Source organism: Pongo abelii, chromosome 23 (assembly GCF_028885655.2).
Source record: "Pongo abelii isolate AG06213 chromosome 23, NHGRI_mPonAbe1-v2.0_pri, whole genome shotgun sequence".
Taxonomy (NCBI): domain Eukaryota; kingdom Metazoa; phylum Chordata; class Mammalia; order Primates; family Hominidae; genus Pongo; species Pongo abelii.
This window is the reverse complement of record NC_085929.1, coordinates 56,437,606-56,578,275: the sequence shown is the minus strand read 5'-3', so window position 1 is coordinate 56,578,275 and position 140,670 is coordinate 56,437,606. Positions and strand designations below refer to the sequence as shown.

At 52.2% G+C, this 140,670-nt stretch overlaps 1 protein-coding gene, 1 long non-coding RNA gene and 1 pseudogene across 13 annotated transcripts; all 3 read left to right on the top strand.

Moving 5' to 3' along the window:
- The first annotated feature begins 24,693 nt into the window (after nucleotides 1–24,693).
- Nucleotides 24,694–78,323, top strand: BRD1 (bromodomain containing 1). Of its 12 annotated transcripts, none has more exons than XM_063723125.1 (14): nucleotides 24,933–25,065; nucleotides 28,211–29,591; nucleotides 42,815–42,937; nucleotides 48,009–48,165; nucleotides 52,701–52,832; nucleotides 53,134–53,262; nucleotides 53,703–54,015; nucleotides 57,509–57,769; nucleotides 64,463–64,567; nucleotides 73,824–73,959; nucleotides 74,481–74,602; nucleotides 75,467–75,576; nucleotides 75,866–76,020; nucleotides 77,190–78,323. In XM_063723125.1, the coding sequence occupies exons 2-14, from the start codon at nucleotides 28,225–28,227 to the stop codon at nucleotides 77,371–77,373; spliced, it is 3,294 nt and encodes a 1,097-aa protein (XP_063579195.1). In that variant the 5' UTR covers nucleotides 24,933–25,065; nucleotides 28,211–28,224; the 3' UTR covers nucleotides 77,374–78,323. The 12 variants fall into 12 exon arrangements, with proteins under 12 accessions (XP_063579197.1, XP_063579194.1, XP_054399803.1 ...); XM_054543825.2 differs by having other exon boundaries at nucleotides 74,475–74,602; XM_063723123.1 differs by having other exon boundaries at nucleotides 64,070–64,567.
- A 1,475-nt stretch (nucleotides 78,324–79,798) lies between these two features.
- Nucleotides 79,799–106,074, top strand: LOC129052762 (uncharacterized). Its single transcript, XR_008517922.2, has 4 exons — nucleotides 79,799–83,177; nucleotides 94,498–94,689; nucleotides 95,150–95,243; nucleotides 104,844–106,074. It is a non-coding gene; the product is annotated as an uncharacterized LOC129052762 (long non-coding RNA).
- Nucleotides 92,331–94,184, top strand: LOC134761222 (large ribosomal subunit protein uL18-like; annotated as a pseudogene).
- Nucleotides 106,075–140,670: the final 34,596 nt, after the last annotated feature.

Below are 140,670 nucleotides of genomic sequence, written 5' to 3'. Positions count from 1 at the left end.
GCCTCCCGGGTTCAAGCGATTCTCCTGCGTCAGCCTCCCGAGTAGCGGGACTACAGGCGCTCGCCACCACACCCAACTAATTTATGTATTTTTAGTAGAGATGGGGTTTCACCATGTTGACCAGGATGGTCTCGATCTCCTGATCTCGTGATCCGCCCGCCTCGGCCTCCCAAAGTGCCGAGATTACAGGCGTGAGCCACTGTGCCCAGCCTGGGGATCCCTGTTTCATTCAGAGTGGAGGCCAGTGTTCTCAGGCCTGCTCTGCCCCTGCCATCCCCTCATCAGATCTGCAGCAGCCCCCAGCCTCCTTGATGCTTGCTTTGGGGTCTTTGCACTGACTCTTGTCTGCCTGGAATGCTCTTCCCCTCTGCCAGTGTCAAGCTCCCAGACGGCTGCCCATATGTCAGCCTAGTGGGAGGCTCTCCAGGGCCATGCTCTAGGAAGTAACACTGCGCTCTCCTCATCCCCTCTCCGGGCTGTGACACATCTGACACACTGTATATGCCTGTGTCATGACTGCCCCCCAACAGCCTCCTGCTAGAATCAGTGGGAGGGGGACTTCTTTGTTGTATGTGCTGAGGGAGCATGCCCAGTGCCGAGAGCAAGGCCCCCTACGCTTTGTGGAGTAGGTTAATGGGGCCCCACAATTGCCTGGCACTCAGGTGCAGAAATAGAAGATTCCTGGGGCCAAAGAGCAACAGCTCTTCCCAAAGGGGCCCGCCGGTGAGTGAGTGAGTGCAGGTTGACAGGTCCCTCCTAGTGCCTTCCAAATTGTGCAGGGCAGCCAGGTGCTGCCTATTCTCTGGCCCCTCACAGGAAGATACTGTTTTGTATGTCGGGTGGCCCTTGGACTAAGTGCCCAAATGGGACACCCTGGAGCACGGAAGGGCACGCTAGACATCATGGGGCCAGGACCCAGCATCAACTGGGACTGTTCGGGCAAGCCAGTACCCTGTGCCTCCACCAGCTGCAGTCCATTCATTTAATCTTTGATGGACACTTTCTGTGTGCCCAAGATACAGTATCTTAATCTTATTTTTCCTTTTTCTTTTTTTTTTTTTTTAGTCTGTAAGTGCTTGATACATGCACAGATGGTATTTATTTGCTGTTTGTCTTAAGTTGCGTTCTTATGCATCATAGAGAGTGAGATAAGGAGAAGAAAAAATATTTTCTACAGGACTATCCAAACATAAGTGGCTTTTCATGGGACAGTTTCCCATCACGGAAAAGACATAAGTCGATTCTTAGTCATCCAGAGTGTCAGTATCTTATTTTTTCATTCATCTGAACCAAAGTGTGACATCCCAGGGCCAGGTGTTTTATCTGAGTTCCATGCACAGACTCTGAGCCCCACCTGTACAGGGCAGTGCGAGTCAGGGATGCTCAGCACTGAGGCAGAAGAGCAGCTGGTGCCCTGGTCCTCTGTCCACTGAGGCTGCAGGTGGACCCACAGCATCTTCCGAAGGCAGGGAGCCCTCCGTGCTTGGAGCACTGTGGCCCTGGAGGGTTCGCCCTCATGTGATGTGACTTTGGTTGAGTTTCTTAGCTGTGAATTAAGATTATGAGCCCAGCTTGGGGGTAGGGCATGGAGGTGATGGTGTCACATGTGGAAGCAGCTGGGTGACCCCGAGCCCGGTGACCACTGGTCATTGGGGAGGCACAGACCTCGCTGTGGCAGGGTCCTGAGGGCCAGGGCCTCAAAGGAGGGTGGCTGTGTCCCTGGGCCCCACAGGAGTGAGGGTGTACACCTACCAGTCCCCTGCCTACAGTGGTGGTGGGGTGGAGCCCCATGGTCCCTTCCATCTGGAATCTCAGACCTGGCCCCTCTCTGTCATCCTGTGCCTCCGGTCTGCCTTTCAGGGCAGCAAGAATGCTGTGTGCCCCACTGGGGAGGGAGGTAGGGAGGACCCTAGAGCGTCCAGGTGGGGGCTGCTGCAGAGGGGATGGTTTCTCTGGGGTGCAGAGGAGGGTTGGGCCCTGGGCACCTACTGGTCACTCTTCACCATGACAGGGACCTCACCAAGTTGTCCCTCATCCACCTCACCCGACCAACCCACGCAGAGGGTCCTGAGGGCTTCACCCGCAGCCCCAAAGGGGCAGAGCTAGGATCACACAGGTCTGGGAAGCCCACGCTGTGGCCCCAGGAGAAGGTTCTGGATGTGGCTCCTGTAAGTGAAGGGTGGACTCTCGCCGCTGCCGGAATAAAGGGAAACCACAGGCAGAAGGGAGGCGCGTCCAGGATCCGCGGCCACCGGCCTCTCAGTCCTCTGGGGCCGGGGCCGGAGGAGATGGAAAGCGGGGACACCACAGGCTCGTCTGAAGCCGCGCGTTCATTCGGCCACACCGACCCCAAACCCCTGCATACGGTCAGGACCCTTGGCTCTCCTGCGCCCACCCCAGCCCTGCCGGCCGCCGGGGCATTTGAGGGATGGTTGCGGGGGGTCGGAGGGTGGAAGGGGTTTTGGGCAGCCTCGGTGGGGAGGGGAAGAGGCTTCCCGTGCACCATGGACTCCCGCATTCGGGAGGGGAGGCGCTCGGGGTTGGGGAGGGAGGAAAAGGCGGCTGCGTTCGGGGAGGGGGCAGCGAGACCCCCGCCTGGGCTACGGGTTGCAGGATGGAGCGGACGGGAGGAAGGAGCCCTGACGCCGCGGACCCACGCCTGCCGGCCGTCCCATCCATCCATCCCTCCCTCCCTCCCTCCCTCCCTCCCTCCCTCTCCGTAGAGGCAGCGCGGGGACCCGGCCGGGGTGGGGCTAGGGCGGTGCGCCCCGGAGCCTCCCACCTGGACCCCACCTCAGAGGCGCCGCGACCGCGCTCCTGCTGCCTCCAGGAAGGTGCCCGGATCGCGCCGGCGACCCGAGGACTCTGCGCCCCGCCGCCTCCCACCCTGTCCCGCCCCGCGCCTGTCCGCGACCCCGCGGGGCCGGTCCCCGTCTCCACCTGCAGTCCGGGGCGCAGCGCCCTTAAGGGAAGCGGGGCTCTGGGATCCCCGAGCCCGGGCGCGGGACACCCCACGGCCCGCACGAACCTTGGTGGCCCGGGCCCCTGCTCCCCCGGAACAGCGCCCAGGTCTCGGAAAAACCCCCCGAAGCCGTGGGCCCAGACGCTCCCGGGGGACCTCGGTGGGACCGGCAGGGCGGGCGCCGTGGGCGGGGGGACGCGCACTGTCCCCGGGCGAACCAGAAACACCCCCCACCGGGCAACTCCCCCAGGAATCGCCCACCCACCCCCATTGTTCTCCACCAGGTTTCACCTTACCACCCTCCCCCCAGGCATCTCCCCCGCTGCATCGCCCCCACGCGGGCATCGCTCCCACCCGGGCATCTCGGCTCTGTCCTGCCCTGCGGTGGCCGCAGCCCGCGGGGAGGAAGCGCGGCGAGGCGCCCACACCGGGAAAGTGTCTCCGTGACTCTGCGGGGTTACACTCCGGGTGCGTCGCTGCGGGCTCGTTGGCTCGTGGGCTGCAGCCCCCCGCTCCTGTCGGGTGGACGAGCCCCGGGCCCGCGTGGAGCTGCTCGATCAAGGCCGGCCCGGGAGGGGCGCGGCTCAGGGCGGACAGGGGCGGGGTCCTAGGTCAACGCCCAGCCCCAGGCCCAGCCCCGCCGCCGGATCCACCGTGCCTCTGTTTTCCCATTCCTGAGAAATCGGAACGCCGGCGGCACCCCCTTCTCCGGGCCGGAGCCTGCGCCCTCCGGATTGCGCGCCTCTGTCCAGGCGGCGGCCGGGGGTGGGAGCACTTAGCCGGCCAACTTCCCTAAAGGGAACGGTCGGGAGGGCGCCCAGAAGGGAAAGACCAGGAAGCGCTGGGCGCTGAGCTGGAGTCTGGCCCCTTCCCGGGGGACCGGGGAGGGGGCTGAAGGTGGGGAGAAGACCGCCGGGGCTGCTAGGGGGGCACTGAGGGAGCGTCCAGGGGGAGAACTCTGGGTGGGCGACGCCGCAGGGGAGCTGCCTGGCAGGGGCGACGGCCTCGGGGAAGTGGAGCTTTTGGCCGAGAGCTGCATCTGTGGGCGCGGAGGGAAAGGGCCACAAGGGCAGTGCGCGCCAGGAGGAAAACTGAGGCCGGGGGGAAGGGACTGCGCGGCGGGGACAGGTGCGTCGGGTGCTGGACAGTGAGCAGGAGCCCGCCGGTGCTCAGGTCAGGAAGGTGCTGGAGCCGGGGGAGCTGGAACGCAAGGGGGCTAAGCGAACGCGCTGGGAGGGGTGGGGGCGGCAGTGGCTCCAGGCTGCGGTGGCCTTGGTTCTGTCTGAGGGTCCATGGGTGGAAAGGGATTTGGAGCTTGTGATCATAGCTGGGACTGCCAGATTTGGTGGATAAAAATACAAAATTGCATGGGACCGGACTGGCGCGGTGGCTCACGCCTGTAATCCCAGCAGTTTGGGAGGCCGAGGTGGGCGGATCACCTGAGGTTGGGAGTTCCAGACCAGCCTAACCAACAAGGTGAAACCCCGTCTCTACGAAAAATACAAAATTAGCGGGGCATGGTGGCGTGCTCCTGTAATCCCAGCTACTAGGGAGGCTGAGGCAGGAGAATCGCTGGAACCCGGGAGGCGAAGGTTGCAGTGAGTCAAGATTGGGCCATCCAGGCTGGGCGGCAAAAGCGAATCTCTGTCTAAAAAACAAAAAAAGTGCACAGCACATATGTATACTAAAAAATTATTATCTGGAATTAAAATGTATCTGACTGTACCGTATTTTATCTGACAACCCTAATCATAACAGGAATGTTGTTCTCTGTATATAGTCCAGTCAACAACAAAAGTATTTAAAAAGGTGAAAAAACTATTTATGACACATCCCTAAAAGAATAACTTTAAGAACAATTAGGTGTATATTGCCCAGGGTTTTTGTTTTTTGTTTGTTATCTTGAGTCAGGGTCTGGCTCTGTTGTCCACGCTGGAATGTGGTGGTGTGATCATAGCTCAGTGCAGCCTCAACTTCCCAGGCTCAAGCAGTCCTCCCACCTCAGCCTCCTGAGTAGCTGGGAGTATAGGCACCTGGCTAATTTTTGTATTTTTAGTAGAGACGGGGTTTCACCACGTTGCCCAGGCTGGTCTTGAACTCCTGGGCTCAAACAACCTGCCTGCCTTGGGCTCTCAAAGTGCTGAGATTACAGGCATGAGTCACTGCACCTGGCATTGCCTAGTTTTTTGTTTGTTTGTTTGTTTTTTGAGACGGAGTCTTGTTCTGTCGCCCAGGCTGGAGTGCAGTGGTGCAATCTCGACTCAATGCAACCTCCGCCTACCGGGTTCAAGCGGTTCTCCAGCCTCAGCCTCCCGAGTAGCTGGGACTACAGGCGCATGCCTCCATGCCTGGCTAATTTTTTGTATTTTCAGTAGAGATGGGGTTTCACCGTGTTAGCCAGGATGGTCTCGATCTCCTGACGTCGTGATCCACCCACCTCAGCCTCCCAAAGTGCTGGGATTACAGGCGTGAGCCACAGCGCCCAGCTGGTATTGCCTAGGTTTTATATATGATCATAGATTTAAAAAAGAAGGCCAACATGGTGGTTCACACCTGTACTTCCAACACTGGGAGACCAAGATGGGAAGATCACTTGAACCCGGGAGTTTGAGGCTGCAGTGTTGATGTCAGCTGTAGTGAGCCGAGATCGCACAACTGCACTCCAGCCTGGGCAAAAGAAAATAGTACATATATATAAATATATATACATATATAATTTTTTTTTTTTTTTTAGAGACAGAGTCTTGCTCTGTCACCCAGGCTGGAGTGCAGTGGCTTGATGTTGGCTCACTACAGCCTGAATCTCCTAGGCTCAAGGGGTTCTCCCACCTCAGCCTCTGGAGTAGCTGGGATTACAGGCGCAAGCCACTGTTCCTGGCCTAAATGTGTGCCATCTTTATTTCAAACACTTGTTAAAATGCTGTTGTTATTCTTCAGGACAAGAGCAAAAATCACCCCCTGCAGAAACTTAGGAACTACGTACAGAACTTTACAGAGCAGAGGCAGCGCCATAGCTGAGGCCTGACTGCTGACCAGGGAGTGGAGCTCTGAGTGCACTCAAGGAACGCAAGGAAGCCAGGCAGGGAGGAACGGGCCAACTGAAGCGGAGTCCAACTTCAGCTGCGGAGTCCAACTTCAGCTGCCATGTTTTTTGGTGGCACATCTCGTAGTCACAGGTTGTAGGCTCCGTTTCTGGAAGGTTCAGGTACAGCGCAAGATTCCACTTGTCTACTTGGCTATCTCTGTGCCTGAGGTGCCATGAGGCCAACGGACATCACTCAAATTCATGTCCAGCCAAACTCCCACAGCAAAGAATCCCGAACCGAGGATGAAGTTCCTCTAGAAAGCATTCCTATCTGTGGCAAAGCTGCAGACACCCCGAAACCAATCTCCCACCTCGTCTGGAATTTCGGGAGCTTTGTTTGCTGAGCCAGTGCACTCATGGTGACCCTGCAGGAAGCCACGTGGCACCTCTGGGCTTTGCACCGTGTGTGTTCTCTTCTCTAAACTGCTGTTTTTGCTTAGCAAAGAGCCTCGCCTGCCACTGATGATGGCAGTGTGGGGTCATTTTGAATGGCTGCCTGACACTGCATGGCACATTCACACCTACAGTCCTGTGGGATCGTGACATAATAAGAAATAGATATTTCATCTCTGCCCCTGGTTCCTGACACAGAGCTCCTAAAACCATTGAAATTTCCTGGATAATAGGAGCTTCTTCTGTTCTAATGGGGTGACTCTTGGTGGGCTTCTGGATGGGGGCTGGTCACTAGCAAGACCACACCACAGTGAGAAACCTGGAGCTTCAGCCCCACCCCCACCTCTAAGCAGGGGAGACGGGCTAGCTAGAGGCGCCATTCCTAATGCATCATATGCCTACATGATGACGTTTCCATAAAAGTCCCTCAACAGTGGGGGTTTGGAGAGCTCTCAGGTTGGTGAACACATCTCTTTGTGGGGGGAGTGGAGCACCCCAGCTCCCCAGGGCTGGCAGCTCCTGTGCTGAGAACCCTTCTGGACTTCGCCTTACGAACCCTTCATCTGACTCCTCATCCCTATCCTTTATTGTATCTTTTATAATAAACATGTTTCTCGCCGGGCGCAGTGGCTCACGCCTGTAATCCCAGCACTTTGGGAGGCCGAGGTGGGCGGATAACCTGAGGTTGGGAGTTTGAGACCAGCATGACCAGCATGGAGAAACGCTGTCTCTACTAAAAATAAAAAATTAGCCAGGCGTGGTGGTGCATGCCTGCAATCCCAGCTACTAGCGAGGCTGAGGCAGGAGAATCGCTTGAACCCAGGAGGCGGAGGTTGTGATGAGCTGAGATTGTGCCATTGCACTCCAGCCTGGGCGACAAGAGCGAAACTGCGCCTCAATAAACAAACAAACAAACAAACATGTTTCTCTGAGTTCCATAAGCCATTCTATTCATAGCAAAGTATCCTACCCAAAGAAGGGGTTGTAGGAACCCGTGAGTCACACTTGCTTGATCAGAAGTACCAGCGACCCAGACCTTCCACTGGCACCTGAAGTGGGGGCAGGCTTTGGGACGGAGCCCCTAACCTGTGGGATCTGCCTCAAACTGGAGGTGGAGAGTGTCAGAGTGAATTGTTGGACTTACAGTTGGTGTCCAGGGGCTAGGAGAAGTGGCTGATGTGGGAACCCTCTGCCCCGATTTGGGGCAGAGGCAGAGTGTTCTATGTGACAGAGGAGAGGAAAACAGTTTTTTTTCCTTTCAGCAAGGATCTGAAGTGCGTCCCTTTCCCTATCAAAAACAATTCCCAGAGGAGCATGATCATTCTTGTTCCTTTGCAGATCCTCTGGGTATTTTCTTAGAAAACGTTCCTGGCAGGAAACTTGAAATATTTATTTATTTTAAGTTTTAAAATCTTTATTTTTTTTGAGACAGGGTTTTGCCCTGTCCCCCAGGTTGGAGTGCAGTGGCACCATCCTAGCTCAATGCAGCTTTGAACTCCTGGGCTCAAGTGATCCTCTCTCCTTGGCCTCCTAAATGGCTGGGATTACAAGTGTGAGCTGCAGTGCTTGGCTGCAGTGCAAAATTGTATTGAAATAATTGTAGATTCACATGCAGTTGTAAGAAATAATAGCATAGAGAGATCTCTTGTATGGTTTGCTCAGTGTTTCCCAAGGGTACCATTTTACAAAACTAGAGTGGAATGTCACAGCCACGGTATGGATGTCAGTACGACCCACGGATCTTATTCAGAGTACCTCAGTTCTACGACTACTCATTTTTATGTGTATATTAAATTCTGCATGATTTTATCAGCAGGCGAGGCTTGTGCACCCACAGTCATGATGCTGAAGGGCTCCAGTACCACAGGATTGCTCATGTCGTCCATTTATAGTCACACCCGCCTCCCTCCTGTCCCCAGCCTGACACGAATCTCTGGCAAACACAAATCTGTTCTTTTCTAAAACTGTGTCATTTAAAAATCACATAGTAGGCTGAGTGCGGTGGCTCACAACTGTAATCCCAGCACTTTGGGAGGCCGAGGCGGGTGGATCACCTGTGGTCAGGAGTTCGCGACCAGCCTGGCCAACATGGTGAAACTCCATCTCTACTAAAAATACAAAAAATTAGCCGGGCGTGGTGGTAGGTGCCTGTAATCCCAGCTACTTGGGAGGCTGAAGCAGGAGAATTGCTTGAACCCGGGAGGTGGAGGTTGCAATGAGCCGACATTACGCCATTGCACTCCAGCCAGGGCAACAAGAGCAAAACTCTGTCTCTAAATAAATAAATAAATAAATAAATAAAATCACATAGTAAGTAACATTTTTGGATCGGCTGTTTTTGCTCAGCATAATTCCTTGGTGATGCTTCATCCCAGTTGCATGTACCAACGACCTGCTCCTTTTCCATGCTGAGTAGAGCTGTGTGGAATGGGAGTACTGTGGTGTGTTTAGCCATTCACCTGCTGAAGGACGTCTGGGCTGATTCCAGTTTTGGGCTGTTACAAATACAGCTGCTATGAACATTCGTGTACAAGTTTTGGTGTGAACAAAAGTCTTTATTTTTTGGGCACGGTGGTTCACGTCTGTAATCTCAGCACTTTGGGAGGCCGAGGTGGGCAGATCATGAAGTCAGGAGTTTGAGACCAGCCTGGCCGACACGCTGAAACCTCATCTCTACTAAAAATACAAAAAAATTAGCCAGGCATGGTGGTGGGCACCTGTAATCCCAGCTACTCCGGAGGCTGAGCCAGGAGAATCGCCTAAACCCGGGAGGCAGAGGTTGCAGTGAGGTGAGCTCGCACCACTGCACTCCAGCCTGGGCAACAAGAGCGAAACTCCGTCTCAAAAAAAAAAAAAAAAAGTCTTTTTTTCTCGGGGATGAATGCCCAGGAGCACAACTGCTGGGTCCCATGGTAGTCGGATGGTTAGTTTTTGAAGAAACTGCCAAGCTGTTTTCCAGAATGGCTGTACCATGTTACATTCCCACCAGCAATGCATGAATGGCCCAGCTTCTCCAGGTCTTTGCCAGCGTTTGGTGGTGTTACTGCTTTTCATATGAGTCATTTTAATAGGTGTGATGTCTTGTTGCACTTTTAGTTTGCACCTCCATAATGGCTAAGGATGATGAATATCATCGTGTGTGTTTATTCTGTATATTCCCTCCATGGAAATGTCTCTTCATATCTTTTGCTGACTTTTCTATTTGATTGCTTATTTATTTTTATTTTTTACTGTTGAGTTTTGAGAGCTTTTCTATATTCTACACGCCAGTCCTTTGTCAGACAGGGGGTGTGCAAATGATTTTTCTCAGGCTGTAGCTTGTCTTTTCATCCTCTGAACAGGGTCTTTCACAGAGCAAAAGTTTTTAGTTTTAATGAGGTTCCATTTATCGATATTTTATTTTATGGCTCACGCTTTTGGTATCAAACCTAAGAACTTTTTGCCTAGCCCAAGATCCCAAAGATTTTCTCCTGTGTTTTTCCTAAAAGTTTTATAGTTTCACATTTTAGATCTATGGTCAATTTTGGGTGATTTTTTTTCCTTTTTTTTTTTTTTTTTTTGAGACAGAGTCGTGTTCTATCGCCCGGGCTGGAGTGCAGTGGCGTGATCTCGGCTCACTGCAACCTCCGCCTCCTGGGATCAAGCGATTCTCCTGCCTCAGCCTCCTGAATAGCTGAGATTACAGGCACCTGCCGCCATGCCCGGCTTATTTTTGTATTTTTAGTAGAGATGGGGTTTCACCATGTTGGCCAGGCTGGTCTTGAACTCCTGACCTCAAGTGATCCACCCACCTCAGCATCCCAAAGTGCTGGGATTACAGGCGTGAGCCACCACACTTGGGAAACTGGCACTTTTTCTATTTGAGCTTTCCAATCTGTGAAGATGGTTTATCTCTCCACTTATTTGGATCTTTGATTACTTTCATCAGCATTTCATAGTTTTTAGCATGTTCTATACATCTTTTGTTAAATTTACACCTAGCTGGCTGGGTGCGGTGGCTCATGCCTATAATCCTAGCACTCTGGGAGGCTGAGGTGGGTGGATCATTTGAGGTCAGGAGTTCAAGATCAGCCTGGCCAACATGGTGAAACCCCATCTCTACTAAAAATACAAAAATGAGCCAGGTGAGATGGTGGGCACCTGTAATTCCAGCTACTTGGGAGGCTGAGGCAGGAGAATCGCTTGAACCTGGGAGGTGGAGGTTGAGGTGAGCCGAGATTGTGCCACTGCACTCCAGTCTGGGTGACAGAGTGAGACCCTGTCCCAAAAAGAAAAAAAAAATTTACACCTAGCATTTTATTTTGAGCCATTGTAAATTGTGTTGCATTTGTAATCTCAGTGTCTCTGTGTTCATTGCTAGTAAGTAGAAATACAATTAATTTTTTTAAAAAGTTTTTCTTGGCTGGGCGTGATGGCTCGTATCTGTAATCCCAGCACTCTGGGAAACCAAGATGGGCGGATCACTTGAGATCAGGAGTTCGAGACCAGCCTGACCAACATGGTGAAACCCTGTCTCTACTAAAAATACAAAAATTAGCCAGGTGTGGTGGCGGGCATCTGTAATCCCAGCTACTTGGGAGGCTGAGGCAGGAGAATTGCTTGAACCTAGGACGCGAGGTTGCAGTGAGCTGAGATCAAGCCATTGCACTCCAGCCTGGGCGACAGAGCGAGACTCCATCTCAAAAATAAATAAATAAATAAAATAATAATGGTAAAAATAAAAATAAATTAAAAAATCATGGAATTGTCTATTTTCTATATATACTTAGTGCCACATCAGACAGTGTTATAATTTTGCTTCAACCATCCAACATGATTTTAAAAACTTATGAGAAGGCCAACCTAGTGTCTTTACCCATGCTTACTCATTCTAACACCTTGTTTCCTCCCTGAACATTCGTTTGTTGTCATTTCTTTTTTTTTTTGGAGACAGAGTCTCGCTCTGTTGCCCAGGCTGGAGTACAATGGTGCAATCTCAGATCACTGCAGCCTCCCTCCACCTCCCAGGTTCAAACAATTCTCCCTGCCTCAGCCTCCCAAGTACCTGGGATTACAAGCACACGCACGCCACCATGCCCGGCTAATTTTTTGTATTTTAGTAGAGACAAGGTTTCACCATGTTGCCCAAGGCTGGTCTTGAACTCCTGACCTCAGGTGATCCACCCACCTCAGCCTCCCAAAGTGTTGGGATTACAGGTGTGAGCCATCACGCCCCGCCTGTTGTCTTTTCTGTTCAGAGAACTTCCCTTAGCTGTTCTTCTTCTTTCTTGAGACAGAGTCTCACTCTATCACCCAGGCTGAAGTGCAATGGCGCAATCTCCGCTCACTGCAACCTCTGCCTCCCGGGTTGAAGAGATTCTCCTGCCTCAGCCTCCCGAGTAGCTGGGATTACAGGCGCCCACCACCACACCTGGCTAATTTTTGTATTTTTAGTGAAGATGGGGTTTCACCATGTTGGCCAGGCTGGTCTCAAACTCCTGGTCTCATGTGATCCACCCGCCTCGGCCTCCCAAAGTGCTGGTATGAAGGCATGAGCCACAGCGCCCAGCCCCCCTTTAGCTGTTCTTTAAGGGTAGTTCTGCTAGTGACAAATTCTTTTCATGTGCCTTGGTCTGTGAATATTTTTATTTCTCTTCGTTCCCGAGGGACATTTTCACTCCACGTAGAATCCGTGGCTGAAAGTTCTTTCGGCATGTGAGAAACACCAGGCCGTTTCTTTCTGGCCTCCGCGGTTTCCAATACGAAGCTATGTTCTTCCCCATAGGCAATGTGTTGTTTCTCTGTCAACTTTCAAGGGTTTTTTTCTTTGTCATTAGTTCCCAGAAGTTTAATCACGATGTGTGCAGCATAGATTTCTTTGGATTTCTCTTATTTGGGTTTTCTGAGTTTCTTGAATTTAGAGGTTTATGTCTTTGGCCAAATTTGGGAAGATTTTGTTGTTCATTCTTCACATATTTTTTTCAGCTCCATGCTCTTTCTCCTCTCTGTCTTAGACATCAATGACACAAAATTTAGATTTTTATTTATTTATTTATTTTCGAGACAGAGTCTTGCTCTGTCACCTAGACTGGAGTGCAGTGGCGCAATCTTGGCTCACTGCAACCTCTGCCTCCCGGGTTCAAGCGACTCTCCTGCCTCAGCCTCCCAAGTAGTAGGGATTACAGGCGCCTGCCACCACGCCCGGCTAATTTTTGCATTTTTAGTAGAGATGGGGTTTTGCCATGTTGATCGGGCTGGTCTCGAACTCCTGACCTCAAGTGATCTGTCCACCTTGGCCTCCCAAAGTGCTGGGATTACAGGCAAGAGCCACTGTGCCCAGCTAATTTTTGTATTTTTAGTAGAGACAGGGTTTCACCATGTTGGTCAGGCTGGTCTGGAACTCCTGACCTCAGGTGATCTGCCCTCCTCAGCTTCCCAAAGTGCTGGGATTACAGGCGTGAGCCACCACACCTGGCCTAGATTTTAAAAAATAGTCCCACAGGTCCCTGAGGCTATGTTTCATCAGTTTTTTTCAGTCTATTTTCCATCTTTTTTTCAGATTGGGTTACTTCTATTGTTCTGTCTTCCAGTTCATGCATTCTTTCCTCCGTCATATTCATGCTGCTATTGAGCCCATTCAGTAAGTTTTTTAATTTGGCTTATTGTACTTTTCAACTCTACAATTTCCATCTGGTTCGTTTTTCTTTTTTCTTTTCTTTTCTTTCTTTCTTTATTTCTGAGACAGAGTCTCTCACTGTCACCCAGGCTGGGGTACAGCGGTGCGATCATAACTCACTGCAGCCTCAGCCTCCCAGGCTCAAGCGATCCTCTTGCCTCAGCCGCCTGCCCCCATTCCCCACACCCCGATTTCATTAAAAAAAAAAAGCAAAAACTTTTTTCTCTATTTTTTCAGTTGTTCAAGATAGTTTGTAATTGCTCGTTGAAGCATTTTTGTGACGGGTGCTTTACAATCATTTTCGGATAATCCGATATCTGATTTATCTCAGTGTTGGCATCGTTATTTGTCTTTTCTTAGTCAAATTATGAGTCTCCCGGCTCTTGGTGTGATGCATGATTGTGGAATTGTAATCTGGACAGTTTGCATAGTAGCAGACTCTGAATCCTACTTAAACCTGCTATTTTAGCAGGCAGTCACCCTGTTGAGGTGCAGCACATCCTGGCCTACTTTTGTGGGTTGTGGTTCGTACGATAATTTAGTTTATCTACTAGATCTGCTATTTAGGCGTCTACGTAATTAGGCTTGTGCTGCGGGTGGCGGGAGGGGGGGGCGTGGTTAGAGGCGCCTCTCCAGGCTTCTCCGAGCTGTTAGGTGGGGAGTGGGCTGACCTGGTGCCAGCAAGTTCCAGCTCCGCCTCTGCTGATTCCCCTATGGGAGGGCTGTGGGGCGTCCCCCAGCTACTGGGGAGGCGTGGGGAGAGGCCGGGGAGGAGAGGAGGCCCTAGGCCTGGACCCCCTTCCACCACTTGGGGTCAGGAGATACTGGACCTGGACTGCCTTCCACTGCCGGGCGGGGATGGGAGGCTCCAGGGGGCCGCGCTTTTTCCAGTCCGCGGTCCCCACCGGCCAGTTCCCCTCTTCCCACCGCTTCGAGGCCTGCAACTGTCTGCTGTACTGGCTCCCAGTGCTGAAAAGTGTGTGTAGCTGGAGGAGCACGGAAAGATGAGTCCGTTCCATCTCCTCTTGAACTAGAAGTCTCTGGTTTTACTTTTAATTTTTATTTATGTACTTTTTTTTTGAGATGGCGTCTGGCTCTGTCGCCCAGGCTGGAGTACAGTGGCGCAATCTCGGCTCATTGCAAGCTCCACCTCCCGGGTTCACGCCATTCTCCTGCCTCAGCCTCCTGAGTAGCTGGGACTACAGGCGCCCGCCACCACGCCCGGCTAATTTTTTCTTTTTTTTTTTTTTTAGTAGAGACGGGGTTTCAGCGTGTTAGCCAGGATGGTCTCGATCTCCTGACCTCGTGATCTGCCTGCCTCGGCCTCCCAAAGTGCTGGGATTACAGGCGTGAGCCACCGAGCCCGGCCTATTTATGTAATTATTTATTCTATGGATTTTAAAATAGCTTCATTGATAAGGAATTCACAGACATACCATGCGGTTTACTGTATATTTAAAATGGACAGTCCAGGTGCAGTGGCCCGTGCCTATAATCTCAGCACTTTGGGAGGCTGAGGAGAGCGAAGTGCTTGAGTCCAGGAGTTTGAGACCAGCCTGGGCAACAAAGCGAGACCCTGTCTCTACAAAAAAATTAAAAAAAAAAAAAAAAGTTTAGCCGGGTGTGGTGGTGTGCATCTTTAGTCCCAGCTACTCAGGAGGCTGATATGGGAGGATTCCTTGAGCCCAGGAGTTCAAGGTTGCAGTGAGCTGTGATTACAGCAGCTGTGATTTACTCCAGCCTGGGTACCAGAGCAAGTCCCTGTCTCAAAAACAAGTTCAATGAAATGTTTTTAGTATATTCACAGGGCTGTGCAGCCCTAACCATAGTCAATTTTAGAACATTTTCATCATCCCCAAAAGAAACCTCATACCCATTAGCATTCACTCCCTGTTTCCCCTCCCTGAGACCCCGGCAACCTATTTGCTTATTCTGGGCATTTCATGTAAACGGAATCATTACAATATGTGATCTTTTGTGGCTGCATCATGTTTTCAAGGGTTCTTCATGATGCAGCACATGTCAATACTTGGTTTTTATTGCCAAATTATATACCATTTATGTGTATGCCAGATTTATCCATTCATGACCTGTTTTCACTTTTCAGCTATTATGAGAAATACCACCGCGATGAGTCTTCACATACAAGTGTCTATGTGGACACATATTTTCATTTCTTGGGGATATGCCTCAGAGTGGACTTGCTGGGACCTATGGCCGCTCTGTGTTCAGCATTTTGAGGAATTGCCCGACCGTTTTCTAAAGCAGGTGCACCATCTGACAGTCCCACCAGCAGCACGAGAGAGTTCTGGTGTCTCCATATCCTTGTCAACACTCACTACCTGACTTTTTGGGTCTAGCTCTCCAGGTGGGTGTGCAGTAGGATGTCATTGTGGTTTTGATTGGCAGTTCCCTGAGAACTAATGATGATCATCTTTCAATGTGCTTATTGGTTATTTGTAGTTGTCTATTCAAGTCCTTTGTCCATTTTAAAATCAGGTTCTAGCTGAGCGCAGTGGCTCACACCTGTAATACTAGCACTTTGGGAGGCCAAGGCAGGCGGATCATCTGAGGTCAGAGGTTCAAGACCAGCCTGGCCAACATGGCGAAACCCTGTCTCTACTAAAAATACAGAAATTAGCCGGGCGTGATGGTGTGCGCCTGTAATCCCAGCTACTTGGGAGGCTGAGGCAGGAGAACCACTTGAAGCCAGGAGGCAGAGGTTGTAGTGAGCCAACATCGCGCCATGGCACTCCAGCCTGGGCGACAGAGTGAGACTCCGTCTCAAAAAAAAAAAAAAAAAAAATCAGGTTCTGTGTTTTTTGTTGTGGAGTTGAGGACTGTGGCTTTTATTCCGAGGGAGATGGGAATCCAGTGGAAGGTGTTAAACACAGGAGATGCTGTCACTTGGGCTGCTGTAGAGAGGAAGAGGCAGAGGGGTACAAGGGTGAAGCAGAGAGGTGGGTCAGGCTACTGGGATAATCCAGGTGAGAGGTGTTGAGGGAACAGAGGAGGCGGTGACACAGGGCTGGCTCTGGACTTATTTTGAAAGGGGAGCCGACAGGCTTTGCCAGCGGGTCAGACATGAGCAGTGAAGGACTGCCTCTCACCTAGGAAGCCTGGAGTTGCCTTAGCTGAGAAAGTGGATTCATGTCCTATGGCTGCTATGACAAAGCACCACAGCCTGGGGGGCTGAGAATGGCAGCAACTCACTCTCCCACCGTTCTGGAGGTCAGAAGCCTGAAGTCCAGGCATCAGCAGGACTGTGTTCCCTCTGAAACCCATAAAGAGGGGTCTTTCCTGCCTCTTTCAGCTTCTGGTGGCCATCAATACTTTGCATTCTTTGGCTTGTGGCCACATCACTCCACTCTGTCTCCATTGTCACATAGCTGTCTTTGCTCTGTGTGTCTGCGTCCCAATTTCTCTTCTTATAAGAATACCATGTGCTTGCTTCAGTAGCACATATACTAAAATTGAAATGATACAGAGAAGGTTAGCAGATTGTAATTTAGAAAGGGATACCAGTCATTAGATTAGGGCCCAACTCAATGACCTCATCCTAACTTAATTATTATTATTATTATTTATTCTTTTTTTCTTATGTCCTTTTTTTTTTTTTTTTTTTTTTTGAGATGGAGTCTTGCTCTGTCGCCCAGGCTGGAGTGCAGTGGCGCGATCTCAGCTCACTGCAAGCTCCGCCTCCTGGGTTCACACCATTCTCCTGCCTCAGCCTCCCAAGTAGCTGGGACTACAGGTGCCCACCACCACGTCTGGCTATATTTTTGTATTTTTAGTACAGACAGGTTTTCACCGTGTTAGCCAGGATGGTCTCCATCTGCTGACCTCGTGATCTGCCTGCCTCGGTCTCCCAAAGTGCTGGGATTACAGGCGTGAGCCACCACACCCAGCCTATTATTTATTCTTATTTATTTATTTTTTGAGATGGAGTCTTACTCTGTCGCCCAGGCTGGAGTGCAGTGGCTCAATCTCTGCTCACTGCAACCTCCGCCTCCCAGGTTCAAGCGATCCTCTTGCCTCAGCCTTGTGAGCAGCTGGGACTACAGGCATGCGCTACCATGCCCGGCTAATTTTTGTATTTTTAGTAGAGACGGGGTTTCACCACCTTGGTCAGGCTGGTCTTGAACTCCTGACCTCAGGTGATCCACCCGCCTCAGCCTCCCAAAGTGCTGGGATTACATGCGTGAGCCACTGCGCCTGGCCTCATCCTAACTTTATATCTGCAAAGACCCTATTTCCAAATTAGCTCATATTCCCAGGTACTGTGCTTAGGACTTCACCATACCTTTTGCGGGGGGACACAATTCAACCCATAACCGAGGAGGGAGACAGCAGAGAAGTTTGGGGATGAAGGCCAAAAGCTGAGTGCCAGACACGTTGAGTTCGAGATGCCTACAGGACATCCTGGAGGAGAGGCTGAGAAGGCAGCTAGATGTTGGAGCTGTCAAAGCGTACTTTTTAAAAAGTTAAAAACAGGGCCAGGCGCGGTGGCTCACGTGTGTAATGCCAGCACTTCGGCAGGCCGAGGTGGGCAGATCACGAGGTCAGGAGGTGGAGACCATTCTGGCTAACATGGTGAAACCCTGTCTCTACTAAAAATACAAAAAAAAAAAAAAAAAAAAAAAAAATTAGCTGGGCATGGTGGTGGGCGCCTGTAGTCCCAGCTACTTGGGAGGCTGAGGCAGGAGAACGGCGTGAACCTGGGAGGTGGAGTTTGCTGTGAGCTGAGATCGCGCCACTGCACTCCAGCCTGGGTGACAAAGCCAGACTCCGTCTCAAAAAAAAAAAAAAAAAAAAGTTAAAAACATGACTCATACAACTCTAAAGTGAAGACGTGTCAAAGATTTATTTTAATCATTAATGAGGAAACCAGCACGATGGTGAGGCTGATTCAAAAGATTGGAGAGAGGGAAGTATTTGTAGTGACTTAAAAAAAGTTTGAGTAATTCTGCTTATTTAGATTTTTTTAAAAAACTAGTTAATGTTCTACAGGGCCATAAACCTCAACTCTTTTCTTTTTTTCTGAGATGGAGTCTTATTCTGTCGCCCAGGCTGGAGTGCACTGGTGCGATCTCAGCTCACTGCAACCTCCGCCTCCCAGGTTCAAGCAATTCTCCTGCCTTAGCCTCCTGAGTAGCTGGGATTACAGGCACCCGCTACCATGCCCGGCTAATTTTTGTATTTTTAGTAGAGACAAGGGTTCACCATGTTGGCCAGGCTGGTCTCGAACTCCTGACCTCAGGTGATCCACCCACCTTGGCCTCCCAAAGTGCTGGGATTACAGGCGTGAGCCACTGCGCCCAGTCAAACTGCAACCTTTTTTACTGTAATCTTTTCCACTGGACAGAAATAATTTCTATCTCTCACTACTGGGCAAAATTTATTTGCATTGCTGTCAGACAGGAATAATTTTACTTAGCCATCTGTCTTCAACAAATTAAAATCTACCCTTGCTGAGTTGTAAAATATCATAATCAATAGTATGTAGCAAGTTAAACAGGTGCTAGCTCCAGAGGATCCGAAAATCTGCCTGGCAGGCTTGCTCAGGAACACAGCCTGCCACTGAATGGACACACTCATTTTGGGGTGTCTAATCCTCAATTTGGGACAGTTTTATTAGCTCCCTCTTGGGATGATAAATAATCTCCGAAGGTTATTCTTGACCACAGAAAGCTAGTCTTGCATTCTGACCTAATTCATCTACACAGGCGCTGCAAGAGGTGGTAATTACCACGCACGAGTATCCTTGTTAGGTGACACATCTAAACCAGATGGCGTTATGCAATGACCAAGCCAGAAAATCAACTTCTGTCTGGAGGTGTCATCATAAGGAACGTAGGACTGAGCCTACATTACACCTGAGATTTTTCGTTTTTTAATTTCTCTTATTTGCTCTTCTCTTCCTAGGCCAGGAAGCTGAACCAAATCGACCTCCCTCAGGTGTGCCTGCAGGACCTGTGCATGTGCAAGTTTCTATCTTCCAGAAGGTTCCAGTGTCTGCCACGGCTCTTGGCCTGCCAGGAAGTGTCCTTCTTACTACTTGTGATGCTGAGGCCTTGTGTGCCAGAGTACAGGTGCCTGGCCAGTATGGGTCTGAGGGTTGTGTGGGCATTGGTTCAGCACACAAGCCACAACCCTTGTTCCTTAATGGTGGGCGTGTTGTGGAAGCACAGGAAAGTTATTCTCAAATATGACACCCATGTAAGGCCTGGGCTCCACTATTAATTTGTCTGATTATATCCTGGTGACAAGGAGGACAAATTTCTATTGCAACAATGCAAATTACTACATTTTTATTAAAAGTAAATGTCAGTAAAACTATTTTCCCTGAATTCTGAAGTGAGAAAAACACCATTTAAAGAACGTTTTATTTGTTTGTGAAAGGATAGTCTCCTAAATTAAAGTTGATCGTTGCAGACACCGGGTAAAAATAAAAATTAAATAAATTAAAGGTGAGATAGATCAAAGAAAAAGGGTTTTGTCTTATTCCTGCCAGAAACAGAATATCAGAAACAACATGAGCATCCTCCTCCTTGCCTTTTATTGGGCTGTGCTTTCAGCCTGCAGACATAACCATTCTGGAGAGCAGGGATGCCCCCAGAACTGTTTTTGGCTGGTGCAAAATGGGGGGCAGTGGTTGTGTCTGGGCCAAGTTTCTGTCCTGTATAGCCTAGAGATTGTTATGTAGCGGGGGACTGAGCTACTAAGTGAAGGCATAGATAGTTATGTAGAAACAGAGAAGGGTAAAATCAACTCCATGCTAGATTGTAACTGGAGGTACAGGTATCAGTATGAACTCAAGGTTTGCTAAGAGGTATCAGAAAAGATATGGGTGTGTGTGTGTGTGTGTGTGTGTGTGTGTGTGTGTGTGTGTGTGTGTACATATTTACGTATTTCCTAGCTCTGTCTGCTGAGTGTAAATGGAATCATATTCTGTAATCTTTTGAGATTTCTTTCTTCCATTTAAAATTATGTGTTTGAGATTTGGCCACGTTGGTGATGGAATTCATTCATTTCTGTTGCTGTGTGCTATTCCATTGCGTGGATACACCTCACTTTGTCCATTTTACTGTCCTTTGATATTTAAGATTTCCCCCAGTATTTGCTATTAAAACAGTGTTAAAATAAAAAAAAAAAAACACCAAAAACAGTGTCGCTCTGAACATTCATGCACATGCCTCCTGATGAAGAAGTTTCTTTTTTTTTTTTTTTTTTTTTTTTGAGATGGAGTCTTGCTCTGTTGCCCAGGCTGGAGTGCAGTGGCGCAATCTCCGCTCACTGCAAACTCTGCCTCCTGGGTTCACGCCATTCTCCTGCCTCAGCCTCCTGGCTAATTTTTTGTATTTTTAGTAGAGATGGAGTTTCGCCATGTTAGCCAGGATGGTCTCGATCTCCTGACCTCATGATCTGCCCGCCTCAGCCTCCCAAACTGCTGGGATTACAGACGTGAGCCACAGCGCCCGGCCCTGATGAACAGGTTTCTTAGGCACACACCCAGGCATGGAATGCACCTAGGAATACAAATTGACTTAACCCTACAGCCAGGAATGGGTATGCACACTGGGGGAGCTTCCATCTTCTCAAAGTGGCCACAACAACTTCTCCCATACAGCATGCCTCTCTTAAAATGTGATGATGACACATGTCCCAAGAGGTGGGGTCTGTATTCTCCCTAACTCTTGAATCTGGACAGGCTTGTCACTATGGCAGAAGTGATGCGTGTGACTTCAGAAGCTAGGATGTGAAAAGTGATACAGGTCCCACCTGCTTCTCTTGAGACCCTTGCTACTGGAGCATGGCTACTGTTCCATGAGGATGTTCCCAAGGCCCTCAGCCCAGAGCCTGGATCAAGGTCCCAGCCACGTGAGTGCACCATCTTGGAAGTGGCTCCTCCAGCCCCTAGTGGAGATGCCCCAGATAAGGATGCAGGAAGTAGTCTAGTTGTGCCTGCTGAATCCTGCCCAAATAGCAGATGTGTGAACAAAAGGAATGACTGTTGTTTTCAGCTACAAAGTTTTGGGGGTGGTTTGTTTTGCAGCAAGAGGTAACTGATAAACATGTCCACTTTCACTGGGTAATGCCATACGGCCAAGATATTTACCAAATAATTGTCCCACTTGACATTCTGGCCAGCAGGGTATTGCTCTGCCATCTTGCCATCGCTGAGTATTGCCACATATGAACGCTGGTGCCTATTTGGTGTGGTTTTAGTTTGCATTTCCAAATTTACTAGTAAGATGATTGGCCTTTCCATGTTCTCTGCAAGAAGCCTGATTATGACACGGGTTTGTCGATTTGGGTTTTGTGCATCATTTTATTGGCTTGTTTGTCTCTTTCTAATGGATCTGAAGGGGTTCTCTATATATTCTAAATACTAATCATTTGCAAGGTGTACATATCTTTTAGTTTTTCATTCTTGTCTCTTTATGGTGCTCTTTGAGGAACAAACATATGATAATTTCCATCCTTTTATTTACGAAATGGAGTCTTGCTCTGTCACCCAGGCTGGAGTGCAGTGGAGCAATCTTGCCTCACTGCAACCTCAGCCTCCTGGGTTCAAGTGATTCTGCCTCAGCCTCCCGAGTAGCTGGGATTACAGGCACGTGCCTCCATGCCTGGCTAATTTTTCTATTTTTAGTAGAGATGGGGTTTCACTATGTTGGTCAGGTGTTGAACTCCTGACCTCAGGTGATGCACCTGCCTCAGTCTCCCAAAGTGTTGGGATTACAGGCATGAGCCACTGTGCCTAGCCCCATCGTTTTATTTTTCAGGTGAATTTCTTGTAAGAGTATTTCACCATATTTATATTCCATTCAGAGAGGTTGTCTTTTAATAGATGCATTTAATCCAATCACATTCCTCTGATTACTCAAATGTTTGAACTTAGTTCTGCCAACTCATATTATGTTCTGTATTTATCATGGTTTTATCTTTTACTCATTCCTGTTTTTTTTGTTGTTGTTGTTGCTGTCATTTTTCATTTTGCTTTTTCCTCAGCTGTTCTGAAAGTGGTAAATTCTTTTTCCACCATTCTTGTGGAAACTTTCTGATAGTTAAAATTTTTTTTTGTTTTTTTGAGATGGAGTTTTGCTCTTGTTGTCCAGGCTGGAGTGCAATGGCGCCATCTCAGCTCACTGCAACCGCCACCTCCAGGTTTCAACCAATTCTCCTGCCTCAGCCTCCCAAGTAGTGAGATTACAGGCATGCGCCGCCACACCCGGCTAATTTTTTTTTTTGTATTTTTAGTAGAGATGGGGTGTCTCCATGTTGATCAGGCTGGTCTTGAACTCCCGACCTCAGGTGATCTGCCCACCTTGGCCTCCCAAAGTGCCGGGATTACAGGTGTGAGCCACTGCGCCCAGCTAAAGTTTTTAACCTTTTTTTCTATCGATTCTAAAATCCTCGAACCAAACAATACAAGAGCTTTCGTGCACTTTCACTTCCTTCTGCGCCCCGCCTTGCCATGTGTCACGTTGAGTTCATCTGGGATTTCTCTCAGGTTGATTTTCTTTTAACAGACCAGACTGATCTATTTGCTGGCATCCACGTCTTACTCTTGGGTCCACTTTTCACTTTGTTAAGGTATTTCTTCTAGTACTTTTACAGACTGCATGTGTGGGAAACGTGGATGTTCACTGGCCGTGAAGACACCTTTATTTTGCTGTCTCACTGGAACGCTAGTTTCGCTGTGTATGAGTTACGGTTCAGTTCTCTTAGTATTTTGGCAACCCCTCCTCTGTAGGATCAGTCTGAACTCTAAAGAAGATCCTCTCTGAAGGCCTTCCTGAGTATCCCTGTAACACGCCTACGTTCGAGGCTTTGTTCTTCACTCCTCTGAGCATCACCTCCATTGTCTGAGAGGCCACTGTCCCCATCTCCTGTTCTGTGAAGGGTTTCGTGTCTTTTCATCTTCTCTTTCATGAGACTGTGTCTTACTTTTGCTCTGTGTTGTGGAGAACCTCCAGCTTGGTTTCCATCTGGCTTCCCTGAGGTGGAGGAGAGAAGGGTTCGGGCTCAGCTTGCTTGTTTGGCCATAGGTAAACAGACATCTGTAGAATGGAGGTGACACGAAGCTCCTGAGTCTGGTGCAGAAGAGGTCAGGGCCCCAGTGGCCTGCACCCCCTCAGCTCAAGGGTGTATCTGCAGGGAGTCTCAGATCAGGACTGACCACCCGGGCCTTGGCTGAGGTCCTACCTGCCCTTGAGTCTTCACATCACAACCCACACACTGGGTGCCATGGGCACGAGGACTGGCCAGGAAAAGGCCTGTGGGGCTTTGCCTCTATCAGGGACACTTGGGTGGACAAGGCCACCCCACTCCCAATAAGGTGTTTGGTGCAGTGCCCCGAGCAGTGGGGCCGCTCTGCTGCCCCCGTGGGGAAGGTCTGTCCCAGGGTGGACAGCTGCTCTTCCTGAGGGGCCTGCCTGGATGCCACAGGCTGGGCTACTGGAACCCAGGGATTCCACAGCACCATCGTCCTGATCGCAAATTCTCAAGGAGAGCAAGGAGCTCCTGCCTCACCTTAAAACATTTGGGATTTAATCTTGGAGTGAAAATTGTTATGACCCCACTGAATTTTAGAGTTCACACAAAAGGCCAAAGTGAAGGCAGAGACTCAAGCCTCTCAACTCCCACCCGCAGGGGCCTTTTCTTGCAACCTTAAAGGGCGTCTGCTTCACGCCGGCCTCGGCAGGGCCCTCACACTGGCAGGGCTACTTGCACACCGGGCCTGACACTCACTACGGGAGGCTCCCCAGCCCGGCTGCACCACCCACCTCTACCTAGTCGCGTGCCCCGGCCAGTGCCCCTTCCACTCCCACCCAGTGCCCCCGCAGGGCCCCCTCTGTCCTCTTAGGGACCTCCACTCCCGGACCAATCGCCTCCTGCCTCAGGGCCCCCCCCACTCATGGGCCAATCGCCCCCTGCCTCAGGGCCCCCCATTCCTGGGCCAATGGCCTTCTGCCTCAGGGACTCCCACTCCCAGCTGGTCCCCCCCTGCCTCAGGGACCCCCACTCCTGGCCGTTCCGTCAGGGCCCCCGACTCGCGGCTGCTCCCCCGCTCCTGCCTCTGGGCCCCCCACTCCCGGCCGGTGGTAGCCCCTGTCTCAGGGCCGCCCACTCCCGGGCCGTCTCCCCTGCCTCAGCGACCCCACTCCTGGGCCAATGCCCTTCTGCCTCAGGGACCCCCACTCCCAGCCGGTACCCGCCTGCCTCAGGGACACCCCACTCCCAGCCGGTACCCCCCTGCCTCAAGGCCCCCGACTCCCGGCTGCTCCCCACCTGCCTCGGGGCCCCCCACTCCTAGGCCTACGTCCCCCTGCCTCAGGGCCCCTCATTCTCCAACCTCCTGACCCCCTCAGGGACCTTCCGGACCGGTCCCCCCTAACTCAAGGGCCCCCACTCTTCATCCTCCCGACCCCGCACTCCCAGCCCCGTCCCCGCCGCCTCAGGGCCCCCTTTGGCCCCGGCTCCTCGCGGCGCCCCCTCCCCCGCGCGCGGCCGAGGCGGCGGAGTCCGCGCGTCATGGCGGCGGCGGGCGGGGCGCGTCTCGCACGCAGCGCGCCGGGCGGAGCGCTCGCCGCATTGTTTGCTTCGCTGGGGAGCGAGCGAGCGACCCGGCCCTGGCGTCCGAGCCAGCCCCGCGTCCCGCGCCCGCCGCCCGCCGCCCGCCGCCCGCGCCCGCGCCCGCCGGCCGGGCCCCCCGAGCCGGGCCTCCAGCCGGGCCCCGAGCCCGAGCCCGCGCCGCGCGAGCCGCTGCCCGAGAGTCCGCGGCCGCCGCTGCCGGGCCCGGAGCCGCCGCGGCCGAGAAGAGCCCGCGCCCAGGAGCGGCGGCGGGGCCCGGCCTGCGCGGCCGTTGGCGGAGGAGCCGCGGGCGCCATTAGCGCCGCCTCGGCCGCGCCGGCCCCCGCGCCCGCCCGCTTGCCGGGCTCCCGCGGCCGCGGCGCCCCGAAGGTGAGTGGGCGGGGGCCTGGCCGGGGAGGCCTCCCCGCCGCCTCGCGGGCCGGCCGGTCGCCGCCGCCGCCTCGGCCCGGCCTCTCGGGGTTGTGGTGCCGACGCCATGTTTGGCGGCGGCGGCGGCGGCGGCGGCTCCGCATTGTCTGTGGGCCGGGAGCCCGGGATGCCGGGGAGGCCGGGCGGGGAGACCGGGGAGGTCGGGCCGGGCGGCCGGGGAGACGGGCGGGAAGACGGGGAGGCCGGGCGGGGAGACCGGGTAGGTCAGGCCGGGGAGTCGAGGGAGGCCGAGTCGGCCTGTGGGTCTCGGCGGCCTGGGCCGCGGCGCCTGCCCGGAGTCCGCGCTCGAGTCGGGTCGGGCCGGGCCTCGGGCAGCCGCCGAGCCGGCCGGGCCGCCCCTTATGTAACAGACAGGCCCGCCGAGCTCTGCCAAGACGGGAACTCCCTGAGAGCAGGGACGCGCCCCGAGATCGCCCAGGAGCCGCGCGGCCTGCGGCGGCCGGGCTTGGGAACCGGCACCGCGGCCTCCCCGGGCGTTTGCAGGGAGACGCCTCGCGACGAACGCGAGGCTTCCCCGGGCCTTTTAAACGAGTGACACGATTGAGGCGCAGTTCACGGGAAACGCGGCTCTTGTGAGCGGACGCGGGAGTTCTGAGAATCCGTAGCAGCGGGAGCCGCTGCCCCGCGGGGTGCGGCCCCGTCTCCCCAGAAAGCGCGGCCGCCCGTGTCTGTTTCTGAGGGTCTGTCGCCAGGTGGTTGTGTAGTTAGTGGAATCGGCGGATGTTTTTGTTTGGCTGGCCCAGCGCCGTCCCGAGTGCTGTGTGTTTCACACAACTTCGCACAGCTCAGCGGCCGCGGCTCCCGTGGCCTTTACGGAGAGGCCCGGCGCGTGGCCGGCTTCTCCCTGGGCGGGCGGTGGGAAGATGGAAGCGGCCGTGGTGTGGGCAGCCTTCCCCGCTTTTGGCCCGCAGGGCTCTTCAGTATGTACTTAAGGGCATTATTCCTTGAGAAGCTACGTGTGTGCCCCCGCGGATCCCTCCCAGTGGAAATGCTTGTCCCAGCACGGAAGGGCCAGGGACAGAACCGGCCCAGGGGGGAAGCAGTGAAGCAGAGGAGGTCGTGGGTCGCCCTGCCCTGCTGAGGGCCTGCTTTCCCCGGGTCCCAGTTACATGTTGAGGGTATAGAGCTGCTGTGGCCGTGAAGCCTTCGGTTCAGTTCTCCCCTTGTGGAAAGTGTTGCGATGAAGAGCTTCACGGCTCCCTGGGAGAGTGGGTTTCCAGGGGCTGCTTATCGTTAGGGCGACTCAGGACTTTACTGTCGAGGGGAAAATTACAGGTTCTTTTCTGATCTGGTGAGTAACCAACTGTTGCTTCTGCCCCACCTCAGTAGTGACGCGTGTCGCCGTCCCGGGTGCACTAGGGTCGCTCTCTGCAGGCTGTGGTGTCACCTCTGCAGGGCTCACAGGGCCGGCTGGGGGGTGGCTGTGCTGACAGCTCCGCAGGAATCCAGGGTTGAGTGGGTACCTGGAGGCCCTGGAGATGCAGGGGGGCTGAGGTTTGGCCGACCACATTTTCTCTCCTATTCCTTTCTGTAGGTGATTGCAATCTAGTTTCAACATACAATGAGGATTTCTGTCTGATACAGAGAGAGATACCCAGTGTCTGGAGGGTCTGTCTTAAGAAGTGCTCTTAAAGTCTGCTGGGATTTCCTTTCGGGACTCACGTAAGGAAGGCTGCTCCCTGAGGGCTTTTTCTCAGGCCCAATAGATCAGGGCAAGGCTGCTGTGGGTGCCCCTGATCCCCCTGGGCCCCGAGGCCAGGCGTCCCTGACCTGGCAGGGCGAGATGCAGAGTGGGCCTTGGGCTTCAGCTGAGAGTATTTGTTTCGCGAGTCAGTCACTGAAAAATCATTTTGCTTCCTGTCAGTGAAGTGTGGCGCTTTGGAGGGAGGCACTGCCCAGCGGGTGGTGGTCTTCACAGGAGGTGTCCACACACCAGGCACCCTGGGGACAGCTGGGAATAGACGTAGTCCGTGGTGTTTGGACAGCAGAGGCCTCTGCCACAAGGAGCTGGAGGTATGGGTGGCAGCTCACTGGTTTTGCCCACCTCTGGAAAAGCTGATTCTCTGTGGCCAAGTCTTCAGGCACCTGAGCCAGCGCTGGCGACCCTCCTGGTGAGGGTCTCTGCAAGCAGCGAGGGGTTCCTGGGGGTCACCCCTCGCTGTGGAGCCTGAGTGGAGCGTCTGCCTTCACGTGTGCTGGGGAGAACAGAGATTCCCTTTGGCGTAATGCACGTATCTGAATTCACTCAGAAAGGAGGAGGACATGGCCAGCACCATGGTCTCAGTGGGGATTGAGGAGTGCCCCTGAGGGGAAGGGGCAGGTTGGCTCAGCCTGTGGTGGTTTCCATGGTGGTCACTGCTAAGGCTCTGCAGAAGCGGGGTTGGGGCCTCTCAGGGGCGAAGACTGTCCCCTCAGACCAGTACAGGGCTCCCCTGTTGGTCCCCTGTGCTGTGGTGTGCGTGTGGAGGGCCTGTCTATAGAGGATGGACGGGCTGTGATCTGTCTCCTACACCTGGCCCCAGCAGGAATGCTGCAAGGACCGTGGTGACTCTGGGCTCATGGGAGTGCTCTCCTGGGAGTAGTGGGGAGGGGAAGAGTGGTTTAGGGGGAGCATCCGATAGGACCAGGTAGCCACTGAGCATGCCTGTCTCGTGGGCATAGCCTCTGTGCCTGGTGGGGTCCATCCCTGTATGTGGACTTCCTGGGGGACTGCCTGCATGCCGGGAAAGTCCTGCAGCTGTGGGCTCTGGGCCGGACCCCTCCTCCTTGGGGAGCGTTGCTGTGGTCTCCGCAGCCTGTTGGTGTGGTCTGAGAGGGGACTGGTGCGTGGTGGTAGGGACGCAGGTGCTCAGGAGGGCTCCTCAGGCTGCCTCTCTGCCTGTTACCGCTGCTCTCTCCCTGGTCCTGGGGAGTCGCTCAGGCCTGGATGCGTGGTTTTTGACACCTTGGAAAGAGGTTAGCTGTGAGTTTTGCTTTGATTGGGCTTTGAGCTGCTGAACTAGATCTGCCCAAGCGTACTTTTGCGGCTTTCTCGAGTCTTTGGTCACCCTGCGTAGAATTAACTTTACTTTTGCCTTTATTTTAGGTAATCATTACCAAATGAGGAGGAAAGGACGATGTCATCGAGGCTCTGCAGCGAGGCATCCTTCTTCCCCATGCAGTGTTAAACACTCCCCCACGCGAGAAACGCTGACCTACGCTCAAGCTCAAAGGATGGTAGAGATAGAAATTGAAGGGCGCTTGCACAGGATCAGTATTTTTGATCCCCTGGAGATCATATTGGAAGATGACCTCACTGCTCAAGAGATGAGTGAGTGCAACAGCAATAAGGAAAACAGCGAGCGGCCCCCTGTCTGCTTAAGAACTAAGCGTCACAAAAACAACAGAGTCAAAAAGAAAAATGAGGCCCTCCCCAGCGCCCACGGCACGCCGGCCTCGGCCAGTGCCCTCCCGGAGCCCAAGGTGCGCATCGTGGAGTACAGCCCTCCGTCCGCCCCCAGGAGGCCTCCGGTGTACTACAAGTTCATCGAGAAGTCGGCTGAGGAACTGGACAACGAGGTGGAGTATGACATGGACGAGGAGGACTATGCCTGGCTGGAGATCGTCAATGAGAAGCGCAAGGGCGACTGCGTCCCCGCCGTGTCGCAGAGCATGTTTGAGTTCCTGATGGACCGCTTCGAGAAGGAGTCGCACTGCGAGAACCAGAAGCAGGGCGAGCAGCAGTCTCTGATCGATGAGGACGCCGTGTGCTGCATCTGCATGGACGGGGAGTGCCAGAACAGCAACGTGATCCTCTTCTGTGACATGTGCAACCTGGCCGTGCACCAGGAGTGCTACGGGGTGCCCTACATCCCCGAGGGCCAGTGGCTCTGCCGCCACTGCCTGCAGTCCCGGGCCCGGCCCGCCGACTGTGTGCTGTGCCCCAACAAGGGTGGTGCCTTCAAAAAGACAGATGACGACCGCTGGGGTCACGTGGTGTGTGCCCTGTGGATCCCAGAGGTCGGCTTTGCCAACACGGTGTTCATCGAGCCCATTGATGGGGTGAGGAACATCCCTCCAGCCCGGTGGAAACTGACATGCTACCTCTGTAAGCAGAAGGGCGTGGGTGCCTGCATCCAGTGCCACAAAGCAAACTGCTACACAGCATTCCATGTGACGTGTGCCCAGAAGGCTGGCCTGTACATGAAAATGGAGCCCGTGAAGGAACTGACTGGCAGTGGCACCACCTTCTCCGTCAGAAAGACCGCTTACTGTGATGTCCACACGCCTCCAGGCTGCACCCGGAGGCCTCTGAATATTTACGGGGATGTCGAAATGAAAAATGGCGTCTGTCGAAAAGAGAGCTCGGTTAAAACGGTCAGGTCCACATCCAAGGTCAGGAAGAAGGCAAAAAAGGCTAAGAAAGCTCTGGCGGAGCCCTGCGCGGTCCTGCCGACCGTGTGCGCTCCTTATATTCCCCCGCAGAGGTAAGCGTGTCCAAGGATTGAGTCCACAAGGAGCTTGCAGTGCGGGACCCTAGGAGGACGTGGGCACAGCCTGCAGGGCCCGTGCTGCGTGGTCGTGGCGTTTCCTGTTGGCGCAGCTTCCTGATATTCCCCTGAAGTGTAGTTCTGCTTGTTTACCACATCTTTTTGGGGAATAGATGTTGTAAAAGATTTTAATCTGTAGGCTTGGAATGATCTATAGTTTTCTAGTTGTTTTTTCTGGAGGTGGAGTTTTGCTTTGTCGCCCAGGCTGGAGTGTAGTGGCGCAATCTCGGCTCACTGCAACCCCCGCCTCCTGGGTTCAAGCAATTCTGCCTCAGCCTCATGAGTAGCTGGGACTGCAGGTGTGCGCCACCATGCCCAACAAATTTTTGTATTTTTTAAATAGAGATGGGGTTTCACCATGTTGGCTAGGCTGGTCTCAAACGCCTGACCTCAAGTGATCTGCCCGCTTTGGCTTCCCAAAGTGCTGGAATTACAGCACTTGCTCAGCCTTTTTTTTTTAAATAGGGTTTTGCTCTGTTGCCCAGGCTGGAGGGTAGTGGCATGATCTCAGCTCACTGCAGCCTCTGCCGCCAGGTTCCAGCAATTCCTGTGTCTCAGCCTCCGGAGTAGCTGGGACTACAGGCGTGTGCTGCCATGCCCAGCTAATTTTGTATTTTTAGTAGAGGCGGGGTTTCACCATGTTGCGCAGGGTGGTCTGGAACTCCTGAGCTCAGGCAGTCTGCCCACCTCTGCATCCCAAAGTGCTAGGACTATAGGCGTTAGCCACCATGCCCAGCCGTGAGTGAAGATTTTTAGGAATTTCAGTGACTAAACTTTAAGAAGGATGAAGCCCACGCAGGAGCTCTGTATGACTTTCAACCCGAGGGGCTCTGGCCTGGGCTTCGCAGTGACCGCCGGCATCGGGACATCCACTGCTGTGGCCTTGGCCCCGTTTCCCGTGCTGTGCCCCCCACTTGCTGCAGATGCCCTGAGGAAAGGGTGGCCAAACAAGGGGAGGAGCTGTGAGCACAGATGGGGCCTGCCGGTCAACAGAGCGGGTAGAGCCAGCCTGGTGCTGAGCTTGCAGCTTGGCTGGGGGAGATGCCCGGAGCCCCAGTACCACACAGACCCTCCAGGACTGCCGGGGGTCAGTGAGCAGGGCCCTCTGAGGTGTCAGACCTGCCCCATGTGTGAGGGGAGGGCAGCACAGGTGGGACGCATGCAGGCTGAGCTGCATTGGGCGGTGAGGCTGGGAGGTTGCAGTGAGCTAAGATTGTGCTACTGCACCCCAGCCTGGGTGACAGAGTGAAACTGTGTCTCAAAAAAAAAAAAAGAAGTTTTAAGTGATTTTTGTTAATATTACTCTACTTTGCCAAAGTGAAGTCCAGTTTCTTTTCACAGAGCTGTAAATACTCAGAGAATTAGTCAATGCAGACGGAATGAACAAAAAATGCCCATAATCCTTCCCATCCAGAGAAAACCCCGTCAAAACCAAGGTGTTTGTCTTTGTAAATTAATCTGACTTTGAAAAGATGGTTTTACTTGGATTTCTACCTATGAGTCAAAAAGTCTAGGGTTTGTATTAAGAGCTTCTGTATAAGAGGTCTAAAAATTTCAGCTTTACTGAAATTGAAGCAAAATAAACAAAATGTGATCTAACAGAATGAAGAGCCAAAAGTCTGAAGTGCTCCCTTCCCTGGCCAGTACCAGATGATGACCTGCTCTGGGAGAGGCCGGGCCTGGCCGGGCCGCATGCTCTCTGTTCTTTGGCTCCTGATGTTGGGTAGGCAGGACTGTTTGAAGGAGGCAGCGTTTGCATGCAGAGACGCAGGGGCCTGAAGTGGCCAGGGCTGATTGAGAAGAAAACTTGACCTAAATATTTGAAAGCACGTATTGGAGCTAAACTGCGTACTATGTGGTTCTGTTCTTTTCCTAACTTGGGAATAAACTATTATTTCAGCTTCGAGTAGAGAGAGAGAAACAAACCTGGATGAGTGTTCCTGGCCGCGGTCTCTGCAGTCTGGGTTTCCCAGTCTCCAGGAGATGCTGGTGCTTCAGGCCACCTTGCCACCAGTGGAGGAGCTCCCAGTGCGCCTGGCCTGTTGGCACCATGGTGCTGGACCCACCTCTGGGGTGGTTGTGAGGGGCAGGCTCTCAATACAGTACTGACTGCTGCCTGAAACCGGGTTTACAGCCTTGCTGTGGTCTGAGAGGCAGCTAATCTGGCAGCCCTGTTCTTAGGCCCTGGGCACTACCCCTGGGTGCATGTAGGAGGCCTCAGCTGTGCATTTGAATTGTGTGTAGATGAGGGTGAAGCTTCTTACTTATTTTTTATTTTATGTTTAGAGACAGGGTCTTGTTCTGTTGCCCATGTTGGAGTGCAGTGGTGTGATCATGGCTCACCGTAGCCTCAAACTCTTGGACTCATGCGATCTTCCCGCCTCAGCCTCCTCCCAGCCTCAGCGGGGAATTTAGGCATGAGCCACTGTGCCTGGCCTGTGGTGAAGCTTCTTGATGTGCAGCCGTGGGTGGGGATGCTGAGTCTAGTTGGTTAGGGTGTGCACTAACCAATGGCTCTGGTGTAGGACCCATCTAGAGCATCTGAGGATGTTATGCTTCAGGCCAGCCAGTCACACTGAAAGAGGGATGTGACCCCATCTGAGCAGCATTTTAGAGAAAGAAGGTCTTCCTTATTCCTTGTGGACAGAACAGAATCTGCCTTCAGGGACTGACTGCTTTTATAATTCTAGTGGTTTAAAAAATTAAAATTTCAAGTAAAAAAGATAGTTCTTTTTTTTTTTTCCTTTTTTTTTGAGATGGAGTCTTGCTTTGTTTCCCAGGCTGGAGTGCAGTGCCGTGATCTTGGCTCACTGCAACCTCCGCCTCCTGGATTCAAGTGATTCTCCTGCCTCAGCCTCCCGAGTAGCTAGGATTACAGGCACGTACCACCACACCCAGTTGATTTTTGTATTTTTAGTAGAGACGGGGTTTCACCATATTGGCCAGGCTGGTCTCAAACTGCTGACCTCAGGTAATCCACCCGCCTTGAACTCCCAAAGTGCTGGGTTTACAGGCGTGAGCCACTGCGCCGGGCTAAAAAATATAGTTTTAAGGTTATAGTCTGTTCTTTTGTAAGTTTAATATACTATGATTAAATAATAACAGCAGTAAATAAGCACTTTGAAAAACAGGCAGGGCCAGGTGCGTGGCTCACACCTGTAATGCCAACACTTTGGGAGGCCGAGATGGGCAGATCACGAGGTCAGGAGTTCAAGACCAGCGTGGCTAACATGGTGAACACCCATCTGTACTAAAAATATAAAAATTAGCCAGGCGTGGTGGTGCGTGCCTGTAGTGCCAGCTATTTAGGAGGCTGAGGCAGGAGAATCTCCTGAACAGAGTTCTGCTCTTTTGCTCAGACTGGGATGCAGTGGCGTGATTATGGCTCACTACAGCCTCGACCTCCTGGGCTCAAGCGACTCCCCCACCTCAGCCTCCTGAGTAGCTGGGACCACAGGCGTGTGCCATGCCCTGCTAATGTTTTTATTTTTTGGTGAGATGGGGTCAAGCAATCTGCCTGCCTCCGCCTCCCAAAGTGCTGAGATTACAGGCGTGAACTACCATGCCTGGCCTTACATTGATTCATTGTTATTTTTTCTTTTCTGTTCTTTTTTTTTTTTTTTTCTTGAGATGGAGCCTCGCTCTGTTGCCCAAGCTGGAGTGCAATGGCATGATCTCAGCTCACTGCAGCCTCCACCTCCCAGGTTCAAGTGATCCTCGTGCCTCAGCCTCCTGAGTAGCTGGGACTACAGGTGTGTGCCATGGTGTCTGGCTAATTTTTGTATTTTTAGTAGAGATGGGGTTTCACCATGTTGTCCAGGATGGTCTCGAACTCATGACTTCAGGTGATCTGCCTGCCTCGGCCTCCCAGAGTGCTGAGATTACAGGCGTGAACCACTGCACCCAGCCGTATTTTTTCTTTTCACTTCCTCTCTCCAGCATACATCAGTTTTTATTAACGGATTGAGTTGCACCTATGTAGAATGACATATTTTTTTTGAGACGGAGTCTTGCTCTGTCACCCAGGCTGGAGCGCAGTGGCATGATCTCGGTTCACTACAAGCTCCGCCTCCGGGGTTCATGCCATTCTCCTGCCTCAGCCTCCTGAGTAGCTGGGGTCACAGGTGCCCACCACCACACCTGCTAATTTTTTGTATTTTTAGTAGAGAGGGGGTTTCACCATGTTAGCCAAGATGGTCTTGATCTCCTGACCTCGTGATCTGCCTGCCTCAGCCTCCCAAAGTGCTGGGATTACAGGTGTGAGCCACCGAGCCGGGCCAGGAGGACATTTTGTCTTTAGTCTTAAAGGAAAAGGGAAAGTCTTTTCCATTTGCACCAGTTTGAAATTAGGGCTCCCTTAACATGGATTACTGCAGGACTCATTCACATGAGAGTTCATACATGGAGTGAAAAGACAAACAGGGTTTCCTGATAACTCTTTTTGGTTAATTGCATGAAATGAGGGATAAATACACGCATAATCTGTTTAACAAAACTCCTAGGTTCATCAGAATGCAAAGTAGAAAGTGTCTTAAAAGAGACTGATCAGCAGGCAGACGGCCTGTGTTGGTTTGGTTCCTTTGACTGCTTCAGATCTTCTAGGAGGAGCTCCTCTACTATGAGAGCCTGGACTTCGACCTCATGGACAGGAACCTCGGATAGGCAAGGCTTTCTGATGGGTGCTCCTCCTACCTTCATTCAAATGAGGTGTTCCTCCTGCTTTCACCCTGATAGGGTGCTCCTCCCCCCTTCGCTGGGGTCATTTTATTTTGAGTTTAAAAGGATCAACTGGTCTTGGTCAGCCTTAGGAAGGGAAGCATCAGTCAGATGAAAATGCGTGGCGAACTTTAAATACCTGGCTACTTCTCTTCATGCATTTAAATTAGATTGACCTGAGCTGTTAGAAAAGTTGACTGGGTGCGGTGGCTCAGGCTAGTAATCCTAGCACTGGAAGGCTGAGGTGGGTGGATTGCTTGAGCCCAGGAGGTCCAGGCTGCAGTGAGTTGTGATCGCACCTTTGTATTCCAGCCTGGGTGACAGAGTGAGACCCTGTCTCTAAAGGGTTTTGCATGGTTATCCAGAGCATTCTCTTGAGTTTTGGTTCTCTTTGACACAGCTGCATCTGGAGATCCTCTGTGTGAGGCATGTTTAGAGAAAGAGGAACATTGACCCCTGGAATTGATATTCTTCCAAGAAATCTTTTAGTCTTGTTGGTAAAGGCAGTCCTCAGATGGTACCAGTCCCTTTGTTAGTGGTGAGCCTACAGAGATGGTGCCTGGTGTGCAGAGCAATGTGGTTGGATGGAGGTGAACAGAGCAGTCTAGGGACCCTGGGCTGCCTGCTTGTCCTAGCCCATCACAGCACAGTCATTCAGCAGACATGCTGCACCAACTGATTGTTTGAGCTTGGACTTGGTGCACATGATGGAGTTCGTCTGGATCTCCTGTCTTGATATTCGATATGAAGATTAGTTGGTCCAGCCCATGTCCTAATAGATGTTGTTAGCAGGTAGTCTGAACTTGAACTATCTCACATGAAGAAAGTTCCTTCTGCTGCCTCTTTTAATTTCTCTTTGGCTTCATGAACAGTCATGCACCCCCAGTGCCATCCTTTTGAGCTCCCAAAGGCCTCTGCCAGACACATCGCCTCCAGGGGTGACTCCTTGACCCACCGTGCCATCACCACTGGCTCTGCACCCCTTCTGAGCCATTCCTGGAGCTTGAGGCACTGTGAGGTCAGGGGAAAAGGGTCAGCGTGGCAAGGACAGATGGTCACCCAAGCTGGGGTCATAGAGCGGCTTATGGACTTCCTGGAAGTCAGTGGGAGCTCATTTGGGAACCCCCAAGATGGGGCCCTGTGGGGTGTCTGAAATGGTGGCAGAAGGGGCAGGAATGGGGTCCGGCAGTTGTCTTCCCTCAGGTCCTGGCGGATGGATAGCAAAGTCCTGTGTAGACACGGTCACCCACTGGTGGTGTATGCCGGCTGCTAAGGGCCTTGGGTGGCGGGCCTCGGCCCCCACAGTCCAGAGAGTGTCTGTCTGCTATTGCCTGCAGGGTAGGCACCTTGGGCCCCGGAATTCGGAAGGCACTTTTTTCCTACCCGGACTCACTTCTCACACTGTTGGAGGCTACCTGGCCCTAGTCTATTTTATAGAGACAGGGTCTCACTCTGTTGTCCAGGCTGATCTTGAATGCCTGGGCTTAAGCAATCCTCCTGCCTAGGCCTCCCAAAGTGTTGAGATTACAGGTGTGAGCCACCTCGCCCAGCCCCAGCCTTAGTCTGTAGTCTAATGCTGGAGGGTAGTATGTTGACTCTGGAATAAAGATGCCACTATTCTAGAACTTTTTCTGGGGTCACTGTTGGGAGGCGTTGTCTCCCTTGGGCACTTGCTGCAGCCCCCGGCTGTTGAGCTGCACAGCTGTGGTCAGAGGGTGGGGAAGCTGTTCTGTCTTGGGGGTGTTGAGTCCACTAGGTAGGCCCCGTGAGGACCCCAGCTGTCACCTGGTGGGCACCTGCAGAGGTTTTGTTTTGTTCTTTTAATTGAGGCGGGGTCTTGCTCTGTCGCCCAGGCAGGAGTGAAGTGGCGCAATCCTAGCTCACTGCAGCCTTGGACTCCTGGGCCCAAGTGGTCCTCAGCCTCCCAAAGTGCTAGGGTTACAGATTAGAGCCACCGGCCGCGGCCCCCTTTGGCTTGTGTTTTTAAGCCTTTTTTTCCCTCCATGTTTCTGGCTGTTAATTTTGTTTTATAAAAGTTTGTATCTGGCATGGATTGAAGCAGGAGACACTGGCTCAGTGCCCAATGGGGGGAGCCCTGTGTGGGTACCTCCCAGGCGGTATGGGTGCATGAGTTGGCTGCTGCAGGTGGCACTGGGAGGCATGGCAGGGCCTTGAGGCCACAGGTGGCAGCTCCCTGTGCTTGACCTGCATCGGGTCTAGAGTGGTGGGCACTCGGGAAGGAAGCACCAAGATGACACATTGGAAGGAGGAGCTGCAGGGCAGGTCCAGCCAGTGCCTGGGAGCTCGAGAGGGCTCCTGGGTCGACGCAGCCTGCGGGAGTGCCTGCTCTCCTGCGTGAGGAACGGACCTTAATGCCGTTTGAAACACTGACTCATTCCTGCCCTCCTGTGACTTTGTTGGTTTTCTGGGTTTTAGTGCAGATTGTATCTGGCAGCTCACAACGAAGCCCTTCCCAGTGCAGGCTGACAGGCAGGAGGGATTCTCCTCTTCAGAAATGGACATTACTACATCTGGAAACAGATTTTTTTTTTTCTTTTTTTTCTTTTTTTTGAGATGGAGTCTTGCTCTGTCGCCCAGGCTGGAGTGAATTGGCGTGATCTAGGCTCACTGCAACCTCTGCCCTCCGGGTTCAAGCGATTCTCCTGCCGCAGCCTCCCGAGTAGCCGGGATTACAGGTGCATGTCACCACGCCCAGCTAATTTTTGTATTTTTAGTGGAGATGGGGTTTCGTCACGTTGGCCAGGCTGGTCTCGATCTCCTGACTGACCTAAGGTAATCCGCCTGCCTTAGCTTCCCAAAGTGTTGGGATTCCAGGCATAAGCCACTGTGCCCGGCCTAGGTTTGTTTTGATTGAAAAAGCTGAAGCAAATAAAAATTGTGCTGGGGAAAACTCTGAGTGCTCACAGGATGGGCTGTGTTTCTCACTGGCCTCACCGCACCTTCCTCTGCCCTCAGACTCTCCTAAAGATGCTGGCGTTTACTGAACTAAAGCTAACATTTCACAGAGCAGGGCCATGGGCCATGAACCACAGTCATCTGGCCATTTAGACAGCTCTGCCCTGCCTCCGGCGATTTGGGTACCCAACCATGTCATTCCCACCCCTAGCTTTGTGGGGCACCGTTCCGCTAGGCCTGGTTCTCTTCCCTGAAGCACCCCAGGCATGTAGAAGATGTTCTCAGCAGAGGGGAGACACCACAGTGTAGCTGACTTCTGTCTCTCTTCACTTTCACCATATTTACTTACTTTTGGCAGAAGTGGGGTTGAAAATTTATGTGAAGTTTTCTTTACTACTGGCGACAGTGGGGCAGATTACTGCCACACATTCTCACCTCTGCTCCAGCCTAGGTGCTACCTGCTGGAGGCGGTGGTGGCTTTCCTGAGAGCACCTCCCGGGCTCGGGTTGGTGGGGAGCTTGGTTTTACCTTTTTATGTGGAAATAACTTCAAATTTACAAAATATTCGCAAAAATAAAGGGAGCAGGGACTACCCAGGTGCTCTACATAGAGTTGCCTGTTGCTGGGGCTGCGTCCTCTCGTGCACACCCTGCCCCGTCGGAGAGGATCCCAGATGTGGCCCTTGCCAACGCACGTCAGGCAAGTGAAAAGAGCAGGTGTCCCCTGGCGATGGGCAGCAGGCTTCATGGTGCCCCAGCCTTGGTGCAGGAGTCCCCTGGGGTGAGATTCAGGGCTCTGGCCGGCTGGTCTCGTGTTTCCTGAGCGATGGATGTGGGCACGGCGTCCTCCACCTCGCACCACCCGGCATGAGGTCTGCGTGTGTGTCATGCCAGGGCTCTGGGCCCGCACTGGGAGCTCCTGCCCTGCCTGTGCACTGTTTGTCGTGCGCTTGTGCCCGTGGGTGGGTGTATCTTTTCATTTTTAGTGATGTCTTTAAAAAATTCTTTTTTAATTTTGAAATCTTTAGAGAGAGCCCCCTGTTCTTTCACTCAGCTTCAGAAGTTATACGCACCTGGCCAGCCTCCCCTCTCCCATTCCTTCCATTCCATTGTTTTGAAGCAAGTCCTGGTCATGAAATTCCATTCATGCACCTGTCAGTGTGTAAAGGTTCTTAAAAGCAACCATAATTTTATAGTGTCTGATGAACCGAAGTTTGTTAATTTCATCGTACTCCTCAAATTTATCACCCTTTCCGTATGTGGTATGTGCATGCTGGGTCTGCTTTAAGAAACTCGTCCCTGCTCTGCAGCCGTGAAGCTGTTCCCTGTATTTCCTCTAGGGGTCTTTAAAAATTTTTGTGTTTTTTTTTTTTTTTTTTTTGAAATGGAGTCTGACTCTGTCACCCAGGCTGGAGTGCAGTGGCGCAGTCTCGGCTCACTGCAACCTTCGCTTCCTGGGCTCAAGCGATTCTGCCTCAGCTTCCCGAGTAACTGGGATTACAGGCGCCTACCACCACGCCTGGCTAATTTTTGTATTTTTAGTAGAGATGGGGTTTCGCCGTGTTGGCCAGGCTGGTCTCGAACTCTTGACCTCAAGTGATCCGCCCACCTCGGCCTCTCAAAGTGCTGGGATTATAGGCATGAGCCATTAATGGCTCCTGGCCAAAAATTTTTTTAATAAAAATAAAAGGCTGGGTGCGGTGGCTCACGCCTGTAATCCCAGCACTTTGGGAGGCCAAGGTGGGCGGATCACGAGGTCAAGAGATTGAGATCATCCTGGCCAACATGGTGAAACCCCATCTCTACTAAAAATACAAAAATTAGCTGGCTGTGGTGGTGGGCACCTGTAGTCCCAGCTACTAGGGAGGCTGAGAGGCAGGAGAATTGCTTGAACCCAGGAGGCGGAGGTTGCAGTGAGCTGAGATCATGCCACTGCACTCCAGCCTAGTGACAGAGCGAGACTTCATCTCAAAAAAACAAAAAATAGAGATGGGGTCTCACTATGTTGCCTAGGCTGGTCTTGAACTCCTGAGCTCAAATGATCCACTCACGTCAGCCTCTGAAAGTGCTGGGATTGTAGGGGTGAGCCATAGCGCCTGGCCACCTCGAGGAGTCTTGAGCCCTCCTGGAATTGCTGTTTGGTGTGAGGCTGGGTTAGGCCTGGTGAGTCGTCTGGGTTGTGAGCCAGCCTGCTTGGCCTCCTGGTCTCAGGCCAGCTGTGACCTGGACCTTGGGCCACCCAGCAGCTTTGTGTTGAACCTCAGTCTGTGGTTGGGTGGGCACCCCTTGTCTCCAGAATGGTCCTGGTGTGTGAGGTCCTTGGTGCGTCTGTGCAGCGGGCAGTAGCTTTAAAGTTCCTGCTTCACCTTGTCGGACTTCTGGTTAGAGTCCTTCCGACATTAGTGTTCATTTGGGAAGCTTGGACTCTTTACACCATTAATTACACTGTTAATTTCACTTAAACATGGAGGTGGGCCAGTTTGCTGCCCATGTAAGACTTCTTTTACTTTTTTGAGACAAGGTCTTGCTCTGTTGCCCAGGCTGGAGTTCAGTGGCATGATCTCAGTTCACTGCAGCCTCCACCTCCAGAGTTCAAGTGAGTCTTGTGCCTCAGCCTCCTGAGTAGCTGGGATTATAGGCATGTGCCACCACTCCTGGCTCTCTCTAGGAGTTCTTTAATGTCATAATAAAAATTCATGGTTTTCTCCATAAAAATCTATTAGATTTATTTCTAGGCACTTGTTAATACAGTACTTCTTAAAATTAGCATTTTTTTTTTTTAGTTATGTGTTGTAGATTGATACAACATGTTGTAGGATTCTTTTGGATTGTCTTTGTGGACAGTATCTGTGAAGAATGACTCCTGCCTCAGTCTCCCACTTGAACCCAGGAGGCGGAGCTTGCAGTGAGCTGAGATCGTGCCATTGCACTCTAGCCTGGGTGACAGAGCAAGACTATCTCAAAAAAAAAAAAGAAGTGGACTGTGCTGCTTGCTGTAGGATTTTATCCATGTTCTTTTATTTCTGCCTCTCAAATATTGTTTAATCTTAATGTATTTTTAAATTTTGAGTGATTTTTCTGTTTTTGGGAGGAATTTTTGATATGTTAATACTATAGATCTTAGTATATTTTGAAAACTGATGATGTTTGATACATACCAAATAATGTGTGGACCATAAATGTAAATAGCAGTGCCCACAAACCCACTCATAGCCTAGGAATTGGGAGACTCAGCACCGCCGGCCGAATGCGCCTGTGCGGTGTGTCCCATTCCATCCCTGTTGTGCCGCCTGTGGGAGAATTCTGTCAGCTTCACTGAGACACTTAGTACCCTCCCTTTACCTGTGGTTTTGCTTTCCATGGTGTCAGTTGCCCATGGTCAGCCATAGTCTGAAAGTATTAAATGGGAAATTCCAGCAGTAAGCAGTTCATAAGTTTTCAGTTGTGCACCATTCTGAGCAGCGTGATCACAGTCTCACTGTCCTGTCCTGCCTGCCGGGAGCGTGAATCTTCCCTTTGTCCAGCGCACCCATGCCGTGCAGCTGCCTGCCCCTTACCCGCTTAGTAGCAGGTACCAAGATCCAGGCTGGCGCTTGGTCCTGTTGCAAGTTTCAGGCAGCCGCTGGAGGTCTTGGAACTATCCCCCTTGGTTAAGGGGGGACTCTTGTCATTCACACACCATGAAATTTACCCATGTGAAGTGTACAGTTGAGTGGATTTTAGTTCACAGAGTTGTGCATTTATCACCACAACCAATTTTAGAACATTTTCATCACCTCCAAAGGAAACCCTGTGCCTCTTAGCCATTACCCCAACTTCCCACCTTCTCATCCCCCCCAACCCCTGGCAGCCACCCATCTGCATCCTTTCTCCGTGGATTTGCCTGTTGTGGGCATTTCATAGAAATGTGTTTTTTTGTTCTTTTATGACTGGTGTCTTTGACTGAGCATCACGTTTTCAAGGTCCATCCATCGTGTCCCCTGGGTCCATCGTGCCCCCTGGGTCCATAGTGCCCCTTGGGTCAGTGTGGCATTCCTTTTCATGGCTGCGTAATGTTCGTTGTATGGATAGGCCACGTTTAAAAAATCTATTCATCTTTCGATGGATGTTTGTTTTTTTCCTACTTTGGAGCTATTACGAACAATGCTGCTCTGAACATTTGTGTAACAGTTTTTAGGTCGTGTGTTTTTATTTCTCTTGGGTATATTCTAGGAGTGGAGTTGCTGGGTCACATGGTAACGCTGTTTAGTATTTTGAGGAAGTGCCAGATTGTTTTCCAAGGCAGCTGTACCACTGTATATTCTCAGGCTGCTGTCTTTTTGATGGCACCCATTCCATGGTGCAGGGGCATCGATCGCTCAGGGGGGTTTTGCTTTGCAGTTCCACAGTGGCTGAAGATGTTGCCTGGCCATTTGCGTATTTTCTTTGGAGAAATGTCTGTTCAGGTCTTTGCCATGTTTTGATTGGTTAGCTGACTTCTTACTGTTATAAGAGTTCTCTGTCTGTTCTGGATGCTAGACTCCCTATTAGCTACATGACTTGCAAATACCTTCTCTTCATTCTGTGGGTCATCGTATTGTTTTATTCAGTGTTCTTTGAAGCACAAACATTACAAGTTTGATGGAGTCCAGTTTATCTGTTTTCGGTTGCTTGTGCTTTTGGTATCACACGAAAGAAGGCTTTGCCTAACCAAGGGTCATTTAATAGGAGTTTTATTTATTTTTATATATGCACATATGTATATATTGTAAGAGATGGGTCTCACTATGTTGCCCAGGCTGTTCTGAAACTCCTGGGCTCAAGCGATCTTCTTGCCTTGGCGTCCCAAAGTGCTGGGATTGCAGGTGTGAGTCACCACGTCTGGCCACCGTTTTCCTATATATGATTTCTGCCTTTGCCTGTTAGCAGTCTAGAAGCATGTGGGGCTGGCTGGCTGGCTTTCTTTCTTAGCCAAATTAATTTTTTAAACTCTTGATATCCATTGCTTGTGCTGTGGGCAAAGGACGTGGCCTGCATGGTACGCATTCATTCTTTGATGCTTGTTGAGACTTTATGGCCCAATAGGTTATATATTTTTTGTAAATAGTCCATCTGTGCTTGTGAATATGTGTGTTCTTCTTTCTTTGATGCAATATTCTCTATGAGCTTGTTGGGTCAAATGTATAAATCATGCTTACATTTTTAATATCCTTAATTTGTTTTTGCGTGAATTGGTTTCATTAGGCTTGTAGGTTTAACAGTTCTCATTGTAGCTCCTGGAGGTTTTGCATTTGATATTTTCAAGATGTCCCGTTAGGCAGTGTGTACGCATTTGGAATTTGGTTACTTCCTTCGATCATGGTGCAGTAGCCCTCGTAGCCCTCTTTACTCCAGTCATGGTGTTTCTCTGGCCTCAGTTCAGCCGATCAGTCAGCAGTACCCACTTCTGCTCCTTAGTGTATATACCTGGACATTTTCCTTATGTCCGGCTTCAGCCTTGCTGTGGTATTTTAAAACTGGAATTAAATTTTTTTTTTTTTTTTTTTGGAGACGGAGTCTCATTCTGTCGCCCAGGCTGGAGTGCAGTGGCATGATCTCAGCTCACTACAACTTCCGCCTCCCGTGTTCAAGCGATTCTTCTGCCTCAAGCCTCCCAAGTAGCTGGGATTACAGGTACCTGTCACCATGCCTGGCTAATTTTTGTATTTTTAGTAGAGACGAGGTTTCACTATCTTGGCCAGGCTGATCTTGAACTCCTGACCTCATGATCCACCTGCCTCGGCCTCCCAAAGTGCTGGGATTACAGGCGTGAGCCATTGCACCTGGCCTAAAACTGGAATTTTAAATTTTTAACCAGATTGACAACCTCTTCATTAGCAAGTTTGGACTGTTGACTTATGTTGGATTACTGATCTATTTTGGATTTGTTTCCATGATCCTTTTTTTCCCTTTTTCTTTATTTTTCCTCTGAGACTGAGTCTTGCTATGTTGCCCAGGCTGGAGTGCAGTGGCGTGATCTTGGCTCACTGTAACATCTGTCTCCCGGGTTCAAGCAGTTCTCCTGCCTCAGTCTCCTGAATAGCTAGGATTACGAGCGTGTGCCACCACGCCTGGCTAATTTTTTTGTGTTTTTAGTAGAGATGGGGTTTCACCATGTTGGCCAGGCTGGTCTCGAACACCTGACCTCATGATCCGCCCGCCTTGGCTTCCAAAAGTGCTGGGATTACAGGCGGAAGCCACCGCGCCCGGCTCCCTTTTTCTTCTGATGTATTGACTTAGATGGTTTTGCTGTTTCGGAGTGGGGGGCATTTTTCCTCCTCTTCTCATTTGGAAGGTGTACATTCCATTTAACTCTCTGTATTCAAATTTTTTCAGTATTTTACTGTGGTCACGTACACATAACATAAAATGTACCATCTTGACCGTTGTAAGTGTATAGCTCAGGGGCATGAAGCACTTCAATATTGCTGTGCAGCCATCACCACCGTCTATCTTCAGAGCTTTTTGTCTTCCCAGTCTGAAACTCTGTCCCAGTTAAACAGGAACTCCCCATTCCTCCCTCCCCGGCTGCGGGTGTCCACCGTTCTACTCCCTGTCTCCATGAATTTGACTCGTCTTCAGTCCCTCACGTAAGTGCCATCAGGCAGTATTTGTCTTTTTGTGTCTGGCTTATTGCACTGAGCACGTTTTCAAGGTTTTTCCATGTCATTGCATGCATTGGAACTTCCTTGCCTTTTAAGGCTGAATAAGCAAAAGTATGTGGAGATAAACTTTTGCTTACCCATTCCTTCCTCCATGGGCTCTTGGGTTGCTTCCGTGTTTTAGCCATTGTGTATAATGCTGTGAAGAACATGGGTGATAAGTATCTGAACCCGTTTTCAGTTCTTTTGGGCATATACCCGGAAGTGGGATTGCCAGGTCACACGGGCGTTTCTGTCTTTAAGTTTTTGAGGAGCCACAACACTTGTTTTCCACAGTGGCTGCACCTTTTTACATTCTTGCTGGCGGTGCGCAAGGGTTCGGGGTTTCCACATCCTCGCCAACATTTTTTTTTGTTTTTTGTTAGTATTTTTTGATAGCCATTCTAATGGGCGTGAAGGTGACATCATAGTTTGGTTTGCATTTCTGTGTTTATTGAGCATTTGTACTTTTGAAGAATTGTCTATTTGAGTATTTTAACCAGTTTTCAATTGGGTTATTTTTTGTTGAGTTTTAGGAGTTTCTGGATATTAATCGCATATCAGATATGTGATTTGAAAATATCTCCTCCCATTCACTCTGCTGTGTGTTTTTTTTAATGCACACATTTTAACATTTTTCATGAAGCCCAGTTTATTTTTTCTTTTGTTTCCTGTGCCTTTGGTGTCTTATTCAAGAAATCATTGCCAAATCCAGTGTCATGAAGCTTTTCCCTTCTGTTTTAAGAGATTTATAGTTTTAGGTCTTATGTCTAGGTCTTTGATTGATTTTGAGTTAATTTTTGTGTGTGAAATGAGGCAAGGTCCAACTTCACATTCTTTTGCATGGCCATATCCACTTGTCCTGGTGCCATTCTGCTGAAAAGACTGTCTTTTCCCCTCTGAATGGTCTTGGCACCCTTGTCAACAGTCTATGCTGGATACGGGAAGGTTTGCTTCAGGGTTCTCTGCTATTCCCATGGTCTATATGTCTGTCCTTTCGTCAGCACCACACTGTTTTGATGACCGTAGCTTTGTGGTAAGTTCTGAAGTCAGGAAGCGTGACTTTTACAGCTTTTTCAAGGTGATTTGGCTGTTGGGTGTTCCTTGAGTTTCCATATGAATTTTAAGGTGGATTTTCCTATTTCTGCAAGAGACATCATTGGTATTTTGACAGGAAGTGCATTGGATCTGTAGATCACTTTCAGTGGTATTGACATCTTAACAATATTGGTCTTCCTATCCATACATTCCCTAGTGCATTTGGTGGGTCCCATGGTAAAGTATTTATGTGTCAGCATGTAGACTTGGCTTAACAAAAATCCAAGGAATACTTGATGTTGGAACTCTGGTGACCTCCCTCATTTCCGGGGTTCTTTTCCCTAGTGTGGGTTCTTTTTTTTTGAGACGAAGTCTCGCTCTTGTTCCCCAGGCTGGAGTGCAATGGTGCGATCTTGGCTCATTGCAACGTCTGCTTCCCGGGCTCAAGCGATTCTCCCGCCTCAGCCTCCCGAGTAGCTGGGATTGTAGGCACGCACCACCATGCCCGGCTAATTTTTGTATTTTTAGTAGAGACGGGGTTTCACCATGTTGGCCAGGCTGGTCTCGAACTCCTGACCTCAGGTGATCCGCCCGCCTCGGCCTCTCAAAGTGCTGGGATTACAGGCGTGAGCCAGCATGCCCGGCCCCTAGTGTGGGTTCTGACTTGTCTGCAATCATCCCTGAGGTAGGCATTGCGGCTGCTGCCTCCAGGCCTCCCTCATCTCGCCCACTTTGCCGGCATCTCAGTCCAGCCAGCCCTCAGGGACCGCTTTCTGTGGTTGTCATATGTATGTCTTTGCTTAGTTTTCTTATCTGAGATCTGTTGCCCCTTAACTCTTCTGTCCGAGTTGAGTGGGGGGGCTCATCGTCTCAGCTGGAAAGCTGCTCTTCCATGCTCTTCTCACTCTTAATTTTGGGTTTTTCAGCCTCTTGCTCACATGAGCTCCCTCAGCCTCCCAAGTAGCTGGGGTCACAGACGCACACCCCTGCATCTGGCTCTTAAGTTTTTAAAGCATTTTCATTAAAGTCTTTTTGCTCACAACTTGTGGGCTGTTCACATTTCCAGAAGCCCTGACTCTGGTGAGAAGGTGGTGGCTTGTTTATGAGGTCAGAATCTTTTCTCACATCTTACGGGTCAGAAGAAATAAAAACAAACAGAATCTTTCTTTCTTTCTTTCTTTTCTAAGAGATAGGGCTGGCTGGGTGTGGTGGCTCATGTCTGTAATCCCAGTACTTTGGGAGGCTGAGGCGGGTGGATCACTTGAGGCCAGGAGTTCGAGACCAGCCTGGCCAACATAACAAAACCCCATCTCTACTGAAAATATAAAAATTAGCTGGGTGTGGGCCGGGAGCGGTGGCTTACGCCTGTCATCCCAGCACTTGGGACGCCGAGGTGGACAGAACACCTGAGGTCAGGAGTTTTGAGACCAGCCTGGCCAGCATGGTGAAACCTTGTCTCTGCTAAAAATACAAAAATTAGCTGGGTGTGGTGATGGGCGCCTGTAGTCCCAGCTACTAGGGAGGCTGAGGCAGGAGAATCGCTTGAACCCAGGAGGCGGAGGTTGCAGTGAGCTGAAATTGTGCCACTGCACTCTAGCCTGGGCAATAGAGTGAGACTCCATCTCAAAAAAGAAGACTCACTGAACCAGAAGAGTTAAGGGTTGTGCTATTTACTGCACATGGTTTGCCTCAGTCCAAAGTGGTAAAAACAAACTGCTCCCAAAACAGCAGGCCATGAGGTGACCAGGTCCAGCCCAGCCCAGCCTGCAGAGGAGGAGCCATGTGGGGCTGTGATCAGAGCCCAGCGTCCCAGTGCACCTGCTGACGCCCTCTCCGGCCTCTGGCTTCCTTCCGTTGGCTGTCCTTGGAGGGTTGTGCTTCGTGGGCAGGCGTTTGGTGTCCTGAGCATGTAGACTGCCCTTGGAGTGGTGGGCAGGATTGTTTTAGCCTAAAGGGGTTCCACATCTGCACGGGAGCTCTTGGTGATGGGTCACTCTGGCAAAGTTCCCCCAGTGGGTTCTCTGTGAGGAGGCACCTCACGGTCAGTTCTGGGTCTGGTGAGTGTTCTCCTGCAGGCTCCACACTTGAGCCAGGTCCTGCTGGAAGAGGCGGTGTTGGGTGTTCCCTTGGTGGATGAGAGGCACCGAGGGTCTTGGTGGCTCCATGTGCCCCCAGGGGCAGCACTTTGCATTTCTTGGGAGACTTGAAGATGACTGATGTCATTTTATTGAGCACGGTAAAACAGCACCTGTTAGCGGCTTATACCTTGAGCTCTCTCTCTCTTATTGGAGGTGACATAGGGACCAGTGCCCACCTCTCCCATGGCATCCGAGTGGACAGGGTCTAGGGTTTTGGGCCCGCTGACACAGATGTGGTTGAAGTCAGCTTGTGTGCAGATGGGGTCACATAGAAAGAATGAAAACCGTTGAAGGCTTTGCTCAGCATATTTTCTTTTTGGATATTCAATCTGATAAATATTGTAGTGAATGAGAAGTGGATGAAATCTTTTTTTTTAGATTTTATTTTTGAGTCAGAATCTCGCTCTGTCACCCAGGCTGAAGTGCAGTGGTGCAATTTCGGCTCACTGCAACCTCCACCTCCCAGGTTTAAGCAATTCTCCTGCCTCAGCCTCCCAAGTAGCCGGGACTACAGGCATGCACCACCACATTCAGCTAATATTTTTGTATTTTTGGTAGAGATGGAGTTTCACCATGTTGGCCAGGCTGGTCTCAAACTCCTGGCCTCAAGGGATCCCCCTGCCTCGGCCTCCCAAAGTGCTGGGATTACAGGCAAGAGCCACTGTGCCCAACCTAAAAAGTGGATGAAATCTTCAAATGGTTGGAGATAGTGGATTTTGTTTTAGCAGCACTAGGATAGTAGAAATTACAGGTGTCATTGCTTAGGGAGAAAAAGTATGAACACATGGTTTTATTAGCAGTAATACTGTCATTTCTAGTTTATGTGATGAAACATCTTAACGTACTGCTTCAAAGATATGTATCTTCAAAGATACGTTTGTGTTTTAGGTTAAATAGGATTGCGAATCAGGTGGCCATTCAGCGGAAGAAGCAGTTTGTGGAGCGAGCCCACAGCTACTGGCTGCTCAAGCGGCTGTCCAGGAATGGTGCCCCCCTGCTGCGGCGGCTGCAGTCCAGCCTGCAGTCTCAGCGAAGCTCACAGCAGGTACGTGGCTCGTGGCTCCCACAGCCTTTCTGCGTCTCTCACCCCCATCCTCCTGGGAGAGGGCACCTGGTTCAGGCTGGTCGTGGTGCTGCCCCCTGGGCTCAGGTTCCCCATTGGGAAGCCTCGGTCTCGTCCAGCCCTGGAGCTGTAGGAGGAGTTAGGTGTGCCCTGGGCTCTGGATCTGCGACTGGGGGGGTGATTCTTATCCATGCCTGTCACTGGGTGTTTCTTCCATTTTGAGTTGCACTCCCCCGCCCTGCCCTGCCCGCACACATGCTGATGGGCAGTGGCCAGCTCTGGGGACTGGGGATGCTCAGGGATGTGTTACGCTGTGGCTGCATGAGCGTCCAGGCTGGGGACACCAGGAGTGGGACCCAGTGAGCACACCCGGGCCATGTGGGTGGGGGTCTGTGTGCTGGGCCTGGAGTGTGGGTTTTGGAAATATGTGAGGAGTGGTTTATTTCGAGGGGCTTGCTCTGAAGGTTGGTTTAGCTGGGACTGTGGTGGGGTGGGGAGGGCTCGAGAGAGCTGAGAGAGTGGGAGGGAAGGAGCAGGACTTTTCCGTTTTAAAAGAACAAACCCAAACTCTTACATTTTGATAGTAGGTTTGAGTTTATAGACTCATCTGATACTGTGAAACAGTTCTGAAAAAATGGGTTTACAGAGTGAAGTAGCTTCTGTGAGATGCACAAAAGTAAATTGAAAACACAAGTGGCTCTGCACACGGCCCAGGACCTGCGGCCGGTGCCCTCTGCCCACGCTGCCTATTGAGGGGCCGCTGGTCTTTTGGAAGAGCTGTCTGCTGCTGGCGTTGCGTGGCCTGAGTGCCTCTTGGAATTTCCTCATGGTGCTTTTCACTGCCATCCTGGGCACGAAGCGAAACCATCCTGCTCTGCTGTGAGGTGGCAACTTGCTCACAGGAAGCTTGAGTCTACAGGGTTCACGGTTGGTCCCCGTGCAGTGGTGTAGTGGCTGGTGCTGTCTCTGCCTCGCAGACTCTGCCCCTGCAGCGTGAGCCCTGTTCAGTCACCTGCCATGGCTGCCTTGAGCTCCAGGGAACTACAGAGTCTGGCACTCTGGTCTGGCAGGTGGTGGTTTGTGGGTCTGATTTGGTGTGGTGGGGTCCAAAGTTTTCTGACCGCCTTGGTGCATCTTGGCTGTGGAGTGTTCCGGGCCTCCCGTGCCGTCCACCTGGGTTGCCCCACTGTGTGTCTGTCCGTGGAACTTGGGGCTTCCCGGGCAGGTCTGAGAGCCAGTGCCTCTCCAAGTGAGATCCTCACATGGCCACAGAATTGAGGCTTCAGTGAATGTCTTTTGGCTGTTGAATGAGTTAACTGCATCTTCCGTTCCACGATGTGACTTTGCTTTCCATCTCTCCTCTGTCCTCACCTCGTAGCCTCCAGGGCTCCCGGAAAGGACAGCACGATTTGGGGGGCTCTTAAGAGGCAGAGTCAGGAAGTGGCTGAGCGGCGGGAAGCTCTGGGGGCTGGAGGCATTGGTCTCGGCCCCCACGATGTTGGGGAAAGGAAGAGAGGCTTTGTTGGGAGGAAGTTGAGGTTCAGATCTTGGGTCTTATCTCGGGGCTGGACAGAACTCCAGATAAGCTGCAGAGGAGCTGTGAAGGGCAGATTCCATGGAAAGTGGGCGTGGATGTGGCCAGACGGGACGTCCAGCGGTGGGAATCATCATTTCTACTTTCATAAGCTGGGACACGAGGGCCAGGATCCCTGCAGTAGCAGGACACGTGGGCCAGTGGGCAGGGGCCACGGGGACCCAGGCAGCTGGGGGTGGCCTGGGGCGTGGTGGAGCCAGGCAAGGGAAGGGGGAGGGTTGCAAGGAAGAGGTGACTCGCTGGAACCTGCCAGCTGGGCCCCCTCTGCTTCATCGCTGCCTGTTAGGCCTCATGTCCTGTTGTGTGCAGAATATGTTTGTAAGGAGAGAACATCCCCACAGCACGGCCAGAGCAGCTCTTCTGGCAGAAGGGGCAGCTTCGCGAAGACACCTGGGAAAGAGCAGCAGGAGCTGCCTGGACTTGAGCCGCAGCACAGCAGTTGGCGTGGAGAGCCTGGAAACCTGCCTCTGTGTGAACGGGCTGTTGGGAGAGACTGTGCTTCTCTGCCTTCTCCTGGCCAGGGATGGCCACGGCTTGGTGTGGTTTCATGGTTTTGAAGCTTTGGAAGTACCTGATGCATTTGATTCCTCTGCGTCTCTGTGTACCTGCCCCAGCCTGACCCTGGGAGAGGACCTTGTGGTGGGGGCAGGTGGACAAACTGGACGGGGTCTCTGAGAGGCCAGCAGGCGCCGAGGGTGCTGCAGCGATGGCGGGTCTGTGCTGGCCGCGCATACAGGGCCCTGGTTTTTGTTCTGGTGTGTGTGGCCGTTGAAGGCCGCAGGGAGAACAGGGGCGGCGGCTTAGCTTTAGGGTGAGCAGCGATTTGTGCGTATGCTGGTGGCGTCCCACTGTGTCTCCTGCTCCCGTGGCCCATCCTTCTAGTCCTGGGAGCACATCCTCCAGCTTTCCCAGTGTCTGTTCTGTGGCATGCTGGGCGCTGCTGCCCACATTGTCCTTGCTGTGCTGTGTGTGCGGCCTCTGCCAGTACCACGCACCTGCTGGCGGCATTGGGCCCAGTGGCAGGAACTGGGTGCTGTTGCCAGGAGGCCTGGGGTCGGCCACTCTGTGACACTGTGGGCCCTCACCCCAGGAGCTGGCCTGTGCCTCCCAGCAGAGGCGATTTTAACCTGACTGTCCCCTAGTCTTGCCCTGTGTCTCCCCTGTGTGTCTGGAATGGATGCAGAGGCGCTCAACGCTTCTTCCCGGCAGTGGGGACGCCTGAGTGCTTCTCCTTCACTTCTGTCCTTTCTCGTGGAGCCTCCCACTGTTGATTTTTACATGGGAAATATCGAGCACTTCAGAGCCGAGTAAGGAACCTTGATCCTTCTGAGTGGATGAGGCTGCATGTGTCATGGGACCTTGGGCCCAGGTGCTGTCAACGGGGCCCCTGCCACTGCGGATGGCGTTTGTTAAACCAGGTTGGGAAGCAGACTAGTAAGTTTGCTTAGCAGCCAGTGCATGATAAAGGGCTTCCTGGTGATGAGGAGATTTCTTCCGCTTCGTAACAGATTCCCAGGCCAAATGTCCTTTTGGCCGAGGTTTTCAGAAGTGTCGATTGCAAGCTGAGGGACAGGCGATACTCAGATGCTCCAGGGAGCTTGGTTTTTGGAGCCCACGTTTTCCTGCCTTTGCTTGAGTTGATGTGGATCTTGTTACTCTTAGCCCGGATTTCCTGCCTGAGGGTGTTCAGCAACATTGAGGAAAACCCAGTGATCCTCAGTTCAGGGGACACCAGCGCAGCAACGCTCCACCTCGCCGTGGAGAGGCCTGGCCTTGGGGGTGGGGGTGTGGGGCTCGGCCTCCTCCTTGAGCCTCCTTTTTTGAGCAGTTTGGAGTCCAGGGTCCTTGCATCTTGTAGTCCAGCAGTCTTTGCCTTCACACCCTCGGTCCTTTAAAAGCTATGACGGAACCCTGAGGAGGGCAAGTGGGAACTCGGGGACAGAGGCGTGGGGGGAGAGGAGGGTCTCAGGGCTGTGGAGCATGTGCCAGAAACTGAAGGCCACAGCTGTCCTGAGGCTGGCAGGGCGCGCGTGTCCTGCAGCTGTGGAGGATGACAGGCGTTGGGGGCCTGCTCAGGCCCACTCACTCGTTGACTTCCTCTCCCCTTTGAGGTAGGGTCAGGGTGCCCCGGCACTGTGACGAGCAGGCCTCATGCGGCCAGGCCTGGGGGACATGGTGAGGACGGGGCTGAGGGCAGACCCGGTGGCCTCCTCTCCTGCGACCATCTGTGTCATGGCCTTTGCAGGGCTCTGATTTTCTTCTGATCACCCTGGCGTGGATGTTGGCTGGGTTGAGGCTGGCGGCCTGTGCTGTCTGGCGCACCCTTCTGTCCACTGAGAAGGGAGCAGCTGCTGTTGATGGAGATGGGACTCTGGCTGTGGGGGAACGTGTGTCGGGATGGAGGCGCTGTGCAGGGCAGGGCAGCAGGTCAGCTGTGTGCCAGGCCCCCGTCATGCTCTGTCCAAGCCAGGATGGGCCCAGCATGTTGTTTTCTGTGCACCTGGTTTCTTTCCAGCGGCTCCCTCCATTCCCAGCTGTCCTGGAGGTGGGTCCTCGAGGGTCCCCCATGCTGTCCTGGTCCCACCTCTGTGGGCCTTTCTGGTTCTGTGAAGGACCCCCTGCCTCCAGCTTGCGGAGGCCTCTGTCCTCTCTGGAGGGTGGAACCTGTGCACCGGAGCTAGCCCCCTGCTCACCTTGGCCTGGCGGTCCCCTCTGTCCCCTCCATCCCCTCTGTCTCCTCTGTCCCCTCTGTCCCGGTGCTGTCCTGGGGCTCTCTAGTGAGGGTGGGTCTGTTGCCCTCCCCAGGATGGGCCTTCAGGACCCCTGCCGTGGATGCCTCCTGGGGTCTTACCTGCACGGTATCTGAGGCCTTTTGCAGAAGGAGCCTCTGGGTTTGACTGACGGAAGTGTTCACTGTTCTCAGAGAGAAAACGATGAGGAGATGAAGGCTGCCAAAGAGAAGCTGAAGTACTGGCAGCGGCTGCGGCACGACCTGGAGCGCGCTCGCCTGCTGATCGAGCTGCTACGCAAGCGGGAGAAGCTCAAGCGTGAGCAGGTGGGGCTGGGCCCGTCCCGCGTGGAGTGCACCACTGGCCACGGGGCGTGGGTGGGACACTGGCAGCTCCTGCAGAGGGTGGGCTGCACCTGGTGGGTCCTGGCCTACGGCAGTGCCTTGCTCAGCCCAGACCGGGTGCCTGGCTGCCATGGGTTGCAGGGCCCTAAGTGGAGGCTGCATTGTCCTATGCCTTGACGGAAGCACAGGAGCCTGTGGGGGCTGCTTGTGGCTGTGGGGCGCGTGGTGGGGCTGAGACGCATGTGCGGCTCCCTAAAGCTGAGGCTCTGCTGGGCCCCTCCAGGTGAAGGTGGAGCAGGTCGCCATGGAGCTGCGGCTGACCCCGCTGACGGTGCTGCTGCGCTCAGTGCTGGACCAGCTGCAGGACAAGGACCCCGCCAGGATATTTGCGCAGCCCGTGAGTCTGAAGGAGGTGGGTGTTTGCGACGCTCGTCTGTCCTGCTGCATGTGTGACTGTGGATTTGTGCTGCCATTTGACCGGGAAACGTGTGACTGGCTAGAGTACAGCCCTTGTGTTCTTAATTCTTGTTTTTATTTAACGTATTTGTTTTTAAATTATAAAAGTGATGCATTTCATTGTAAAATACTGAAAGTGCAGTGGGCGAGAGGCCCTGTGCAGACAGTACCCTGAGCTGTGGCGGCATCCGCCCGGCACCCTCCAGTGCACTTTAGCTGAAGGAGCTGGGGTCGGGAAGGTCCCTGCAGTGCTTGGGTCTTATGTCTGTACCGTGTGTGTGTCTGTGTGTGGCTCTCAGATAGGATGGGCTTGTGGGTTATATGGAATAATAAATACAGAGTCAACTAATATCCTGTTTTAGTTTGTAAATTATTCTTTTTCCTCCCTAAAATTAGGTACCAGATTATTTGGATCACATTAAACATCCCATGGACTTTGCCACGATGAGGAAACGGTTAGAAGCTCAAGGGTATAAAAACCTCCATGAGTTTGAGGAGGATTTTGATCTCATTATAGATAACTGCATGAAGTACAATGCCAGGGACACCGTGTTCTATAGAGCCGCGGTGAGGCTGCGCGATCAGGGAGGTGTTGTTCTGAGGCAGGCCCGGCGCGAGGTGGACAGCATCGGCTTGGAAGAGGCCTCAGGGATGCACCTGCCTGAGCGGCCTGCTGCGGCGCCGCGGCGGCCTTTCTCCTGGGAAGACGGTAAGAACTGGCGCCGTGTCCGGAGGAGCTGGAAGACGCTCTTTCTAGCAGACTCTGTCCTGCTCTGTGTTGCCAGCTCCCTATCAGCACGGTCTGGGAGGACTAGCACGCAACCGCATACATCATTTACGTTTTCTAGTAGCCTCACTGAAAAATGGAAAAGAAGCAGGTGGAAGTTATTTTAATAATGTATCTTATTTTACTCAGTATATGGAAGAGTTGATTTCAACATGGGATCAGTAAACGTTACTGAGGATATATAAGGTTTTCACCTTCTTTGCCATCTGATGTGTATTTTACACTCAGCACCTGTCACTTCAGACTGGCTGCGTTTTGGGTGCCCACCAAGAGGACCATGTGGCTGTGGCTCCTATGGGGTGGCCGGTCTCGATGATGCAGACCCAGAAAGCAGCTTAGTTGGGGGTTTGCATCCAGAGTGGGCCTCGGCTAACTTCTGAGGGTGGCGTGAAGCCGGAGGAACTCTGGCTTTGCCTCCAGCCCTTTAACTTTGTGGTGTGCGCATGTTGTAGAAAGGGCTCTGGGAGCGTGTCCACGGCCCAGCCTGGGCCTGTGCTTCTCGGTTGCCCAGGCACGTGTTGCAGCCGTGTGCAGTCACCTGCACCTTTCTCTAGACCAGTCCTCGGAAACCAGGGCTATCCCCTGCACCCTGCTTGTTGGTCGCACCTCTGGGATTGTCTGTCGAAGGGCGTGTCCTGCCCACATGGGTTGTCAAAGCACCTAGAGCTCTAGCACCTCAGCTCCAGCTCTGAGCCACAAACTGAGCAGAAATCACGGTGTGTTTGGCTCATTTATCTAAAGGTCCCATATCCCTGATTTCTTGGCCTACCCTTTCTCCTGATGAATCACTGACCCGTGCCAGGTCGCTTCTTCTGGGATGAGGCCTGGCCCTCTTCCTCTCTTCCACGTTCCCACCATCGTGGGGTCCACTTCCCGCCATCATGGGATTCAGCCAAGCTGGGCCATCGTTGCTTCGCCCTCTGTTCCCCTCATGGCAGCAGTGCTGGGCTCCCTGCTTCCTGTGGGGTCCCGCAGCACTCGGCACCTGTGAGGGTTGGAGGATGGGCTGTACTCTTTTAAAGAATGAGGATAGGGCCAGGCTCTGTGGCTCATGCCTGTAATCCCAGCACTGTGGGAGACCGAGGCAGGTGGATCACTTGAGGTCAGGAGAATAAGACCAGCCTGGCCGACATGCAGAAACCCCGTTTCTACTGCAAATACAAAAAATTAGCCGGGCGTGGTGGCGCATGCCTGTAATCCCAGCTATTTCGGAGGCTGAAGCAGGAGAATCGCTTGAACCTGGGAGGCGGAGGCTGCAGTGAGCGGAGATTGCGCCATTGCACTCCAGCCTGGGTGACAGAGTGAGACCCTATCTCCAAAAAAAAAGAAAAAAGAGAGAGGCCGAGGTGGGTGGATCACGAAGTCAGGAGGTCGAGACCATCCTGGTAACACGGTGAAACCCTGTCTGTACTAAAAATACAAAAACAAAATTAGCCAGGCACGGTGGCGGGCGCCTGTAGTCCTAGCTACTCAGGAGGCTGAGGCAGGAGAATGGCGTGAATCCGGGAGGCAGAGCTTGCAGTGAGCCGAGATTGCGCCACTACACTCCAGCCTGGGCGACAGAGCAAGACTCCGTCTCAAAAAATAAAAAAAAAAAAAAAAAAGAAAACAGAATGGAAATATATTTTTATTCTTTGTCTCTGATTTTCTAAGAGTAACACGTTTTTCTTGGAGAAATTTAGAAAATAAACACAGGCTCCAAACAGTGCTGCTGGCTCTTGGTGAACCCGGGTGGAGCTTTAACCCCTCTCTGAAGCTGCGCTCTCCAGGCTGATCAGACCAGCTATCCTTTTCCGAAACATTCCTTTGGGGATCTGAGAGGAGCCAGGGCTGAGCCGCCTCAGAGTGATCCCAGGGCTCCATGGGCTCATGCTTGTCCTGGAAGGTCCTTCTCTAGCCTCTGGTGACTGTGGGAAAGCTTCCCCTTACCCGCCCCCCACAGCCTTCATGCTCTGGCTTGGATGCCTTGCCTGCCATCAGCTCTCAGATGCCCACCTGGTGCCTGGTGCCGGCTGCTCAGGACGCATGCTGGTTACCTGCCCTTAAAAGCAGGAAGATCCATCACTCTTGGACTCCCTGTCTTCTGAGCAGCCCGGAGCCTCCTTTGCCCCTAGGGCTCTGATCCTGTGCTCCCCCACACCGTGCTCCCAGCACCATGCCACCTCCCTTGAACGGAGCAGGTGTGGAGGCCTCTGAGTGTCAGCGCCTTTCAGATCATGGTCTTGCAAGTTGTTAAGTGAATTTCTACACCCGGGTTTTTTTGCTAAGGAGAAAATGAAGGATGAGAAGTCCTGGTTTCTTTCTTTCTCAGTATTTGGGAGTGCACAGGTGAGCCAGTGGCCATGGTGTGCCTTGAGGGTGCACCTGCTGCTCTTCTCAGCACAGCCGACACCTCCCATTGCCTGGAGCCTGAGCCACAGACCTGGAGGCCGTGGGTCTCTGTTTTAAAAGAAACAGACATTTCGAGGCTTTCTTCTTGGGGTTTCAAAGGATGTGTTTTTTTGTATGAACATTTTTGAGTATCATCTATGACATTTGTTGAAAGTGATGTTATGGATACAAGTCTTGAAGGACTGATTTGTTTCTCTCTACTACTACTTTATTTATTCAGCCAAAAAGACAGATGCTTTCAGTAAAACACCTGTTTCTAGACGAAGAGAATTCATGTGTTTTTGGGCAGTCTTACTTTGTTTTTTGTCTTGTCTCTTCTCGCTCTGGTTTTATCTTCAGATAGCTCTGAGGAACAGTTTCTTTTCTTGGCCATCTCTTACTTATTTAAGGTAATTTGTGCTTTATAAATTTTGGTGTTTTTGAAAGTGAAGTTTCTAGGGACTTTGTAGTAAATATGTCTGAAATTCAGAATGATCTGTGAATTTTACAACCCGTTTAATAAAGCCACACAATGATCAGCGTCTGAAGACTTCAGCTAGGACACCACTTAGGACGTGCAGTGGCCCTAACTTAACACATTTGCCAGTTGTCACCTCTGTTTGCAGAGCCAGCGCAGGTCCAACTGAGTTGTGCCGGGTTGGTGGAGCGTGCGCCTCTCTCTGGGGTTTGTGTGCTATGCCCTTACCCAGGCAGCCAGGCTGTCTGCACAGGGAGCCTCAGTGGGTCCTGGTCCAGGAGAGGTTGTGATGTGACCTGGACGCTGCCCTTTCTGTGGTGACAGTGTCATGGGAGTAGAAATTCTCCATCAGGAGCATCCCAGTGTGTTCCTGTAGCAGCAGCTACTCGTGGGTTCAGAGTGCAAGGGAGGGGCGTCTTGGGGCCTCTGGTGACCAGGGCCTGGGCCTCGTTGCTAACAGCCACTCTCAGGGCCTTGGCCGAAGGTGATTTGAAAGACGGGACCGGTGATGTGTTCCCAGAAGGTGTGTGGGACCTGATAACTGACAGCATGTGTCCTTTGGTTCAGTGGACAGGTTGCTGGATCCCGCCAACAGAGCCCACCTGGGCCTGGAGGAGCAGCTGAGAGAGCTGCTGGACATGCTCGACCTCACCTGCGCTATGAAGTCCAGCGGCTCCCGGAGCAAGCGGGCAAAGCTGCTCAAAAAGGAAATTGCCCTCCTCCGAAACAAGCTGAGCCAGCAGCACAGCCAGCCCCTGCCCGCGGGGCCAGGCTCGGAAGGCTTCGAAGAGGACGGAGCTGCGCTGGGGCTGGAGGCGGGCGAGGAAGGTAAGCCACGGTGAGGGCTACCCCGCTTTCTTGCCGTCAGGGCTCAGGCACAGGCACAGACCCAGACACGGGCAGCAGCGTTGGTGTGCACGGAGGCTCGGGTTAGCGTCAGTTCCGTAAAATTCACAAAGCCCAGAACACTTGATTTTCCCACTGGGTTGTTGTTTCCTTTTAAAGAGACTTTATAATTTGTGCTGTCTGTGTTTTTTCACATAATTAGTTGATAAAATTTAAGGCACAGAATAAAATTTTTCTCTTTAACTTGGGCCTGAAAAACTATTTGAAAAGAATGGTTTAGATCTTACACTATGTTGAAGAGTAAAGGTAGCTTGAATGGTGAGAGAGAGAAATGTTTTTGTTGTATTTTGTAAATTGACGGGGAGCCATTTAATTGTGCGCTAGGCTATCAAATGCAGCATTTTGAAAGGGCTGTTTTAGATTATTGGCACTTAAACACTCCTCCCTGATGTTGTGAAGGGAGGGACGGGACCCGCAGAGGCCTTGTCTGCCCCGAGGGTCCCTGGCCAGCTCCTCTGCAGAGTTGGTAGGTAGCAGCTGTGATCGTTGCCAAAGAATGTCTGGGGAAATGTCCAGGCAGCAAAGATGTTTTTATGACTAAGAAATAAATGTAGGGGAAGAAATCGGCCTATCCAGAAGGAGAACTAGCAAAACCCAGGGCAAATGTAGGCTTGGCGTGGTGAGGAGGGAGTTTACGAGCGATGGTCTGTGTACATCTAGGTTGGCACGGTGAGGAGGTAGAGCTGGTGTGTCCCATATTTGGTGAAAGAGGAATTTTAAAACTAAATTGGATTTGGAGACGTTGATAGAAAGTCATTGCCGCTGTGTTTTGCCCTGTGTCTCTGTAGTTGACCTTGACACGCTCCGGTTACACGAAGCAGACAGTAGAGTCAGACCCTCTTGCCACAGCATTAGCAGCTGGTTCTTGGCCTTCTTGCCCTTCCCCTGCACATCCAAGTCAGAACAGCAGACAATTGAAATAAGACACAGAATTGTTGTACAATTTTCTTTTAAAACAAAGACGTTCATCTCTTATGGACGTCTGTGCTCTGAGTGACGCAGGGTCTTCATGATGCCACACAGGTCAGCGGGTCCCCACGGTCTCAGGGCCCTTTTCATCCCCTGAACTTCTGGTGGCTCCTGTCTGCAGAGCTTCGCCCCTTTTATCCTGTTTTACATTTGGGCAACTTGAATGAGAGCCATTACGCTTTTCTTTCTCTTAGAAACTTACTCCTGTGCACAGAGCTGAGAATTTCTTATGCATCCTTTTCCTCATTCTGTGCCTGTTTGTTTTTCTGTTTTGGGATTCTTCTGTTTAGTTCACCATAGTATAGTACCCAGACTCTAGAATGTCTCTTTTGGGGCTGGCGTCAGTTACGTTAGGTCCATAGAATAAAGGCTTTTCTATTTCAAGGTGAGCGCTTGGTTTTCTCTTCTCCCAAAGGCTGTTATTGTTGGCACATGATCCCTCCTCTGCTTTGGGGGCCTCGTGTTTTTTCTGAGGAACGTTTGCCTACAGGACCCTCTGGCAGCCATACCTGTCCGGGCCCTGGGCTGCCCCGTTGTGCTCAGGAGTCCAGGCTGGTGCCTGGTCCCGCAGCCTTTGCTTCCGTGCAGCCCACCGAGGCATCCTCTGGCTGTGCCGGCCTCCCTCTAGGTGGACTGCCCTTCCGTCCTTGCCTTCTGTGCCCTGAGGGCTGAGTCGTGAGGAGGTTGCCGGCAGGTCCACTCACCATTCTCAAAATAGCTTCCAGCGCTTCTCTTCCCACACAGTTGTACCATTTTCACTGTAGAGCAGTAAGTTACCTTTTTAGCTTTTTTTTATCAGTGGCTTCCTCCATTGCCATTGGGTCACAGGGCTGAGGACCCTGCATGGTTGAGGACCTCGCATGGTTGGAGCTGCTTGGCCCTCCCCTGTGGTGAGCGTGGCTCCTCATAACCCCCAACGCTTAGCAGGAGCCTTTGGAGACCATTTTTGTTGCTGTGCAGCTCTGGAATCATTTTATTTTTATTTATGTTTTTTCTGGGGCCATTGTAAGGAAAACACATACAGTGTGACTGAGACACAGGTGGCCTCGGATCACCTGTTACACCCAGTGTTCACAATGACTCAGTTGATGAAAAGGGTGTTTCCTGTGAGCTGATGGGAAGGCGGGTGGAGAAGCAAGTGGCCTGAAAGTCCACTCCGAGGCGAGGCAGGCGGGGTCCTGCCCCTCAGAGAAGACGGGGGTCTCTGGAGAGGCGGGGTGGGCAGGGTCCTGCCCCTCAGAGAAGACGGGGGTCTCTGGAGAGGCGGGGCGGGCGGGGTCCTGCCCCTCAGAGAAGACGGGGGTCTCTGGAGGGGCGGGGTGGGCGGGGTCCTGCCCCTCAGAGAAGACGGGGGTCTCTGGAGGGGCGGGGTGGGCGGGGTCCTGCCCCTCAGAGAAGATGGCGGTCTGTAGAGAGGTGGGGCGGGCGGAATCTTGCCTCTTAGAGAAGATGGGGGTCTCTGGAGAGGCGAGTGCCAGACTGGAATGGGGAAATCATTAGGGAAGACAGCCATAAGCAAGCTTGTTAGTTGATATAGAAATGTGAACTTACAATACTTATAATAGGATGAAAACCAAGAATCAGACATTTAAAAATCCAGCATGAACGTTCTCATCAGTAAAGCCTCTCCATCATTTTTCTTAAATATAACCACATTATTTTCACGCCTGAAAAGATAGTAATTCCTCAATGGCAAATATACAGTCTCACTTAAATTGTAATTTAACAGTACGTATGTTGTATTTATATTGCTTCCATTTGAAGCAGCTTGAACAAGGCTGTAGCCGTTGAGTGCCAGGCCCCTGAGACTCTAGTGTCTGAAGGAAGGAGACGCCTCCTGGGCTGCACAGGTTGGCCCCGGTCTGCCCCCTTGTACAGGCCCTCCTGCAGGCTCTGCCGTAGCCGCGACTCAGTCTGCCGAGTGCAGAGGTTCGGGCTGTTGCTGTGTGCTGGCCCTGCCAGGGCTGACTTCCCCGGGGCTGCGTGTCAGCTGGGTGGGGGCCATGCCACAGCTGGGATTCCAGCCTGTCTGATGAGCCTGTGGGACGGATCTGCAGCTCGCAGAGGGCTTGTCTCCACCCTGTGCTGAGGTTGGTGTCTGCTGACATGGTGAGGCAGGTCAGTGCAGTCAGGAGGAGCAGGGTCCGCACCGTGAGCTGGTGAAAGGGGCTTGCATTTCGAGTCCTTGGGATTTCCAGTCACAGTGATGCCCTTGCCAGAGGCTCCGGGGTGTCCCCTTTAGTCCAGGGCAGCTGTGGGCCCTTGAAGTGCATGCGTGGAGGTCCTCCTGCTGTGCATGGGCGCTGAGCACGTGGAGCACCGTGGCCCTCAGGAAAGGATGCGTGTTCCTCCGGGTAGAAGGTGCGGAGTATGCAGCTTTGTCCCTTCAGGATTGCAGAGGACGGAGGCTTGAGGCCGGGTTGTTGGAGGGACAGTGTGGTTGCTGCTCGTGAGTTAAAATGTCTGCCTGTGTTATGCTGTGATTTTCCAAAGCGTCTTGTGGCTTCAATACAGAAGCCTTTGATTGACATAACAGGTGGCCAGGTGGGCAAAATATTGCGGAATTGTTCTTGCAGACTTAACTAGGTCTTTTAATTTCTCAGAGTAGCTGGTTTGGGTTAGATAACCATTTTGCCTTTTGGAATAGGTGACAAGTTCCAGGGACTGGAATTCTAGGATCCTGACTGATGCATTGACGGGGTCTGAGAGGCTTGTGCCGAGTTGTATTGAGCATGTTCCGAGCTTTTCTCATGTGCAGTTCAGTGGTAGCCTGAGATGGCCCAGAGTCAGCTTTGAGTGGACCTTTCCTTCTCGTACGCCAGCTTCCAGTCACATTTCCAGTCGAGGGACGGGTTGGGCTTGCCTGTTGTGTCGTGGAGCCTGGAGGCTCAGGTCCTGTTTTTTCTGATTTTATGGATGAGGAACTGAGGCACTGAATGGTCCGGGGGCCTCTGTGGTCCCGACTGGGGGAGGGGCCTGTGTGGTCCCTGCTGGGCAGGTGGTTGAGCACCCAGACACCGGCGACCTCTGTTCCTGACCACGGCCTCCTTTGTGCCTCTGGTCAGTGCCGCAGGCGCGCGTCCTTTAGCCTGCCTGCTGGCGGCTGGAGCCCGGCCTGCATGTGGAGCTGCGGCAGAGAGGCCGGGGGCACGTGGGGCACGTGGGGCGCATGCATGGCTGAGACAGGGCCACAGGGGCCCGCTTTGGGATAGACCAGGGGTTGGGGAAGTCCCTGCAGCGTGGAGATGGTTATGAGTCCCACATCGGGCGTCCTAGCTGGGCCGAGAGCTGGAGGTGTGGAGGAGGGGTTGTGGACCATGGTTGGGAAGGGCCTGCTGCAAGGCAGGGACGTCTGCATGTCTTGGGGCTGCTGCCAGACAGGAGTGGTGGTTCTGAGGGTTGCACCAGAAGCAGGAGATGGGGGTTTACGGTGCCCGTTAGATAGCTGTGGAGAAGGTGGGCTGGAAGTGGTCGGGGGAAGGGGGGTCTCCCGGAGGTGCTGGGAGGAGACTCCTTCAGGTTCCATCTCTGCTGGCCTGGTGCTGTTGCAGCCATAGAGGCCAAGACTGGGGTTGACCACTGGCCGTGGCCCTGCAGAGGCCGTTGGGATTGCAGTGAGCAGTTGAATGTCGTGATCAGGACGAGAGCTCGCGGGGGAGGCCAGGACGTGGAAGGGGAGGCAGGAAGTGAAGTGAGGCCCCAGGCCCCACGCCCCAGACACCAGCTGCAATCAGGACGCTGCAGGCTCAGTGCTGAAGCCCCTCCTGCTGCTGCACAGGCACCAGGGATGCTGGAGCAGTAGATGCTCATGAGCAGCCTTTCAGCAGCCCTTCTCCGCAGCCCAGTTCCCTCCGGCCATGTTCCCAGGTGTTTCACAAACACCTTTTCCTTAAGCCTGTTGGCGACGTTGAACAGGAGGGAGGGTTTTGTCACCTCGCGTGTGCCCCTGCCTTGGGATCCAGCGTTCCCACATGACAGCTGTGCTCCCGGCGGCTGGCACGGGAGGCTTTTTGTTGAGGTGAGGCTTTCCCCCTTGTATTTGAATCAGCTGTGAGATGCTCTAAGGCGCTGAGTGTCATTTGAAATCTGAGACACCTTGCAGCCAAAAGCACTGCTGCCTGGCGTCGTGGCCCAGCCTTGGGAGAACTTTCTTCTGTCAGTCTCAAAACATTGCTCTGAGTCTTGTTAAGTTGTGTAGTTTTGTATTTTCAAAACAACTTTTTGAATTACAATAGTAACCATACATACTTCAAACGGTTTTAGGAAAGTTTGCAGGTTTAACGAAATGAAAACTGTACCCAGTGATAATATATACTAAGGATTATTTAAAGTGTCACTCTTGGTTTTATGTCACACTTCCTGTTGTCAGTACCAGTCCTGCTTGGAAGGAAGCCTCAGTGGCTTGGCTTGGCTTGGTGTGGCATTGCCTCGCCCTGTCAGCCTCGTGCCAGAGCCTGTCCGGCCCCCTGGACTCGGGACAGTGCACAGAGCCCCACAGACCAGCCCCAGGCCGTCCTCCTGACCTCGGGCTTTTTACCATTTCACACTTCTGGGTTTTAGGATGTCAAAAAGACTTTAAAAAGAGGTTAAAGCAGTCTTTTTCCAAAGACTTTTTATTTTTAAAAGTCAGATTTTTTTTTTTTTTTTCCTGAAAGCTCCCATCACAATATTTGGGAACGTGGCACGGACGTCTGTGCTGTGGTGAGCGGGGCTTTTTTTCCCTGCCTTTCTTGAGAATCATCTACAGCCACTCACCACTCCCTGTTTTTTTTGTTTGTTTGTTTTTGCATTTTTGACTCAAGACCTTGACCAGAGATCAGATTTAATGTTTCTTTCCTTTTATGTGCTAACTTTGTGGCCCAATAGAGCTCTGTGGGAATGCCCGTTAAAGGCCCCTTTAGTTATGTGAGATCCTTTTCTTCCTCAAGGTAAGTGAATTAGTGATTGCAGAAATTGTCATGAACTCGAGTGATGTGTTTAATATTGGCACATGTGAAATAATCTTTCACAGTTTTTTCAGAGAGTAGCTGTGTGCCTGGGCACCGCACCCAGGGCCGCAGCCTTTGGCGTTAGGGAGGCACACGCAGTGTGGCCCGAGCCCACGGGGCCCACACTGCCGAGCAGACAGTACGTGCAATGCGTTGTTTCCTTAACTGAATTAGTATTTTGGTGGACTTCACATTTATAGTAAGTTTTATAATAGATTTTATAATCTTCAGTTTTCAAAAATCACTTTATTTATAATTTTTTCAGGAGATAAATCTCCCCCTAAACTTGAACCATCAGATGCATTACCTCTTCCTTCAAACTCGGAGACTAATTCAGAACCACCAACCCTCAAACCAGTAGAACTCAACCCAGAGCAGAGTAAACTTTTCAAAAGAGTCACATTTGATAATGAATCACATAGCGCTTGCACTCAGAGCGCACTGGTAAGCGGACGCCCTCCAGAGCCCACCCGCGCCAGTAGTGGCGATGTGCCGGCGGCGGCGGCCTCCGCGGTGGCGGAGCCAGCAAGCGATGTAAACAGACGCACTTCTGTTCTCTTCTGCAAATCGAAAAGTGTAAGCCCCCCAAAGTCTGCCAAGAACACTGAAACCCAGCCAACTTCTCCTCAGCTAGGGACCAAAACCTTTTTGTCTGTAGTCCTTCCGAGGTTGGAGACTCTTCTGCAGCCAAGGAAAAGGTCGCGGAGCACATGCGGAGACTCCGAGGTGGAGGAGGAGTCCCCAGGAAAGCGCCTAGATGCAGGTAAATGCCGCGGGCGGCCCTGAGAGGCGCCCTTGCCGACCGTTGCCGGGAGCGTCCTTCAGGATCATTGGTGTGACGGGGGGTGCCCAGCTTCTGTTTTGCAGCATTCTCTTAATTTCCAGAGAAGACAACAGTGCAGTGTTTTCTTTGAAAAGCCTTGAGTTGCGGGTCTGAGGCCGGCGCCTTCGTGGGGGGCCTGTTTGCCACCAGAGATTGTGCAGCCTTGCTGGGCTGCCCTGGGCCAGGGGGTCGATGGTCCTTGGCCCTGTCTTCTGCCACATACTTCCTCTCTGATTTTTTTTTTAAAGGGAGAGTCTTGCCTTGTCACCCAGGCTGGAGTGAGTGGCTCACTGCAGCCTCCAACTCCTGGGCTCAAGTGATCCTCCTGCCTCAGCCTCCTGTGTAGCTGGGACTACAGGTGCACACCACCACTCGCGGCTAATTTGAAAATTTTTGGTAGAGATGGGGTCTCGCTGTGTTGTCCTGGCTGGTCTTGAACTCCTGGCCTCTGACTCCCAAAGTGTTGGGATTAGATGTGTGAGCCACTGCACCTGGCCCCTTCTGATCTTTAAAAAAGTACTGAGAATGAATTCAGGTGTAGTTTTAATTGGTCATCTTGACTTTCCTGTGCACATCTGGATAAGCTGGTGACTGGACGCTCCCAGCACTTGTGGGAGCTTGACTCTGCACCCCTCAGCCAGGTCTCCTGCAGCCCCACAGACCTAGGACCCGGGGTTGAGCCTGGCCCTTCCCTGGGCCTCTGAGAGGACCTGCCCTTGTGGTAAATGGAGTACTTTGCAGTTGATTTCAGCAACATTTACTCATTGTTTTATGTGGCCCTCTTAGCCACATATGTGATGAGGTATTAGGACCTGCTGAAATAGCACCGGAAAGTGCTTCTCATCTCTTGTTGCGCTTTTGTAACTGAACTCTGTTGAATTACTCGGTGAGGGTGTTGCCGTGTGTGTGTTGTGCTGAGAGCACTTTGAGGAGGCAGCTGTGTTCCTGCAGCCTCTGCTCCCCGCCCCTCAGAGGAAGCTGAGGAGTTTGTGTCCTTTAAAGAGGAGCAGCTGTCATCGATTTGCTTGTTCGGTACTGGCCGCGCTTCTGGAGGTGCCGGCTCAGGTTGCCAGCGGCTCCTTTCTGGAAGCGTGTCTGGAGCGTGTTTGTCATTTTGGTTTTTGTCCCGAGTCAAGGCTTGGTTCCCGTCTGTCCTGTCTGCCTGTTATACCTAGATAAGGAGACACGCATTTTCTCCTGGCTGTGCTGGTGTGCAGTGGTGCCTTGTGCACTTCAGCAGTGAGAGAGGGTGGGGCTGGGTGGGTGTTGCTTATTTCCCAGAGTGGCGGCAAGTGAGTCCTGTGTCGTGGAGCCTCGCTGGGCCGGGCGCAGACAGAAGGCTGTGGTGGGCAAGACCTGCCCAGGCCACTCCCTCACATCTTGTCCCTGCTCCTTCTGCTGGTCTCTGGCCTGAAGTGTCCGGGGAGGGGAGTGAGACCAGGCGCTGTCTTTAGGTCTTTGTGCAGAAGGAAGCACACTTCCCACCCTTGCCAGCAAGCAGTTCGTGCCTCTTGTTGCCAAAGTAATTTCTGGTAAATTTCATTTTGATTTGTGTGACAATTTTGCACATAAATGAATGTGTAGAAATTTTCTACCCATGTCCTTTTACTTTGATGGATTGATGTTAAATTGGCATTTTAAAATAATTTGGAAAAGCTTTTTTGCTTTCTAAGTAATAGGAAGCTATTGAAATGCTTCACAGGATACCAATAAGGATAGATGCCCTTGACTCAGGACTTGGGGATGTGTCTTAACCACGTTGGTCTTTCTTAGCCACCTTTGGTGAAAGACTCTGACCTGGTTTTCCAAGCACCCCAGAAGTCCTGCAATGCATCGGGTCAGGGTGCTGTGCACTGGGTACTAGAGGTTGGTTCAGTGCAATTGTGGGCATCCCCTCTGCACGCAGAACTTGGAGTTCGGCTGACGCTCCGCTTCCTCGGGGTTTCACGTCTGTCGGCGGCAGAGGTATGGGGCTGTGTGCATGGAGGCCCTGCCGGCCGTGGGGCTGGGGTTTGAGGCGGCCTCCCCTCGACACTCAGCAGGATGCTCACGTGGTGGCTTCCACCAGGTGGCCCCACCTGACTGGGCCCTGCCCCAGCTGTGGGCTCCCACCGTGGACAGTTTTGCTGGCTGGCGGCCACGTCCTCAGCAACCTCTCAGGCTCGTTCATCAGATGTCCCTTGTAGAAGAGCACGTGTCCCCTCCAGGCCACTGTCTTACATTGGAGTGGAGTGTTTTGCGGGCTTCCCGTGGTGACAGTGGTGTAGAGCAGTCTTACTGCAGACCTTCAGTGAGCGTGGCCCATGGTGACTTTTGAGAATCATGGTGCCCTCTGATCCTGACTGAAGTGGAGATTTCTGCGCTCTCATTCCCGAGTGACAGTGGATTTCCGTGGAAGTACGGTGAGTTCCTGAGCTCTTTCCTGAGCAGCCGGGAGCCTCAGCAGCATTAAGACCAGGCCTTCGGGAGCGGGAGGCATTTCACTGCTGTGGCTGAGGCGCCCAGGGAAGGGCTGGGCATGCTCTGAATGGTGCCAGTCCCGCCATCCGCCCTCGCTTTGGTTTCACCGGAACCTTCTGGTGCTCTGCACATGGGGGATTTCTTGCCCCGAGCTGCAGTTCTTCGCAGTCTTAGGAATTATCCGGAACCTTCTGATGTTTTCCAAACATTTATCTGTGTGCTCTGAACTTTAGGGAGTTATCTGGCATTTTCCAGCACACGCACAATTCTGAGTTAGGCTGAACAGGGTCGCTGGTCCTGAGGCGACGCACTCACTGTGGGCCTCCTGCCTGTGTCGCTGCGCCCGCGGGCCGGCTGTGCTGTGCGCCAGGCTTCTGTTCCTGCGATGGCCCAGCCCCAGAGGCTCGTGGCTTCCTTCCTCCGCGACTGCACGCTCACCAGCAGTGAACCATCACCTAAAGCGGCCTTCCACTCACCGCCGTTTCGGAGACCCCTGCCGCGAGTCTCCGTGTGCACGTGCTGGGGCGTGAGAGCGCAGGGGTGTCTTTGTCCACTCGCCGCCATTTCGGAGACCCCTGCCGCGAGTCTCTGTGTGCACGTGCTGGGGCGTGAGAGAGCGGGGGTGTCTTCAGTGTCCTTCGGCTGTTCAGGGAGTAGGCTGAGCTGTCCTGCCCTTTCATTCAGACTAAATGGCTTTTTCACTGTTTTCCAGGTTCTCACTTTAACCACTAATGTGCTGGGTAGTTCACTCTTTGGACCCTAATCATTTTCTCTTACCTCAACTTGGACTGGAGTTCTGCTAAGCGGCCGTTTTGGAATGCACAAAGATCACTGCATCTTGCCTTTCACTTAATTCTTGCGGATCACATTGGAATCATCAGCTCAAACATCCTTTAAACAAAATCACAAACAGCAGCCCTGGAGGAGCTCTCCCCCACCCCAGCCCACCCCCTCTGTAAGTCAGAGCCCGGCAGTGGGAATGGTGCTGGCGCCCGGTGCACGCCTGGAGCTGGCGGGATGTTGTGGCACCTCAGCCTTCCCTCTGGACAGTCACGAAGGACGCAGAGGAGAGCCCGGCACCGGCTGGGAGCCTGCTGCAGCTGACGACACAGTGGACAGCATTCTGAGGCTGTCCTGAGCATGTGCGGAGCCGTCCCATAGTGACTGGTGGTTCGGGTACAACGGCCATGCTCAGGCGCGTTGTGCTGTGTCGGTGCCACGGGGTATGGAGGAACTTGGCTCGGCACTGTCTGAGGATGTGGCATGGACAGTGCGTGCTCACTCACTTGCTAGCATCTTCTGTGTTTCTGGGTTTTCTATCTGATTTCCTTCTCCCCTTACTTCCCCTTCTTCTGTTTTTTCCCCACAATCCCCAGTGGATTCTTGAGCAGTGCTGCTGTTTGTCTCTTGCTGGTCGCCATGCTGAGTGCCCCTGCGGCCAACTGAGAAGTCCTGCTCGTGGGGTGGGGCATCCGTGCCTGGGATCTTGTGCAGGCATCTGGCCTGGGCCTTGAGTCTGTCTCTGACCATCCCAGCTGCATTGTCATGGAGCAGGTCCCAGCAAGTCTTGTGCATGCATTTGACTTGGGCCTTGGGTCTGTCTCTGACCATCCCCAGCTGCATTGTCATGGAGCAGGTCCCAGCAAGAGGAGGTCTTGTGCAGGCATCTGGCCTGGGCCTTGGTTCTGTCTCTGACTATCCCGGCTGCATTGTCACAGAGCGGGTCCCAGCAAGATGGGCCTTGGGTCTGTCTCTGACCATCCCAGCTGCATTGTCACGGAGCAGGTCCCAGCAAGATGGGCCTTGAGTCTGTCTCTGACCGTCCCCAGCTGCATTGTCACGGAGCAGGTCCCAGCAAGAGCAGGTCTTGTGCAGGTGTCTGGCCTGGGCCTTGGTTCTGTCTCTGACTATCCCGGCTGCATTGTCACGGAGCGGGTCCCAGCAAGATGGGCCTTGGGTCTGTCTCTGACCATCCCAGCTGCATCGTCACGGAGCAGGTCCCAGCAAGATGGGCCTTGAGTCTGTCTCTGACTGTCCCCAGCTGCATTGTCACGGAGCGGGTCCCAGCAAGATGGGCCTTGAGTCTGTCTCTGACCGTCCCCAGCTGCATTGTCACGGAGCAGGTTCCAGCAAGTCTTGTGCAGGCGTCTGACCTGGGCCTTTGGTCTGTCTCTGACTGTCCTGGCTGCGTTGTCATGGAGCAGGTCCTAGCAAGATGGGCCTTGGGTCTGTCTCTGACCATCCCCAGCTGCATTGTCACGGAGCAGGTCCCAGCAAGAGCAGGTCTTGTGCAGGCGTCTGGCCTGGGCCTTGGTTCTATCTCTGACCATTCCGGCTGCATTGTCACGGAGCGGGTCCCAACAAGATGGGCCTTGGGTCTGTCTCTGACCATCCCAGCTGCATTGTCATGGAGCAGGTCCCAGCAAGATGGGCCTTGGGTCTGTCTCTGACCGTCCCCAGCGGCATTGTCACGGAGCGGGTCCCAGCAAGTCTTGTGCAGGCATCTGGCCTGGGCCTTGGGTGTGTCTCGGACTGTCCTGGCTGCATTGTCACGGAGCAGGTCCCAGCAACATGGGCCTTGGGTCTGTCTCTGACCGTCCCGGCTGCATTGTTACGGAGTGGGTCCCAGCAAGAGCAGGGTGCTGTTGGAATCTTCTTCCGTGTGCGTTTTTGTTGAGAGGTTGAAAAATGCACCAAAACTGCTCTCCTTTTAACGATGGTAAAAGTGAAACTGAAAACAGGAGATAGTGGGCTCTCCTTTGCCACTGCGTGGGGCTCTCAGGGCTCTGGTCTTAAGGGCGCAGGCTCAGCCCACCTGCTTCATACGGCCAAGCTTCCCATGAGCCGGAGAAGCCAAGGCGGCAGCTTGGGTGCCGGCGGCAGGGGCGGGCAGGCTCGGGCTTGTATCCGCGCCGTGGGGATGCGTCGTTCCCATGGTTCCCTGCCCTCAGGCGTCTCGGCAGCCACTGATCAGGGCCTGGTGTTCTTGCACCTGTGGCCTGGAGGATTTGTGGTGTCCACATGGGTTGGGGGCTGGGAGCCTGGGACCAGAGGAGACTACGGCCCATTAGTCAGACATGCCTCCGCCTCCTGGTGGGCCCTGGGGCTTCTCTTCCGTGTGGGGAGGGGCGATGTCTCAGCCGCTGTGGCCTTCAGTCTCTCAGAAGACCCTTTGGGGACCTCCCAGGACAGTTGCAGGTGTGCTGTGGACGTACCTGGTGATGGGCAGGCTTCCGAGGACCGCGCTTGGCTGGGCTGTGAGACACCTTTGCACCATCTCCTTTGGGAGCAGAGAGGGACATTTCTGTGTTCAGTCTTTGGCCTCCTAGGAGGTCACTGGGAAGGCCCTTGAGGGTGGGTGGACCCTGGCTGTTGTGGGAATTCCGTGCAGCTCCTGTGTTGAGGGGGCAGCGGCTCTTTCCTGGCAGCCGCCGCCTCTTTTAATGTATTTCTCACAGTCACCAGCTTTACTTTCAGCATTAAAAAAAAAACCTCGTGCTGAAAAAGTTGCTGAAAGTTGCCCCCTGCTATTTACATGATTTAGAGGCTTGGGCTCGGCCTCAGTGCCTGCTGTTTGCAAATGCCTCATGGACCGGGCACCCATCTCTGCAGACCTTAGGCCCTGGGTTCCCCACGTTGGGCCCCACCTCAAGGCTGGCCTGGGCTTCAGAATGTTCTGGGCTGAGGTCCTTGCAGGGTTGCTGAGGTGCGGGTTATGGTGGACATCTCCCAGCTGGCCAGAAGAGCCTCCCAGGGCGGGAGTTGGCAGGGCCGAGATGGAGAGATCTCAGAACCATAGCCGTCTAGATTATTTTCTGGTGGTCCAGGTGGAGGCTGGGAGGGTCCGGGCAGCGCAGGCCACCTCGCAGCTCCCTCGAGGTTCTGGGGACTTCAGGCGGTGGCCGCAGAGCCTCCCGGGACGTGTCTGTGGCCTTGTCTGGCCTCTTGGGTGACCCTGCACTGCCGCAGCCCCCAGACCGCCTGTTAGCAGGCCCTGCAGCTGTCCCACCCCCGCCAGGCCTCCTGCTGGGTGGTGTCTCGGTTGGGCTGGGTTTGTCTGTGCTGCCCACGTCTTCCCGGGTGCTGTCACATTTTCATGGGTGACACGCGGAACCTCTGTGTGTTCTTGCGTCATACGCGCACTCACTGAATGCTCAGGAAAATTAAGAGGGGCATTTTCTCATTCTCCTCTTTCTGAGAATTAAGGACTTGCCTTGTGTTTTAATTCCCTTCCTGGCCCCACCCCATGTGGTGGTGCACATGGAGCCGTCATGGGCTGTCATGGGTCGTCATGGGCCGTCATGCGCCGTCATGGGTCGTCATGGCTGGTGAGTGGCCTGTGCATGGCTTGGCTGTGTTGGTGCCGGCACAGCTGCGGGTGCTCTGGTGCTGGGGCCCTCAGTCTGGCATCACTGGGCAGTCTTGTGAAGGCTGCACTGGTCGTCGTCTTCCCCCAAGTGGCCGTTGCTTGGCTGACCAGTAACTACTAAAAGCCTCCCCACCCAGGCCCTGGGCCGCGTCTGCTCAGCCTGGAGCGGGTTCACCCTGCACCTGGGGTCTGGAGTGCGCTGGGGGCCTGGCTGTGGGGTGTGGGTCGCCAGGCTGGTGGCTGCTCTCTGGAGATGGCTCACACGCATTGGCAGACCCCTCCCTGGGCCTGTGGGCTGAATGCTGGCAGGGGTGCTGGGCTCCATCCGTCCACTGCTGATGCGAGCTGGGTGGGCTTCCCCTGCCTTCACCCACTCAGGTTGGAGTAGGGATGGAGTCCCTGCTCCTGAGGGGTTCTCGGGGGCCAGGACAGGACTTTTAACTCCCTCTTGAGACATCTTCAGGGCCTGAGTGTGTAGGGTCTGAGCCCGCTGTCTGATGAGTGTGGGGAGGATGTGGAGCCCCAGGGCAGCTCAGCATGTGGCTCAAGGCCTTCTCCTGTAGGTTCTTACATTTATTTGTTCCCTTGCTAGAAATGAGTATGACACTCCTAACTGGCCACAGTTCCTGCCTTAAAATGACTGAGGTTAAAATGAGAAACACAGAGCTTCCCTTGGAGCTCACGGTACATTCCAGTCCAGCAGAGATGGAGCTGGTGTCTGACTTGAGTCTGTGGAGGGCAGCAGGGCACCCGCCCAGTCTGTGCATTCCCTTCTGAGCTTGATTTAGCCCCTCTGTTTAAGTCAGTCATGCTCATTGAGAACAGACAGAAAGTGTATGAAGCAGGTGGACGTTGATTCAGCCCCTGTATTGAAAAGTCGGTCGTGCTCATTGAGAACAGACGGGAAGCGTATGAAGCGGGTGGAAAATCCTGCAGTCCAGCCGTTCCCTTCAAAACACGTCTCCCAGCCACTCGGGAGGCTGAGGCAGGAGGATCGCTTGAACCCAGGAGGCAGAGGTTGCAGTGAGCCATGGAGTCCATTGCACTCCATCCTGGGTGACAGAGCGAGACGTCGTTTCCAAAAAAAATTCTACAGAAATGCTCTGTTTACAAATTTACATAATTTCCTTTGGAAATAGATTTAAAAATTTTTTAAGGATGAGGTAGGTAGGCAGGAAAATGGGGTTCTTTTTGTATAAAAAAATTCACACGGCCGGGCGCGGTGGCTCACGCCTGTAACCCCAGCACTTTGGGAGGCTGAGGCAGGCGGATCACAAGGTCAGGAGATGAGACCGTCCTGGCTAACACGGTGAAACCCCGTCTCTACTAAACAAAATACAAAAAATTAGCCGGGCGTGGTGGCGGGCGCCTGTAGTCCCAGCTACTTGGGAGGCTGAGGCAGAAGAATGGCGTGAACCCGGGAGGCGGAGCTTGCAGTGAGCCGAGATCGTGCCCCTGCACTCCAGCCTGGGTGACAGAGGGAGACTCCGTCTCAAAAAAGAAAAGAAAAAAAAAAATCACACACCCCTTCAGCTCTCATACCCAGAGGGCCCCCCCGGTGGGAACATTGTCCCCCTGTTGTGACTCCTGTGGGGACCTCATTGGGGGGCCTTGGGCAGATGTGTTGTTTCCTGTTGACTGACAAAGTCAGGACTTTTTAGGGGGAAAATACTGACATTTGCCTTATTTTTTAAACATTGAGGTGATGGAATTGTGAGTGGTGTTTTGTTTAGCTGTGTACAATACTTGCAGCTTCATGGTGAGCGAGGCCAGACACATTCAGACACGGCGATGGCCCCGGATTCTGTGTTTTAAAGTGTTTCATCAGCATTTTTGGCTTCATGTTAACACTTGTCTTTTGAACCAAGGTTTTTTCTTTTTAAAACCTGATTTGCTATTCCCTGGAGCTCTGCTCCTGTGAACACGTTTTTGTGTCTTTGGTGGCCCCTTCGGCCTGGTGAAGGTTCCGTTCCAATGCGGCCTGAGCCGCGTGGACAGGCTGCCCCCATGTTTGCACTCACAGGTTGCACAGCTGCCCCCGTGGCAGGCTCACAGCATCCTTTCTTTGCCCTCACAGAGCCTGTTTAAAGACCCGGGCTTGTCAGGAGGAGCATCTTCATGGTGCTCAGCAAACTACTATGATCGGAGCTGACTGCAGTTTGTTAAGTTGATTTCATTTAACGAGTAACTTTGGTGTCTGCTTACTGTAAGGACTATGCTCGGGAACTCGGGAGTGAAAAGGAAGATGCTGTCTTACCTGTCTGTGAAATGTTCTTTGTAAGATGTGTTCCAAGTGTAACGTAGTTGAGTCATGCTTGAGTGTGCCCTGGTTGTGCTGAGCTCAGGGCCTGCCTGCCTGTGTTCTAGGTCTCACCAACGGCTTTGGGGGTGCGAGGAGCGAGCAGGAGCCGGGCGGCGGCCTGGGGAGGAAAGCCACACCCCGACGACGCTGCGCCTCCGAGTCCAGCATCTCCTCCAGCAACAGCCCGCTCTGCGACTCGAGGTGGGCACCGCGGCCCCGCGCATCCCGCCATGCAGCTCCCAGCACCGCCCGCCCTGCCTGGCTGTCCTGGAAACCGGGACATTCCAGCTCCCATCTTAGTGTCCTCTGAAAAATTCTGGCCCAGGATTCATGCGTGCTCTGCCCTTATGGACAGTTTCCCATGCTGCATATTAATCTGCTTTATAGAATTCAAGCAGAAGTAGGAAAAACACTGTGTGAAATAGGAACACAATTTTAGAATCTGCAGTGAAGTTTTACACTTGATCTTTTCCTCCCAGAATCTGGCAGTGAGCACAGCCTGCCTGTCTGCCCTGTGGAGGCCACTTTGGCCTCCTGAGTACCCCCTGCCACAGGCTCACTTCCTCCAGACCTGCGCACCCACAGGCCTGCCTGTCCACGGGGGTGTCAGGCAGGATGCGTGGCCAGCTTGGTGGCGGACAGCCCACGGGACGAAGCCCGAGTGAGGCTGAAGGCAGGGGCGGGGTGCCTGACTCCCTCTACTCTTCCTCCCGAAGCTTTAGTGCGCCCAAATGTGGGCGGGGCAAACCGGCTCTTGTGCGAAGGCACACGCTGGAGGACCGCAGTGAGCTGATCTCCTGCATCGAGAATGGGAACTACGCCAAGGCGGCCAGGATCGCAGCCGGTGAGTCGCCCGGACCTGCGTCCATGGCTCTCCACACCTCCTGGTTAGCATCTTAGGGCTCGACTGCTGGGGACTGGACTCCGGCTCAGGGAGCACGGTGCCCTGTGTGGAGCCCCACCCTGGCCAACCTCCCGGGGAAGGGTTCATCACACACTGAGGGGCTCTGGGCTGCGGCCCTGCCGGTGTGCCTGCGGAGGTGGCGCCTCCTCCATCCTGCCTTCGTTTCCCTGTGGAACGTCCAGCTCTGTGTGGCTCCTGGTTGCCAGGCACTGTCAAGGCTGTCTGGGGTTGTTTAGGTTCAGTGGTCATTTGCAGCTGCACAGGGGACTGACTGCAGGGTGGGTGCCCTCAACTTCAGGCCCCTGGGGGAGGGGGAGGCCCCGGGGTTTGGCGTCGCACAGCCCTCACTGTGGAAGGCAGCCATGCTGTGAGGGGGCATCAGGATGGAGACCCCCCAGGTGGGAGGGACAGCAGGGAGCTGGTCTGGCGGAGGGGGAGCCAGGACTTTGGTTTCCGATTTGGGGTGTCAGTTGTGTAAATGAGGCAGGAGCACGCTGGGAGCCCTGTCCTTGGGGCAAGGAGGGCTCAGAAGGGACTGTGCTGGGCACCTGGAGTCAGAGCCTTGTAGCCCGGAGGGCAGGAGCTTCTCTGGGTCCGTGGGAGGCTGGTGGCCCCAGGTGGGCTGCAGGGACAGTGTGGGTACAAGGGTCTGGACTCCACAGGGGAGGCAGTGGTGCCGCCGGAGTGGGTGAGAAAAGCCTGGGAGCTGGGCTGTGCTCGGGGGACCCTCCCTGTTGCTACACCTTTTGTGGGGGGGCGGGGTGTGCCCCCTCTGTCCTGCTGACACCGTGCCTCTCCCCGCAGAAGTCGGCCAGAACAGCATGTGGATCTCCACTGATGCCGCCGCCTCGGTGCTGGAGCCCCTGAAGGTGGTGTGGGCCAAGTGCAGCGGCTACCCCTCCTACCCGGCACTGGTGAGGGCGGCTCTCGTGGCGCCTGCGGGTCCTGAGGAGGCTCACACAGCTGCGGGGTGGGGGGTCCTGAGGAGGCTCACACAGCTGCGGGGCAGGGGGTCCTGAGGAGGCTCACACAGCTGGGGTGGGGGGGCGGGGGTGGTCCGAGGAGGCTCACACAGCTGGTAGGGGAGCGGGGGTGGTCTGAGGAGGTTCACACAGTTGCGGGGGGCGGAGGGGTGCCAGTGACAGGTGCGGTCGTCTGTGGGTGTGAGCCTCACAGTGACCTCAGCGGGTCCTTGTTGTGCAGATCATCGACCCCAAGATGCCGCGTGTGCCTGGCCACCACAACGGTGTCACCATCCCGGCCCCACCCCTGGACGTGCTGAAGATTGGAGAGCACATGCAGACCAAGTCCGATGAGAAGCTCTTCCTCGTTCTCTTTTTTGATAATAAGAGAAGTTGGTGAGTTGAGAGGCCTTAGACTCCGGGGACCGGCTGGGGTGGTTGTATGGGTGCCGTGGGCTCGGTGACCTGAGTGTCCCTGTGGCGAGCAGCCTCTTTGTCTGCTGGGCCCTGGCACAGCTCAAGTCGGAGGTGAGTGCTCCGCTGTTTGCCTGGTGGAGAAGGGCACTGCCCAGCCCCCTCGCCAGGACTGTGGGACGGGCACTGAGCACAGGGTCTGTCTCTGCCTGATGGCTTCCTCTCCCTCTCGCCTGAGCCCCATTGGCCTGGACTGTCTCTTCCCTACTCCTTACCCATGTGTCCGCTGTAGTGTTGGGGGTCCCTCTGCTGTGCTCCCAGACCCCTGTGCTGCAGGACATGGCCCCCGCCTGGGCCTGGCCTCTGGCCCTGTGCTTAGAGCCTTCCGTCCCAGCATCATCCAGCTTTGCTCAGACGTCCACCCCATCACAGGAGGCTCCCCTGTGCCCTGAGCTGCATTTTCCCAGAGCATCTGGGACCCTCATGTGCCAGGGTTCAGACCCCAAGATCCCTCTGTGTAGGACACGCTGGCAGCACATGTCTCTGGGAGGAGCTGTGGCCCCGGCTGTGCCCTGCGCACGTGGCCTGGGCAGGTGCTTCCTGGTTCCCTGTGGAGCACTTGGGACCTGGTGCAGGGGCTCGGGCCACCTGCCTATGGTGTGCCTGGAGCAGGACTGGCAGCACAGTCATTCCTGCCATCTTTCTCTTCCTTGCCTCAACCTCTGCCTCTTTGGCCACGTGGCCACTGCTCCTTGTCAGGCCCTGAGCGAGGCCCACACCTTGTCCATCCGAGGGCCCCTTTGATGGGGTCTCCCCAACCACCGGCCTCTGCTCTGGGGCCCACCCTGACTCTGGGCTTGGTGTGTGCATGTCTTGTCACTCAGCAGGCACTGGGAGACGTTTTGGAGGTGGAGGAGGAGGTGATGGTTTTTATGCCTTACTTAGCTCCCCGTATCCCCAGGTTGGGGAGGGGAAAGGAGGGGTGCACTCCTGGCCTCGGGCCTGTCCCTGCATGGGGCCCAGCTGTCTTGGTGGTGCTGAGCAGGGCCCCTTTCTATCAGAGGGCAGTGAATTTGTTAGATGATTACATGGAGCATGTTGAAATACCACGTGCAAGCAATGATTTTCCCCATGTTTTTCCTTTTAAAAAGGCAGTGGCTTCCTAAGTCCAAAATGGTTCCCCTTGGTATTGATGAAACTATAGACAAGTTAAAGATGATGGAAGGGAGGAATTCCAGCATCCGGAAGGCTGTGCGGATTGCTTTTGACCGCGCCATGAACCACCTGAGCCGCGTCCACGGGGAGCCGACCAGCGACCTCAGTGACATTGACTGACGGCCCGGCCGCCAGCGCGGGTCTTGTCCATAGTGTTGATAAGCTGTACATGTTTGTATATTGTTCAAAACTTAACTTATTCTGATTTTTAGTTGTAGCTCTTTAATTCTTTTTCCCCGGGGAGGGGGGAGGTTTTATTTCCCAGTTTTCTAGGAACCCATCTCCGTCTGGGCGCTGTGAGTGGGGTGGGCGCGTCCGGGCAGTGCAGTGCGTCCGTCGCACGTCCCCGGGCCGTGCTGCTGGCGTCACTTTCTTTGATATGTAGCTTTTTCTTAAAGACTTTTGAATGTTTAATAATTTTGTAAATCATGCTCTTTACACAGAGTACCACTTATTTAATAAGACGGGATGTAAATTTACAATGACAAATGTGTATTTTAAGAAAGAAAATGACATTATTTTGAATGGTACTTTGTGGAAAGAGGGGAGAATAAAGTTATGCTGTGTACATCACTTGCAGATCACCAAAAACACTCCGCTGCCCGTGACCGCCGGCGGGTGTGTCCCCACTCCCGTCGTCCTGCCCACCTCAAACCCCGCAGGTGTGCCTCCCAGCGGATTATTTATTGTAGAAAGTGTATTCATTTGCTTTATAATGAAAAATACATTTGCAAAAGTATATTGATATGCATTTTTATACAGGCACATAAAAATTCAACTTGGCTTGGGAGCAGAATGCATTGCATTGTATAAATGACTCTGGCCTGTGTGTACTTTGATTTTATAACTTGTAATCTTTTGTTTACAATGAGGGGCTTTCTGTAACTTGTTTTAATTTAGAACACTTTGGTAGCAATAGAAACTTTGGATACATTTTTGTATGGTACATGTGATGTATATAGAATTAGTACTTTATTTTTATTTTTAAGAGGTAAAGCATTATGTTGGGGAAAGTAGGGTGGGTTTCCAAATTTGCATTTTTTATATTAAAAATAAAGTCAAGATTTGAATGGTGTGGCCATTTTATTCCTACAGCCCTAGATGGCTAGGTGAGCCCCAAGGATGGGTGGGGTGCTGGCTGCAAAGGGCGGGGACACGCCTTTATCTTAAAAATTATCATGGGATGGCATTATTTGTTATTTTACCTGATCATATTTTTATTTTAAAACTTTAGTTACATAAAAGCTCTAAATGCTTTTTAAGCCTACACCATTTGTAACATCTCCATAGAAACTTGGAAATCAAGTCTTCCTTAGATAGTTTCTGGCCTGCATCTGGCAGGTGCTTCCTATCTGTCGTGGCTCTCCTTCCCACAGCCAGCCCCGCCCGGCAGGCCCCTCCCCACCATGAGCAGCTGGTGGCCCCCAGGATCACCCACTGCCCACGCAGAAAGGAAGTGGGTGCAGGAGCCAGGTGAGGACAGGCCGTGGAGCACTCAGGGCTACCACCGAGAAGCCCAGCTAATGGCGGGTGCAGTTTGCACCCCTTCTCTTTGCCACCCACAGCCTGATCGTACTGTTGATGAGAGGAATCTGCTCTAAGTGGGTCTGAGCGGAGGGAGATGCTGAAGCTTTGAGCTTTTTGTTTCTGGCTTAACCTTGGTGGATTTTCACCCTCTGGGCATTACCTCTTGTCCAGGGGAGGGGCTGGGGTGGGGGAGTGCCTGGAGCTGTAGGGACAGAGGGCTGAGTGGGGGGTACTGCCTGGGCTGACCACATAATCTGCTGCATATTTTTTTTTTTTTGAGACAGTCTTTCTCTGTTGCCCAGGCTGGAGTGCAATAGCTCAATAGCTCACTGCCACCTCTGCCTCCTGGGTTCAAGTGATTCTCCTGCCTCAGCTTCCGGAGTAGCTGGGACTGCAGGTGCCTACCACTACGGCTGGCTAATTTTTGTATTTTTATTAGCAATGCGGTTTTGCTATGTTGCCCAGGCCGGTCCCGAACTCCTGCCCTCAAGTGATCCACCTGCCTCAGCCTCACTAAGTGCTGGGATTACAGGCTTGAGCCACTGCGCCTGGCCAGCTGCATATTATTAATTAGACATAAAATGCAAAATAAGATGATGTAAACACAAAGGTGTGAAATAAGATGGATACCTGCTGAGTGCACCTGTCCTGGAGCGTCGCCCCTCTGCAAAAGCAGGGGTCAGCATGTGTTCTCCGGTCCTTGCTCTTACAGAGGGGTGAGCTGCCTGTGCGTCTTCCAGCCACTTCCCGGGCTGCTCAGAGGCCTCTCACGGGTTTTCTGGGTTGCTGCCACTTGCAGGGGTGCTGAGGCGGGGCTCCTCCCCTGCGGGGCATGTCCAGGCGCCCTCTCTGAAGGCTTGGCAGGTAAAGGTGGGAGTGGGGGTCTCTGGGCTGCTGTGGGGACTGGGCAGGCTCCTGGAAGACCTCCCTGTGTTTGGGCTGAAAGCGCAGCCCGAGGGGAGGTCCCCAGGGAGGCGGCTGTCGGGGGTGGGGGCTTGGAGGAGGCAGGGGCCGAGGAGCCGGCGGCACTCCCTGAAGGCCCAGGAACGTCCCTAAAGGCGCCGCGTTCTCGATGGGGTGGCGTCCGCTTTCTTTTCTCAAAAGCTGCAATGACTCCATGCTCAGAGGACTGGCGTCCGCGCCCTGTTCCAATGCTGCCCCGGGGCCCTGGCTTTGGGGAATCGGGGCCTTGGGCTGGACAGTGGGGGCTTCGCTGAGCCGGGCCTGGCGGGGCGAGCGGAGCAGAGGCTGGACAGTCCCGGGGAAGCGCTCGCCAAAGCCGGGCGCTGCTCCCAGAGCGCGAGGTGCAGAACCAGAGGCTGGTTCCGCGGCGCTAACGAGAGAAGAGGAAGCGCGCTGCGTAGACGGCGCTCACCCCGTGGGGCGACCCCCTTCCTCAGCTCCATGGACGGGGCTCATGGGTTCCCAGCGGCTCAGATGCGGATCCTGGCCTCGCACGCTGTCCAGGTCGTGCGCTCTCCAGTGTTCTGTCTCCCAGGGCGCGCCCTCGCCGCGGTCCTCCGTCCTACAGTGCGGTGCGCTCGGCTTGAGCGTGGGAGGGTGGGCGTGTAGGTTCGGGGAGTTGGTGCGTCTTGGCTTTTCAGGACGAGGAGGGAGCAAGAGGTTCTCTACCTTTTCCCCCAAAACCAGAGCCTTTGACATTTCATTTCCCTGAGCCCACGGGGCTGGTGCCCACCTCATGAGCAGATCCGTTCTGGCCCAAGGCCACCGGGACCGGAGCCGGCTGGGGCTGGGGAGGTGTCCACACCTCCCGCACCCCACTGACTTCCCCGCAGCCTCCCTACCTCGCTAGGACCCCGGGCCCTCGCAGCCCCCGGAGGAGCGCCTCGGCATGGGCAGCTGAGACCCAGAGCGCTCAGGGCAGGAAGCCGTCAGGGTTTCATGTTTGGGAACCAAGTTCACAGTGTGTGGCCTCCTGTTCTGACTGACACCACTCTGCCCTGTCTTGGCTGAAAAACCTGTGGCAGTGGGTTAAAAAGAATGAGGAGGAACTTAGTACGCTGATGTGAAAAGGCCTTCAAAATAGAGCGCAGAGGAATCCAATTTCCCTGGGTTCCGGGCTGTGCCCTAGCAAAGCTGACCCACTGTGGGGGCGCCCACTGAGTCATGCTCACCTCCCTGGGTTGACTGGCTGGTGGGGGTCTGGAGTCTACACGATGACTGGCTGGTGGGGGTCTCGGGTTCAGGCAGGGGGCTCCGTATCCAGCGTGGGATCCCAGCTTCCTGCTCAGGTGTGTCCAGCTGGCCTCGTCCCCCGCACCCGCTCCTCCTGGGTGCAGCTGCCCACCCAGGTGTGCAGGGTTGGCATCCGACACCCTCGCATGGAGTCCGGCTCATCCTTCCCTAAAACCAGCACTGTTTGCTTGTGGAATTGGCTCAAAGTTGAGCTGCTCCTTCCTAGCTTGGGGCGTGAGCAGTTTGGGAAAGCCGATCTGTTTTTCCCATTTCTGAGGCTGTGGTGGGACTTGTCAAGCAGGAGGACGGGCTGCTCGGAGAGGCTGGGATGATTCCAAAGTGTCCGTCAGTGTGTAATGCTGTGGACATTTTTGGGGGGTCCTCCTGAGTAGTGTCGGAGTCCATTTTTCCGGGTCTCAAGCCCCTGCCAAGCTGCCCCCGAGCCCTAGGCTGGCCCCCGGACCACCGCTGCCCCTGGCCGGTTCTGTCACCTGCCGGGGAGTCCCTCTGGTTTGGGGAGGTTATTCCTGCCTGACTTCGGGGAGGAGGAAACAGTCATGTGTCTGGCAGTGCGGGCAAGAAAGGGAGGGCAGAAACGTGAGGCTTAGGGAGCTGGGGGTTCAGCCAGGTGGGGAGAGCCCCTTGGTCACATGGGGAGAGGACAGGGGCTGCAGGGAGAATACAGTGAGGAGTTGAGCCCCAGGTCCCCTTCTCTGTGGGTGGGCCCTGCCTTGGGCCACATGGGGGTGGCAGGAACCAGGGGCAGCAGCAGGTAGGGAGCAAAGACCCTCAGTCAGACCTCCAGGAGGTCCAGCCTGAATCTGCACTGCTCACTCCATCCCCTAAAGACCCACTCGGGCTCCAAATCCTTTGGGCGCAGGCTCTGAGCACCCAGGTTGTGCTTGGACTGCGAGCACAGGGGGTAGGTGGGAGGCCCTGCAGCCCCTTCCTGCAGATGTGCCCCTCCCCTGAGGCCCTCTCAGCATGGGAGTCCCCTCGGGTCTCGTCCTTGACCCCCCCGGCCTGTCCCCATGCCTGGTCAGTGCTACCTCTGAGCCTCCTCTGTGCACCATCACCATCTCCATCCCCACAGAGCCTCGGTCCAGCCCTGCGGTCTTGTGGACAGTGACCCCTGGCCTCACAGGCCCTGTCCTCTGGGCGCCCACTGCACTGAAGAAGTTGCTGGGGAGGAGCGAGGGGTGAGGGGTCCCACCTGATGGCTGAGCGCTCACCCCCAGGCTGGGCCGTGGCACTGAGTCCTGTGAGCATCTGGAGGAAGGGAGGTCGGCCGGGTACCACCGCCTCAGAGGCCTCCTCAACCCTCCCCCAGTGCTCCCCCTTCTGAGGGATGGCTCTGAGAGGGACTCAGAGTGTCTTCCTGTCTACCTGGAATGACAGCTGGTCAGGCGGTGTCTGTGGCCGGAGCTGGAGGCTGTCATCCTGTTGCCTCTGCTGGGCTCACTTCAGGGCAGCAAGCTTGGCTGGGCCGAAGGCCAGGTGCCGGGCAGCACAGCTGTTCCATCTCTGTGGGCTTTGAGGGCCCGTGGATGCCAGGGAGTGGGGGCTGGGAGCAATGCACAAAGGCTGGAGGTTCCCAAAAATGACCCCCACACAACAAGTAGGAGAGAAGGCCTCTGCTAGTTTACAAAAATCACATTGTTCTCATGGAAAGCAGAAGATTACGGCCAAATTCTATGCATATTTCAGTATAATGAGTGTCCAAAGTGAAGCGCCCAGAGGTCCCCCTGCCCCCGACTCTCGGGACCTAGCCAAAGTCCCCCCTCCAGGGAGCATGGTGGGGTGCGTACTCCACTGTGTGAGTGGGGGCTTCTGGGAGCCCTGGGGCTGGGGCAGCCAGACTCAGTGACGCAGTAAGAAGCCTGGACCCCCTGGAGGGGGCCTGCGTGTGAGCTTGGCCCTTGACCAGGCCGACAACGGCTCTGCTGAGCTAGGACCCCTCCTGCGTGGATATTTCATGAAATTATGATTCGCTTACAATGTTCTGCTCACTGACTCTTAGTGCGGCTCTACCTTATCTCATTACAGTGTTTCTCCCGTTGCAAATGAAACACATCTCTTGTTGGTCTCTCGCCGCAGAGTTTTAACATCAGCCCAGCTGTGGGGACTCCCACTCTGAAGCACCAAGACCCTCCAGGTTCCTCCCTGCCTCCTCTGACTCCCCACCCCATCCTGTTGTACAGGTGAGGACAGCCAGGTTCTGGGGCTCAGCAACCGGCCTCCCATGGCGCCCCCATGGGAGAGCCAGGTCGGGGGTGGGGAGTAGAGCCCAGGATGGGTTAGCCAACCCCCACCTTGGAGGATCAATATGTGGCAAATGCACCTGCATGTGGCGCCTGCTGGTTTATGGAGTTCAGCTGTTATTATCACCTATAATTAAAAGCAAATGAAAAAAGAATTGAGATGGCTAGTTCCAAGATGGCAGCATAGAAGCAAGCTGGCTTCACTCTCCGCCACAGAAAATCCAAAACAAATATTCAGCACCAAGATTATCTCCAGCAACATCCCAGAACTCAAATATGAGGATGAGACAGTCCCCAGGGCCACAGAGAAGTGAATAAACTCTGAGCAAGCAGTAAGAGAACTGGAATTCTGTATCTATGATGTCCCTTCCCCCAGTCTACCTGCACAAAAAGTGTGGGCAAGTCTCCCCTGACTCACGGCTTCTGCACTGGAAAAATGAGATCAAGGTGGACTACCAGCTTCCCAGTGTCTTGGGCTCCCTACCAGGAGACTTGTTCTGCTTCAACCCAAGGGAAGCATTCAGAATGCTTAAAGGAGAAATATCCCTGAGGCCAGCCAGAGACAAAGGGAAGAGGTGGGACTAGCATCTCCAGCCCTAAAAACTGCCCTGTAATGCAGCCAAAGGAGGCACCAAGTCAGGCTGTTCAGCTACATGGTAGGAGGCACAGTCCATAGGTTCCCTGGGCATGGACCCCTGGCCAGTCTTCCCACACTGCCGGGGTATCCCCTGTGGGACCTCCCCCATTTGGGACGGGAAGCCCCACTCTGATCCTTTATTGGAGGTGAAGAAAACCTGGACTTATGTTGCCCTCTAGTGCCGAAGAAGGAGGCAGCAACCTAGCAGAAAAAAAATTCAACAGGTACATGGCAAAGAGTCTCTAAGCAAACATACCCAGTAAAAACCAAAACAAGCCTGACAGAGAAGACTGGAATAAATAACTAATCCTTCAATGCAAAGACATAGATGTGCATTCACAAGAAACAAGCGAAAGGGGAACTGTGAACCACTCAAAGGGACAAAGCAAGGAACCAGTGACTAATGAGGTGGCCACATGTGAGCCTCTGATCCAGAATCCAAAATAGCAGTTGTAGGGAAACAGCGATCTCCAAGATAACCCAGAAAATCAATTCAGAAACTTATCAGAGAATTTTAACAAAGATATTGAAATTAAAAAATCAAACAGAAATATTGGAACTGAGAAAAACATCTGCTGAACTGGAAAATTGATAGAGGCTCTCAACAGCAGAATGGGTCAAGCAGAGGAAAGACTCAATGAGCTCAAAGAGAGGCTATTGGAAAAGACACAGTCAGGGCCGGGCGCAGTGGCTCATGCCCGTAATCCTAGCCATCTGGGAGGCCGAGGTGGGCGGATCACGAAGTCAGGAGTTCAAGACCAGCCTGGCCAACATAATGAAACTCCATCTCCACTAAAAATACAAAAATTAGCTGGGTGTGGTGGTGTGTGTGTGTGGTCCTAGCTATTTGGGAGGCTGAGTGGGGAGGAGCACCTGAGCCCAGGAGGTCGAGGCTGCAGGTAGCCATGATTGTACCGCTCGCTGCACTCCAGCCTGTGTGACAGAGTGAGTCCCTGTCACTTTGTATCTATCTATTTATCTACATAGATAGATAGATAAAGAGATACACTTTATATATATAAAGATAGAAAGACTTAAAGTAAACAACCTAACAGTGCACCTCGAAGAAATTGAAAAGCAAGAATGAGCCAAACCCCAAATTAATAGAAGGAAGGAAATAATAAAGGTCAGAATAGAACCAAACAAAATAAGACTAGAAAACAATACAAAGAATCAACAAAAGGTTAGTTTTTTGAAAAGATAAACAAAATTGACCAATCTTTAATTAGACTAAAAAAAAAAAAAAGGCATGACCTTGCAGAGGTTGGGGCCACATGCCCACACCTGCCCGAGGAGGCTGTGCCAGCCTCCCGCTCCAGCTCCTGGTGGATGCACAGCACTCCTGCTTTGACGTCCATTTGGGCACAGGGCTGGTCAGCGGGGCTGGAAGGCACCTGTCCAGCAGCCCGGTTGGTTTGGTTCCCATGCCTGCTATGGACTCAGGTCCAGCTCTCTCCTGAGGGCCTGGGGTCCCCATGCACCCTGCCCTGGGTGTGCTGCTGTGGTGGTGGCTGCAGGCCCCAGGCCCACTGGGCTCCTACCCATCCCGCTCCCATCTGACTTGGCTGACCCGGGTGGCCATTTCCTCCCGACCCTGCCTCAGGTGCAGCTGCTACAGGCCCACCTGCAGTGGGGCGGCCTCCCTTCCCACAGGGGCCGCTAGCCCTGCCTCAGGTGCAGCTGCTACAGGCCGACCTGCAGTGGGGCGGCCTCCCTCCCCGCAGGGGCCATAAGGGAAGCCCCTGGGTGGGGCACTGTCCTTTTCTGTTTGCAGATACTGGAGGCTGGAAACAGGCCCGGGGACAGGAGGGTCAGGGCAGGCCAGGGCCAAGGGCTCGGATGATGCAGTCAGGCTGTGGGGCTGAGCCAGGGGCTCATGGGGAGCTGGCTTCCCGGGCTTCTCCGCACCCTGGCACGATTAGCTGGAGCCAGAACGAGGTGAGTGGTGGCTGACGGGTGCTGCTGGGCCGTGATAGCAGCTTCCTGGTAATTCTTGGCCTTGCGTGGGAAACACTGACATGGATAATGTGGAAGCTGCACCAGGTCTGTGTGTGGCACCCGCGGTGGGGAGGTGGGGGCTTTGGGGTTCGTTGCCACGGAGGGTGACAGCAGCTGGAGAGTGGTTGTGGCCCCTAGCCCTGCGGCCCCCCAGCTCCTGCCTCTAAGATCCCAGGCGTGGCCAGGAGGCAAGGTCAGAGTGGCTTAGGTGGTCCTCTCCGCCTTCCTCCCTCTCCTCCTCCTTCACTCATCCTGCAAGTGTCCTGAGCCTCAGCAATGCCCCAGTGACTCCCGCCTGGTGGCCTGTCCCCGCCTGGGTGGGGGCCTGCCAGGTGGACACAGGTCTGAGGCTGCCAGCTGGAGGCGGCTTCTCCCAGCCCCTCCATTCAGCAGGAAAAGCCAGCAGTTGGGTTTGGTGTCAACCCAGGGACTGAATTTCTGGTATCTAAGCCATTGGTTTCGTGAATAAATAAGCATCATAAGAATCGGCATTCATGTCTCTACATGTATATATATATATATATATATTTTTTTTTTTTTTTGAGACGGAGTCTCGTTCTGTCGCCCAGGCTGGAGTGCAGTGGCGAGATCTCGGCTCACTGCAAGCTCCGCCTCCCGGGTTCACGGCATTCTCCTGCCTCAGCCTCCCGAGTAGCTGGGACTACAGGCACCCCCCCACCATGCCTGGCTAATTTTTTGTATTTTTAGTAGAGAGGGGTTTCACTGTGTTAGCCAGGATGGTCTCGGTCTCCTGACCTCGTGATCCACTCGCCTCAGCCTCCCAAAGTGCTGGGATTACAGGCTTGAGCCACTGCGCCCAGCCATCTCTACTTAAATTTTTAACCCATGGAGAGCATTTACTCGACAACTACGTTGTAGTGAGGATGTGAGTTAATGAGCAAGTGTGGCTTGGCATCTGCACGTCTGCCTGCTCTGGCCGGGACTGTGGTGGGCGACCCAGGAGCTGGGCGGAACTGGTGAAGGCAGAGCCTGTCTCCACCCACTGCCTGGGCTGACGGCTCCTCCCAGGGCTCCCTCCGGCACCACCCATGTGAGCAGCTCTGGCACCCGGCCTGTGACCCCCGAAGCCCGGCCTTCCTTGAGCTTTCCATAGGGTTCTGTGGAGCAGCGGGTCCCCTGGGGGTTATGAATGCTTCCACACCTGGTGTGAGCAGTGGCTTCCTGCGCATAAATCACACCATGGGACCTGTTGGCTGCGGCCTATTACAGCGGCTGTCCTTAGAGGAAGAGTAAATTCATTTTGATTTATAGATAGCAGATGCTTCAACTTTCTTCCCTGCCTCACGTTCAGGGTTCAGCAGCTCTCTGCTGCCTGTGTGAATATGAACCAGTGCCCCCGACTCTGGGAGCCAGTTTCCTTGGGTGGGGTGCCCAGGCTGGGGGCTGGTGGGGATGCCAGCAGGCCCCAGGGGCTGGAGACTGCGGCCGGCTGCCCCCACTCTGCTCACAGCCCTGCACGGAGAGCCCCTTGCACACCTGGGGGATGCCCAGCCCTCAGGCCCAGGGGTGCTCACCGGCAGCGCTCACTGAGAGGTGGATCCCGGAAGAGGCCTGCAAGGGTCCTTGGGGTGTTGGGGTCCAGGTGCTTTGACCTTCCTCTGGCAAAGGTGATGCTCAGCCCAGAGAGGAGCAGGCCTGGGGCCCCGGCTGTGGAGAGGGGGCAGCTTGTGGGGTGTGGCAGAAGGAGCCAGACCCCAGGGCTGCACAGAGAGGCTGGGGCTGAGCCAATGGACCCCACAGACTCTGCCCACAGAAGCAAGGCCCAGGCCTTCCTCCTCGCTGAGCAGGTGTGTGTCCTTCCAGCCTTACTGAGATATTGGCGTGAGAAAATTCACCCATCTAAGGCACACAATTCACTGGTTTTTAGCACATTCTCAGAGCTGTGTAACCATCATCGCAGTCAATTTTGGGATCTTTCAATCACCTCCAAAGGACACTCGTTCCCATCAGCAGTCCCTCCTCCTTCCTCTTCCCCCAGCCCCTGGCAACACTGATCGGCTTTGAGTGTGTGGAGCTGCACGTTCTGGACGTTTCCTGTGAGTGGAATCATACCGTACCGGTCCTCTTGTACCTGACTTCCCGCACCTGGTGCAATGGTTTAAAGCGCGTTGGCTGTATCAGGTGTCAGAGCTTCACGTCTCCCCATGGCTGAACAACACTGCGTTGCATGGGGCTTCCACAGTTTGCTTGTCCATTCGTCAGCGTACGAGCACTTGGGCTGTTTATACTTTGGGGATTGTGAATAGCGCTGCTGTGAATATTTATGTACAAGTTTGTTTTTTCCCACACTGTTTAATTTTTTAATTCACCTGTATAGCTTGGTACTTTCACATTATCACAGATAGAGTGACCTCACTGTTTTTATTTTTTTATTTTTAGAATTAAATTAAATTAAATTAATTATTATTATTTTTGAGACAGAGTCTTATTTTGTCGCCCAGGCTGAAGTGCAATGGCGCGATCTCAGTTCACTGCAACCTCTGCTTCCCGGGTTCAAGTGATTCCTCTGCCTCAGCCTCCCGAGTAGCTGGGATTACAGGCACCCACCACCACACCGGGGTAATTATTGCATTTTAATAGAGACGGGGTTTCACCATGTTGGCCAGGCTGGTCTCGAATTCCTGACATCAAGTGATTCACCTGCCTCAGCCTTCCAAAGTGCTGGGATTACAGGTGTGAGCCACCACGCCCAGCCACCTCACTGTTTTTAAATGTGGCATGGTTTTCCATTGGTTGGACATAACGTAGTCTGTTTAGCCAAGCTCTTTCTGATGGACATTTGGGTTACTTCCCATCTGAAGTTGTCATAAACAGTGTTACCATAAATTAACTCTATATTCTGGAGGGCAGAATATAAAGTCTACTCCCTGACAAGAAAGAGAAAAAACATTTTTAAAAGGCCTGGCTAGTTTTTCTTAACTAGATTATAAGATAGACTTATTCAACCTGAAGGTGTGGGCTGATGTCACTTCACGCTTGCAACCAAGGGGAGCTTCAGGGCCCAGATGAGCCTAGTCTACCAGCCATTCAGAATCTACATTTTAAAGGAAAATTGAAGTGATAAAGCTGTGTTTAAACGTGAAATTGAGTTTATAAAATTTGGATAGTTATTGAGACTGGAATGTGTAGACAACTTTTGGATCCCGATTTAATCCAATATATGAGATGACTAGGGAAATTTGACCATTGACAAGATATTTGATGACAGGAACAATTGTTTAATAAAAATATTAGGTTTGCTAGTAATATTGTGGTTATCTTTATTTAGAATCCTTCTATTTTAGAGATGTATGCTAAAATATGGGAGGGTAACATCATATGAAGTCTGGGGCTGGCTGTCAAATCATTCACCTGGGAGAACAAAATTGTGTGTGGGTGTGTACAAATGTGAGGGTGTGTGGGTACAGATGATTTTTTTTTTTTTTGAGATGGAATTTTGCTCTTGTTGCCCAGGCTGGAGTGCAGTGGCGCAATCTTGGCTCACTGCAACCTCCATCTCCTGGGTTCAAGCAATGCTCCTACCTCAGCCTCCCAAGTAGCTGGGATTACAGGCATGTGCCACCATGCCCTAATTTTGTATTTTTAGTAGAGACAGTGTTTCATCATGTTGGCCAGGCTGGTCTTGAACTCCTGACCTCAGGTGATCCGCCTGCCTTGGCCTCCCAAAGTGCTGGGATTATGGGTGTGAGCCACCGCGCCTGGCCCAGGTGATTTTTTTTTTTAATTTTAAAGTTTTAAATATATTTAGGGGATACAAGTGCAGGTTTCTTACATGTATACATTACGTAGTGGTGAAATCAGAGCTTTTAGTGTACCCATCACCTGAACAGTGAACAATGTACCCAGTAGGTAATATTTCAACCCTCACCTAAACCATATCCCTGGGCCCACTGCTCCCACTACTAGCTTCTAAGCAAGCCACCTGGAGGCCCAAAAATCAGCCCCAGGACCCACCAACGCTGCAGCCAGTGTAAGCTGCTCTAGAGCCTAAAAATAAGCAGATTCACCCCATTGCTACCAACTGGGCAGCTGCTGTGGTTTGGGTGATGGCGGCAGTGGTGATGGAGCAACCCACTGGGATCCAAACAGTCTGTGTTGTTGTTGCTGGAAGCTGTGATGGGTTGGGTAGGGGAAGTCCCCAGTCCCGCAGCTACCCATAGCAGGGCAGCGGGTCTTGTCTTGAGTATGTGTAGGAGAGCCTAGCTTCCCTGTCCTTCCTTGACTGGGCAGCACCTTTAGCCATGTCAAGTCGAACTTGGCCTGAGGGCAGGGCACAGCTTTGCATTAAACTCTAAAAATGGTTCCTTGGGCCTGAGACCAGGGAGGGTGGGGCTCCTCCCAGGCAAGCAGCATGGGCAGGACGCTGTAGGAAGTGTGGTCTGGTTGGATCTCAGTCCCACGGCAACCCATTGCAGGGCAGTGGGTCTTGTCTTGAGTATGTGTAGGAGAGCCTAGCTTCCCTGTCTTTTCTTGGTTGAGTAACAGCTGCAGTGGTTTCAGCCCAAACTCAGGCCGAGGGCAGGGTGCAGTTCAGTGCTCAACTCTCCAATTGGTGCCTTGGGCCTGAGACCACAGTGGGTGGGGTTTCTCCTAGGCAAGCAGCTTGAGTAAGAAGTTGTGTGGAGTGTGGTCTGCTCATGCATCAGTCTCAACAGCAGACCACAGCAAGGTGACAGGGCACCTCCCAGGAGTGTGTGGCAGTGCCCAGTCTCCCCTGTCTCCTTGGAGCAGTGCAGTGGCTGCAGCCATGTAGGTAGATCCCCGGTAGTGAGGCTCTCAAAACGGCCTCAGCTGAGGCTGCTCCAGGTTTGAATGCCTGTGAGGTTCTTTGTGGGTTCCCTTTTCTGGAGCGATGTCTCTGTGCAATGTTCAGACAGCTCCATATGTCAGGCCTGAGGACCTAGTGGGTGGATGGTTTCTCCCATAGCCAAGATTATAAAAGCCCATTTCAGAGTGTGGAGACCTGGGAGTTTCTTTCTTATAGTTTAGGCATGTCCAGAAGACTCCCACCTGGAGGCTGTCAGCTCCTGGCTGGGCAGGCTGCTGTGAGCCCTGTCCTTACTTCTTCTGGTGCTTCCTGTCTCATCTCTGGTGAATCCTAGCATTCTCTCCGGGATGGTCTGTTCAAAATGTGCACATCTGTTTACTATTTTGTTCCTCTCCATGGAGGAGGTACATACTGTCTGTGCCTGTCAGCCGTCGTGATCTCTCTGCATATATGTTTTTGTGGATGTATGTTTTTATTTCCCTTGGGCATGCCCAGGAGTGAATTGCATGGTTATACATTAACTCTCTGTTTAACATGTTTATTTTTATTTTTTGACAGAGTCTCATTCTGTCACCCAGGCTGGGGTGCAGTGATGTAATCTCAGCTCACTGCAACCTCTACCTCCTGGGTTCAAATGATTCTCCTGCCTCAGCCTCCAGAGTAGGTGGGATTACCGGCATGCACTACCACACTGGGCTAATTTTTGTATTTATAGTAGAGATGGGGTTTCACCATGTTGGCCAGGCTGTTCTCAAACTCTTGACCTCAGGTGATCTGCCTGTCTTGGCCTCCCAAAGTGCTGAGATTACAGGTGTTAGCCACTGTGCCCAGCCCTGTTTAACATTTTAAGGAGCCACTGGACTGATTTCCAAAGCAATTGCATCATTTTACATTCCCACCAGCAGTTTACGAGGTTCCAGTTTCCCCACATCACCACCAACACTTGCAATTTTCTATTTTTTCCTGTGTCTTTTGAGATGATTGTGTGGTTTGTCCCTTTATTCTATTAATGTTTTGCATTAATTGGTTTGTGGATGTTAAGCCAACCTTGCATTCCTGGGATAAATTCTTTTTTGGTTTTAGGATATAATCCTTTTTATACATTGCTGAATTCTGTATTTTGTTAAGGATATTTGTATCTGTATTCAGAAAGGATATTCTTCCTTGTGATATCTTTGGTTTTGGTTTCAGGGTAATACTGGCCTCAGAATTAGTTGGGAAGCATGTTAGTCCAGTTTTCACTGCCATAAAGAATTACTTGAGGCTGGGTAATCTATAATGAGAAGAGGTTTGTTTGGTTTATGGTTCTGCAGGCTATACAGGAAACATAATGCTGGTATCTGCTTCTGGTGAGGGCCTCAGGAATAATGAGTGAATTCTCCTCACTCATTACTGCAAGCCATTCTTGAGGGATCCAGCCCTGTGACCCAAACACCTCCCCCTAGGCCTACCTCCAGCATTGGAGATCTCATTTCAACATGAGATTTGGAGGGGACAAGACATCCAAACCATATCTAGAAGTCTTACCTTCTCTTCCGTTATTTTGAAAAAATGTTTGAAGGATTAGCATTTCTTCTTATTTAAATGTTTGGTAAAGCCTTTCCCTGCCCAGTGTTGCTGGGCCTGTAGGTCTCTGTTGAGCCACAGACGTGGGTCTCTGTTCCACAGGATGGGGTTTGTTAAAATTAAGAATAAGGCCTACTTTAAGAGATACTAAGTGAAATGTAGAAGATGAGGAGAGGGTAAAACTGATCACTATGCTCAGAAACATTTGGTGATACAGGATAAAAATAAACACAACACATCCAAATACAGGATGATAGTTTGTGTAACAAACAGAGATATCATTTGTTAGATTGCTTATGCCCATATAGAGGGGGATATGATAGTCTGCGTAGCATATGCACACGAACTGCCAAAATATGGTGTGAAGTTTGGCCTGACAAATGACACTGCAGCATATTGTCCTGGCTGCTGCTGGCCCACAGGCTTCTCAATAGGTTTGGCCTGGACAAGATCTAAGAAGGCCAAGTGGAGGTGACTGGCGATGAATACAATGTGGAAAGCATAGATGGTCAACCGGGTGCCTTTGCCTACTCTTTGGATGCAGGCCTTGCCAGAACTACCACTGGTAATAAAGTTTTTGGTGCCCTAAAGGGAGCTGTGGATGGAGGCTGGTCTATCCCTCACAGTACCAAACAATTCCCTGGTCATGATTCTGAAAGCAAAGAATTTAATTTAAATAATTTAATTAATTAATAAGAGAGCTTCTTTCTGGCTTGGCAGGTCAGGTGGTATTCTAATGGGATATTATTACTGAGAAAGGAGTGGGATTTGGATGTGTCAAGATGAAAGTAAGAATTACTGATGCCCCAAAAGAGAGAACATAAGCCAAGGTGTTATGTTAGTCCATTCTCACACTGCTATGAAGAAATACCTGACACTGGGTAATTTATAAAGGAAAGAGGTTTAATTGAGTCAGAATTCTGCATTGCTAAGGAAGCCTCAGGAAACTTACAATCATGGTGGAAGGTAAAGGAGAAGCAGGCACCTTCTTCACAGGGCAGCAGGATGGAGTGAGTGGCAGCAGGGGAAATGACAGACATATATAAAATCATCAGATTTTGTGAGACTCACTCACTATCATGAGAACAGCATGGCAGGAACTGCCCCTGTGATCCAATTACCTCCACCTGGTCCCACTCTTAACACATGGGGATTACGGGGATTACACTTCAAGGTGAGATTGGGGGGGAGATTTGGGGGGGATTTGGGAGGAAGATGAAGATGCTTACAAGAAACAGTTCTCTCAATACATAAAGAACAGGGTAGGCCAGGCGCAGTGGCTCATATCTGTAATCTCAGCACTTACGGAGGTCGAGGCAGGGTGATCACTTGAGGTCAGGAGTTCACAACCAGCTGGTCAACATGGTGAAAGCTCATCTCTACTAAAAATACAAATATTAGCTGGATGTGGTGGTGGGTGCCTGTGATCCCAGCTACTTGGGAGGCTGAGGCAGGAGAATCACTTGAACCTGGGAGGTGGAGGTTGCAGTGAGCTGAGATCGCGCCACTGCACTCCAGCCTGAATGACAGAGTGAGACTCCACCAAAAAAAAAAAAAAAAAAGCTTAACTCCAGACATGATGGAGGAGATATATAAGACAGCTCACGCTGTGGCCGGGCATGGTGGCTCATGCCTATAATCCCAGCAGCTCGAGAGGCTGAGGCAGGAGAATCGCTTGAACCTGGGAGGCGGAGGTTGCAGTGAGCCAAGATTGCGCCACGGCACTCCAACCTGGGTGACAGAGTGAGACTCCATCTCAAAAAAAAAAAAAAAAAAAGAAAGCTCATGCTGCTGTACAAGATAATCCAGTCTGTGAAAAGAAGCCCAAGAAAGAAGTTAAAAAGAAGAGGTGAAAATGTCCCTTGCTCAGAAGAAAGACGGGGTAGTTCAAAAGAAGGCAAGCTTCCTCAGAGCACAGAAGCAGGCTGCTGAAAGCGACACCAAACAATTTCTATGAGGATTTTCCAGATAAAGACAATAAACTTGTTGACAGCAACTAAAAAAAAGTATGGTAGAATTCACAAGTGAAGTCGTCCGTCCTTGTGCTTTTCAGTGTGGAAATTTCAAAAATCACTATTTCAATCTGTTTACTTGTTGAGTAAGTCTTTGTAGTTTCTTTCAGTAATTTGTCCATTTAATCTGTTATGTAATTTGTTGGCATAAAATTGTTCATAGCATTCTCTTATCATCCTTTTTATTTCTGTAGGATCTGTAGTGATATCCCATCTTTCATTTTTGATTTTGATAATTTTTTTTTTTTTTTGAGACAGGGTCTTGCTCTGTCACCCAGGCTGGAGTGCAGTGGTGCAGTCATAGCTCACTGTAGCCTTAACCTGCAGCCTGGCCCTGAGAAAAGGCCAGCAGGGCAGGAGGGTCACTCAGACAGGTGGACAGGCTGCTGTGCTGGCCTGGTCACTTGTGCATCTGAAGGGATTTAAGCTGAGGCCATGACATGGCTGGAGGTGAGTTGTAGAAGAGGCCAGCCCAAAGCACTGGCATCTGCGCCAAAGCCCCTGTGGACACTGATGTCTGAAATTGGAACTGACTACAGTGGTAGACAGATGCTCTGGGGGACCCCTACCATAGCCTGGGGGACACACCAGGGACTGGGGCTTCAGCAACAGGCAGAGACCCTCAACCACGGGCTTGTGGTGTGTGGGGACTCGGACAGACGCACACAGTCACTGTGGGGTGAAGGTGGAGGGACACAGCAGGGGCTGGAGAGGGCAGGGCTGTCACTGTGTGGGCATCAGGGCAGGCATCTCTGAGGAGGGGGGTACTGTGCAGGGTCCCCATCATTCACCTGCAGGAAGAGGGGCAGAGCTGGCAGGATTCCAGCCACATGCTGGGCAAGCACGCATGAGAGGACCTGCTCTGCTGCTGCCATCTTGATTTTCTTTATTTTTGCTTTTATTTCATTAGAGACAAGGTTTTGCTGTGTTGCCCAGGCTGGTCTGTAACTCCTGAGCTCAAGAGAATCCTTCTGCCTCAGCCTCCCAAAGTGGTGGGATTACAGGTATGAACCATGGTGCCTGCATGGGGCCCACAAGTCTGGAGCTGTGCTTGGCTGGGGGCCCCTGTGGGGGACGTGGGAGTCAGGACCCTCCAGCTGTAACAGGAAGGGGCCGGGGGCTGGGGTCATGGCTGGGCTGGACAGCCCAGTGGAGGTGAAAGTCAAAAGCTGTGGGGAGGGGAGTTAGGACAGCCAGGCCAAGACTCAGAATTCTCTAGAAAGAGGGAAGGTCCCATGAGTGGGTGGTGTCTGGGTTCTGGGCACTGCACTTGGAGGGGGAACAAGGAAGGGCCAGTGAAGTGGCAGAGGGAGGCCCCCCGTTACTGGACAGGCAAGACCCCAAACTAGAGCTTAGCCTGGGAGGGTTCTTGGCTTCCCCAAGGGGAATTCAAGGATGATCCAGAGGTGTTGTACAGCAGTCTTTCATTGAACGGTACGGCTTCTTGAGGACAGGGCTAATTCCTAGGCAGTGCACCCACAGTCAACAGTGTATGGGTGCTTGGCAGCTGTATTTATACCCATGAGAACCCACTTTCAATTATACGCAAATTAAGGATGGGCCAATGCAAACTGAGGGGCAAGTTATTTAGAATTTTCTAGGAAAAATGCGGTAGCTTCTGGGTCATTGCCATGGAAAGGGGTGGCACCTTATGGGTCGTTGCCATGGCATTTGTAAACTGTCCTGGTGCTGGTGGGCGTGTCTGATGCCAATGAGCAGTGAGGGCAGCCAGGGATCCGCCTCTCTCCGTCTGCTGGTTCCTGCTGGTTTCTTCACTTCATCCTGCCTGGACCAGGTCCTCTTTGGGTCAGTGGGGCTGGGGCCAGAAAACAAGTCCTGCCAGTCTCTTACCTCACCTGGATGCCAAGGGGAGAAGCTTCTAGAAGGAGGAGGGTTGTGGGAGCAGGAGCTGGGCTGGAAAGGGGCTGTGGTGGGGGTGGGGCAGGTTGGGGTGAAGGCAGTGGGGGTTGCTGTGTGGGGGACAGGACATGGGAGGGGGCTTCCGGGTGAAGGCAGTGGGGGTTGCTGTGTGGGGGACAGGACATGGGAGGGGGCTTCCGTGGAGGGCCTGCTATGGAGGGAAGCAGGAGGGTCTGCTCTGGGAGCAAATGTGAGGCGGCCCCACTGCCGTGTCCGCTCCAGGGACCGTGTCCTCCCAGGGATGGGGAAGTGAGGCTTCCCTGCGATATTTGGTGACAGGGGCTGGGGGCTCACAGAGGAGATGCTGCTGGGCCTGCTGGGAGCCAGGCTGAACTGCAGACAGGCAGGGATGCCGGCGGTGGGGACACTGGGCTCTGCTGCAGATACCTCCCCTCCTGCAAGACCCCTCGCAGGGGTGCGGGCTGCGGAGGCTCCCAGCCCTGCCCACCTGTCCGTGCCCTGAGGAGTGGAGGTGAGGGCTGAGCCCTGGAGAACAGGGTGGTTCTGATGATGAGTGATATTTCCAGTGTCTTCTCCTGCATCCTGAAAGACAGGCTGTGCCCGGCGACTTCCCAAACAAAACACTAAATGCTTGGCATGAGGTGTTGGAGGAGGTGCTGCTGCTTGGCAGCAGATGCTGGCAGGAAGACACTGGATCTCCAGGCAGAGGCCCAGGACGGGCCCCCAGGAGTCCTTCCCCTTCTGTCCCATGTGATGCTTCTCCGGGCCTTTGATGAGTACTTCAGAACATCTCATCTCATCCCTGCCACTGGGCACAGCTGGGGCCTGGAGAAAGGCGCGAACTTACGAGAGGAAAGAGCTGTGAGGAAGGTGATGTTTCAGTGGTTAAACAGCCACTCTTCTCCCAGGATCCATGCACTGAACCCACGTACACCAGAGGCCCGTGGGCAGGTCTGGTCCAGGGAAGCCAAGGATAGGCCACACACATCCACAGCCTGCGGGAGGGTCCTGGCGAGTGTTCCCTGGGACCGATGGCTCCCTCAGGCCACTCTGTCTTGCCAGGGGAGTCAAGAGGTGCCCAGAGGCAAGATTCTCACCAAGGGAGCACCAGGCAGGCTCTGAGAGCTGCCAGAGGCCAGAACCGATATCCTAACGCATTAGCCCTCCGGCCCTGCCCCATTGTGTCTCCAAGGGGACAACACTGGAGGGCAGAGCAGAGGAGACTCAGGTGTCCTGGCACCTGCCGCCAGGTGGAAAGTGTGATGAGGCCTCTCCCCACACTCGCTGCTTTGTGGAGGAGGATGAGCATAGTGGCCTTGGCCCAAGAGAGCCCTTGGGGTGCACGTACCCCAGCAGGTGGGTCTGTGCAGGAGGCTGAGCACAGCAGTCCTGGCCCAAGAGAGCCTTTGGGGTACGCGTGCCCCAGCAGGTGGGTCTGTGCAGGAGGCTGAGCACAGCAGTCCTGGCCCGAGAGAGCCCTTGGGGTGCGTGTGCCCCAGCAGGTGGGTCTGTGCAGGAGGCTGAGCACAGCAGCCCTGGCCCGAGAGAGCCCTTGGGGTGCGTGTGCCCCAGCAGGTGGGTCTGTGCAGGAGGCTGAGCACAGCAGCCCTGGCCCGAGAGAGCCCTTGGGGTGCGTGTGCCCCAGCAGGTGGGTCTGTGCAGGAGGCTGAGCACAGCAGTTCTGGCCCGAGAGAGCCTTTGGGGTGCGCGTGCCCCAGCAGGTGGGAGGCCAGCCCCACCCTGGATCACACCTGCCGTCCCTGGTGGTTCTGAGAAATTGCACTGTGAATGATGAGGTTCAGCTGGACTTTCTCCTGATAGATTCCTGCAAGTTAATTGAAAATAAAATGCACGAGCTTTTCTTTTAATGAGAAAAGGCAGATGTAGCTGGAACTAATCAGTGAGGGGCTGGGGCAAACTCAGAGACCGTGGAAGGAAAATAGAAGTTTGAAGGCATTTGAAAAATACGGCAATTCTCCCCAAACAGTGACACGGTGATGCATTAATATCCTGAGTTCCGAGTTACTGCTCCGGAGGCAATGAGGACCCATTACCCGGCACAATTCCCAGTTCCACCGTCATTATCTCTTAATTAAATCACATTACTGATGGGTTTGCTGTCACAGTTATACTGATGGTCCCTAGGAAGCTGCTTTGAGAGGCAGGAGCTGCAGCATTTGGGGGCTGGCCTGGGCCTCAGGTCCACGAACCACAGCCCCTGGGCCCCTTCCAGCCCCGCTCCCCACCCGCACCCATCACTCTGCTCTTGGGGTGGTCCTGGCCCTGGCTCCGTCCCTCCTTCCTTCCTATGGACGTTCTTAGAAATGGGCTTGGCTGGCCGGGTGCGGTGACTCACACCTGTCATCCCAGCACTTTGGGAGGCCAAGGCAGGTGGATCACTTGAGGCCAGGAGTTCGAGATTAGCCTGGCCAATATGGTGAAAACTCACCTCTACTAAAGATACAAAAATTAGCTGGGTGTGCTGACGCGCATCTGTAATCCCAGCTACTTGGAGGCTAAGGTACGAGAATCGCTTGAACCAGGGAGATGGAGGTTGCAGTGAGCTGAGATTACTCCTCTGTTCTCCAGCCTGGGCCTGGGTGGCAGAGCAAGACTCTGTCTCAAAAAAAAAAAAAAAAAAAAAAAGAAAAGGGCCTGGCCACAATTCGGCAGCAGCTCTTGATGCTGAGGGTGTCAGTGGCTGGTGATCTGTCCCCTGGCCATGACCTTCAGCCGCGTTATTCTCTGCACTCAGCCAAAAGACCCCCCTGAGGTCTCGTGATTAGAACTCCCTAAGCCCTGCTGTGGGAACCCGTTGTGTTAGCGTCTGTCCTTGTGTAACAAGGTCACCACAAACCTTCCAGCTCAAAACGACGCACATCTGTCATCTCACAGCCTCTGTGGCCAGTGGTCTGGCGCCACTTAGTGGGGTCCTCTGCTCGGCCCACAGGCTGCCATCAGGTGGCGGCTGGGCTGGAGGCTGAGCTGGGGCAGAGTTCACCTCCATGCTCACTCAGGGTGCTGGCACCCATCCGTCCTTTCAACTGTAGGACTGACGGCTTCATTTTCTCGCTGGCTTTTGTCCAGAGGCTGCACTCTGGTACTAGAGGCCACTGAAGGTCCCAGGTATGTGGTGTTGCCCAACACGGCTGCTGTGTTCCCACAGCAAAGGAGAGAGCAGCTCCAGCAAGGCAGGGTCACAATCGTACATGGTGTGGTCATGCACACACACTTAGCCATGGACGCTCTATTGCTTTGATCCTATGATGTGGCTTAGGAGCAAGAAACAAGTCCCGGCAACACCCAAGGGGAGGAGACCAGGAAGGGGCACAAACCCCCCGAGCTGGGAGCGCCTTCAGGTGAGGGGCACAGGCTCCAAGTGCATGCTGGGGATAAGAAAGGCTGAGGTACTCACGCTGGGTTTGCAGAACAAGCCTGAACCACAACCCTTCCTCTTTCCAGCCGGAACCCCACCCCCTCCTCTGTCCAGCCTGAACCCCACCCCTCCTCTTTCCAACCCTGCCCCCTGTGAAGTTTCCTCAGCTTTTGCTTTTGTTATTGTGGGCGTCCAGGCCCTTTCTGTTCAGTGTCCTCCTTCCCACACCCCACTCCGCCTGTCTTCCTGAACATCCGTCCCTTTGTCATTGAGAATCCAGACAGCGGCTGTTTCTAACCTCTTTCCAGGGTCGGAGTAGGCCTGGTGTGTGCCTGGCCGGGCTCCAGGCCTGCGCCTCTTGGGTTCTGGGGGGGCTCTGGGATGTGGTCCTGCCAGTGGCCTCTGACAGGGGACCTGGGACACCGTGTGCAACCCCTCTCCTCCCTGGAGCAGCTTTTCTGGCCCAGAGGCTGGGAAACATCTTCCCCTCAGGGTTTGGTCTTCATTCTTCTTGTTCTGGGTGAGAAACCACACCCAGGTGGGCGCTGGAGGGAGCTGAGGGGCACCTGCCTTCCCGTCTCCTCTGCTCCTCCCAGGATCACCTGCCCACTCTGCCACAGGCTTGGCCTGGGCCTGGCACACACGGGCCATGTGTGGCCTGAGACACGGTGTGGTCACTTTCTGGATGATTTACTTCTGGAGCCCTGATCATTGACCGATGATCAATGTGAGCTCCTTGCAAGTAAATGCTACCTGTCAGGCTAAATGCCAAGACACGCAGCATTCACAGAAAAGAAAAGTCTGGGCTGGGCGCGGTGGCTCACGCCTGTAATCCCAGCACTTCAGGAGGCCGAGGTGGGCGGATCACGAGGTCAGGAGATCGAGACCATCCTGGCTAACACAGTGAAACCCCCTCTCTACTAAAAATACAAAAACAAAATTAGCCGGGCCTGGTGGCAGGCGCCTGTAGTCCCAGCTACTCAGGAGGCTGAGGCAGGAGAATGGCGTGAACCCAGGAGGCAGAGGTTGCAGTGAGCCGAGATCGCACCACTGCACTCCAACCTGGGCAACAGAGCGAGACTCCATCTCAAAAAAAAAACAAAAACAAAAACAAGAAAAGTCTGAGGTGACCCTGCTCAGCCTCCTCCAGATCTGCATTTAATGTGTGGACCTTCATCTGAGTCTCTGAGGAGGTGGTGAAATGTGGCTTCTGTTTGAAGTCACACCTGCCTGGGGGTCCCATGTGGGGTCTGCCGGGTACCCAGGAGACAGACAGGGAGGGTCGCAGGGGAGGGGACCAGGGTGTTTCTTCGCAGCCCGGGGCGCGGCGGCTTATGAGACCTCCGTGGGGAGGCAGGAGACAGCGTGGCCCTTCCCGGGGATGGCAGGGCTGGCGGGGAGGAAGCTGGAGCTCAAGGCAGGGGTCCAGGGGATGGCGGGGTGGAGTCGAGGACCCTTGGGTGCAGCATGCGCCTCTGTGAAGGGCCGGAGGGGGCCACTTCTTCCCTGGACCTGGAGGCCCCACAGGGCAGGACATGGCCGGGCATCTCCCAGGGCAGTGAATGGGGGGCTCCTGCAGGGTGGGCCCGTCCGCCTCATGGGGGGCCTGAGACAGAGGTGGGATCTGCCCTGCCCTCAGGGCCTGGCCTCTCCTCCCCTCCCCTCCCCTTCCCTTCCTTGCTTCCCTCATTCATTCACCCCTCCTGGGTCCTCCTGGCCGCGCTGGGCCTGGCATGGGGGGTCCCTGCCAGGCTCTCCTGGTCACTGCCCACCGTTCCCCCAGGACCCTGTAGCCGTCGCGGACCAAACCACACCCGTGCAGGGAATCGGCTCTGTCCCCTGCCCCATGCTGGCGCCGCCCCCACGATCCCCAACGGGAATCCCCAGAAGGCCGCCGTGGGGTGGGGACATTGAACCTCGTGGGAGGGCACAGGGCCCAGTGGTCCCTGGCCGGATGTCCCAGCAGAGGGGTGAGGGGTGAAACAGGGGCTGCAGTGGGACCCCCGGGGAGTAGCCATCGGGGCTGGGACACCTTGGGCAGTGCATGGGGGCCCTGGCTGAGGACGGGGGTCTTGGGGTGAGCCTGGGGCTGAGGGTCGGGGCCTGCTCTGGAGGGGAAGACTTGGGCAGAGCTGCTCAGAGACGTTCCAGGTGATGCTGTGGAGCCCTGGGATGGCCATGTGGGGGGCTGCGGACCCCTGCCATGCCTGTCCTGCCTGGAGCCCTGTGGGTAGGGTTAGGGGTGAAGGGCACCTGCACTCCCCACGGAGTGGGCGCCGCCTCCTGCCCTGCAGGCCCTGCTGGACACTCTTTCTGGAGAGGCTCAGAGTGCAGACCCTGGTTGGCCGGAGGGGAGCAGGGCGAGGTCTTCCCCACGAGGCTTGGTCGCTGTGACTGGTGGGATGGAGGCTGCAGCCGCAGGGACTTTGGGCTGCTGCAGCCTTGGCTCAGAAACTGGCCCTTCTCAGGACAATTGGAGGGTGCCCCCGCTTGCCTGCTGTCGCTGGTTGACTCATTCCAGAGCGCTGCTCACATTTCTGCCAGGCTCTTCCCCACCGGGAGCTCCTGGAGGCTGACCCCTGCCTCCCCCGGGGGCTGCTTCTGTCCTAGGCCCCCCACTTTCCCCTGGCACTGAAGCTTTTCTTCCCCATGTGATTGTCTTGATGGAGGGGGCAGGAGGCGAGGCCCCCTTACTGGGCGTCCAACCCGGCCGCTGCTGTTCTGGGGAGGAAGCTCGTCAGGGGAGGCTGGAGTGTCTTTCTCCCGGGAAAAGCTCTGAGACCCCAGGGCCCAGGCTGGATGCAGTCCGGTTGGTGTCCCCAGGTGGGGAAAGGAGGTCCTTTTGAGCCCCTGTATGGCTCCAGGGGCACGGCCCTGCCTCCAGGCTCACCTTCCATGAGACCCCCCCTCCCCACAGCTTTGTGCCCGGGTGGGGGTCAAGAACGTCCCCTGTGCTGGTGGGTGGAGGATGTGGGACTACCTAGGGAAGCCGGGCAGGTTAACCCTAGGGATGGTGGGTCCTTCAGGACTCCCAGAAGCTGGGTCTGGAGCAGGCTCGCTTGCCGGAAAATCAATAGAGAAGCTGCATGTGTAACCGGGCCGAGTAAGGCAGCCTCTGTGCCCTGAACACCTGTGGTTGGGAGCACCAGCTCTGCCCTCTGTGCTGTGAATAGCCTCTCACACACACGCAGTTGGCTCGCATCACCTGGAGACAGTGAGAGCTAATTAGGAAAACTCCAGACAGGTCCTGAGTGCAGAAGGTGGAGGGCCCTGCAGCCTCCTTCCCCTGGGGCTGGGGCTGGAGCTGGAGCTGAGCCCACGGTCCTGGGCCTGCAGGGGGTGGGGATGGCACTGGTTGTGGGGACCCCAGGCGTGCACTGGGCACCCAGGTGCTGCTGTCCTTGGTCTCCTCGTTCCTCTGGGGCTGGGGCTGAGCCCAAGGTCCTGGGCCTGTCAGTTTCCTCCTTCCTCTGGGGCTGGGGCTGAGCCCAAGGTCCTGGGCCTGTGGGAGGTGGGGTGGCACTGGTCGTGGGGACCCCAGGCGTGCACTGGGCACCCGGGTGCCGTTGTCCCGGGTCCCGTGGGCAGCCTTCTCCTGGGGAAGCAGGAAGACAAGGGCAGCATCTGACCTGTGACCTCTGAGCCCAGGGGCCTCGGGTGTGTGTGTGGGGGTCTCTGATCCAGTTTCGCACTCCATGAAAATCACCCCTGAAGGGCTCCCTGCCTCCCAGCAGAGGCCTGACCTGCACCTTTCAGGCTGAGCTGGAGCCACTAAGCCTCACAGCACCTTTCCCGGGGCAGGCTTTGTGGGTTTAGACCCCAAGCAGCCGTGCTTGCTCCCTCTGCCTTTAACCTGCATGAGACAAGTGTAAATCATATGTTATTGTAAGAAAGCTAAGTCAAAAATTCAGGAAACCGTCAGGTGCTGTTAAAATTGAGAGTGGAGGGTGGGAGGAGGGAGAGGAGAAGAAAAAATAACTATTGGGTACTAGGCTTAGTATCTGAGTAATGAAATAATCTGCACAACAAACCCCCATGACAGGAGTTTACCTGTATAACAAACTTGCACATGTACCTCTGAACCTAAAATAAAAGTTAAAAAAGAAAATAATAGTTCCTAATTAACAGCAATGAGCTGTTACCACGGGCCAGCTAGTTTGCTAGAAAGAACTAAGGAAAGAGACAGCTAAGAAGTGCCCTCCTGGGTCAGAATCAACCTAAGACTGGAACTCAAAACTATTTCTGCCTGAATTTAATTGAATTAGCGTGCTGAGCAATTAATGCCCCAGGGCTTAGTGAAAAACAATAGAGCAACCAGCAGGTAATTAGTGGAGCTTAACAGGCTGCGTGTAATGGCAAATGAGGCAGAGAGCTTGGCAGAGATCAGAGAAAGAGACGAGAATAGCCCCAGTGAAAACAAAACTGCTGTCATCTAGGGTGGTTGTGTATACACCCAAGGCTGAGCCCACTAGAGAATGCCACCGAAGGGGGAAATGCCATTCTAAGGGGGAACTAAATGTTTCTAAAGTAACCTAGCCAAGTCAGAAAATAAATAAGCAAACAACAACAAAAACAAGCCCTAGGGGGTGGGGGGTCAGGAATCAGTATCCAGAGTCCCTATAAAATATTATCTAAAATGTCCGGTTTTTAACAAAACCTGAGACATTAAAATAAATAGAAATGCATGACGGATACACAGGGAAAAGAGCAGTAACAGAAGCTGCCCATGGGGGGATCAGATGCCAGACTTAACAGACAGGGACCTCCAAGTGTCCATCATTAATACATTCGAAGAACGAAAGAAAACCATGCAGAATTGTTATATGTAAATGCTTATTCCCCGGTGCTGCAAAGAAATAGCACTTGAACATAAATTTAATTCTCTTAGCAAGGCAATCTTTACTTCCTGCAGAAAGGGTGCTCCTCGCAGATGGAATAATGGCGAGAGCACACCTGAACAAAAGAGGGAAGCAATTTTTATCCCTTATGCAGTTTGTCCCTGTTACTGTGTCCTGTCTCCATTGACTGGAGCCAGACAGCACAATTTAAACTAAAACCCGATTGGCTAACAGTATAAAACTTTTCTAAATAGGTAAAAGTAATGGAAGCATAAAGGAAAAGAGGAAGTTGTTTATGAAAGAAATTAGAAAAGTAATAACATTCCCAAATAAGGAAGGGGTATAGGCTGCGAGCTGGGACACGCCTGTGAGCACGTCCAGCACAGATATCTTGGTTAAAGTACAAGGACACAGAATGTACTACATGTCCGTGAGCATGTCTAGCATAAAATTAGCCTTTAAAAGAAACTATTATTTCTAACACTTATGATTTATTCTTTAACATGAAGGGAAACTTTGAAGAGGAACTTTTACTTTCTATAAGAAAGAAGTAAAGGAAGATATGAAGACAGTGAGAGTATGAATAGAAACTATCAATAGAGACTCAAATACAGACTATGAATAAAAAGAAACTATAAAAGAGAATCAAGTGAAAATGTTGGAGTTGAAAAATACAATAATTGAAAAAGATTTTTTAGAGGGGGTCAATGGTGGTTTGGAACTGGCAGAAGAAGGAATCAGTGAATATGAAGATAGATTAATAGAGATATGCAATCTGAAAAACAGAAAATGGAAGAAAAATGAATAGAACCTCAGAGCAATGTGAGGCAGCTTTCAGTTACCAACATCCTCATCACAGGTTTACTTGAGAAGAAAAGGAGAAAAGACAGAACAAATATGTGAACAAATAATGCCTGGAAATTTCCCAAATTTGCTGAACACATTAATCTATACATCTGAGAAACCCTATGACCTCAAAGTAGAATAAATGCAAAGAAATCCACATGCAGACTCATCATCGTAAATACTGAAAGCTGAAAGCAAAACACAAAACAAAACAAAAAACAACCAAAAAACATCCTGAAAGTAGCAAGAGAAAAAAATGACTCCTCATGGTCATGGGTAAGGGCACTCCAACAAGATTAGCAGGTGACTTTTCATCAGAAACAATGAAGGACAGAAGGCAGTAGGATGACATATTCAAAGGACTGAACAAAAACCCGAACAAACCTGTAAATCAAGATTGTCATAGCCTGAAAATGATCTTTCAACATGAAGGCCAAATAAGAAGTTCTCAGATAAACAAAAGCCAAAATAATTCATGGTTGGCAGATCTGCCTTAAAAGTGATCCCAGATGGAAATGTGAATCCACACTAAAAAAAGAGCACTAGAAATGTAATAATGAATTACAAAAGACAGTATAAATGCACATTTCTTCTTTCTTTGAGTGATTTGAAAATCAATTGTGTAAAACAATATGTATATGGTTGTATTCTTGGACCTGTAACAAACAAAAATTTAATATATTTGACAATAACAGCACAAAGGAGGTATGGGGAACAACATTGTATTGAAGTAAATAAGTCACAACAGATGGTAACTCAGAGCCACAGAAACAAATGAAGGTGGCCAGGGTGGTTCCTGAAGTCTCAGCACTTTGGGAAGCTGAGATGGTGGATGACTTGAACCCAGGAGTTCCAAGATCAGCCTGGTCAACACAGTGAGGCCTCATCTATACCAAAAAAAAAAAAAAAAAAAAATTAAAAGACAAATGAAGAGAATAATAAGTGGTAAATAAGAAAAGATAATATAAATAAGGAAAATATAACAAATAATATAAAGATAACATGTCAACCTATTATTGGAGTTAATATAAATCTGAAGTAGATTCTGATATGTTAAATGTATGTGGTAAGTTGTAGAGCAACCATTAAGAAAATAAAATATGGCAAAAAAGCCATTAAAGGAATAAAAAAAATTGCACTAGAAAATATTCACTTAATTAAACAAGAAATCAGTAAAGGAGGAATAGATTAATGACAACAACAACAACAACAAAAAGACATGAGACCACAAGACATATAGGGAGCAAAAGGTAAAATGCAGACATAAATTCAACTATATTCATAATTACATTAAATGTGAATGGATTAAACAATCCAATGAAAAGGCAGAGATAGATTGGATAAGAACCAATATCCAATTATATACTGTCTAAAGGAGACAGATGTTAGATTCAGAGATACAAAAAAGCTGAAAGTAAAAGGATGAAAAATACATACCATGCAAACAGCAACCATAAGAGAGCTGGCGTACTTACAGAAATTTAAAACAAAAAGTGTTACTAGGGATAAAGAGGAATATTTTGTAATGATAAAAGCCAGTTCTTCAGGTAAAATAACAATTGTAAACATAGGCACCTAACAATAGAGCCCCAAAATGTGTAAAACAAAAACTGACAGAATTGAATGGAGACATAGACATTTCAACAATAATAGTTGGAGACATCAATGCTTCATTTTCAATAATGGATAGAACGATCAGGCAGAATAGCAACAGGAAATGAAAAACTCAAACACATTACAACCAAGTAGATCTAAGTGATATCTGCAGACCACTCCATGCAACAGCAGAACACTCATTCTTCTCAAGCACACGTGGGACATTCTTCATGATAGATCATATAGTAGACCATTAAATCAGCCTCAGTAACTTTCTTTTTAAATTTTTTTATTTTACTTTAAGTTCTGAGATACATGTGCAGAATGTGCAGGTTTGTTACATAGGTATACATGTGCCATCGTGGTTTGCTGCACCTATCAACGCATCATCTAGGTTTTAAGCCCCGCATGCATTAGGTATTTGTCCTAATGCTCTCCCTCCCCTTGCCCCCACCCTCCAACAGGCACTGGTGTATGATGTTCCCCTCCCTGTGTCCATGTGTTCTCATTGTTCAACTCCCACTTATGAGTGAGAACATGTGTTTGTTTTTCTGTTCCTGTGTTAGTTTGCTGAGAATGATGGCTTCCATCTGCATCTGTGTCTCTGAAAAGGACATGAACTCATCCTTTTTTATGGCTGCATAGTATTCCATGGTATACATGTGCTACATTTTCTTTATTCAGTCTATCACTGATGGGCATTTGGGTTGGTTCCAAGTCTTTGCCATTGTAAATAGTGCTACAATAAACATACGTGTGCATGTGTCTTTATAGTAGTATGATTTATAATCCTTTGGGTATATACCCAGTAATGGGATTGCTGGCTCAAATGGTATTTCTGGTTCTAGATCCTTGAGGAATTGCCACACTGTCTTCCACATATTTCACAATGGTTGAACTAATTTACACTCCTACCAACAGTGTAAAAGCGTCCCTATTTCTCCACAGCCTTGCCAGCATCTGTTGTTTCCTGACTTTTTAATAATTGCCATTCTAACTGGTATGAGATGGTATCTCATTGTGGTTTTGATTTGCATTTCTCTAATGACCAGTGATGATTAGCTTTTTTTCATATGTTTATTGGCCACATAAATGTTTTCTTTTGAGAAGTGTCTGTTGATATCCTTTGCCCACTTTTTGATGTGGTTGTTTGTTTTCTTCTTGCAAATTTGTTTAAGTTCCTTGTAGATTCTGGATATTAGACGTTTGTCAGATGGATAGATTGCAAAAATTTTCTCCCACTCTGTAGGTTGCCTGGTCACTCTGATGATAGTTTCTTTTGCTTGAAGAAACTCTTTGGTTTAATTAGATCCCATTTGTCAATTTTGGCTTTTGTTGCAATTGCTTTTGATGTTTTAGTCAGGAAGTCTTTGCCCATGCCTATGCCCTGAACTGTATTGCCTAGGTTTTCTCCTAGGGTTTTTATGGTTTTAGGTTTTACATTTAGGTTTTTAATCCATCTTGAGTTAATTTTTATATAAAGTGTAAGGAGGGAGTCTAGTTTCTGTTTTCTGCATATGGCTAGCCAGTTCTCCCAGCACCATTTGCTAAATAGGGAATCCTTTCCCCATTGCTTTTGTCAGGTTTGTCAAAGATCAGATGGTTGTAGATGTGTGGTATTATTTCTGAGGTCTCTGTTCTGTTCCATTGATCTATATATCTGTTTTGGTACCTGTACCATGCTGTTTTGGTTACTGTAGCCTTGTAGTATAGTTTGAAGTCAGGCAGTGTGATGCCACCAGCTTTGTTGTTTTTGTTTAGGATTGGCTTGGCTATACAGGCTCTTTTTTGGTTGCATATGAGATTTAAAGTAGTTTTTTTCCAATTATGCAAAGAAAGTCAATGGTAGCTTGATGAGAATAGCATTGAATCTATAAATTACTTTGGGCAGTGTGGCCATTTTCATGATATTGATTCTTCCTATTCATGAGCATGGAATACTTTTTTCCATTTGTTTGTGTCCTCTCTTATTTCCTTGAGCAGTTGTTTGTAGTTTTCCTTGAAGAGGTCCTTCATGTCCCTTGTAAGTTGTATTCCTAAGTATTTTATTCTCTTTGTAGCAATTGTGAATGGGAGTACACTCATGATTTGGATCTCTGCTTGTCTATTATCGGCATATAGGAATGCTTGGGATTTTTGCACATTGATTTTCTATCCTGAGACTTTGCTGAAGTTACTTATCAGCTTAAAAGGATTTTGGGCTGAGATGGTGGAGTTTTCTAAATTTAGAATCATGTCATCTGCAAACAGAGACAATTTGACTTCCTCTCTTCCTATTCAAATACCTTTATTTCTCTCTCTTGCCTGATTGCCCTGGCCAGAACTTCCAATACTACGTTGAATAGGAGAGGGCATCCTTGTCTTGTGCCGGTTTTCAAAGGGAATGCTTCCAGCTTTTGCCCATTCAGTATGATATTGGCTATGGGTTTCTCATAAATAGCTCTTATTATTTTGAGATGTATTCCGTCAATACCTAGTTTATTGAGAGTTTTCAGCATGAAGGGATGTTGAATTTTATCAAAAGCCTTTTTCTAGATCTGTCGAGATAATCATGTGGTTTTTGTCATTGGCTCTGTTTATGTGGTGGATTATGTTTATTGATTTGCATATGTTGAACTAGCCTTGCATCCCAGGGATGAAGCTGGCTTGATCGTGGTGGATAAGCTTTTTGATGTGCCACTGAATTTGGTTTGCCAGTATTTTATTGAGGATTTTTACATCGTGTTCATCAGGGATATTGGCCTGAAATTTTCTTTTTTTGTTGTGTCTCTGCCAGGTTTTGGTATCAGGATGATGCTGGCCTCATAAAATGAGTTAGGGAGGAGTCTCTCTTTTTCTATTGTTTGGAATAGTTTCAGAAGGAATGGTACCAGCTCCTCTTTGTACCTCTGGTAGAATTTGGCTGTGAATCCATCAGCCTCAGTAACTTTCAAAGGATTGAAACCGTTCAAAACACAATCACTGAGTATAATGGAGTGAAATTAAAAATAAAAAATAGAAAGAAACTTCGGAAATTCACAAATATGTGTACATTAAGTAACACACATTCCTAAATAACAAAACAGATTAATGACAAAATCACAAGGAAAATAAGAAAATACTTTGAGATGAATGAAATTGGAGATGCAACATACCAAAACATATGGAATGCAGCTAAAGCAGTGCAGAGAGGAAGTTTACGTCTGAGAACACTTACATTTAAAAAGAAGAAAGCTTTCAAATCCACAACCTAACCTCCCAACTTGAGATAGTGAAAAAAGAAGAGCAAACTAAACCTCAAGCAGGCAGAAGGAAGGAAATAATAAAGAATAGAAAAAAAGTCAGTGAAATGTAGATTAGAAAATAGAGAAAGTCAGTAAAATAAAAGCTGATTCTTCCAAAAGATCAGCAAAACTGACCAACCTTTAGCTAGACTAAGAAAAAAAGAAGACTGAGCTTACTAAAATCAGAAATAAAAGATGGAACATCATTTAGGAATATGTTTAACAAGACAGTGGAAAACTTAAACTCTGAAAACATCAAAACATTGTTGAAAGCAATTAAATTAGACCTAAATAAATGGAAAGACGTTTCAAGTTCATGGACCATAAGACTGATACTGAATAGATGGCAATACTCTCCAAATTGATCTGCAGAATCAGTGCAATCCCTATCCAAACCCAAGTTGACCTGTTTACAGAAACAGAAAAAAATCCATCCTAAAATTAGTATGGAATCTAAAAAGACCCTGAATATAACCTCAAAACTCAAAACTTTACAAAGAACAAACCTGGGAGACTCACACTTCCTTATTTCAAAACTGAATACAAAACACCAGTAATGGAGATAGTGTGGTAATGCTACAAGGCTGGACACACAGATCAGTGGAATAGAGAGCCCAGAAATTAAACCCTTAGTTGGTTTTTGACAAAGACATTAAGACCATTTATTGGGGGAAAAGAATAGTTTTTCAACTAACCCTGTTGGGACAGCTGTATATCCATATGCAAAATAATAAATTTGAGTTCCTACCTCACACATACAAAAAATTGAGTCAAAGCAGGTCAAAGATCTAACTGCAAGAGCTAAAACTATAAGACTCTTAGAAGGAAACACACATGTAAATCTTTGGATAGGTAATGGTGTCTTAAATATGATACCAAAATCACAAGCAACAAAAGAAAAAACAGATATGTTGAACTTCATCAAAATTAAAAACGTTTGTGCATCAAAGGACACTATGTCTCTATTATAGCAAATGAAAAGACAACCCACTGAATGGGAGAAAGTATTTGCAAATCAAATATTTGATAATTTATATCTATAACATATAAAAATTATAGAAGGTACTATTATAGCAGTAATAGTTCCCATACATCTTCTGAAATCTAGGCGGAGGTTCCCAACCCTCAATTCTTGACTTCTGTGCACTCTCACGCTCAACGCCACCTGGAAGCTGCCAAGGCTTGGGGCTTCCACCCTCTGAAGCCACAGCCCGAGCTCTACTGTGACCACTTTCAGAGTGGCTGGGATGCAGGGCACTAAGTCCCTACGCTTCACACAGCGCAGGGATCCTGGGCCCAGCCCATGAAACCACTTTTTCCTCCTAAACCTCCAGGCCTGTGAAGGGAGGGGCTGCCATGAAGACCTCTGACATGCTCTGGAGACATTTTGTTCATTGTCTTGGGGATTAACATTCGCTCCTTGTTACTGATGCAAATTTTTGCAGCTGGCTTGAATTTCTCCTCAGAAAATGGGATTTTCTTTTCTATCGCACCATCAGGATGCAAATTTTCCAAACTTTTATGCTGTTTCCCTTTTAAAACTGAATGCCTTTAACAGCACCCAAGTCACCACTTCAATGTTTTGCTGCTTAGAAATTTCTTCCACCAGATACCCTAAATCATCTCTCTCAAGTTCAAAGTACCACACATCTCTAGGGCAGGGGCAAAATGCTGCCAGTCTCTTTGCTAAAACATAACAAGAGTCACTTTTGCTCCAGTTCTCAACAAGTTCCTTATCTCCACCGGAGACCACCTCAGCCTGGATTTCATTGTCCATATCACTATCAGCATTTTTGTCAAAGCCATTCAACAAGTCTTTAGGAAGTTCCAAACTTTCCCAATTTTTCTGTCTTCTTCTGAGCCCTCCAAACTATTCCAACTTCTGCCTGTTATCCAGTTCCAAAGTCACTTCCCTGTTTTTGGGTAACTCTTCAGCAGTGCTCCACTCCACTGGTACCAATTTACTGTATTAGTCTGTTTTCATGCTGCTGATAAAGACATACCCAAGACTGGGAAGAAAAAGAGGTTTAATTGGATTTACAGTTCCACATGGCTGGGAAGGCCTCAGAATCATGGTGGGAGGTGAAAGGCACTTCTTACATGGCAGCGGCAAGAGAAAATGAGTGCTAAGCATAACCGGTTTCCCTTTATCAAACCATCAGATCTCTTGAGACTTATTCACTACCATGAGAACAGCACGGGAAAGACCCACTCTCATAATTCCATCATCTCCCACTGGGTCCCTTCCACAACACGTAGGAATTATGGGAGCTACAAGATGAGATTTGGGTGGGGACACAGAGCCAAACCACACCAGTGACCACTAGGGACATGGACATATGCTCAACGTCAGCAGCTGTCAGGAACAGGCAAATCAAAGCCACAAAGAGACAGTGCTTCACACCCACTGGGATGGCTGTAGTCTAAAGGGCACAATGACAGGTGTTGGGAGGATGTGGAGAAGCAGATCCCTCATCCGTCACTGGCAGGAGGGGCAAATGGTGTAGCCACTGTGGAAAACAGTCTCGTTTTCCCTCCAATGTCAAATGTAGAGTTACCAGATGACCCAGGAATTCTACTCCTAGGCACTTACCCAGGAGAAAGGCAAACGTGTCTATGGACAAAGCTGTATATCTGTGTTCATAGCAGCATGATTAATGATAGCCAAAAAGTGGAAACAACCCAAATTTCTGCCAAGGGATAAGTAGTTACACAAAATGTGATGTAATCCATACAATGGAATCATATTAAACCCTAAATGGCAACAAAGGTCTGATTCCTGCTGCACCATGGATGGACCTCGAGAGTTTCTTTGGAGGTTCTAGCAGGGAAGCATGGCTGCTTGGACACCCCGGACTGAAGAACGGTCCTTCTCTATTTGGGAAGGTCATTTTCTTTGGCTGAGCACACAGTTTTGGGAGGGAGGCACATGGAGCAGTCAGGCGAGAAGGGAACGCCGCTGAGCTGGCCACGTCAGTGGAATCAACCCTGTTAATCAATGGGGTTACGGATGCCACAGCCAGATCACCCCCACAGAGTCTCGAAAGCATCATGCTGAGTAAACAAAGCTGGTCTCCATGGACCACATGGTGTATGAATTGATGTGAAATGTCCTGAACAGACACATCTACAGAGACAGAGAGTGGCCTCATGATGGACAGGGGCCGGGGAAATGGGAGACTCGGAGTGATGGCTGCTGGAAGCAGGATTTCTTTCTTTTTGAGGTGATAAAATGTTCTAAAATTGTGGTGATAGACGCACAGCCTGTGAATATACTAAAAGGCATTGAGTTGGGCACTTTAAGCGTGTGAGTTTGAGGGTATGCGAATGATATCTCCATGCAGCCATTAAAAAACCCGGCAGCTCAAAGATGATAACCAGAACCAACGTCCTTTATTCAGTCACCCCACTGAGGAGGCAGGCACAGGCAGGGTGGAGATGCAAAGGGGTCTCTGCCTTGGGCCGGGGTGAAAAGTGGCACTGACGGCTGCGGGTGCTTTCCACGCAGGTTCTCACTGCAGTTTGAGCCAAGTCATCACTTTTAGGGAGTGGCTTTTCAAGTATGGCCATATTCGTAATTAGTTTGGAAATCATTAAATGACTTCTTACTCTTGTTTTTTCAAGAAAAATTCTGTGCTCATTACTAACCATAATTTTAAAGACAGAAGGGGCATCACTGGGAAGAGCTGTGTGTTGCCCACTGCCCGTGCACATGCACCCCCAAGGCTTCTCATCAGCATGCAATGAGGTTATGCATGTGCACGAAGGGCATACTCTCCTCTTTGTGTATGTGGGAATGGAACCCTCTCCTCTCTGTATATGCGGGAACGATACACTCTCCTATCTGTATATGCAGGAATGGCACAGTCTCCTCTCTCATATATGCAGGAACCCAGTCCAGGGGTGATGGTCCTCCTCATACTCCCAGCTCTACTCTCACTGACCTCCAGGAAGCCCTCCTAGGTTCGGTGCCCTTCCCAGGGCTCTGCTGGTCCCTATCATGGATGCAGGGCCTATGGTAGGTACCAGCGGGGTTGACCAGCAGCGGGAAGGAGAGACCAGCACAAGCGCGCTGACTGACGTGTGCAGATGTGACGCCCAGGGCGGGAAGAGGAAGGTGTAGGCTGAGAGGCGCCTGGACAGCCAAGAAAGCCTTCGGGGAGGTGACAGGCGAGGAGAGACCACCAGGAAGTGAGGAACTAGGGGACAGAAAGGAGGGAGCCCGCGGCCACCTGAGGTCTTCAAGGGTCCTGTGGGCAGGGTGGGCATGGCACGGGGGGTCTCAGGCTTCCCTGTGAGGCCTCTGAGGCCATCATATAGGGGAGGCAGCTCAGGCATTGCCAAGCAGGGCGGGAAGTGGGAGCTCAGGGGCGTTGCTGGGGGGGGCACGTGGGAGGACCGTGGGAGGCAGCGGGTAGGTCACCCAATGGTGGGGAGGTGTCACCTGCCTGGGGGTGTTCCCTTTAACCTCTACATGAGGCCGAGCGAGAGTTAAAGGGAAAGGTGGGGTGGGGGACAAGCCAGGGGTAGGGGATAAGCCCGGGGTGGGGGACAAGCTGGGGGTGGGGGGCAAGCTGGGGGTGGGCAAGGTGTGCCTTCCCGGAAGCCTTCAACAGCATGGCTGGGTTTCCAGGTGCCCGGGGAGGATGAGGATGTTTGTTCTGCTATGGGGATCCCGGAACCTCTACATCCTGCTGCTGGGCTGGTGCACCTGAGGCGCTGGTCAGGGTGGAGGTGGCAGGCCCCCCCATGGCAGCCAGCCCTGCCTCTGCCACCAAGCCTGTGGGCACGGAGCTGCGTCTGGTGACCCCACTGCACTGGGCCTGCAGGGGGCACGGGGTGTCCGGGATGCAAGCACCGCCTCCCCCACAGGTAGAACTTTGAGAGCTTAGAACCTCTGAGAGCTTTGAAATGCCTCTAGAATTTGAGGGGAAGAAATCTGTCAACACACAGCTTCTTTTTACAAAACAAGACATTTTCTCTAAATGATATTTGCAGCTGAAAGACAACTTGGTTTTTCAGATCTGTAATCTGTAATCTTATTCAGAAACAGACTTCCATTTGGCCTCATCCTGTGTTTTATGAAATAAAGTCAAAATTGCTAACACATTTCCTTATATTTCCATTTGGGAAGGAGATATATAAATAACTGGGCTTGGTAGAAGCGGCTTCCAATATAGACACACAGCTGTGAGCTATTCCCATCAAGAGCGGAAAACCAGGCCCCTGGCATCAGGCCTGGCTTCAGAGATCAGCACGTCTGACTTTTGGGATGAGGGCTTAGTGGCTTGGAAGGGGCCCAGGGTCAGCCAGCAGGGCCTGGGCAGGGGGTCTGCACGCCACTCCACGTGGAGACCATGCTTCTGTGTCGTCTGACTTGGGTATATGTACCAGTTTGGGGAGCTATGGAGCTGACGGGGAGCTCATTCCTCCAGGTGGATGCCTGGCCTTTTTGTGGGCAGCCTCCCAGGGGGCTGAGTCTCCCAGGAGGCTGAAGTGCAGCCGGGCTGCACAGCACGGTGCCCCTTCCCTCTGTTCTGGACCCCAGGCCGCTGTCACGCCCCTGGCCAGACAGCTCTCCTCTAGGAGATAAACCCTTTCTCCTTCCGAGGCTGGTGTCCCCTCCGTGTCCACCACCGCTGGCCTCTCTGGTGAGGCTCTGTCCAGTCCTTCACTGCCCCTGGCCAGAGCTCCAGGTTGGTCTGACTCAGGCCACGTGGGGACCCACAGGTGCAGTGGGTGGAGGCAGCCCTGAGGCCACTCAGTCCCTGGACCTGGCCGGATCCCTGAATCCATCTTGACCCCATGGCCCCTGAGTATCAGAGATGCCCAGGAGCCCTGAGTCTGCATGACAAGTGCCGCTGTGATCCTCATTTTCCCCGTCTCTGCCTCCTCGGACCTCTCTGTTCTCGCTGCTGCACAGGTCCTCTGAGTCCTGAGCCTGACATAGACAGGCCCTCCAGAGAGGGTCAGGACCTCGGACAGCTCCCCACATCCCCCATTCTGGAACTGGTGCTCACCAGATCTCACCAGGCGCCTCCTGCCACTGTCCCCTCCCCAGAACCCTGGAAGAGGCTGACTCTCTCTGCAGGCAGTGGGCCTCCTTCCAAAATGTCTCAGCCCTACCCGGCCTTTGCAGTGAGAGTATGAGGGCAGGCGAAGGCTTCTCCTCTTGGGTGCCCTGAGGGAGAATAAGCCCTAGGGGGGCAGGGACGGGCCACCGGGCCTCAGGGGTGTCCCTGGCCACACGGCGGAGCTGGGACCTGCTGCGGACTCTCCTCTCTAGTATCCCCGACTACCCCCTTCCTGAAGCCTGGTGCTGGTTCCTTCCTCTGGGTCATCCCGGCCTCCCCTGCAGCCCCAGCAGCCCAGCCGAGGCCGAGTTTTCTCAGCGAGCCTGGGTCTTCAAGTATGGACTTGGCTTCAGATGACTGGACTTCACAGGTGCCCCCCTAGGTCCTCAGCTGAGACCTCTAAGCCCATCATGTAAGGGAGGCAGCTCAGGCATCCGGAGCAGGGTAGGTAGAAGGGTGTCAGGGTCGTTGCTGCAGGAGGGTGCGTGGGAGGTGCTGCCCGGATTCACCTTCGTCATCTGTAAATAAGGAAAATAACGTCCCCTCAATTCGTGGGAGTTGATATTAAAACAGAGCAGTTGTGGAAACCGCAGCATTATCTCTGGGTGAGTCTTGCAAGCGCCTTCCCAGACACCTTCCTTTGTGCTGCTGTTCAGGTTTGGTGCCTGTGTGGAAGCAGCACCTGGACTTTTTCTAGAGGCTCCACTGTGTTCCTGTGGGGCAGGTGTGCAACTGAGGGGGTGGGGCGGGTACAGTAGCGGGGAGGTGGGAGAGTGACTGGGGCCCCAGAGGCGTGAGGCTGTGAGTCAGTTCCCTGACTTTTCTCCACCTGAGAGGCTGAGATTCCCCTTCTCTCCTGGAGCCCTGGCCGTGGAACACAGCCCGGCAGGCAGCAGAGCCAGGCAAGAGGGGACAGGGAGGTCAGAGTGTTCCAGAAAGAAGGGGACCAGGGAGGCCAGAGTGTTTCAGAAGGAAGGGAACTGAGAGGTCAGAGTGTTCCAGAAAGAAGGGGACCGGGAGGTCAGAGTGTTCTAGAAAGAAGGAGACGGGGAGGTCAGAGTGTTCCAGAAGGAAGGGCCAGTGCAGCTCAACACCCAGAGATGGTGGTATGGCTACATGGGTTAATACCTCAGTGAGTATAAAAGAAAAACCCTAAAAATCTCTGTTGCCGCACAGTCAAGTGTATTTTACTCTCGAGTCCAATGCTGCTCATGGCTGGCTCTGTTCCTAACGATCAGGAACTGGATTCCTTCTCCTAGGGTTCCTCCACCTTCCACATGTGGTTCCAGACATGGCCCTGGGGTCGCTTTGGTTCCAGACAGAGGGAAAAAGAGCCTGGGAACAGCTTCCTAGGGTGTCCTGGAGACCAGGCTGGTGCACCCGATGCCCATACTCCTTTGCCAGAACTCAGTCCTGTGATAATCTTCAATATCAAGGGAGGCTGCAAAACAGTTTGGTTGTATGCCTAAGCACAACAGGAAGTGGCTTTGGTGACAGCTGCCAGCTCCTGCCACCCACACTCTTCTGATCATCAGATGATCAAATGGTGGCTTCACCACTTTTCCCACACGTGGAACCCACAGGACCCCATCTTCACCACCACAAGACACCCCAGGGGCCTGGCCAGCACTGCATCCAGCTCAAAGCCCTGGGTCTCCAAGGATCTCTGCCTCTCTGCGACTCTCTCTTGCTCTTGGTCACAGGGATACCGAAGACACATATGAAAGGGATTCCATGTGCATGTTCGATATTTTCCCAAATAGGAGAATGAATCAATGAAACATAAAAACGTTTTATTTTGAAATAGAATGGAAAGTTCAACAAAATACTAGCAGAAACCCAATTCAGCAGCTTATTAAAAGGATTCTACTCCAGGACCAGGTGGAATTTGTTCCTGAATGCAAGAATGGTTCAACATATGAAAACCGATCAGTGTTGTACACCATGTTAACCAAATGAAGGAAAGAAACCACGTGACCTTAATCGATGCAGAAAGAGCCTTTGAATAAACTCAACACCCTTTCATGATAAAAACATGGAAAAAACCAGGCTAGAATGAAACGACCTCAACATAACAATGGCCATGTGGGAAGAACCCACAGTGAGTGTTGTACTCAATGGTGAGAGGCAGAAAGCCTCTCCTCTGAGACCAGGAACAAGGCAAACGTACCCACACTCTTCACTGCTGTTCAACACAGCACTGGAAGCTCCAGCCAGAGCAGTCAGATGAAATAGACAAAAGGCATCCAACATGGACAAGAAGATGTAAAATTATCTCTGTTCACAGACAACATGATGGAATATGTAGAAAATCCTAAAGATTCCACCCAAAGCCTGTTAGAACTAACAGAACTAATAGGTGAATTCAGCAAAGTTGCAGGATACAAAATCAATGCACAAAAGTCAATTGCATTTGCATATACTAATGATGAGATATCAAAAAAAGAAATTTAAAAATTCCATTCATAATAGCACCACAAGGAATAAAATACTTAGGAATTAACCAAGGAAGTGAAAGACTTGTATGCTGAAAAGTACAAAACATTGCTGAAAAAATAAAAAGACATAAATAAATGGAAAGACACCCGGTGTGTATGAATTAGACTTATTATAGTTAAGACATTCATCTTGTCCAAAGCAAGTTGCAGACTCAATGCAATTCCTATAAAAATTCCAAAGACTTTTTTTTTTGAGACGGAATCTGGCTCTGTTGCCCAGGCTGGAGTGCAGTGGCGCAATCTCGGCTCACTGCAAGCTCCGCCTCCTGGGTTCATGCCATTCTCCTGCCTCAGCCTCCTGAGTAGCTGGGACTACAGGTGCCTGCCACCATGCCTGGCTAATTTTTTGTATTTTTTTAGTAGAGATGGGGTTTCACCGTGTTAGCCAGGATGGTCTCGATCTCCTGACCTCGTGATCTGCCCACCTTGGCCTCCCAAAGTGCAGACTTATTTTTTTTTTCAGAAATAGAAAAACCCACTCTAAAATTCATGTGGAATCTCAAGAGATCCTCACTAGCCAAAACAGTCTGGAAAAGAAAAAAAAAAAAAACCCAAAGTTGAAGAACTCACACTTTCTAATTTCAAAATTTACTACAAAGCTACAGTCATCAAAACAGTATGGTACCAGCATAAACACAGGACATATAGACCAAGGGAATAGAATACAGCCCAGAAATAAGCCCTCATATATACAGTCAAATGATTTTTGACAAGGGTGCCAAGACCATTCAATGGGGAAAGAACAGTCCATTCAACAAATGCTGCTGAGAAAACTAGATATCCCCATGTAAAAGAATAAAATAGAACTTTTACATAGCACCAGACTTGAAAATTAACTCAAAAATTCTCAAAGATCTACTTGTAAAAGCTAAAACACTCAGAAGAAAACATAAGGGAAAAGCGTTGTGATACTGATTTTGGCAATGATTTCTTGAATATGACACAAATGCACAGAAAACAAAAGAAAGGATAGGTAAATCAGACCTTATCAAAATTAAACACTTTCTTTCTTTTTCTTTCTTTTCTTTCTTTCTTTCTTTTCTTTCTTTCTTTCTTTCTTTCTTTCTTTCTTTCTTTTCTTTCTTTCTTTCTTTCTTTCTTCCTTCCTTCCTTCCTTCCTTCCTTCTTTCCCTCCCTCCCTCCCTTCTTTCTCTTTCTTTCTTTCTTTCTTTCCTTCTTTCCTTCTTTCTTTCTTTCTTTTATTCTTTCTTTTTTGGCAGAGTCTTGCTCTGTCACCCAGGCTGGAGTGCAATGGCATGATCTCAGCTCACTGCAACCTCTGCCTCCTGGGTTCAAGCTATTCTCCTGCCTCAGCCTCCTGAGTAGCTGGGACTACAGGCATGCACCACCATGCCCGGCTAGTTTTGGTATTTTTAGGAGACACAAGGTTTCACCATTTTGGTCAGGCTGGTCTCAAACTCCTGACCTCAGGTGATCTGCCCGCCTCAGCCTCCCAAAGTGCTGGAATTACGAGCATGAGCCACCGCACCCGGCCCCAAATTAAAAAAATTTATGCTTTGAAGGACACTATCAAAAAGGTGAAAAGGCAACATGTGGAATGGGAGAAAATATTTGCAAGTAATCTACCTGATAAGGGATTAATATCTTGAATGTGTGAAGAACTCTTGCAACTCAACAACAACAAAAACCAAACAACACAATAAAAAACGTGGGTGGAGAAGTTGAGTAGGCATTTCTCCAAACAAGATACACAAGTGTGCAAGATCCACATGAAGAGATGCTCCACATCACTAATTACTAGGGAAATGCAAGTAAAAACCACAGTGAGACCCCACCTCATGCCCATTAGGATGGCTCTTATGGAAGCAAGAGAAAATAACAAGTGTTGACGAGCACAGAGGGAAATTGGAATTCTGTGCACTCTTGGTGGGGATGTAAAATGATGCAGCAGCTATGGAAAAACTGTATGCTGGCTTCCCCAAAAATCAAACTGAATGACCATGTAATCCAGAAATTCCATTTCCGAATATACACTCAAAATAACTGAGAGCAATACTTGAACAGCTATTTATACATTTATGTTCACAACAGCGTTATTCACAAGAGCTAAAAGGTGGAAGCAATGCAAGTGTCCATCAGTGCATGAATGGGTAAACAAAATGTGGTCTGCGCGTCCAGTGGGATATTATTCAGTCTCGAAAAGGAAGAAAATCAGCTTGGGCAATGTGGCGAAATCCTATCTCTACCAACAACAGAAAAGATTAGCCGGGCGTGGTGGTGCACACCTGTAGTCCCAGCTACTTGGGAGGCTGAGGTATGAGAATTGCTTGAACCCAGAAGAGGGGCAGAGGTTGCAGTGAGGCATTACTGTGCCACTGCACCCCAGCCTTGGTGACAGAGTGAGCCCTCATCTCGAAAAAAAAGGGAAGAAAATTCTGACACATGTTACAACATAGATGAACCTTAAAAATTTACTAAGTGAAACAAACTGGACACGAAAGAGAAATACTGCATAAGTCTGTTCATGTGAGGAGCCTAGAGCCACCAAATACACAGACAGAAGGTAGATTTGTGGGGAAGGGGGTGGGGAAAGGGAAATTGCAAGTTAGTGTTTAATGGGGACAGAGTCTCAGTCTGGGCAGATGACGGGTGCTTGAGATGAATGTGGCGATGTTGCAGAGGGATGTGGGTGTACTTAACGCCACAGAAGCACACGCTTAAAAGTGGTTAAGATGGTACATTTTATGTATGTATTTATTTATGTATTTATGTATTTATTTATTTATTTATTTAAGATGGAGTCTTGCTCTGTTGCCCAGGCTGGAGTGCAGTGGTGTGATCATGGCTCACTGCAACCTTGAACTCCTGGGCTCAAGTGATCCTCCTGCCTCAGCCTCCTGAGTAGGTAGGACCACAGGCATGCACCACCATGCCTGGCTAATTTTAAAAATTTTTTGTGGAGATAGGGTCTAGCCATGTTGCCCAGGCTGGTCTTGAACTCCTGGGCTCAAGTGATCCTCCCCACTTGGCCTCCCAAAGTGCTGGGATTACAGGCGTCTCTCCTAAAAGTACAAAAAATTAGCCAGGCGTGGTGGTGCATGCCTGTCCTCTCAGCTACTCAGGAGGCAGAGGCCTGAGAATTGCTTGAACCTGGGAGGCGAAGGTTGCAGTGAGAGTTAGCTGAGATTGTGCCACTGCACTCCAGCTTGGGGGACAGAGCAAGACTCCATCTCAAAAAAAAAAAATTATTTGCTGGGTGTGATGGTTCATGCCTGTAATCCCAGCACTTTGGGAGGCCAAGGCTGGAGGATCAATTGAGCCCAGGAGCTCAAGACCAGTCTGGGCAATGAAGTGTGAGACCCCATCTCTACAAAAAACACAAAAATTAGGCAGGCGTGGTCCCAGCGACTTGGGAGGCTGAGATGGGAGGATCACTTGAATCCAGGGAGGCTGAGGCTGCAGAGAGCTGAGATTGTGCCACTGCACTCCAGGCTGGGCGACAGAGTGATACCCTGTCTCAAAAAAAAAAAAAAAAAATTATTGAGGACTCTAGCAAACTTTTGTTTATGTGGCTTATGTCTACTGATATCTACCCTATTGAAATTAAAACTGAGAAGTTAGACCGTATTCATTCATTTCCATATAACAAAAGTAAACCTATGGCATTTGAACACAACACATTTTTGTGAAAAGAAAAATATTTCAATATTTCAAAAAGAAGTTGGGTGCCAAGAGTGGCCATATTTCCTGATTCTGAGATCTCCTTTGTGTAGCTGGAGCCCACACCTGCTCCCGGGGCTGGAGCTGTGTCTGCCTGTGCCTGCTGTCCCGGGAGCAGTGTGTGGGCTCGGCAAAGACCGCGCTCCCTGCCCTCAACCGCGGAGAGGCCCTCGCTGTCTGGAGCAGGATGGGAGAGAGGGGCGCCACAGACACTGGCTTTGGGGGTCTAGAGGGTAAGTTGGCCCAGTAGACAAGGTCAGATGAAGCCACCCAGGCTCCGCCGGGCCAAGTGTGATGAGTACGCAGGGCATGTAGCCCACCTGGAGGCCGTGCACTCACTGATGTGATGGGGAATCAAGGTGTCACCATGGCTGGGCTGTGAGAAGGACACTTGAGTCCATGGGTGAGTAATGCAGCAGTCCCTCCCCAGCGTGTGGGGCCTCGTTGGGTCTGTCAGAGGCGTGGAGCCTTCTGCCTGGATAGGGGCTTGTCCTGCCTTCAGATTTGGACCAGGACTGGAGCTTGCAGCACTGGCTCTCTCAGGTGTCTGGCTCTCCCGGGTGTCCGGCTCTCCCGGGTGTCCGGCTCTCTCGGGTGTCCGGCTCTCCCGGGTGTCCGGCTCTCTCGGGTGTCCGGCTCTCCCGGGTGTCCGGCTCCCTTGGGTTTCCCGCTCTCCTGGGTGTCCGGCTCCCCCGAGTGTCTGCCTCTCCTAGGTGTCCGGCTCTCCCGGGTGTCCGGCTATCCTGGGTGTCCAGCTCGCCAGCTGCAGATGGTGAGCTCTCAGCTTCCTAACCGTGGGAGCCAATTTTTTAAAATAAACCTCTCTCTGCGCACAATCCCCTGGCTCTGTTCCTCTGGAAAACTCTGACTAACACAGCCAACATCTGGAGAGAAAGCAGGGCCTCCTCACTCCCAACCAGGTTGGTGTATACTTTTCTTTTGAAGGTTTAAACTTACTTTCCCTTTTAAGGGTCCATTTTACATGATTCTTCAACAAATTCAACAGAAAACAAATCAACAGCTTCTGAGCAGCCCCTGTTTTTTGCCCCGGGCAGAGGAAACAGACGTTACAGGGTGAGTGGAGGTGGAGAGGAGCCCCCCGACTCAGGGGGAAGCCCCTCACGACTTGTGGCTGCGGGGAACGGGGAAGGAGGTGGGGAACTTCCTCAGAACAATGGTTCACGGGGCCAGGGAAACCTCTCGGGGTGAAGCAGGACCTCCTCCAACTCAGTTGTTGCCTCTGATGGCTGAGCTCTGTTTGATGTTTCGGAATTACTGACATGCTAGAAGTGGATTCAGACAAGTCTGTGTTTTCTCTGCTCTGGTTCCTGTGAGGTGTCCCTTCCCCTGGGGTCTCAGTGACTGTCCTCACTGTGTCTCCAGTTAATGGAGGGATGGAGACCCCTATTCCAAACACGCAGTTCCCACGGCCACATCTGAATTGCCGGGTCAGAGCTCGCAGACAGCTGTCAGTTCCCAGGAGGGAGCTCTGACTCTAGAGCCAGGGCTGCCACAGGCCTCCCACAAGGGCTGGGACCACTCCCAGCTTCCCCACACCTGCCCTGCAGAATACTTGCCCTGCAGAGGCTGCCTCAGACGTCTTCTCCTTTTCCTCCTAAGAACTCACTCTCTCTCTAAACGGGCACTGGGAGCCACCGTGGGGGGGGCTGAGGTCGGCTTTGGGCAGGCGTCCCCTTGGTACCAGCAGGGCCTGGGAGGACTGGGCTGGGGAAACGCTGGACAAAACTGGAAGGAAAGGACCAGATGGCCGATGGGCTGCGGGCAGGGAGCTGGAGTCTCACGGTGGCTGCGGTTTCTTGTTCCAGCGTGGAAGGCAGCGGTGCCTCCTGAGAGCTGGCCTGAGCTCGGTGTGAGAGGGCTGGCTCAGGCCTGGGACCAGGGCTACCTGGAGAGTGCGTGCTGCACTGGGGCTACCAGCGTAAGAACCTACAGAGGCTCTTACACACTCTGCTGAGCCACCAGGTGTCTGGCTGGTCAGTGAGGAGGAACAGCCGGACCGACCGTGGCCATCAAGCCTTTACTCGCTATGGTGGCCACAGACAAGAGGCAGAGGGAGGCAGCGGCTCCCGTGTCCCATTCGCCCCACGGAGGGGACGGGTGAGGGTTGGCCGGGTGCAGTGCAGATGTGGGAATCGCCTCAAGAGGAGGAGCCCCCAGCAAGAGGCTCCTGGCAGAGCCGGGCACAATGGCGGCTCACGTCTGCAATCCCAGCGCTTGGAGAAGCCACAGGCGGGAGGATCGCTGGAGGCCACGAGTTTGAGGTCAGCCTGGGCAACACGACAAGACACTGCCTCTAAAAACAGTCTAGGGTCAGGGGCAGGAAGGGCATGAGGGGAGGAAAGTGGCTCAGTGGCCACCCCCACCCCGCTAAGGAGGCTCTGGATGTTGGTGCCTGGCCTAGGACTCTAGACGTGAGCGGGAGCCTGGCCTTCTGGTGCTGGGGTGGCCGCTGGGCCCAGGACTGCAGCTCCCTGCAGACGCCGTGATGCGCTGGCTGCATAAGCCTGGCGCGGGGAGGGCAGCTTTCCCGAGGCCTGCCAGGCAAAGCCTCATCAGGCCTGTGGTCGGGGCCAGATTCTAATCAGGAACCAACTCATGAAATCCTCACAAAAGCCCAGTGCTGAGTTTCCACGCTGCAGACTGGGGTGGACTTGAGGGTTAATGCAGGAGGCCTAGCACCAGTGTCCGAGATGCTGACCTCCCCCAGTCCAGCCTGTCCAGCCGCTGTGGGCATGGGGTTGGTGGAAGGCAGGCAGTGGGTGTGGGGGTCAGTCACTCTGAGCCATGCTGCCCCTTCTTGCTGAGTCGAACTCTAAGCTGTGTGTTTCTTGCATCCTTCCCTCCCCTAGGAGCTCGGTTACCGTAGATCCTGGCATGTCTTACTTAGATCTTTGCCAGAAGTCTTCTTTTTTTCATGAGGGCAGCTGCACTGCACCCACACCATCATCAGAGGACCCCCTCGCCTCCTGGCCCCAGGGGCCACCACTTCATCTATGGCTGGCCAGAGAAGGTGCCTCATCTTCCTGCCCACAGCAGGGCCAACTGGGGAGTCTGCAAGAGGAGTGGACACACAGCCCCAGCAAGGCCAGCTGGGGAGTCTGCATGAAGCTGGCTGCGGGGAAGAGCGTCTTCCTCATGGCTGTGGGTCCAGAGGGTCCAGGGGCCTGACTTGACTCAAAGAGAAGCAGGCTCATAGGTACTGATGGTGGTGAGCAGAGGGGGAGACAGGGCGAGAGGACAGACAGAAAGAGAGAGAGATCTGATAACGTCACATAAGCTCCTGGATCCAGCCATTCCTGAAGCCTCCAAGCCACCTAGCATTGGGTGCACCCTGGACTTCCCCTTCAGCTTAAGCTTGATTTCAGACGCCAGTAACTTAGGCCCATTCCTAATTCTCCATTTTCAGCTTCCTCATGACATTTATACCAGAGACAAAAGCAAATAAACAGATGGAAAGCCAAACCCAACCAATAAACCTTCTTTTGTTTAAGCTCATTCTGAACCAGGAACCCGTGCTCCTCATACCCTGCTGTGTCCTTGGTTTTCTCCGGGATGGTGCTCTGGGGATAAAACCAGACCACCCGCCTGACACGCGGAGTTGCAGGCGGTCAGGTGACACGGCGGCTGAGCTCCAAGCCCAGATGACGCCCTCACAACCGAGCTCCGCGGCGCCCGTCCTTCGTGCATCCAGCCCATCCCTTCAGCTGCATGTGACCCCTGGACCCAGGTTTCGGTTTTCAGGTGTTGTTTCTGGTCAGTGGTTTGGATCCCTCCCAGGAGGGCCTGGGTGGCCCAGGCAGTGGGAGGTGCCCTGTGGTGGCACAGCAACCCTGTCTCCACTCACGGTTCAGGTCTGGGACACACAGTGCTGTTGCTCAGCTGGAGACGGGGCATCCCAGTGACGGTCACCTTGCAAGGACAGGAGAGATCCCTGCCCAATGTTCGGTTCGGATGTCAAGACTGAAGATGCCACACACACACCAGGAGGGTGAGAACGTCCCATCCCTTACACCACTGAGGTTTCCAGGGGAGCAGGAGCCCCCCGCCCTGCCCCACCCGAGCTGGTCCAAAGGCCAGGGTCTATCGTGGTTGGGGTGGGGCCGGGGCGGGGGTTCCCCGGGATGCCAGGGGCTTCTGTGCTTCGAGTCTTTCACAGGCACTAAAGGGAGGCCTGCCCGGTGTGGGGCCCAGGGAGGAGGGAGAGGGGAGGCTTCAAAGCCATCAGCAGCCAGACCTCAGACAGTGGAGTGAAATCCTCCCGACCCTCCCTCAGCCAGGCAGTTTCCAGTCCCACAGAATTCCCTGATAAATCAGGACCTTTGATTGGGACAGACCAGGGAGGTGCGGGGACCACCCGGCCGGGCTCCTGGGTGAATCTCAGGGGCTGGCCGGCCTGGGTGTCTCTGCACCGGTGCGTTCTGCAGACAGCGAGCGCCCAGTGCCTCGGTGCAGGGCACAGTTCTCGGGGAGCCCAGAGGAGGGAGCACGAGCTCCAGGAATGAGCACCTGGGCCGGACCCAGCTGTCTGTGGCGATGGCCGGGGGGGCTGGTGTGAGGCTATGGGACCCGCCAGGGGTGTGGTGGCCGTGGCTGTCTGGAGCAGGACCACCCATGCCCAGGTCCCGGGGCTGCCGCTTCCCCGCGTGCGACCTGGGAGGCCACCCTCCCTCCCCACTGCGAGGTGGGGGACACCACGCGGGCTCCCGGCTCCCGTGGAGAGGGAGAGAATGCGGTTTCGCCCTGGAACGGGGCTGACGGCTGGCAGGTGCAGGGCACGGACTCCCGCCACTTCTGACGGTCTCAACTCCCGTTTCTCCTTCTCCAAAATGCCCTGCATGTTTTTTTGTTCTGGAGTTTCTCTGGAAAATGCTGGTTCTGTTTATGCACAAGTCTCCTTTTTCCTGGTCACTGGGCGCCTGATGTCATGCGTGTTGCAGAAGCTGCTCTGTGGGGACAGTGACCAACTGCGTTGCCACAGTGACCCGGCCGGGATCCTTCAGGACAGGACGGACGGGGGCAAACGCCCGGGCACAGAACCGGGGCGGGGGCAGCGGCACCCTCAGCAGGGTGTCCACAGGGTGCCCCAGCACTGCCGGAACAAAGACCCCAATACTGCGGGGCTTAAAACAACAGAAACGTGTTGTCCTCCATTCTGGAGGCCAGAAGTCTGACTTCAGGGTGCGGGCAGGGCCGCCTTCCCTGCGGTTTCCAGGAGAAGCTCTTTCCTGCTTCTTCCGGCTTCCCGCCCCGGTGTCCCCAGGTGTCCTCAGCAGCGGCTGCATCGCTCCAGTCTCTGCATCTGTCTGCCCAAGGCCATCTTCCCGGGCACCTGTTTCCTCTCTGTGTCCCCTCTGCTTCCTCTGTGGACGTGAGTCATAGGACAGAGGACCTACGCTGCTCCTGTGCGACCTCATCTAAACTTAATCACTCATATCTGCCAAGAATCTATTTCCAACTACAGTCACAGTCTGAGGTTCTGGATGAACATTTCAGAAACTATTCAACCCACTGCATTACCCAGCTGTGGCTATATATATATATATATATATATATATACACATATATATATTTCTTTTTTAGAGACAGGGTCTCGCTGTGTTGCCCAGGCTGGAGGGCAGTGGCTCTTCACAGACACAGTCACCGTGTGCTACAGCTTCCAACTCCTGGGCTTGAGCCATCCTCCTGCGTCAGCCCCATGAGTACTGGGGAGCACAGGCGTGTGTCACTGTGTCCGGCTGTGGTGACGGATGGAGCCCCCGACACAGGTTTGTAACTCAAGGCACTGACATCCAACCTGAAGGGCAAGAGCAAGGCTGTGAAAGTGCTGCAGACAGAGGCCTCTTCAAGCCTGGACACCTGCGGGAGAGAAACCCCCAGGAGCCAGGATCGCCGAACACCCAAAGACGTCCCGCTCTGGAAAGAGGCTGCCGCCTCAACAAACAAGAGGAATCACAGCTGAGAAACCAGAGGTAATCAAAGTAGTCAGAACTTCACAGTGAATCCATTCAAAATTCAATCTTCAGAGAGATGAAGAAAGGTATCATTCATAAAACAAGAACAGAGTATTAGGAACAAGAACAACTGGCTAGACAAAGAACAAAGTAGAAATTGTTTATTTATTTATTTATTCATTTTTGAGACAGGGTCTCACTCTGTTGCCCAGGCTGGAATGCAGTGGTGTGATCACAGCTCACTGCAGCCTCCACCTCCTGGACTTAAGCGATTCTCCTGCCTCAGCTTCCTGAACAGCTGGAACCACAGGTGCATGCCACCACACCTGGTTAGTTTTTTCTTTTTCTTTCTTTCTTTTTTTTTTTTTGAGATGGAGTTTCACTCTTGTTGCCCAGGCTGGAATGCAATGGCACGATCTTGGCTCACCACAGCCTCCACATCCCAGGTTCAAGCAATTCTCCTGCTTCAGCCTACTGAGTAGCTGGGACTACAGGCATGTGCCACCATGCCTGGCTAATTTTTTATTTTTAGTAGATACTGGGTTTCGCCGTGTTGGTCAGGCTGGTCTCGAACTCCCGATCTCAGGTGATCTGCCAGCCTTGGCCTTCCAAAGTGCTGGGATTACAGGTATGAGCCACCACGCCTGCCCCCCTACTTTTTTTTGTAGAGATGGGGTCTCACTGTGTTGCCCAGGCTGGCCTCAAACTCCTGGGCTCAATGTTCTCCTGCCCCAGCCTCCCAAAGCATTGGGATTACAGGTATGAGTCACTGCGTGCGGCCAAAATGTTAAAAACAAAACATAGTAATTTAAATTAGAAGCTCACATGTGGCTAAATAGAGGACCAGTGTCACTGAAAGAGTATTTGTTCCATGTTGGAAAAATTAATAATGAAAAGACAAATAATTTAGTTGCAGTTCAAGATCCTTTAAGACATCACTGGGTCTGGTTGCTGACACTTGTTTAGATTTGCATGTCTGCTCATGAGGGCTGGCCCTGTAGCCACCTTTCCTTTGGTCAGGTTTTGGCACCAAGATTACGCTGGCATCATTCAGTGTGTTGGGCTTATTTCTTTCTTGAATGTTTGAAAAATTTTACCAGGGAACTCACCTGGCCTGGAGACTTTCTGTGAGAAAGTTTTAGGTTGAAGGTTCATTTTCTTTTCCTTCCTTCCTTCCTTCCTTCCTTCCTTCCTTCCTTCCTTCCTTCCTTCCTTCCTTCCTTCCTTCCTTCCTTCCTTTCTCTCTCTCTCTCTTTCTTTCTTTCATCTCTCTCTCTCTCTCTCTTTCTTTCTTGATGCAGTTTTGTTCTTGTCGCCCAGGCTGGAGTGCAGTGGCATGGTCTCGGCTCACTGCAACTGCCACCTCCTGGGTTCAAGCGATTCTCCTGCCTCAGCCTCCTGAGTAGCTGGGATTAAAGGCGCCTGCCATCACACTAGGCTAATTTTTGTATATTTAGTAGAGACGGGGTTTCACCATGTTGGCCAGGCTGGTCTTGAACTCCTGACCTCAAGTGATCTGCCTGCCTTGGCCTCCCAAAGTGCTGGGATTACAGGTGTGCTCCACCACGCCCAGCCTGAAGGTTCATTTTCTTTAACAGACAAAAGATCATTGAGATGTTCTGTTTCTCTTATATCACTTTTGTACATTTTCTCTATATTTGTTCTTGCCATCTAAATTTTCAAATTTATTGGTTAATCAGTTAGCCTTTGTTGTGTAACAAACCAGCTGAAAATAAAAACTTAAAAAGAAAACCAATAAGCACTCACGTAGCTCAGGACTCCGAGGGCAGGCACTTTGGGTGGGTGAGCCAGGCAGCTCTGTGGCCCCCGCGGCACCGAGGCAGCTCTGCTTCTGGGAATCTACAGTTAATTTTGGCAGAGCTGGGGGTTTGAGCCCTTAGTTCTCCACCCGGGAGTCCTGTTGGGGCTTCTTTGCACAGCGGCCCTGGGGTCCCAGGATGTGCAAGCAGAGGCTCTGGGTCCCCTGGGGTCCAGGCTTGGAGTCCCCCCAGGGGCACGTCTGACCTGGTGCCCCAGCAAGTGACCCACCCAGATTCACAGAGAAGAAATAGATAGACTCTGCCTCTTGGTGGCAGGTCTCCCTCACGTGGCCTCAGGTTGCCCACAAGCCCTGCTTGCTTCCTTTGGGGCCGTTGGCTCTACTTCCGATGTGGGCACTCAGTGCTTCATCTTCATGTGAGTGGGCGACCATCAGAGGGACTTTAAAAAAATAGACACTTGGCCGGGCACAGTGGCTCACGCCTGTAATTCCAGCACTTTGGGAGGCTGAGGCAGGCGGGTCACGAGGTCAAGAGATTGAGACCATCCTGGTCAACAAGGTGAAACCCTGTCTCTACTAAAAATACAAAAAAATTGGCCAAGCATGGTGGCGCGCACCTGTAATCCCAGCTACTCGGCAGGCTGAGGCAGGAGAATCACTTGAACCTGGGAGGCAGAGGTTGCAGTGAGCCAAGATTGCGTCACTGTACTCCAGCCTGGCGACAGAGTGAGACTCCGTCTCAAAAAAAAAAAAAAAAAAAAAAAGACACTTGAGCATACCTCTGCCGCAAAGACTGGGCTTGTGATGACTTTTACAAATTCTGGTAAAAATACATAAAATTTCCCATTTTGACCATGTTTAGGCCTCCATACAGTGAGTTGGCGCCAGCTGCAGGCCCGTCATCGTGTCATCATCACCACCCTCCACGCAAAGAACTTCTCATTGCACAAAAGTGAAACTCCGCCGGGAAGGACCTTGTGTGTCACTGCCAAGCTTGATGAGAGAGAACTTCTTATTTCTGTTTTAATCCTCGCCTCCTGTTCACACCGCAGCCTGTGCTTTGGAATTTCTCCAACCACAGTGTCTGCATGGCAGCCTCCCTACCTGCTCAGCTGGGAAGTGCAGGCCCCCCAGGGGTCCAGCCCAGGACGTGGGGGCTGCTGGGCTCCACCCAAGGAGAGGAGCCTGTGCCTGGGCCCATTCCCCAGCCATGCCAGCCACACTGAGCTGGAGCCTGCGGGACCCTGGGCACAGGCAGGACTCACCCCTGGAGCTGTGGCACAGGCAGAGGGGCCGGGCAGCAGAGGCCACCTAAGGCGAATTCCCCAGAATAGTCACTGCCACAAAGGGAGGCAGAGGTGGAAATCCCTCCTGGACTTGGGAGCTTTGTGAAATCGACGCTTAGTCAAGGTGATTCTCCCAGGAGCCTGCGTAGCTACCGGCAGATGCCGGGCGCACGCCTGCTGGCTACGCACAGAGCTTTCCCCACTATTTATCCAGTCAGCTTCTTAGAGTTGTCACTTTCTCCAAATGTGAAAAACCACATGCGTTTCATATGTCTCTCCCTCAGAAATACCTGACTGTGAGGTGGCGACTCTTTCCCTCTCAATATGTTCATTCTCTTGACAATGCCTGCTCCTTGCCTTCGTGTTCAAGCCGACAATGTTAAACACACACATTGAACACATTTATTGACATTTCTTCTTTTTTTTTTTTTTTTGAGACAGAGTCTTGCTCTGTCGCCCAGGCTGGAGTGCAGTGGTGCGATCTCAGCTCACTGCAAGCTCTGCCTCCCAGGTTCACGTTATTCTCCTGCCTCAGCCTCCTGAGTAGCTGGGACTACAGGCGTCCGCCACCATGCCTGGCTAATTTTTTGTATTTTTAGTAGAGACGGGGTTTCACCGTGTTAGCCAGGATGGTCTCGATCTCCTGATCTCGTGATCTGCCCGCCTTGGCCTCCCAAAGTGCTGGGATTACAGGCATGAGCCACTGCGCCTGGCCCAATATTTACTGACATTTCATAGAAGAGCCCTCAGCCACAACGCTGATTCTGTGGGTTAATTTAGTTCATACCCCTCCAAGTGGCAGCGATGTTCAGATGTGACGCTCATGTTCCTGTCTCATGAAATGAGGATAAAAGTGATGCCTGCAGCTGCTGTTTGCATGAGTTTGGAAATTCACTTTAAGTGTGGGGTTACTGATGGCCCATCGAAGAGAAGAAATTACTTATTCCCTGTAATATTGAGACCTTTCCAGTTTATCCTGTAAGAAGGCTCTGTAGGATGTCACCGTGGAGAGAGCTGAGACTGCTGTTGACCTCATGGGTCTTCATGGGGAGACGTGTTCAGCAGATCAACTTGTTAAAAGCATGAGGCCCTGGCTTTGAGCAAGTGGAGGATTTAGAGACGGACCAGAGTGGACTCACTGTCTGTTCTCCCCCAGGCAGTTTTGCTGCTTACAAGTATTTGCCTTGAGATGCCTTTAATCAGCTGCTTCCCTGCGGTTCCTGCGGGATCAGCCAGCTGTGAGCATCATCACGTGCGCCAGGCTGGCTGGGCCATGATGCCGTCTTCTCCAGTGGCCCCAGACTCAGACGTGTGGTCCGGGGAAGAGATACTAGGATAGGCAGTGGGGCAGCAATGGCTGTTCTGCTTTGGAGACCAGGGGATGCAGCTCTGGGGCCCACTGCAGCCACTCGGCTGTGGGGGACAGAAAGGTCTCCCAGGGTCCACACCCTCTGTCCTGTCACCTTGCAGCTTTGCCCCCCAAAAGACACGGAGGCTCTTTCATCACTGCTTGAATCTGGGCTGGACCTGAGGCTTACTTTGGCCAATAGACTGTGGTGGAAAAAAGAATGTGCTGACGTCTGGGGCCTCAAGGGGCCTTGCACATCTCTGCTCCCTCAGACCCCTGCCGGACCCAGGAGCTGGCCTGCTGGAGGATGAGAGAGGAGTGCTCATTTGTTCCAGTCAAGGCCATCCTAGGCCAGCTGACACCCAGCCGATCCCCAGACACGGGAGAGAGCCCAGCTAAGCATGGCAGAACCGCCTTGGGACCCACAACGGACCTCAGACATGTGAGTGGACCCAGCTGAGACCACACCTGCCCAGCTGTCCACAAACATATGAGCAGTACTACCTGTTTATCACTTCAGGCCACTGAGCGTGGGGTGCTTGTTATGCAGCAGTGGCTGACGGATGCAACCGCCCACTGTGAGTGGCTGCACAGATAGGAGTCCAGGCCTAGCTCATAGCAAGGCATTTCTGCAGTTCGTCAGGAAGAAGAAAGGAAGAGAAAGGAGAAGAAAGGGAAGTGGAGGGGAGGTGCAGCGCTGGGCTTCTGGTTCAAGCCCACAGGTGCTGTCCTCACGGGTGTTCTGTGGCTCCCGAGAGGGCACAATGGCTCTGCTGGGCTAGGAACTGAGCAAGAGCTTTCCTGGTGCCTGAATATTAGCAACATTCCTTCCTAGCACTGACTGCAGAGGGTAAGAGCCGGAAACTACAATTTGGAAATTTAATTATATCTCCAGAAGAAACGTATGCTTCTTAGAATGATTTTATTCAAAAAGCCTTCAAAAAATAGAACCTACTTTTTCCGTATATTGTGATTAATTCAAACCAAATAAAAGGAACCGTTGAACTCTTATTGACACCCTATGGGGAGTTTTCATTTGCAATATCTGTAAACCCTGAAATCTCAATTTGTGTCAAATAAGCTCCTACAGGTGCGGTCCCGGGTTCCAGTGATAGCGTGTCACGTTTTGTTCCATTTAAATAAATTACATACTCTGTCGCCCGGCATTATTCTGTCTCCTAATCAAATTGCCAATCAGGCGGGTCCCAGGTCTGATAGGGAGGAGACGGTCTGCGTTCCCCGGGGCAGGGCGCACACCACTGGCGGTAAGTTATGCAAATACCAGCGGCCGTGGCTCCCAGAATGAAATCAAGAAGTAAATAGGACAGTGGATTATGGTGATCAGCCTCGGCCTCCAGGGATGGGCTTGCCAAGCTCCAGGTGGCTGGGCTGCTGCTTCTCGTGCACAGCAGGTTTTCATCAGCACTTCCAAAGGCAGGGACCATGGCTGTGTGGGAGGGCGGACGGGCAGTGTCAGACCCCAGGGCACAGCCAAGTCCCCAGGTCTGCGGGGTGTGTGTGTGTGAGTGTGGACACGTGTGTGTACGTGTGTCATGCTGTTTGGGTGTGTGTGTGTGAGTGTGGACACATGTGTGTACGTGTGTCATGCTGTTTGTGTGTGTGTGTAAGTATGCATGTGTCTGTGTGTGCATGTGCGCGTGTGTGTATACGATGGCCCCTTCACATCTGTGGGCTCTTCGTCTGTGGATTCAACTAACTGAATATCAAAAAAATTAAAAAATAACAAAACAACAATTAAAAATAATACAAATAAATTAGAAAACCTGTGCCGTGTAACAAGTGTTTGCATAGCATTTACACTGGACTCAGTGTCACAGGACGGCCTGGAGATGATTGACAGCATCCAGGAGGATGTGCCTGGGTTTCAAACAAATGCTGCACCGTTTTCTATAAAGGACGTGAGCACCTGTGGATGTTAGTGTCTGTGGGGGGTTCTGGAACCTGTCCCCACGGACACGGAGGGATGACTGTATGTCTTGAGTGGTGTGAACACGTGTACCGCATGTCCTTGTGGGTTATGTGTGCCTAAGTTGTGTGCATGTGTGCCCTGGCATGTGTGTGTGTGTAGACGTGTCATATTGCATGCATGTCTGTGTGGTGTGTGTCTGGTGTGTGTCATACATGTGGTATGTGTCCTACATGCATGTGCATAAGTGTCTCTGTGTGAAGTGGGTGGATTTAAGTGTGTGTGGTTCCTGCCCACTCTGGGACCTGCCCAGAGCCCTCGTTCCTGTGTCTGGTCTGGTCGCACGCCTGCTCAGGTGGCATCGCTGGCCCTCACTTCCTGACCCTGGGACTTCATGTTCTTCTGTCCTAGGCCCCTGCCATTGTCCTAGCTCTGGCCACTCAGGGCTGCCGGGCCCCACCTACTTGGGCCTCCTCTTCCTTGGGCCAGATGCTCCTCTGAACCTGCCCAGAACAAGGGTTCTGTCTTGGGGCTGGTCTGGCGCTGGGGAGAAAGAGCCGGGGGCAGGGCTTGGCAGTGGGAAGTGTCACAAGCAGCTTGGCCCCACCCCTGGAGCGCTCCCGTCCCCTCTCCCGTCCTGAGATGCTGCTGCTGATGCACGTCTTCCTCCCCAAAGGTGCTGGGAGCCCAGCGAGGGAGCCCAGAGTGTCTACCATTCACAGAGAGCCTCTCCAGAGCAGCAGGTGTGCCGAGTATGGGGACTCGGGCGTGCGCCAGGTTTGCAGCACCAGCAGCAGTGATGGAGGAAATCAGAGACTTCTGGGAGGAGGAAGTCGGGCTGTTCTAGAAGACTCAGTAAAGGAGACGTGAATGTCAGTGGATTCAGGCCCATCTCTGTGAGTGTAGAGAGGGCCGGGGCCTGACAGAGCCTGATGTATTTCATGCGGACGTTCAACCGGGTCACAGTGGGATCCACTCTCTGCTGGGGGCCCTCAGGGCAGATGGCGTGGATGGCATCTGGCAACCTATGTGGTGGTGTCTTCTCTTAAACCACAGGCGCCTCTTCCTTCCCTTTACAGATCAATTCTCTGATAAAATCAGAAAGCTGATGGCCAGGCATGGTGGTGTGGCCTGTGGTCCCAGCTACTCACAGGGCTGAGATGGGAGGATCGATTAAGCCCAGGAGGTGGAGGCTGCGGGAAGCCATGACTGAGCCACTGCACTGCAGCCTGGGCAACAGAGCGAGACCCTGTCTCTAAAAAACAAACAGCAACAAAACAAAACAAAACAAAAGCAAGCAAGCGGAAACCGAGGACTACTCAAACCCCTGGGAAAATAAAACGTTGGATTCCAAGCGCCTTTCTCCCAAACTGGCTCTGAGATGTGCTGGCCTCTTCTCTCCAAGCTTTGGGGACGAGGGCTGCAAGCGGTCTGGGGCCACCTTCAGGTGAGGCTGGGCTGTGGGTGCTGGTGGGAGCCTGAGGACCCCAATGACACAGGCCACCCTTCACCGCCAGCGTGGGGGTGCACTGGCCTCCGCTGTGGGGCCGACCCTGCTCCTGAAACCACGCATTCTGAGGTAGAATCCTGAAAACACAGAACACAGAACAGCCTCTCCTAGGGCTGCAGTGTGACTTTCACCACCCATGGTGCTTTGGCCACTGTGGGCTCCTTGCCTCAGAATAACGTCAACATTAAAAGTTACTTTGGACATAGCTAAATCTTTTGACATCTTGTTTTTTTTCCGTTATAGGCAGAATTCAATAGGTTTTCATGGGTGCTAAAATTTTCATTTTGTTTTCCAGTGTGAGAAAAAACTAAAATACTTGCTTTGAATCTACAAGGTCACACTCGCCCACATTTTAAAAGAAATGAAAACATTTTCATGGGTCCCCAACGCATCCTGGATGCTGCTGATGCCCTGTGCCCAGCCGGGAGTTGGGTCTGGCTTTATTGATGTGTAGCTGACACGCAGGAGCTGCTCAGGACTGAGCAGTGCGCACTTGATAAGGCTGGACGTGAAACCACGTCCACTGGGAGAATGAACAAACTGCCCCCTGAAGCTTCTCTGTGCCCCTCTGCAGACCCCCTTCCTAGCCCACCCGCTTCCCCACACCCCTCCCCAGGCAACCACTGCCCTAAGTGCTTGGTGGGGCCTTTTTTTTTTTTTTTTTTGAGACAGAGTCTTGCACTGTCGCCCAGGCTGGAGTGCAGTGGCGTGATTTCAGCTCACTGCAACCTCCGCCTCCCGGGTTCAAGCGATTCTCCAGCCTCAGCCTCCCAAGTAGCTGGGATCACAGGTGCCCACCACCATGCCCAGCTAATTTTTTGTATTTTTAGTAGAGATGGGGCTTCACTATGTTGGCCAGGCTGGTCTCGAACTCCTGACCTTGTGATCCGCCTGCCTTGGCCTCCCAGAGTGCTGCGATGACAGGTGTGAGCCACGTGCCCTGCCGTGTAGGGGCCTCTTCAGGGCTTTATGCAAATGGGGTCATGTGCCTTGCAGGGTTTTGGTTTTTCCGTCCCCTTCTTTCACTCAGCCTAATCATTTTGAAATTCATCTATGTCATCTTGTGTATCAGTCCTAAGTCTTTTATTTCTATCTCTGAGTAGTATTCCACCGCCTGGCTATAGTAAACCTTGTTTATGATTTTCCCATTGGGAACATTGGGCTGTTTTTGGGTTTTGGCTATTGCAAGGGGAGCCGCTGTGAACATGTGCGTGTCTTCACACGGACACATGGCGTTCACCCCTCTCAGTAGATTGCTGGCCATGGGATGGCTCAGTCCTGTGGGCGCGTCCCCCTCACTTCCGCAGAAACCACCAAACTCCTCTCCAAAGTGCTGGAACGGCAAGCAGGGTACCTGCCTGTCGGTACCCCCCATTCCCACCAGCCCTCAAAGTGCTAGAGCGGCAAGCAGGGTATCTGCCTCTTGGTGCCTGTGATTCCCACCAGCCCTCAAAGTGCTGGAGTGGCAAGCAGGGTATCTGCCTCTCGGTGCCCCCAATTCCCACCAACCCTTGATACGGCCTGTGTTGGAGTTCTGGGCATTCGAAAAGTTGTGGTCTAGAGATACTTTGTAGTTTGTATTTCTCTGATGACTCATAATGTTGAGTATTTTTCCATGTGCTTATTGGTCATTTGTGTATCTGGCGACATATGAGTTCAAATCTTTTGTACATTTATTTTTTCTTACTATTCCTTTATCAGATTTGTGATTTACTATTTTCTTCCAGGCTGTGGATTGTCTTTTCAATGTTTAAAAATGTCTTTAAAATTTTTATGAATTTATTTTTATTTATTTTTTTAAAGACAGGATTGCAGTATGTTGCCTAGGCTGGTCTTGAACTCCTGGGCTCAAGCGATCCTCCCACCTCAACCTCCCACAGTGTTGGTTATTTGTTTCCTCTCTCTTTTTCCGTTATTAATTGGATAGAGATTTAAAATTTGATCCATCTTCTCTGAGACCTTTGCAAACACACACCCTCTTCTTCCCCTGCAGACTTTCCTCCGTTTGCAAAGTCTGACTCTCAGGATTCTGCCAGCCATGCTCTCCTGCTCCTCTTGCTCCCTGGGGGCTCCATAACTCCACGGCTCCCTGTGCTTCTTAGTTCATTGCCCCTGGGATTAGGGAGGACGCCCTTCTGGGTAGCTGAGACTATGACCCGGAGACCCATGCCTCTGGGCAACAGAGTCTTTCTTTTTGACAATAGAAAACTTTCCAGCAAGGGAGCAGACAGGCCCGGGGGCTTGATCACCCAAGGTGTCTTTGATAACACAGGGCGTCCTGTCCACCATGCCCCGAAAATCTCAGGCTGCCTCTCCATCTTCTCCCATCCAGCAGGAGCTCAGCGATGCCTGCCCGTCTCCCATCCAGCAGGAGCTCAGAGAGGCCTGCCGGTCTCCTCCCATCCAGCAGGAGCTCAGTGATGCCTGCCCGTCTCCTCCCATCCAGCAGGAGCTCAGCGATGCCTGCCGGTCTCCTCCCATCCAGCAGGAGCTCAGCGATGCCTGCCGGTCTCCTCCCATCCAGCAGGAGCTCAGCGATGCCTGCCCGTCTTCTCCCATCCCGCAGGAGCTCAGCGATGCCTGCCCGTCTTCTCCCATCCAGCAGGAGCTCAGCGATGCCTGCTGGTCTCCTCCCATCCCGCAGGAGCTCAGCGATTGGAAACTCCGACGGCATCTCTTAGGGAGAGGAGGAGCGGGGGTGGGAGGCCGCTGTCTGAAATGGGATGTCAGGAGGCCTGGGACTCTGCAGGCCCTGATAAGTGGGATTTATCCTCGGGAATGTAATGAGAGCTGACACCTATTTCTGACGCGACTGTATCATAGATTGCCGGGGCAGGATAGCGTCGCATTCCGAGCAGGCAGAGATGTATTTGCTGAAGGTGAAAATGTCATTTAAACTGTTGATACCTTTCAAATTGTCTTGGCAGGATGCCACAAGTAGCCCAGGCCTTTTCCAAATAAATATATACAATCTCCAATTCTGTGCTGAGGACAGGGGTGTGTGATTGTTGTGTTGACTCTGCTGCTCTTCCCAGCAATTCAAGCTCTCTGTGGAGGGAATTTGATTTTGTGTGATAAAGATGCATAATCAATATTGCCTCGAGGCTCCGGCCCTTAACTCAGACGTCCTCAGCCTCCTCAGCCTCCTCAGCCTCCTCCCGCAGACCAGACCCAGAGCCCAGCCTGGAGCTGGCAGCTGCCTCAGTCCTGGTTTTGGAAGCCCTGTCCTGGTGTCCGAGGCCTCTGGGAGGAGGAAACTAAAGAGGTGCCAGGGGACCCGTGGAGGAAGCGGGGGCTTTAGTGGAAGCAGCTCTTGGTATCCATGAGGATTAGAAATGAGCTCAGTTAGGAAGTGAGCTTTCTGAATTCCTGCCTCAGGACAGTCGAGGCAAAGCCCTGGCCCCAGCCACAGCTCAGAGCCCACTAGGTCTTGCCACCGTGGCTGCCATGTTGCTGTTCTGAGCTGTGCCCCGCCTCAACCGCTCTCTGACCATGTTATTCGAATAGGGGACTGTGTCTCCCCATAAATGCTTTTAGAATCCCGAGCTTGAGAAAACTCTGGTTTGGGAAGGCTGGAGCTGGCCTGGGAGCCGCGGCCTCCACGCGGAAGGGGCTCCTCCTCACTGCCCGGCCAGAGCTGTCCGTGGTGCTGACTTCAGGCCCAGCCTGGCCTGGCTCTGAGGCCAGCCCGTCTGCGGGCGGGCTGGGCTGACCTGTGTTCTCCCCGGCCACAGAGGGTGGGCCAAGACGGCCCCGGATCCCAGCTGGGCCGGTTTGAGCCTCTCCCGGGGATTTGTATAAAAAGAGTCTTTTATTATAAAAAAATTCAAAGATGTTTAGAAAAAGCATTAGACCATCATCCGCTATACCCGTCTCCCTCAGGCAGGGCCTTAGGATGCTCTCATTTCAGAGCTCCTCTTGTTGGAACCTCAGGGAAGCACCAGATCTCAGCATTTCATGGATGGGGCATTCCAGTCTGTATCTCCAAAAGACAAAAACTCCTTTTTAAAAGCAACCACAATATCATTCCCACATCTAAAAGTTGCCCACAATCTCTTCATATCAACAAATATCTGGTCAGTGTCCACATTTCCCCAGCCGTCTCCCATCTCATGTTCTGCTTTGTTCGGTTGGGGCCCAAGCCTGGCCTCGGGCTGCCTTGGCAGGTGGGTCTTGGGTGTGTCTCAGAGTCCTGTGGAAATGGCTTTCTTCCTTCCTTTTTCCCTGGAACATGTTGAAGAGGCCATGTCGCTGGGCCTGCTGATTTCTCTACATTTAGGATTTTGCTGGTTGCGTTATGTGGTGCTGATTTCAGATGCCTTCTTCTGCCCTGAATTCCCTGTGAGGTTACAGTCAGATCGTGGGCCTGGTGGGCTTTTTTGGTGAGCAGCATGGCCCACGGCAGTCCTGTGCTCTTCATCAGGGTGCACTCAGTGTCTGGCAGGCCCTTGGCCACGTGACCGCTGTTGACGGTCAGGGTCCAGACCCATCATTGCCACTGGAGTTTGCAAAGGGGTGAGCTCTAATTCCACTGCTCCTTCCCCACGCAGGACTG

Coding starts and splice junctions, on each gene's coding strand:
- BRD1 (XM_054543824.2), top strand. CDS start 28,225: ATGAGGAGGAAAGGACGATGTCATCGAGGCTCTGCAGCGAGGCATCCT. Junction 57,770..64,069: donor GCTGGAGGCGGGCGAGGAAG/GTAAGCCACGGT, acceptor TAATTTTTTCAG/GAGATAAATCTCCCCCTAAA. Junction 73,960..74,474: donor AGCCCGCTCTGCGACTCGAG/GTGGGCACCGCG, acceptor TTCCTCCCGAAG/CTTTAGTGCGCCCAAATGTG.